We start from the raw sequence: 142,260 nt of genomic DNA on the forward strand, positions 1-142,260 counted from the left end.
TGGGCACTGTTATCTGCAGTTATCCGATCAGTGATTTTATGTAGCTCATCTTCTCACCTTCATCTCATTGTTGATCTTCTGTCTAGTTGTTGTACACATTCCCGAAAGTGGAATATTGGTCTCCAGCCATTACTGTCGTATTGTCTGCTTCTCCCTTCATGTCTGTTGATTTTTGCTTTCATGTGTTGTATTTTGGTGCTGTTAGATGTACATGCTTAAAATTGTTAAATCTCCCTGATGTCAATTAACACTGTTATCATTATAAAATGTCCTTCATACCATTTTGTTTGAAACTCTATTCTGTCTAAAAGTACCATTTCTTTGAAAATAAGACCTAGCCAGACAATCAGCTCTAATGGTCTTTTCGAGCAAAAGTTAATATAAGACCTGGTATAGTATACTATACTATATTATTATATTAGACCCGGTCTTTTAGTAAAACAAGACTGGGTCTCACATTAATTTTTGCTCTAACAGACGCATTAGAGGTGATTGTCCAGCTAGGTCTTATTTTCAGGGAAACACGGTATGGCCACTTCAGCTTTGGGGGTGCTGTTTGTAGAACGTATCTTATTCCCTAGTGCTTTCAATACGTTTGTATCTTTGTATCTCAAGTGTGTCTCCTGTAAACAGTGTATAGTTGAATCAGGTCTTTTTATCCTAACACTCTCTGCCATTTGAATTGTTTAATCCATTCATATTTAATGTTATTATTATTACTGATTTGTTGAGTTAATGCCTGTGATTTTAGTTTTTATTTTCTATGTCTCATGTCTTTTTTGTTCTTTCATTCTTCCTCTAATGCTTTCACTTTAACTTACTATTTTCCAAAGTAGTATTTAATTTCTATAATAAATTTTTGCTGTATTTTTGAGGGTTTCTTTTTAAGTTGCTTTAGGGTTTACCATATAAGAGCTTGGACAATTAAGTTTCCGAATTCATCCTAGGAAAAGTGCTACATACCTCATTGCCGAATATCACTATGGTCACCTTCCAAGTACTCCCCTTGGGAAGCAATGCACTGACACTAGCGCCTAGTCCATACTTCAAAGCACTTTTGGAACTCTTTTCTGGAATGGCCATCACAGCTGTTGTCGTATTACCCTTGATGTCCTGAATGTCGTCAAAATGTCTTCCTTTCAATATTATATCTTTTATGTTCGGGTAAAGAAAGAAGTGATTGGAGGCCAGATCAGGTGAGTAGGGAAGATATTCCAAGACAGTTATTTGTTTACTGGCTAAAAACTCTCTTACAGACAGAGCCATGTGGGCTGGTACATTGTCTTGATGCGAGAGCCATGAATTGCTGGTGAAAAGTTCAGGTCATCTAACTTTTTCACGCAGCCTTTTCAGCACTTCCAAATAGTAAAATTAGTTAACTGTTTGTGTAGTTGGTACAAATTCATAATGAATAATCCCTCTGATATCGAAAACGGTTAGCAACATCATTCCAACAAGTTCTTGAACTTAATTGTCAGACCTCGTACATCGTATCAGAATCAACTCCAGATTTATACTAGGCTAATTCCATATAGAACATTACTCATACAGCTCTATTCCCGTTTCCTTCTTTTTGTGATATTGTTATAAACGTCCATTAATGTTACAAACCAATCAATCACTGTTATTACTGTACCAACTATAGTAATATCCTTAGGATAATACAACTTTGCTCATACCTACCTCCATATGCTATTAGTAAATACAATATACATATATTACATTTCTGTATGGACCCAACAATGCATCAAATAATTTTATATAGTTGCTTTCTTAAACAGTTAAGAGGAAGGAAATATGCATTTATGCTGTTGTATATAATTACATAATTACCTTTACTGGTGTGGATTCAATTTACTACATGGTGTCACTTGCTTTCTACCTGAACTCTCCTTTTAGTATTTTTCGTAAGGCAGGTCTGCTAGCAACAAATCTGACTGGTCATTTGTCTTCCCACGCAGGCGCTTGTTATTCCCCCACCTCCACTATTTTTAATAGTCTCTTGTTCATTCCTCATTTTTTTATATTCTCTTGTATTCCTTATCCATATTTCATTGAATCTAAGCCATCAAGTATTGCAAGACATACCATGTTTTGTACCACTAACATAGCCAATATAATATTACAATGCTATCCCAATTTTAGAGATGTTAAAATGTTTTTTTTAATGTGTCTTTGAATACTCATCCAATAATTCCAGTATCTACAGTCATTGTAGGTCAGATTCTGTTTCTCCTGATTTTTAAATAATGACTTGTTTCTCATTTTTGTGACTTTGAATGACTCCAGGATCATGGGAACACTACCTATGAAAATTCTTTGAGACTGGATTTAAAAAGTCCTTTCTTTTAAGAGAGTATTAACCTATGTTTCGTTTAAGAGCCTGGAAATCACCTCTAACCTGAAACCATTTTAAATTCTTACTTTTTCTGATCACATGGGTAGTATGAGTCTGATTCCAAAACTGTTTTAAGTGTCAGCTTGTGAATAATTTTTTTTTTCTCCCTTCCACCCAGTTTTCTTTCTCTCCTCTCTCTGAGGTAGGGTACTCTGGTTTATTGTTTCACTGACTGTATCATATTTTGAGGTCCTGGGTTTTGGAAGACTATCTCACACTGACGTCACACTGATGTTAGTCCTAAGGTTTATCTCCCTGTCAAAGCTTAGCCCATTCCAAAACCTTTAGAACACAAGGATTGGCAGAGCCCTCGTCCTCTTTAACACTTCTCTGAATTCATGCCTTTTATTCCACCCCCCACTAACCCTTATTTTGAAAATGTCAAGTCTGCAAAAATTTGAAACAATAAAAACCTTTCACTAGAATTCACCAGTTGTTAATTCTGCCACATTTGCACTGTCACATATATACTCTACACATAAACACACATTTTGCCTAGCCATTTCAAAATAACAGAATGACCCTTTATTTCTAGATACTTCAGCACACACCTAAGAAAAAGGTCATTCTCCTATATAAGCACAAATCCATTATCACACCTAAGAAAATTAAACATTCCATTATCACGTAAGAGTTCATATACCAATTTCCACAAATGGCCCTAAAATGTCCTTAATGGCTGGGTTTATTTAATTCAACATCAAATCTAAGTTCATGTATTGCATGTTGTTTGATCTAGAACAGTCTCCCCACCTGTTTTACACAAGTTACTTCAAGAAGGTCACACTATGTGTCTCTGCAAATGTCCTACATTCCACTTTTGTCTATTCCACATGATTGAATTCAGGTCAAACAGTTTTGGTAAAAATGCTATAGGTGATAGGGTGAATAAAGCTTTGAGTACTTTTCTTCCTTGCTAGCTCAGCAATATATTTAAAAAACTTTTTTAAAATGAATCTTACCCATCATTTCAAATGTTTTGTGCCATCAGGAGAATTCCTCAAGGCATGCAGTCAGCCATGTTATCAGGAACAGATGTCCCTATGTATTGCCTTTCCAAATCACCAATAGTAACATCTTTACAAATGAAGGAATAGTGATATAGTTACCACTACCTGAGGCCACGTAATATGCAAATGGGAAGCTTGAGACAAAAACCTTGTATCAGGTGCTGTATCCTATCAATTCATTTTTGAAGTTAATCCCTATAAGTCTAGGACTTAATATGAGTGTTTGTTGGAGTCTAGAAATCTAAGGATCAATTAAATTAGTGAAGGACAAGTGACATGTATGAATAAAGGATAGATTGAAAAGTCTTGGGGACTGTATTGAAGTCTTTTCTTACTTCTCAATAAAAAAGGGAAAAATTAAATTTCTAACCTGCCCCTTTTAAATGGAAATAGGAAGAGAAAGTAGGAGAAATGAAACTGCTTGTTGAGAGCTTATATGTGTCAACTTTGTGCTATAAATGATCTCGTGTCCATATTAATTCAATGAGCTGGTTATGACTATCCTCATTTCACAAACAATCCACGTGAAACTCAGAGTTCATACAGGTAACTGGTAAACCTGTTTACCACTTCAAACCAAAGGGCTCAAACCGGCCTGACCCATGGCCAAAACCCATGCTTTTCCCACTACACAAAATGTATCTAGAAAGATAATTTGGAAGTACCATTCGGTTATTTCACTTAGTTATTCGTGGCCATAAGTTTTGTATAACCTAGAGAAAAATAAAAGTCAAATTTCTTGAAAAACCAGTCTACACTCAATCATTCACTTAACTCACTGTACTCTCGCTGCTGCTCAAAATGGAAGCGCTCTGATCGAGGTCATTTATGGCTTCTATGTGCTCGTCAACGGCCCCTTTACTTTCACTTCATCTCTTGCTCTAACACTTGGTATCACTGATACCTCACACCCCTTCTTCTTAAGACCTTTTTCTCTTGTTCCGTGACTTAATCCAGTTACCTGTGGAATCCTTTTTCCTACCCCTTAAATGTGGTTTCCTCTGCTGCAGTAAGTATTCTATTCTTCTCATTCTATAAATTTCCGAGGCAATCATCATACTCTCACATTGTTCTAGTTACCAACCGTTATGCTGGTGGCTCACCGCTGACAGTTCTTTACTGAACGCCGACGTGCTAGGCATGTTCAGTGATGACTAACACAGACATGAGTCCTGCTGAGTCTTACAGGCTTCATCTGTAGCCCAGGGATCCATACGCGCACCAGAGCCATGGAACCTGCAGAAGTTCCCACAGGCACCTTAATACTCAGCATATCCCCAACCTGCACTCACTCCCCTCCACTCGTATCTATTCCCGTCTCCCCTCTTTATTATTTTAATAGGTGTCATACAAAATAAAATATGCCACAGGCAACCCCATGATCTCAATTATTGGTCTATTTTACTTTTGAAATCGCTCTGATATTTGACTGTTATTTTCCATCTATACGGATGGACAGCTAACTTAGGGCTCACCTGGATTATTCACAGTCTACACTGCCTGTCCACCTCCAATATTCTCCATAACCCATTCTTCACAGTGAAAACGATCTTTCCAAAAGGCAAAAGATTATGTCAGCTCTCCAAGCCGCATCCTGCTTCCAATTCTTTCGGAGCTCCTCGGTGCCCTCAGTGTAAGCCCAAAACACTTGAGGGTGACTTTCAAGACACTATGCTTGAAATGGAGCCCCCTCAGTTCTCCACCTTTGTACTTTACTACTCCAGCTTAAACTCCACGCCAGCCAAACTGAACTTGTCAAGTCCTGAAATGCATACATGTTCTCCCTCATTTTCAGGCTTCTGTATATTTTATTCACTTTTCCCTTTCTCTTTGCCTGGACCACTGTCCTATCTTTTCTAAGTGAAAGAGGTCACTTCCCTGACCAAAAAAGTTAGGGGTTAGATCCTTTCGTCGGTGTCCCTACTCTGTTCTGAGCTAACCCCTGTCATAACACTCATCACGTTCATAAAGAGGCTCAACACTTGCGAGAGCAGGGACTGTATTTCAGCTGGTTCGCTACTACATCTCCAGTGCCTGGTACGTGGTGCAAATTTTTTAAAAATGAATTGAAATGATTAAGTCTCAACTCAAAGAGGAAAAAAAAAGGAAATTCATTTGAAAACTTTTTCAATTTTCTAATTTAATAGAAATAACCAAAACAATGTGGCTTTCAAACAAGGCTTTAAACTAATCTAATACAACTTCTACAACACATTCCAGAGCATTATAACAGGAAATATTTACAGGCAGCTAATGTATTAAATAACCATGAAAAAAAAAAAACTTGCGTTTATTACACACCAGCAAAAAACACAGGAACGGAACAATTAGAAACTGCAACCTTGTTTTAAAAAATTAAATATGATTAGAGAATACAATACCACAGAAACAGCACTTTTTCTTTAAGAATCATATTGAAGGGTAGTTAACCATGTGCAAAAATAATAGTAGTTGTAGTAGTAGTAGTAGTAATAATAATAATAATAATAATAATTAATAATAATGGGGGGGAGACCAGTTGAAATACTGTAAGCAAGGAATGAGTAACGCTGTGAATTTAACCCTTTCGTGTGTCAGTACGTCTACATAAAAAATTAACAGGCTTTCAGATTGCACAAATCTTGTTTTATAGGCTTATATACATGTTTCACTGTGAATTTAAAACATAGTAAATGCCTATTATTTTTCAGACCAGGAGCAGACATGCGTTTCATTCTTAAGATCAAAATTTAGGCCACACTTGAAAGGGAGTATTACAGTGGCACTTAGAAAATTATTTCAGTGCCTTCCCACATATAAATTTGGTGCATTTAAAAGAACAGCATTTTTAATTTTAAAGATCACTTGCTAGAAAAGGGCTAAACTTAATTTTGTACACTTTGTAGTTAATGACAAATATATCTAAACTGACTGATTTTTTAAGGTAATTTAGTTTTTCAGATACAATAAAAAAATATATAAAAGACCACGAAGGCAAACACAAGGACCTAAGATGGAAGGAATGCGACACATGCATTTTCACCAAGTAAAAGAAACCATTATATCCCAGAGTAATGGGATTTCAAGACATTTGAAATCTTAAAATGTCTTTGTAAACTGTGGCATATAAATTTTTTTTTCTTAAAAAAGTACCTTCAATTTTTTTACTCAAACACCTACTTTTAAAAAAATATGCAACTTTCCCCAATTTTTAAAATAAAATGCCACAATATATTGTCATTAGCTCCAGCACACATTTAGTTTTCTTAATTTTTAAAAGATAAACTGGGTGATATGCATACAAACTTTCCCATAAAATCACCATCCAGGAGAGGCTTGATTATGACATGCGTAGGCAACAGACTTAAAGCAGTGTTATTGCTTTATCAAGGAGACAACTGTGAGAGAAACAAAACATCCAGGTCCGGTGCGTGATCAAATCGTGATACGCCTTGAAAACCTTGAATCACCTTCAGCAGACTATTCACGTAACAGGTATGAATTAAGAATTCATGATATGAATTAAGAACTTGATTGTTTTTAATTAAAATTAGGGGAGTTGGAGTGCGTAGATTTTATAAAAACTACTCACCGATCCAATGCAGATTATGCAAATAAGCAGTGCTAACTTCAACAAGAAATGAGACTTTTGTACTTCACGTGTTCTACGTGAGTGGGAGTGGGTAAGGGACTTAAAAGGTCAAGGGAGAGGGGGCGACAGCATCTACTCCCATTTTGGGTACTAAGAGACTGTTTAATGACATCCTCATATGGTAGGCCACAATCCAAGGGCACAGTCAGAAGACCTAAATCTAATGACTTATTAACACTAATCACTAATAATTACATGGCAGGATACCTGCTGAGGTAATTGATAAACTTTTTCCCTCTATTTAAAAACATTATTTCTTTGGATTAACTAAAAAGTTTAAAATCTGTTACAACAAAAAGGGAGAATTAACATTAAAATCTATTTAAAATTCCCTTATATAAGAAATAGAAGTCAGAAAGTACCTTGTTGATTCTAAAAAGGATCATTTCAACAGTAGATCCAATGCCTTATCATTTCTCCATGGTCAGGATTTGATGTTTCTATAGAGTGCATGACCTTCCACTGTAATCAAACTTTGGAACATGCACACGTTTCACCTTGCAAAGCAACTCCTTTACTCAGCGAATCAGCTCCGCGAAGAGTGGGAAAAAAATACAAATTTAGGCCAGAGGAACAGACTGAGAGACACTTTGTTCTCTGTGTTCTGATGGGAGATACAAACTAAAATGTGGCAAAAACTTTGCAAGCTTTTAAGGAAACATTAACATCTCCAAATCTAAAATACTGCCTTATAACCAGGAATACAAATGCGAGAGTATCAAAACAAACTGCCTTCAGAAATTGATATCCAATGTTTGTCTTTTTAAAACATAAATAAGAAAACATGTAAGGTAGTTGGACATCAATTTAAGTTTTTATACTTTTAACAGTCATATTAGACAGTCCCAAAGAGATCAGCTTAGAAACAGAGTGATCAATGTGCAAGGAAAAAAAAAACTTAAAAGACATCTAAAGGGAACACACTCATGTAATAATGGCGTGATAGCTATTAATTAATGGTAATGGCTCAGCAGTATGAATTATCTTCTGGTAATAGAAATGGAGCCTATTAAATGTTGAAATAAAGTGGCTTTTTAAGAACTAACCTTATTAAAACAAAGAAAAAACAAAACAAAAAACCCCACCCGCCACCCCCAAATTCTGAGAAGGCCCCGAATACTGAGAAATATTTACTTAAAATTTTGCCCCCCATTGGTAAAACTTATATATGACTTATTATCTAAGAATCGTGAAAGAATTCCTATGAAGAGCAAGTATAAAATATCAGAACTCAGTAACGTGACAAAATGAAGCTATACTGCTACTCATCATGTTCCAAAAATGTGCTCTTAGATGTCTCCTAATAAATGGAAATCACGAATGTTGTAGGAAAAGGGAAATGAGCACAGATAAAAGCATTTTTATATAATTTTCTCCCTTTTACAAGAAACTCTCCTTAATAACTTGAAATTCGAGTGATAAAACAGTTTGGTATGTTTTTAAATTTAACTTACAACAAAACGGAAAGAGATGCTAAAAGGAAGCTACAGGATGAAATACGGCAATAGCAATGCCAGAATCACTGCTGTTTAAATGTACCATCAGAAGGCCTGAACCATAGTCATGTTTACCCCCACCACCCGTTAAGAAAAAAAACAACCCAAAGGAATTTGCATAATCATTTCTTTAGAGCACTTTATTTGATTTAATATGCACTAAAAAATATTTACCTCTTAGACAATTATATCAAATAATATTTTTCTGAGTAGTCTACCGTCTGAACTGCTTATGCTGATTTTTTGAAAAGGCAAACGAGTTGCCACAAATCTGCTGACGTCTGAAAAATACCTAATGGCGAGTCTTCTATTTTGGTCACTGTATAGTCTAGTGTGTCCATACAAAAGTAGGACTAAAATCTTTAATTCAACAAAAGAGAAGTCTGTGCACAGTCTAGAACACACGTCTTGGATATGAGCATCACAAATGAAGAGAAGAAAAATGACACAGAGCCAGGGTGGTTTATCTGCCTCAGGTGCTGAAATCAGGGTAATGAAGGTGGGTTTACTCTAGTAACCATTCAAGTGGGGATTGGCTCATTTTCAGGATTTACTTACAGGTGTCTTCTAAGTCCTTTAAGCCCCCAGTCCATGCAAATGTCCCACTTGGTGGACGATGAGTAATCTAACCCCACCGGGTTTATTTCAGTATTTTGATATTTTAATAATAAGCTGCTTCTGAAGATTTTCTGAGAAGTCTGTTCTCTATTAAAATAAGATAGAACCTCAAAATATGAATGTGAACAATAGAAATAGACAGCATATATTACAAATCCATTCTTGATAGGAACATTAGTAAGAATACACATTAGCTTAAAAAACAGGCTCAGCAAATGTTGCTGATCTGCCAAGAGTTTTAGTTCACTATTTACAAATAAGACAAAGTGAAATACAGAAAATTTTACACATTTGGTAGTTGACAGATTACTGTTTGCCAATAGCGGTCTATCAGAAAACTGCTATGAAGGAAGACTGGATAAGAGCCAGTTGTTACCTTCTCAATCCAATTTAAATGTACAGAAAACTAGGTTAATTTTGTAACAAACATTCTGCCTTTCATGATCTGATGATTTGACGGGGAGGTGCAATTCTGTGGACGTGTTTTCTGGAAATGACCACTGTGTGATCTGCTGCTGGAAAGTTACCTTATTTCAGTACATCATTAAAGTTGATTAAATGAGGATCAAGGGTCATGTTTCTGAGACTCCAAATATAAATAGAAAACAAAACTACTGTTGAGATCTCTAAACCAACAAAAAAACTAAGGCCCAACAGAATCCAAAGGAGAAAAAATATAAGGGGATGATGATTCAATGCACATCTGCGCTGTTACCAAAGTGGAATCTCAGCAACTTTGATTTTCACTAGAAAACCAGCCAGTATGGAAGTACGTGGAGGGGGCGGCATAAAAGTTGTTTAATAACTGCGCTCTGGTCCAGAAAGACAATTGATCAAGCGACATGACCCTCGGGAATTACCGTACCCAGCATTCTGCACCACCGGTACCACAGTCACCAACGCCTGCCAATTCTAACAGTCAGAACTATCCTCGTTAGTAACAGAAATCTTCAAATCATTTCATTTTTGCTTTTTTATTTTTACTTTTAAAGTTGAAAATAGAGTTCTCTCCCCTTTTCTTGACAAGCATGTTCTCTGTCCATGATTTCAACCTAATACTGTGTAAAAGCTATCAGCTTCTTCAAGGAGGTGCCCACTGTAAGCAGGATAGTCCAGCAACACTTAAAGTGTATTTCTTGTCTCTTTCTCTCTTTTTTAAAACAATTGATTTAAGTTCATGTCATTTTACTTTATATGTAATGGTCTCTCGTCTGACTTTAGGCGTTTTCTGCGGGGCTGTATAAAGTCTTCGTCAGAGTCCTCAGTTACCTCACCATCATCCTCTTCCTGCTCAAACTCGGGCAAAGGTGCGAAGGTCCTGTCTGAGTAGATCTCTGTGAGTTTATCTTCAAAGTACAATGCAACTGCTTTCCCTGCCTGAGCTACTTCTGAATCAGCCTGCAAGCAAAAGATAGGGATATTCACCTATTGGTAATGCATATTCCTTCACCAAGTTTGCATGGTCTGAAAAGCTTACCTTCAAATTAATCTCTTGTGTTTCTGCATAAACTTGAACAACTCTCATCATCTAAAAAGGATACCAGAGTCAAAAAAAAAAAAAGGGAAATTATAAACCTTTCTAAAGTTATGAGACTGCATAGGATTGGCAATGAAAGTCAGCCACACTAGGGAGAACAAATTGCTATGACCAGATTATAAATGCTTTCTAAAATTCTACAGAACATGGAACCACTTTCTTTACAAAGTTCTGTTACTAAAGCTACTGTGAAACCTCAGTAATTGTCTCAATTCTGAATTAGTGAGGTCAATCTGAATAGAAATTGGTCTGAACACATCCATCTATTTAAGAGAAAAATATTTGTGAAACGAATAAGAAATATTGCTTTTAAAAATCTGTCAAACTTTCGACAAACCACTTAATCAGAATTCCATTTGTATGGCAATTTGTTAATCATAAATCACTTAACTATCACTATAGCAGATAAAATGGATTTTCTTCCTGGAAAATGTTATCTATAGCTCATGAAAGCACATTTATTTGAAAATAATCTAAGTGGATTAGAAAATAAGACAAAATACTTGGGACTGTATTAATTTAACTTCGAATGAAGTTTTACTCTGTTCTCTGCTCTGTTCTCTGTGGCATAGTGCTTGCTATAAAGGTGACTAGACTTTTCACCTAATATAGACTTTTTTTTTTTGTAAAAAATCACCTGGATGCTTCCAGAGGCAGTTATGAGTACACTTTAAATGATTCAATGTGATTTCTTTTAGTAATACTCATATGGCACCCAAATTTCATCAGCAATAAAGAAGAAATTTTAGTATTAATCTTTCTCAAGATTTTGTGGATTCTCATCCAATTCCATTTTCTCTTTCTACAATAATGAAAATCTTCCTTAACAAATCTTCCTTTGAGATTTGACTTTTCCCAAAGGTAAATGCAATTATTTCCCTGAAGGAAGTACACATCACATTTCTTTTCAAGGTATGGATAGCCCATCCTGGTCCTCAAAACCAAACACCACATAACCGCAGTTAAAGAGAATTGTACTGCTGAGGTGAGAACACAACATTTTATCCTCTGGGCTACTATTCAAAGTAAGCCACCAGAGATTAGCTTATGATTTTAAGGGTCTACATTTATAGGTACAAATGCCTTTCCTAAATGTAACCTAAATGTAGGCTATTTATAATCATTTCTCACAAAATACACTTAAGTACAGGCTACTTTCTATACTTATCTCCATCCTCAACTTGTTCAGGAAGGGATAGTCAATAATATTCTTAATATATTATATTTAAGTATATACTTCAAATTGTACACAGTAAACTTCCTTCTTTTGAGCTGCAGATGCAAATTTTACTTTGACAGAACTGAAGCAGAAAAAAAAAACTTTTAAAATCAAATTAGAAAAACCTCTTGCCGGGAAAAGAAAAATCCAAAAAATAAAACAAGCAAGCAAACAAACACACACTAATAATCCAAAATTCTATAGTTTGGAAGCTAACATACTTCATTAAACCTTTCACAGTTCTTGAAGATCAAACGGACATCAGCCACAAAGTCGTCTGGGATTTGGTAGTGTTGGGAATGTTTTTTCTGCAGCTTCTTTTTCACGGTGGATAAATCCATTGGTTTCTTTATAATTTTATAGTAGTTTGGTATCTAAAGAAACAAATACATAAGGCTAGATAAGGATTCTCCAAAAATGCTAAACTGATTAATTTGAAAATGTGTATTAATTTTAGAAAAAAATGTGTTGATTATTGAGCCAGCTGCTTGCAAATTCTGAGTATATATACACATAGTGAATGTACTTTAAATCTTCTGCCCCAATCATATCACAAAAATCAAATCAAATTCAGAATCTATGGAAGTCTCCATGTTAGTGAAGGCCTCTAAGTTCTATCTTTAATAAGTAGATTTGGAAAGAAAGCAATGAGCAAGGATAGCCAACCACTAGTGTTAAGGACACATGTGGCTCATCAGAATTTTATGATTCATGAAGTTTTTTTAAAAAAAATAAAATGATAATTACAAAATGTACTATTATTAGAATACGATGTCTTTTAGAGGCTATAACCTGGTATCACAAAGTACTCTGAACAAAGAAACAAGGGAAGATAGTGAAAACACAAGAGAAAACTTATTAACCATTTAGTGATCATGCTGGGAAGTTCTGGTCCCTACTCGGCCAAAAAATTTGCATCCTTGGGAAATAACTGCACATAGAGAAGCTATTTAAATAGTTCAGGAAATATTTGAAAGTCATTTTCTACTGTAAAGTCCCTAAACGTAAAGACAACACAGACTTCCTAGTTTCAGATGACCACTATTTGCACAAAACAGCTTCTTGTGTAAATAAATCTACTACTTAATATTCCACAACAGACCTGGTATTCAATAAGATCTTAATTCAACAACTGATGGCTAGCAAATAAAATGTGTGTAGCATATTCTCATCTCATTTATGATGTACTGAGCACCTCTTGCATTTCTTTTACTATGGAACTTTAGAGCCTTTACTCCTTACAAAACTCCCCTTTAAGATAAACAAAGAGCACTGACTTGCAAAATTTCCCCAGTCCGTCCTTAGTCTTGACTATTCATAAAAGAGGGCTTAGAAGGCAGAGCCAGTGTAAAAGGTTCAATTTTACACTTTTATTCAAATTAATACTTACACAGATTGTTTCCTCCACAAGGTATAGAGCCTAGAATCATAGAACTAGAATCTTAAAAACAGTTTAGTCCAATACTCCCATGTACAGATAAAACAGTAATTTTCCCAAAGTTATAAGGCTGGTTAATGGCAGAAGTAAAAGAAAACGTTGTCATCAGACTCCTAGGTTCAAGATTATTTCCATTATACCTGAATCCCTTATGTCCATCTCAAAAGTAAAAGAACAAGTAAATGAAATTTTCATCACCGCAAGAAAATCTTTAAAAACAAACTTCCACTGTAACAAGTGAATCTCACATCCAATTTGCCCTAATAAAATTTCTGATTAATAAGAAGTACTTACAATTTTAACATGTACTATGCTAAAACATTTTACACAGATTATGATATATAACCCTCAGAATAACGCAACGAGGGAAGCAACAGTATTAGGAAAGAAAACGTGAGCCTTAGAGGTGCTGAGGAGATTCTGCAAGAAGTCTCAGGTTTAACAGAAACAGCAATCTAAGGCCAGAGCCTTAGTCTTCTCCACCAGGGAGGTACTAAGGTAATCAACTCACCGAAGCAGGAACTGGCTCCTGGAACTCAATACTTAATTCATGGCAATAGAGGTAAAGCAGAAGACGTTCACATTTCTGGGCCAAGAAAGGAAAGGAAAACCCTGAATAAGTTTTTCCACTTAATACAATATTCTTGAGAATGAGAACTTTATCACTATAAAGCATTAGTACAACAAACTGAGCGTAAGCCTCCTCCTACATACTAGCTATCTAACTAAACATATACACCCAAAGAAGACAGCCTTGTTTCCCACTTAGTTTTGACACTATCTTCCATTCTACTTTAAATGAACTTATCAAAAATAGACTGCCTTTGTTCTTACCTGATAACTAGGGTAATTTATCCATTACTAACTCAACTATATATACACATGGAAAAGAGTCAGGAAACCAACAGCATTTTGTACAACAATTTATAAATTACCCAGTAATCTATATAAAATATCACTGTTGCTGATCATTGTAATTCCGAGCCAGGCAGGACACATGTCATTATTCCCTTTCTTGAAATGATTCCACTCAGGTTCGAAATTAAATAAAAACTATCTGCATCTTCTCAATCCAATTCTAGAAACATTTTACACAATCAGAATAAATTGAAATGAATTTTACATTTATAGTTTCCACTTACTTAAAGTTCTTTTAATATTAAGTTTGTGCACTCATCTGAGTGAAGGAGAGGATTTTGGAGTTTATTTTTATGATGAGATGCTATTAGAAGATTTTAAGCAAGGAAGTGACAGACTTGTTTACATTTTCTTTTTTTTTTTTTTAAAGTACAAAAAATGGATTGTAAGAGGGCAAGAGTAGAATCAGGGAGTCCAGTAAAGAGATTATCATAGTTGTGAAGATGAAAACCTACTGTAGCTGTCTCAGAAGGTAGTGGTGAGGGAAAGTAAGAAACGGGCATTTATAGTCATTCCTGATTATTTTATTTCAAACTGATTTCTGGCTTCGGCAATAGAAATAAACGATGTTATCATTTCATGATGTAAAATATTGGGTGAGGAGTGCAGTTTTTTATGCATTATTTGCTTGTCTATTGCTTTTGCTTTTTGAAGGAGAGGATGAGACATCAAGATTGTGGTTGGGACATGTTAAGTATGAGAAAGTTGAATATAAGAGACAAGCAGAGAGGACTAGAGATAAAGATTTCAGAAATCATCAATATACCACTAGATGGTGAAATTTAAAAACAAAAATTTATCAGGTTACATGTATATTACACTAAAAAACAAAACCATGTAGCCAGACAACTACAGAATTCTTAATAATACATCAACTTATCTGCCACTTACCCTTTGGTCCACGGGGCTTAACCCCTGTGCAGTTTTCCCCTTCTTACTATGTTGCAAATTATCACAATCATATTCAACTTCTGGTTTCCCAATATCTCTGCAAAATGTGCATATCCAGTCCCCACTAAAAAGGGAAACAGACAATTAGTCCTTATAATTATAACAAAACCTGCTCTAGGAAGCTAATTCCCTAAAGGTTAAGTCTCCAATTTTTCTTTCCTTTCCTTTTTTTTTTTTTTTTTTTTTGGGGGGGGGGGGGGGAAGGAGGTTTTGTTCTTGTCAAATGTCATAAAGTGAAGTTGTGTGATAAAAACTTCCCAAAACTTTTCCCAGTCAGTCTTCAACTGCCTTCTGGAAAGCAATCTAAAACCAGTACCTCGGCATTCAAAGGGGGCTCCTCATAGCACAAAGTTAATGATCACTACTTGCAGAGTCAGAACAGTTCTCAGATCCCAGTAATCACAATGACCACATATTCACGAACAAGAAAAGAGTACAGGACATGGATTCCTCAGGTCATGGACTGTTCTGGCATGTATTCAACATGCCAAAAACAAAACAATTTACATGGCAGTCGAAAGCCTGGCACACACCCAGACCTGTACATGCAAGCACATGCATGTGGACCCCGTACCTTTAAATCCGCTCAGTCTATGGTTTGTTTACATCAAGATTTCTATCAAACTATAAACTCCAATATGGTTCATCCACATTCATTCTCCACCCCCCACCATATATAAAATTCTAAATCTAAGGATTATACTAATGTGTGTCAACAGTTTCAATTCCTTCCAAAGCATCTTTCTTTGAGGGAAAGTATTCAGTGGTAAAATTCTAACGTTCCAGCAAATGTTACTATTAAAGAAAAGAAAAACAAGCTTTAATTTTAAGACCACAATGTCCATGCTTTTCTTCTCTAAAAGAGTAAAGAAAAACAAGGCCCTTATTGCATCTCTGGCAAATGACTCTGCCTCCTAAGATTTAGGTAAGAATTACACTTCTTCCGAAAAATATTCTGGCACCATTTACGTATCCACCATTTTTCGAACCCAAAATGCTGAATTTTTCAAAAAGAGTAGCATTATTCAACTATAATCATTGCTTCTCAGAAATCTGAGAGGAAATGTAAAAATTCTATCTATAGGCAGAAAAGAAGCTGGGTTTTTCCCAAGGACACTTACTTTCACTTAAAAAACAGTGTGGGGTAAGGGTTGGGGAAGGAGGAAGGAAGAAGTATGACTATTTTATGGTCTCTGAAATCAACTGACGATGAAATTGTGTGAACATAAAATGTTAAATGGAAGAAAGAAAAAACTCTTCTAAAACAGACTCTAACCCTTGGAGATGTCGACACTAATTAATCTCTGAAAATTAGCACACTGCCCAAGTGAAGTGAGTGCACTAGAGTTACAGCCAGACTACCAGCTCTGTACCCGGCCCCGCACGTTTGTTCCACTGCATTAGCTGGTGTATCGGCCTGCCGTGGGTGTTCTCCAACCGATGTTTTAATACTTGACACCAGATTTAGCTGCCATGGGGTCAAACTGCCTGGGGACAGTGCTCTTTTTTACCCCCCAATCTTTCTTTATCTTTATCCCAAAAATCCTTCGCTTTTAAATAAGGAATTCAGTAACTGTCCAAAGTTAATGACCGAAAGACATTCCAACTAGATGATCAAGGGAACGTCTGAGAAATCTTCACAGGGCTTCAGGTGGGCCCTCCCAGTTAACTGCTTCTACTGGGCAAGAGGAAATTATTTCTCAAAAAATCCAAGACACTGAAAACATTTTTACAAAGTACTTGCTTTTCTTTAAAATGCCTTTTGAAAGCCTTCAAACATTAAAAAGTAAATTTTGGGTAAGATCCAATAAAACTGCCATAAAACGAAAGAGTATTTATAAATAAAATTGCAGACCCTATTATAATTGATGGCAATAGATTAACAAAACCCAGTCTCATGAGGAAATCTACTAACTTTCTCCAAAACCCCAGTCCGTTGCCCCCATAATTTAGAGTTTTATCTAATTTGTTCACATTAAGTATAAACTGAAGGTCAGGAAATGGTCTATCTTTTTTAACATTAATGCACCCCTTAGATCTTACATGTTTTATCATTCAGCTGTTAGTGTCTCTAGAAGGTAATAACAAAAGGAATGATAGCCTCCCTATTTTATAGAAACACCATGTACACATTGGTTGAGAAGGCCATCTGCCCTGAATAACTTTATATTTTTAGCTTATAAAAATAAACAACAAAAAATCAATTATTTCACCAGTACCTTGGAAAGCTAAGCAGTGTTGGAACATGACAAGTTAGATGAAAGACCTTTGGACATTTTTCACAGCACAAGAGATCCCCTCCGTTTTGGCAGACAGCACACCAGTCTTCATTGGGGTCGTCATCCTTGCTGCTGCCGTCCCCTCCAATCCTTGACGACCTGTGCATGAGGCTTCGAACTGAGGACTTCCCATTAACAAGGCTGCTAAGCCCTGACTGTTTGCAGCTTTCATTTGTATCTGCAGGTTCAGTTTTCACATGGTTTTCCAGGCTTGCTAACGCATCCAACTCACTCTCCAGATGCAGGTTGGTTGAGAGCGGTGGTGTCAAGCTACTCTCAGGGCTGCTCAACTGAAATAAAACAAGGACAAATTCTTGAAAAATCACCTAATCATTATTGTTTGCAGTGTGTGTGTATGTTGTATTTAAAACTTAAGTCAACGTGTATACAGTTATAGTGACCTAACTTAAAATTATTTTGGAAATCACGTCAGTGACATAAAGGAATAAAATTAACCCCAAAATTATTTAGGCATGGTAACTTATGATATTAGGGAACAGTCTCCCTGATATTGGTTCACTCAGATAGTAAGGAAATTAAACTGTTAAGCAATCTGATTGGAAAGTGAGCACAGGGCTATGCTTTTTCCTACAAAGAACTAACTATGGTATGTTATTTTTCACTCAAGAATCTGTTGCATAGCTTTTGAGAAGCATTCTGAAATACTCTTCTGCCCACTTGTCATTCTACGAATGTAGGAAGATTGTGACAATGTAAAAATGATCTTTTACCCAGTTTTTGGGGGGTACTTTCAAAACCAAGTTGTGAATGAATAGGTGATACTGCTCCAAACTCAAGCTAACTCTGCTGCTCTCTAAATCTACATATGCTGCAGTGAATATGTAATACCCCAGGTTAAAATTTCTATGTACCAGCCATATAGAAAATTAGCCTGGGCATGAAGAAAAAAACCAAGATCGAAATTTCTAAACAAAGAGGAACTTGAGCCCTCTTTCATTCTATATTACAAATTCTATAAAATGCTCCATTTGTGAACTCTAAAATGGTTAATAATTCATAAGCCAAAGACAATCTTCCCACCACAAAACTCTGATCATAAATTTACTTCATGTCAGCAGTCTTAATCTTGAATTTACAGGACCAGGAAAATAGCCAAGGACGTTCTGTGGCCCAAGACTCAGTATAACTACTGAGATGATTAATAAATTCAGAACAAGATAGATCCCAATTTAGAATCATGGCAAAAATAATAACAAATTACAAATCAAAAGATAATTTGAAATGAGTCCTTAATACAGTTAAGTCTTTTCTGCTTAATTACACCTGACACTTAGATGAAAAGGTTGGGTTAGAAAAAGATATTTGGCTTGCGGCACTCATAAAAATTGAAAAATAAATAAATGTCCATAGTCTAATACACTCAGAGATGGAAGAATCAGTGAAGTGACCTTCTTCACTAAATCCCTACCTGACCCCTGGGACCTTACCATGCAGGCACTCCTCCTGCCATCCTCTGTCTTTTCTTGTTTCACGGCTCCTGAAAAGCTACATATTTCATCCTCAGTTCCAGGTTCTTGCTTGACCTTCACTTGATCAGACTTGAAACTAAGACTTGTCTTCTCAGCAGTTCTTCCTGATGACCCACAGCTAATAAACAACAACAAATAAAGGTCATATATGTTTCTGTGGTGTGCCTAAAAACAATTATATGAAAAGTAATGTTCATTAACGTGAAAAGGAACAATTTATTAACTTTGTAGACGATAATGATAGTTCATAATGATGTTAAGAGAAGTATAGTATAAACTTAGCTTCAAATTCTTAAAAATGTAAATTCAACTTTCAAAAGACCTTAAAAACACGTTTCATGGTCTGAGGCACCTATACTACATCATTTAAGGAGTCCAGTAAACAATCGTTTTCCCAGGCTAGTAGTACAGAATGTCACTGATTGTTTCTATGAAAACAGTTTTCAATTCTTCTCTACCCCCAAACATCTGAAGAAAATAACATCACTAGTGGTTCAGGAAGCCTCCTCAAAGGAATCTCTACTTCAGCTTTTGAGGGCAGGGGATTAGGAGAAGGGGACATTGAAGAGCAAACAACCCCGAACGTCCTTATCTGAATCAATGTAAGGATGGGCTAAAGGACAGGTACGTGACCAATCGGTTCTACACAGACCACAAAGCAAACCCACTGGCAAGAGAAGGGAATAACTAGTAAGACTGTATTATTACTAAGAACGAACACCTTTGTCACTTAATTTACACCTTCCTTCTAAAACTACTGATTATGTACTTAAAGTATAATTAAAAAGTCAAGCAAGGGTTTAAAAGGACCAGTCTTCAAAATGTATATGCACAGGTATACGCACAAACAAAAAACATTCATATACCTTAAATCAAATCTTTCTTGCACTGTACTAAATTATTTAAAGAGTAAAAATCAGTCAACAAGTATTGCATTTTATCTTAACACAACACACACACTCTCTCCCCACCCCCATGGCTTAGCTCTGTCCACCATAAGAAACAATGAACAATTCAGTAGCAATGAGCCCCTAGTACCCAGAAGATTGTATCCAAGCATCATTTCCTCACTAAGGGTGACCAGATTTCTCAGAGAAACAGCTGATTCCAGGACTGAGGCAGGAAATGTACAAGACTAGCCTGGAACATCATTTCATAACAGGAAACAAGGAAACTTTCAGAGACTACTAGGGTTACAGCAAAAGAACTAAGGAGACAACTTTTAAAAGCTCTGACAGGCCAAAGAGGAAATACTTTAAGCATCAATAAAAATATATTTAAGCATCATATAAAGTATGTTTAAATATACGAGTTCATAACGTTAAAAATAATAAAGCTCATTAGTCACTGTTGGAGGGTGCTGGGAAATCAACTCATTATTATGAAAATAGGCAAATAAAGAATCAATTCATTCTATCTTTCCTATAAATAGTTGATGACAGAAAGTTTCTCTTTACAGAAGTATTCTAAAATAATAAACAAAGAAGGAATAATACATCAATTAAAATGCATCATTTTTTAACCAGTAAAAAAATTAACTAATAGAATTAGGCAATGATCATTAAAGCTTGCTATCGCAAAACCAACCAGATATTGTGTGCCTCTGCTGAAGTGCACACCACCACCAATGAAGTATTCTCTTCCCCACCCTTTCCTCCAAATCAAACCTGAATCTGACTTAAATACCAGTAAGATAAAAAACAGCAGGCAATGTATTTAAATAGCAAGATGGGCAAAACTCTAGGAGAAACAATGTATTTCTTCCACAAATACACTGATTTTGACCTCAACACATCTGATGATGGCAATGAAGAGAGCTTCTTTGAATCTGATTCAAAGAAACCATTTTTTTAAAGGCATTTATGGGAAAAATTGGGAAATGTGAACATTAACTGGATCGCTATTGATGTTAAAAAATTAGCTGTTAAACATTTTTTAGGTATGATAATGGTTCTGTGGTTATAAAATTTGTAAGCCTTATCTTTTAAGTTACACATACTGAAATAGTAATAAGTGAAATAAGATGTCTGAGATTTGTTTGAAAGCAATCCAGACCAAGAGGGAATGGGTAGAGGTATCGAAGAATTAAAACTGACCATAACTTGGTAATTGTTGAAGCTGGCTGGTTAAGTGTATGAGAGTTCACTGTAGCCAGGTGGGTACTAGACTAATGGGGGGAGAGGGAGGGGAGGAATCACCACATAAATTATATAACTGTCTAACCACTATGCTGTACACCTGAAATTAATGTAAAGTAATAATGTCAACTGTAACTGAAAAAAATAATTTAAAAGAAAATAATTCACTGTAATATTCTACTTTTTTAAATACATATTTGAAATTTTTCTTAGTAAAAAGGAAAAATATAGCTATTAATAATGTAATACTCACCTGCCTCGACTGCCAGTACTAGAGGTACTAGGGGGTCTCACAGGTGTGTGAGAATTGGATAAACCTGCAAACAATAAGTCAAAAATGAACATTAATACAGATAATAATTTGGAATTGTCCAACTAGTTACAGAATTCAAGATGATTCTAATGCAATTTAACAATCCTTGGACATCAGATCTAGTCTTCTTCTCAAAGTCAGGGAGCACGTGTGACCGTTGGTCCACATCAGCCGGTGTCTGTCCGCTGAGCATCACTCTCAGATTCCTCCTCAATGAAAACTAACTATCCAATCAATGAAAACTAACAGATCAAGAGAGAGCTATTTGCCGTCCTGCCCCAAATCATCTGGTAAATATTCTACATTCCTATTATTTATTTCTTTTAGAATAATTATTATTCTAAAGGTTTAGAATTAAACCTCAAAAATTATATGACTCAAAAAATGCATTAATGAGGCATCTCATGCAAAACCCACACTTACATTTGGACTATTCTTACTCTAGAAATAATGAGGTCGTCTGTTTCAGTAAGAAATAACAATTTATACCAGAAAAATGTATTCCGTAAACACTTCTGCACCATTACCTGGGAATTGCTTTAATCATTCACTCATGGTAAGAGGGCAATAAAACAACAAGGATTTTGGAAAAGATCTACATCTCATGGACTTGATTAGTCACATTTTAATAGTTTCCAATAAATTTAAGTTTTTGTTTTAAAATCACATATTGAAAATTCACTTGCCTTTCCTTAATTCTTTTTTTTAAACAATTCTTCATTTTTCAGTATTTTACAGTGTTTTAAACTTGGGTTGAACCCAAAGAACTCTAGAACTGACCATCTATATCATGAAATATAAGACATAGGAGATAAATGCATCTACAAATCCAGCAAGGAACATGAATACAGCTGGGGTTGGCAGAAGGGTACATTGGAGTGCTGAACAGTGTACACTACAGATTTATATTAATATCTCTTCACATGAAGTCTGCCAATAGTATTTAAAGAAAAATAATTGGAAAGAGGAATCAGGAAAAACACATGCTATATTACTGAGATTGTTAATTTTATGTGTCAACTTGGCTAGAACATAGTACCAAGTTGTTTGGCCAAACGCCAGTCTAGATGTTGTTCTGAAGTTATTTTTTTTTAGATGTGATTAACATTTAAATCAGTCGATTTTGAGTAAAGGAGATCAACTTCTATAATGTGGATGGGCCTCATCCAGTTAGTTGAAGACCTTAAGAGAAAAGACTGAGGTTCCCAGAGGAAGAAGACATTTTTGGCTCCAGACTGAACACTGTAACATCAGCTCTTCCCTCAGTCTCCAGCTGGCGATGTGCCCAGCAGATTTCGGACTTGCAAGGCCTAAGGACCACATGAGTTAATTCCTTAACACCCACCCCACCCTCCCCCCCAACCCCCCCCCCCCCACACCCCTCCTACTGGTTTTGTTTTTCTGGAGAACTGACTAATACATACACTGAGAGAGACTTTTCTAAGGTGGTAAAGAAATGAGGCAGTACCTCAGGTGGTTTTACCTGATGACCCTGGAGACAGGGCAGAGGGTCCTGGAGAGGGATTCATGGTACTTGTAGGCTGTGGGGGGAGATGACTGCCTGAGATGTATCTACTTAGTAGATTATCTAAACTACTTGAACCAGCATCCTCCAACTAAAGAGAAAAAACACAAAAAAGATTAATTTGCTTTGATTAAAACAGAAGTTATTTTCATGAGTATAATCACTTATGCTCACAGTTTACTAATACACAGATTAGCCCCATATCAAACTGGGCTTAACTGTTGCTTCCTTAGGCTCCCCTGAGGACCCACACAGTATAAACTTTATGTGAATAAAGCTATAATTAATATTATTCAATGAATACCTGGCAGATTAAGACCAAACCCAACAATCCACTTAATCCTTGATGTTCTACTGTAAAGATAGCTCGGGCACACTCGGACATGTTTGCCTTTGCTCAAAGGCGATGCAGGACCCTGACTGTTCAGCAGCCTTGTCCCATCTTCCCCCCTTTATTTCAATAATCCTGAAAGAATCATTCACCTAAACACAAAGTTAATCATGGCAATACCTAACCTTAAAGCTTTGAAAAGTTCTTACACTGGGCAGAAAGCCCTTAGCCTGAGGCATAGGTCCCTTATCACACACACAAAAAAGGAGCTGTCAGCAGGAGAACCGAGCCCTTTTCTCATTTATAGGCAGTCAGAGGACCTGGCCTTGTGACTCTGGGCTGGTTCCCAATTGAATTTCAGTTTCCTATCTTTAAAACATCTGCCTACACTGAGAACTGTGATGATGGAATGAGAAAACATTTATGTAAGAAATAGTAAGTAGATACTATTTAATTATGAAAATTACCTTAAGTAAAAGTTTACACTATTCTACATAAGAAAGAGACGGTCAAGTTATTCTTACTGAAACAACTGCTAATCTTTTTGCTTACTGGTCTGTTTGTACCCTCACTTGTGCCTTTTAATTTTCTTTTTATGCAAATTTTACTTTTTATGCAAATCTGCTTCTAGAGGCAAAATTTACTTTTTATGCAAATCTACTTCTCATTCAACAGAAAACCGAACACACACATTTACTGCTTGTCCTCCTTTCCTCTCAAAAATCACAGATTTTCATGACTATAAAACAGGAAAAGATGGCATCCAAGCTAAAACTTTGGAAGAAACTATACAGGTATAAACCAAGGTAGAACTAGACTGATAGACAATTGATCAGAATGAAGCAGCCCACAACATATCACAAGCAAGGGAGGACATTCTCCTAAAAAGTAAACAGGTTCAACATTCATTTATAATAAAAAGTAACAAAGTGGGTATAGAGGCAACGTATCTCAGCATAATAAAGGCCATATGTTACAAGCCGACAGCTAACATCATACTTAACAGTGAAAAGCTGAAAACTTTTCCTCTAAGGTCAGGAAAAAGACAAGGATAAGCACTCTTGCCACTTTTATTCAACATAGTATTGGAAGACCTAGCCATAGAAATTAGGCAAGAAAAAGAAATAAAAGGCATCCAACTTGGAAAGGAAGAAGTAAAATTGTCACTATTAGCAGATGACATGATATCATATATAGAAGATCCTAAAGATTCCACCAAAAAAACTCTTAAAACTAGTAAGTGAAATCAGTAAAGTTGCAGGATACAAAATCAACTGGGATTAGAACTAAAATTTATATGCAACCACAAAAGACCCGGAATAGCCAAAGAAATTCTGTCGAGAAAGAACAAAGGGGGAGGTATCATGATCCCTGATACCAAACTATATATTACAAAGCTACAGTTATCAAAACAGTATGGTACTGATATAAAAACTGATATCCAAATTAAGTTACTAATATGCCAAATACAAAAAACTGTTTATAAAAATTTTAATAAAATAAATCATAAGAATACTACATCTAACGTGCATTTATCTCTTCCAAAAAGTATTCAGGTTCATTATATATCCCCTCACAGTCAAAATTACAAACATGCGTTATCACTATGCTGAAGACGGACAACAGAGCGAAATAAAAAAATAATTCAGGTTGAGAGAATTCTATGGAAATCAAATCCTACTTTATACTGAATGGCTGTTAATTATCAGTATTAAGATAGATCAACAAATATCCAAAATGGCCTCTGCATTCATGTCCTGTTTGCATTACACAGTCAATACTACCTTGTCTGCTCCCTGTGTAGCCTCCCCCAGATTTCCTTTTACTATTCCACGGCAACTGCAGGATAGGAGAAAAAGTGATTCTTCAAGAGATAGGTTTGCGTCCCTTTCTATTTTTGGTTTATATGGTTAACTACTACTTATTGTGGTTGTGCTTTTGTGGTAACCACCTCTAATTCCTTTTAAAGTGACAATAACAAGTATTTGGCGAGAACGTGGAGAAACTAAAATCCCCATACACTGCTGGTGGAATGTGAAATAGTGCAGCCACCGTGGAAAACAGTTTGGTGGTTCCTCAAAAATGAAAACACACTCACAACATGACCCTGAAATTCACCATAGAGAACTGATAACCTATGTTCACGTAAAAACTTGCACACACGTAGCAGCATTATTCCTAACAGCCAAAAAGTGCAATCCCAAACGTCCATCAACCGATGAATGGACAAACAAATGTGGTACATCCATACAGTGGAAAATTCAGCCATAAAAAGGAATTAAGCACTGATAAATGCTACAACATGCATGGATCTGGAAAACATTACGCTACATGAAAGAAGCCAGGCACAGAAAGCACATATTGTATAATGCCAGTCATACAAGTATCTGCAAATCCACAGAAACAGAAAGTGAACCAGGCCTTTCCAGGGGTTGCGAGAGAGGGAAACGGAGTGACTGCTAATAGGTCCAGAGTTTCTTTGGGGTGATGAAAATGTTCTGGGGTTAGACAGTGGTGCTGGTTGCACAACCTTGCAAATATACTAAAAACCACGGGATTGCACATTTTTAAAAGTTGGATTTTATGGTATGTGAATTGTATCTCAATTTTTTAAAGTAGATGATACTTTAATAAATCCGTAAATAAAAATAAGGTTAGAATTTCTGCAAGGAAGAGAAGGTTCATAGGAGAAGGCATGGAGTCTATTCTTCCTACTCCACTTAAAAAAATTAAACTCTAAGGGGACACGTTCCAGGGCTCCCTGTCTTAATCTCCAAGCTCTTCAGGGCAAGACGACACGGAAAGGCTAATGCGCGCCCACTTCCTTATGATGCCCACCTTTTCAAAGACGTGGGGCACCTACCCTTCCACCATCTGGTCTGTGCGAGAAAGAACTGAACCAAGGTCAGAGGGACCCTAGCAAATTATGTGAAGTTTGACATTAGTAGCCTTCCTTCTCCCTTTGAAAGTTTCTGAAGAATGGGAACCAAGTCTTGTTTATCTTTTTATCCTTAACGCCCAAGCAGGTTAGCATACAGTAAGTACTTAATACAACTTGAATGACTCCTTTTACACGATACAGCCCTCTCCAGTTGCCCAAAGACTCTCAACACCATACCTTCCCAGGCCTACAAACTATCTCCCTGCTGTATCTACAATAGTGGGGAGAGAACTTGACCTAAAATCAGAAGTCTGGGCTTTGAATTCTGGACAACTGAGAAAGTCACTAACCTCTTACTCTCATTCATAAAATAGGGATATCATACATCATAGGAGATGATTCAAGCATTAAACTGATATAGTGCCTGTGAAAGTTCTTTGTAAATGATAAGCTTACAACTTAGAAATTTTATTTTTTACAGATATATTCCAAAAATTTCCATTCTATATCGTCCAGTACTCGCAGCACCAATACAACTACCATTTGCTTAGCCACAAACGATCTCTCCTAATACCAGGGAGGCAATCAGATTAAGAGGATTCACAATGAGTTGCTGACTGTGAACCAATTTTGGAGTTGTAGAAACATCCATTAAGACTAATTCTTAGAAATCCATTAAATACAATAAAATATAAAGCAGCGGTCACTGAGACAGTCAAGGGTCCTAGTGTCTTAGTAGTTCCACTGCTCCTTGCTCCCACAGTAGCTCATGAGGCTGCATGACTCAGTGTAACCTTCAAAGGTTATATTTACATGCATAAACAAAATGCATTATGATTCAAATGAATGAATGAAATTTCAGAAGGCACTAAAAGATGGTTTTCTTCAGTAAGAAGTTCCAGGTGAAAGGCACAGGATGCCTCAGAGGCCCTTCACATTCCATCTTCGACTCCTCAGCATTACTTCCTCTCAGTATACCCAACGTGACTGATACCTAGACTTTCCAACCTCTTCCTTTCTCAGTCTGACCTGTTTGCACAAGACTATCCCTTTGGACCTAACAGAAATTGACAAAGATATGACCACATTTTGGTCCTGAGTCTCCTCTCTCGATTCACACTCATACCAGGAGCACTTCACCTAACACAAGGTTTGCCTATTGGCAGGTGGTAGAAACATAGGCAAAGTTAACATCTTATAAATTTAACGAGTGCTAGTTTTAGTACATGTAACTTTTAGAATTTCAAATAATATTCTACTCTTTGGAAATTTCAAAAAAAGTTTCATCTAAATTTAAAAACTACAACCAGAAATACATACTCCAATTCCCTAATTAACAAGAGGTTTTAAAATCTCTCATTCAACCTACATACAAACCTGTATGGGTGGAATATCTGGCAGTGACGGAAGGTTTTCTGGATTAGTGACTGAGGGGATTAGCTCTATTGCTGTAACAGATGGGCTGGTGGGACCTCGATTTGCACTGGCCATAGTAGCTGTAGTAGGGCTGGTTGGGTTGATTGTGTTGTTATGCGCAGACACAACAGGAAAGGGTCCAGCATGCCCTGGGTTTGAGTGCTGTTAGGGAAGAAGACGTTATCATTACTTAATTTGCCAAGATATCCTAATATGAATATACTTTGACAACAATGTTAAATTTAGGGAAGTTACACAAGGGTCTGATACCTATAACTGAGAAACAAAGAAATAAGCCCTCTCAAACTTATACAGGAAAAGAATAATTCAAATTAGCCTTTTCATTTTTCTATTCATTTTTGTGTAGTATTTAAGAAAAAACTGACTTGCCAATAATTTTCAACCTGTCAGCCTGGTTATAATATGATCTTATTCAGAACAAAGATGCATGTAAACAGATGATCTGGAAGTGCCCAAGTTTTCAGACATCATACCAGGAAGGCCATTGTTCTGGTCTACATTCCTCTTTGACGCTTCTGTCTTTTAAAAAATAAAAGTAATCAATTGTGTAATTGTATATTGTGCAATTAATATGGTAGAAAGAACAACAAATCTACAAACAAAAATATGACTGACTCTAATTTGGTGTGACATTAGGCAAAATGTGTAATTTCAGTAATGTAGAAATGTGGATAACGTTGGATAAAAATGGATACCTGTCACACTGTGAGAGCTGTTATAAAGATCATTTAAGATACTATAAATGAAAATCTTTGGGAAATAAATTATTACTCTCACACATACACATCATTTGAAATGTTCAAAAATTTAAAATTCAGACATTCAAGAATTGCTTTGGGGGTCCTAAGGTATCAGGGCAGTGTTCTTAGATGGCTGCTTAGTCTGATTCTGTAGCTTCTGTACTCTTCCAAAAGGTGTACCTGGCCCCCTAGTAATACTTGAAGGCTTATCATGTACTAAGGGCTGCAGGAGTATATGAACACTCCTAAGGAAATTAATGCCCAGATCCTCAATCCTCATATGTACTTTTTCCTAATTTACCTAAGAATGTGCTGTGGTCTGCAGATTCTTTTTGTACTACTTCTTTCGCAATTGCCCTTCTCCCCAAAAAACAGCAAACCTCTGATCCATTCCTAATCTTATCTAGCACATTGCCCCAGGGTAAAAAAACAAAAAACAAAAACCAAACCTCCAAGAGAGACAGCAAAGGTGCAAATTAGAAATAAAGCTGTCAAGTTGTTGAGAAGGTGCCTGGCTCCAAAACCTAGGTAACAAATCTTTGACTGGGTACTGATACTGGATGATCAACAGAAAATAAGTAAGAACTGAAGAAGCTCTCATCTGATAAGAAAAATTTTTAAAGTTTTTATAGCTCATCGTGAAATTCAGTTTTGATAATCTAGAAAAAGTTCAAAGAACTCAGGGAAATTCTTTTAATTCCAAGATACATACTTCTGTGAACAAGTTTCCCGAGTATCACATGACAACAAAAACTAAAAAAGTAAGTTAGTAATAAAAACTGATGTTGAATTCTAACTAACTCTAACAATAAGAGACAAACATATATTTTATCACTGGAAACTGAAAAATTTTTAGATTAAAATAGACATTTTTCCTGCAGAAAAATTGCAATAGACTGACATACAACTCTATCAAACATAAATACATGTATTACGATAAAATTCTACAGAGGAGGGAGAAGAGAAATTCAAGTCCCAGGAGAAAAGGCAGTGTAAAATTTTGACTTTCAAAAGAGTTTGCTATGGTATTTGGAACTCCAGTGGATATATTTACTAGAATAAAATGTAAGGGTTTTACTTTATGTCAATATTTACAATATGCCAGAAAGTATGTCCCTTTGCAACTATTTAAACTTATAATGGGATTTTTAAATGTTCATCTTCAAATGTGAAAGCAGGCCTATTTTTCAAAAGTCTGTCCAGAGGTACCTGGGCCATCAAGTTGAAGGACTACTGCTCCAGGACACCATTTGTCACCATTACTATACAGAATGGTCTGAGAGAGTCAGTATAAGTTCAGACATCTGAGTACTCTCCTCCTAGAAATTCTGACTCAGTGGGCACGAGCTCAGAATCTGGTCTTGACAAGGCCCTCCAGTCATTCTGATGGTCTTTAAAACACGCTTTGAGAAATACTACTCTGTTATAAAATGAACTGTATTATTGTATAAGTAGAAATCCTGTGTAAAAGACTCTCATTTTAAAGTCATGTCTTCAAGATAATCTAGTATTCAGGTAATTAGAAAACACGTCTCTAAATACACTGATTTTTAAGAGTATGCATATCTATATCATAAAAAGAACAATGATGAGTAGACAGGAGTCTAAAACCAACAAAAAAAACCCCAGAATTTTATTGTTTTCAAAGTCCTTTATATGTATTAGGTTCAAAATGTCATTAAGGGGCGGCCGGATGGCTCAGTTGGTTAGAGTGCGAGCTCTGAACAACAGGGTTGCCAGTTCGATTCCCACATGGGCCAGTGAGCTGCGCCCTCCACAACTAGACTGAAGACAACCAGCTGCCGCTGAGCTTCCGGAGGGGTGGCCGGATGGCTCAGATGGTTAGAGCACAAGCTCTCAAGAAGAAGATTGCTGGTTCAATTCCCACACCGGATGGTGGGCTGAGCCCCCTGCAACTAAAGATTCAAAGCGGCAAATGGACTTGGAGCTGAGCTGCGCCCTCCACAACTAGATTGAAGGACGACTTGGAGCTGATGGGCCCTGGAGAAACACACTGTTCCCCAATATTCCCCAATAAAAATAATTTTTTTTTTAAAAGATGTCATTAAAAGAGCTAAAGAACAATTTCAGGAAACTGAGGTTCTAATTTTGATTTTAGCATTATCTCCTTTGTAAAATGAGTTGGTTGGACTATATCAGGGGTTCTCAACTCATAGTAGATAATGGTTTTAGGTTTAATGGCATTGAAAAGCTCTTAAAACTCAATACAAAAATTTGGGTATATGTGTATTTTTCTGGGACAAGAAGATACACAGCATTAATCAAATTCTCAAAGTATCAATGACCACCCCCACACACACAACAGGTTAAAAAAAATGGTGTCTTTTAGTTTTAAAATTGTGTGATTCTTACAAACGTTTAACTCTAGGCATACTTGTCTTTGGAGGTGTGGCTGCATCATGGAATACTGAGGGCCGCTGTGCCTGGGTATCCCTGGTATGCGGGCAGCGTTCTGGGCCAATCTCATCTGATGGGCTTGGAAAGCTCCACAGTTCATGGTGCTTCTTTGCACACTGATCAATCTTGGAGGCTACAAAAGGCAGAAATTGCATTTATATAATCATATTTTTTATAAGTTTATCTTTCAATTATAAAATGTTACGGTAGAAACGCCTCAGTCAGGATAGGGAAGGGCATAAAGTAAACAGTGTAAGTCATTTTCTTCAGCTGTAGCCCCCATCCCCTTCTCTGAGTATACGTGCATGTTTACAGCACTAACTTATCCAAGCCCAGATTACCGGTCCTGATGTGGCTGGGGGAGGGGAGAGCAGAAGAGATAGAGGATGGGAATGAATTGAACAAAATGCCTGAAGAACATGTCAGGTATTAGGCAAAAATAATCTGGCGCTCTAGTCAAAACCACTTGTGGAAAACAAAAAAGCTCTGGTGTAGAGGGATGTAAACTTGTGTGCCTCCACAGTACTAGTGAGTGAGTTTTGTTTCCCAGGGTAAGTATTTACTTACTGTCCTCTTCACACTTCCCCAACATCCCTGCCATAACCAGAGCAAACATTTAAGTCTGACCTTTGAGCTCTGTCCCTGCCAGTAACCATGAAATGGGCAACGCATCTACATAGGACACAGTGCAGCCTTGAGGTCTCCACAACCTGCACCAATAATGCAGTGAGGTAACCCTCACCTGCTGTTGTAACATCTGAGGGGCGGCTTGCCGTGGGTGCTGCTGTGTTGTGGTGGTTGTTGTCGGCACGGGAGCCGGGGGCTGCTGCATCCGCATCTGCTGTAACTGCTGGTGCTTCTGCGCGTACACTTGCTGCTGCATGTGCTGGAGCCGCAGCTGCGCGAGGTTAATCTGTCCGGGGGTTTTACTAATGTGGTTTGTCCCTGGAGGAACTTGCCCGACTACAACATTAGGAGTGTAACCAGGCGCTGGTTTACTCTCTATTACTAGATTACCTGAAGAATGAAAAAATGAGAATAATTTGCTTAAAATTGTCTAAATCGTCTACTGTGTGGATTAATCATCTTTTCCTCTTTACTCTGACAACTCTCAGCCCTCCAAAGTCCCGACAGTACGGCAGGGATGGGAGCCAGATTTAACATTGAAAATTGGAAACCTAATATAACCTAGTGCCAAAAAATTGACTTCTGATTATTCAGAATATACTATCTGCCCCCCTTTTTTATTTACATAGCTGTACAGAAAAATAAAGAGCTGAAAGAGATATTACTAGAGGAGGCCCATCTAGTCAGGCTAAACCAATCCTCCTCTAACAAGACTGAAGGATGCTCAAGACCACTCCTGCTGATTCCACCTGCCTGTGAATCGCCAAAATGCGCAGGGCAGAGTACACTGCTGCAAAACTGGGAAATGTTGCATGTTGTAAACCACTTATGTCCTTAGAAATGACAATTTTCCTTACTCCTCACAGAGCTGACTGCTGTCTAAAAATAGGCAAATTTTAGGAAGGCTTGATCTAAGGTAGAGTTGGCCAACCTTTCCTCTAACATGCCAGATATTTCAGGTTTTTCAGGCTACATAAGATCTGCCATATAGTCTGTTTTTTATTTGCTTTTATAAGCCTTTAAAATGTAAAACCCAAACTTAGTTACCATGCCACACAAAAAGTATGCTGATGCCTGATGGAAGGCTATAGCCACATGTGAATATATACCAAGATTACTTTTTTACAGAAGAGCCATCCACCTCTGCTTTTAAAGCTTCCAATGGTGAGGACTTGACTATTTTAAAAGTAAGTTTACTCAATCTGTACACAGTTCTAATTGTTGGGAAAGCTTTTTGAGTTTTGTTTTGTTTCAAATGGAGCCATCTGTCTCCTGTAACTTTCACCTATGGTCCGCAGGTCCACACTGTGGAGTTAACAAAAGCAAAGTCCATTTTTCTTCCACGTGAAAAGAGCTACTCTTTCAAACATTGCTCAGGACATGAGGTTCTCCTCTAGAGGACAACTTGGTACAATTAATATACAAACTACTAAGTACCTAAGAAATTCTTCTTCCAGAGAATGAAGACCCGTTGGTTAAGTTTTCAATATGAAACAGTCAATGTAAATTTTAAAGATGTGGGGAAAATGTTAAAAATGATACACATTTTTAAAAACTACAGAGGAGACTCGCAACACTCTGAAAGATGTACTGAACACAGTTCAACTGAGTTTCTGGTGAAGAACATATTTTCTAAGAAGTTTACATATTAGAGTGAAGTTAAAAACTTTAGGTATCTAAAATTTGCTTTAGATGCTTTCTCCTCCTTCCATGTTCCAAGTTATATTCATAAAACTAATTATTTCTCACCTAAATTGACTACATTCTTTGCCCAGAAGGTGGGATCACAATGGAAACGTATTGCTCCATTAGCAGCAGGGACAGGATCACACCGTGCTTTCAAAATATGGCGCAATTGAAAAGTAATCTTAAAGGGAAAAAATTCACATTAGTCTTAAAATTAAATATCACTTGAGAAAACATACACGATAAAGACATAACCGCTCATGTAGCCCCACAGTGTCCATCTCAAATGAGACAACAGCAGTGCTTAAAAGACTATTTATATCAGCAATCAAAGGCATATGGTTGAATTTCTGCCCTTTCTGATGATACGCTGCATTATACTAGATATCTTCAAAACAGTAAATTCTGTATGATTTCATTTACATAAAGTTCTACAAAAGACATAAATCAGATCAATGGTCACCTAGGGCCAGGGGAGAGGGGGACAAGGAAACTTTTATGGGTGATGGAAATTTCTGTATCGTGGTGTGGTGGTGATCACATTTGCCAAAATTCAAACTCTACACTTTAAAGAGGTGCAGCTCACTGAATGTAGATAATAAAGTCCATTTAAGGAAAAAGACAGATACGATGTCTCACCAGTCGCTTGCTGTACAGGAGTGCTGTGCTGCTGCCACTGGCAATTGCCCAGTTTGTAAAGTTCATAACATGCTTCACCTGCCTGGAAAGCCCTGTGATGTCATTCTGCTGCTGTAGTAACTTCATCTGTCTTTCTTTTGTGACATTCTGAAACAGAACAAGAGGTTCAGTGAAGAATTCCAGATTTAAAAAAAAATCAACTCATAATTTCTATTGCAACTGAACACAATACCTACACTTCTTTTAAAAAAGGGGGTAAGTTAACAAATTCCTCATTATTCAATGAGCCTATGATCACAGGAAAAGTCATTAACAAAAGTGGAACTAAAACTTAGTTTTCCAGGCTAAAAAGGACATTCCACATAGAGAAATTAATATTAAGTCTTGTCTCTTCCTTCGAAAGACAAAATGTTTTTGTTAAAGATAGTGTTTTTCTATGAGGCTAATTGAATTATCTACAGAGTCTATGGCAAAGTGAGCTGACCTTTAGAAACAATTTTATTTCTTAACTCCACACACATTTCAGGCCAAAGAAAACTTTCTGTTACCAATGCCACCTACTGGTATGGCATGAGGCTGACGCTGAAATCTCTTCTTTTAAATATTTAAGACAAAATGAGAAGATGAATTACAGAGCTCTCAGAGTAGAGGTCAGGGAACCTTTTGATATGACAAAAGTTCATAAAAACAAACAAGCAAGTGAGGGCTGAAAGAAAGACTAACTTGGGGGAAATGCGACAAAGGAAAAAATAACTGCTTTCTGAGAACTAAAACTCTCAGAAAGGTAGCTGATATCTTATGTACTTTGACATTCAGCACGACAAACAACCTATCTACTTCGTTCTTAACCACTGTTTCACAAAAATGACTCAACTTGGTTTAATGGACAAGTTTTTCCTAAGGAAACAAGTTGCTCACTTTACAATGTAAATCAATGGATAACAGTATCCAACCGACAGAAGTCTGATAACTTCCCTGGAAACTATCCCTCTTCTAAAGCTTAGGAAAAACTCTGTTTTACAAAGTTTAGGAACATACTACCTGAGAAAACATCTATTGTTTAAATTATCAGCATGTTAAGAGTATATGGCAGATTTACCATTAGGTATTTATGTATATTTCAGCATTAAGAGGCAACTTTTATTCAAAAGTTCTTGAAATGACTATTACTAAGACTATTACTTCAGACTTACGTAAATATATTTACATAAGTTAAAAGGTATCAAAAATCGTTGCTTGCTCAGTGCTGTCTCTATTCACAGGGTCCTTTTGAATCTGAGGGTTAACTACAACTGGCTGGATGTACAACAGCAAAGAGACCTCCCATTTTACCAATATGTGTTAGAGTACTTTTAATCTCACAATTGTGTCTCAATGGAAAGATGAAATTCACAAATAACACTCGTCTGACCTATTTTTTTCATTTGTATGTAACTATGTGTCTATTATTTCTACAGTGTTCTACAAAGAAACGAAACCAAAAAAATCTACTGTGGAAAATTTGATGTTAATAGTAATGAACTTAAATAATCAAATACTAACGTAATTTAAATTGTTACTATTCAACGGTGCAAAAAATAGAACCCCATAACATACTTAAGAGCATACTTAAGAGTACAAAATTTTGAGAACCAATCAAAATTTGGGATGAGTAGAAATGAGTCTTTAATCGAAACTTAATTTGGATTTTACAAACTGACTGGATTCTCAGCTAGACATTTATATCTACTTATCAATCTCAAAATATGCAAAACAAAGACAGTACAACAAAACTATCAGTAAATTTAAAATTTATAAATTCTATAAATTATAAAACATGAGCAGCATTTTTAGCAAAACTATGGAATATTTTTAAAATAAAGTGAAACACAAATGACTCAAGCAGACTCCCAATGCACATTTGTATGTAAAAGTTAAATTGAGGACCCATGAGGGACATTGTAGTGGGTTGGCTTTGTCTTCATTTACATCACATTTTAGTGGCAATTATTTCATTTATAAGAAGATAACACTATCTCTTAATTTATACAGCTAAAATCAGTAGTATTCAATTGTAGTGCAAAGTAACTAAAAAAAAGGTATTTTCCAACAGCACATGAAAATTTTTTAAAAATTTACTTCCGTATACCTCCCACACCCAACCAATTTAAAAGAGCTTTCAATAAACATGAAAAACAGCTAAGAGCAAGAGAAGCAGTTTTTGTTTGATTTTGGCTTTGAACCGTACCTCTAGCTGCTGTAAGAGAGATTTTCCTTTCTTATTAATCTCATTGATAAGGGTGAAAATGGCCACTTTAATTTCCTGTTCTACTCGTTTGTTAGTCTCATTTACTTCTTTTATCCTGAATAAGAGAAATGCATCATTAGGTTATCAACTTATCCTACATCTCTGAATCATCAACTGTTACAGAAATTCATCTAACTGGGTACTTACCAAGTAATTAAAATTAAACTTTTGTCAAAACATGTAACTTACGTTTCAGCAGACCTGACCACTCAGTTTGGTCTAAACAAGTTACGTATACAAACAAAGAATGGATTAAATATTTAGTAATTTTGAATTAAGTTAATAAATGCCAGCTTATTAATCTAGATGGCAATCTCCTTTAGTTCCTATGACATGTGACATACAAACATCTGACATCAATGATTGCTGGTTAGTATCAAATCTGGCACATTGGTTCTATTTAATCTTAATGCAAGAACAATGTGCAAAAAAATTGCTATAATCAATGACTATCTTTTGAAATAGTAGGGATTAAGCTCAGAAGCATCTATTTTCACTTACAACTTAACCACTTCAAATGTGGGTTGTTACACCCTTTTCATAGGTTTTTCTCAAAATGGTTTCCTGCTATACACAGTTAAGGGCATAAAATATTTTAATCTATTGTTTACAATAGCTGTTAGATGCTTCAGAAATAGGAGTAAGCTCCCATTGTGGTTATGAAAGTTTTGGTTGCAAATATAAAATAGCTGATATCTTGCTATTTACAAAATAGAAAGTGGGAAACCCCACCAATATAAATAAATAAAGTGTTAAACAACCATAAGAAGAAACCGTTCAATTTTTACACACTTGACTCCTGTACAAACTATAACCCATACTGTCAACCCCTAAATTGACTTTCACTTGCCAAATTCAAATTTGAAAAACTTTAATACACTCAGTTGTAATAATATAGTTTTCCCTTCTTTGTATATCAGTGCTTGTTTGGGCACTGATTTGAAAATTTAATTCAGTTCTGTCCTTATCTTCTTAGAGTGAGTGGAAGACAGTTTAAGAAAATGCGAGTGCTGATTACTACTGGTATGAAATATGGGACTCAAACTTAAAATGATTTTGAAATACTGAAATCATTAAGTTTGCTGAAAGCAGAAAACAGCCAGTCAGACACTCATTGGATGTAAGCGTGTCTGTCTACTGTATGTTCAAATGTGAAGGAAGAAAATAATCAATGTACATTAATTAAAAGATGGAGATAGGTCATCAAAGAATGTGTCTAAAAGGGGAAGAACAATTAGAGATTTTAATACTTTTTTTTTAAAGCTTTCTGAAGATGAAATCATCCACCTCCCCAACCCTTCGCAATCTTATAAAAACATAAACCGCCTGGTTCTACTTCTCTACAGATTCAGGAATATACATATAAAATATACAAAAATACGTATAAAACTTATACAAAAATATGAGGCTGCCATACGAATCAACTCACTATCCTCTCTGTGAAAAGGATATGAGAAGACAGTTACCCTCTCCAATATCACCCACAACGAACATATCAGAAGTATAAACTAAAACACATCCGGACATATCCATAAGAACTAACCAGCTGCAATTTGCGTGTATTTACACGTATTTACATATTATCTACAACCTCTTAAGATGAAAGTTCTACCACCTTACTGTCTATTTATCGTGTACTATTTTCTAATGTATACTGTACCATTCATTCATTCTATTTAATATTTTGAGTATCTACTATGTGCCATGGTAAATATTCGTAAATTAACTAATTTTAATATTATAAAAGTACCTAAAGATCTCCATATTTGTGAATCTGAAGAATAACCACTTATCAATCCTATTCATTCCTGCAGGAATACATAGGTTTTAATTATGCCAGTTCCAAGTGCCTGTCTTCCTACATTAAGGGTTCTAATCTTGTTAATCTTCTCACTTATGGAACTTACTCCCACTCACCTTACCAATAAATTTAGTTTATTTAGAAATGAACCAAAATAGAATTCTTAAATTCTGACGGTGTTATTGATAAACAACTAAAATGTGCCAGAAACTGTGCTATATATTCATCTTATAATAATGTTCCTAAGTACTGTTTTTAATGCTTGTTTTGGAGATGGGAAAATAAATTTGTCCACTACTCTTCATGCTCTCTCCTCTATACTGTGTCTTCCACACAGTCTCCAGTTAAAATTTTATAATTCAGCTCTCTATATAGTAATTGCTTTTTCCATGTTTCACTAATGCTTACAAAGACTAGAGTCTTATTAATTATAATAGTCAAAGATGTATCCTAAAAGACTATTCAAAATTTTGGTCAGCTAAATTTTACTTAATTAACAAATGTAATCCAAACTCAAATTTATGCCATTTACCCCTCCAAAAAAAGTTTTCTATCTATGCTTAATATTAATATAAAAGAAAAATAAATTTCAACTGGACCCAATGGGTTTAAGACCTTAAAATGAAATTATGGTTTTAAGGCAACACACTTACCTATTCTGCACCTGAGTAGCTGCAAAATGAACATAATTCTTCTTCTCAAGAAGCTTAGCCAGTAGATTCTCAATCGCACCTTTCTGGTTTTGAAAAGCTTCTTCCAAAAATTGATACCTTAAAACCAAAACAAAAACTACATTTAAAACAGGAAATTTATGATTTAAAGATTTTGGAAATGAAGAACTGCTGCATGGATAAATCTTGAAACCATATTTAAATGATCAACATTCTGTGCTGGCCACACATACCTATGTCAACAGTAACTTTTAACTACCAATCCCTCCCCATTAATCGCTGGCTTTTTGTCTTTTGTAACACACACACACACAAAAAAAAAATTACTCAAAAATTGTTCAAGTGTTCTCTTACATTAGAGTTTTGATTCAGGATTACATTTTCTAAAAATCCAAATACTGGCATAAGTTGTATACATCTTAAATCACAAAATACAACCACATTATAGAAAACATTTTCAAAGGTGAGAAAACTGTCCATATTTCCAACATCATAAAATCACTGCTACCACTATAATGTGTAGTTCCTCAGTCTTGTTATGCATTTTAGGTGCAAGGTGCAATCATAATGTACGTGTAATTTTCATTCTTTATCTTGTCTTTATAATCACTTGAAATAAATTTTTAGTTCTAGATACTATATACTGTCCAATTTTTCCAAAATGACTAGATCAATTAAAAATATCACCAACAGCAGTTTTATTGTAACTCTATTAACCTGAGTGGTATATGTTAAGATTTTCTAATATTATAATAGTGAAAAGAGTTGATAATAAAGACTACACTTCTTTGGTTACTAGGAAGGTAAAACAATTTTCTTACTAGTTTTATTTCCTTTGTATAAACTGTTCATTAGATCAACAAATATTTGGGGGCTTCTTCTATATGCTAGGGATACATGGGTAAAAAAATCCATTCCCATTCCCATTCTCACAATAAATAAGCACAAATGTGAACTGATACCACGCCGTGATTAAGAGCTATGATGGAGGCATACATGTTTTGCACCAAGCACACTGTGCCTAAGTCTGTTCCAATGTCAAGAAAAGCGGCACAGAGAAGTCAGAACAGTATTATCCTACGCTAAATGCAGAGGTACAATTGGGGAACTACAGATACTTCAGTTTAGCCAAAGAAAGCCATGTAAGATCAGAATACGAATAACTAGTAAAATCCAGAACCAGACTGTGAAAGGCTAATTTTTGGATTATATTTTCTCAGTAATGGGAAACCGTTGAAGAATTCTAATCAAGATGTAATAATCAGACATACATTCTAGAACAATCATCAGACAAAAATACCTGCAGAAGAGAGAAGGGGAAGACCAGCTAGAACCTTACGACAGTAGCTGACATGAGATTACCAGGGTGTAGTACTAGTTACTATAGCTAAACTAACAAGTTTGAACAGTGGATTTTGCCAGGGAGATCAGCACCTTTGGTTACTTGGCTCCAGCTCAAAGTAAGGGCCGTGGTATGACCTAAAAATTAAATGCCTAGCTAAGGCAGTCAATAAAGGGTCGCTGGAACTGAGGAGTTCAGGTACTGACCAAGTTGTAACTGCCTGTGTGGATACTGAAATTGCTGAAGGTGGGAACTGAGAGAAGACTGAGCATCTAGCTGTGGGTCTGCAGTGAAGGCCTCGGCTCAGGTAAATATGCAGTTGTTAACATAAAGGGAAGTTTGCTTGTTGGTGGGGTTCATGAGGGAAAGGAAAGATGGAACGCAGGCCAAACGCAGAGCAATACGGGAATCAGGATTATAGAGAACATCTGTCAAGTGAGGTTTTTATTTTGTGCAATAAGGATTTTTATTATAGTAAAATAAACATTAAAAAGTTATGATTTTTAAGCAGAATGTTTTCAAAGCAAAAAAAAACCGTGTCTATAACATAAAGTCTAGCACATTATATAACTTGTATCAGTTATTAAACAGCACAAAGCATATGGATGGTATTTTAACTTAAAAGGCTTTTAAAAGAGATTCTGTTAGCTAGATGACCCAAAGACTGTTCCTTCATTGAAGATCATTTGATTTATTCCACTTACCATAATTTTACCAAAATAAAACTTTACTGTGTTAAATCTGAACGAATAAATTAGGGATATGAGATTGTCAACGCTAACTCTTTAGACGTCAGCTTTACACTATGAGGAAGGAAGATCTTTTAATGCAGAGTTTGACTATGTCAGCAAAATGGGAGGTAGAAAAGGTAGAAAGGCCAACTAGTATCAAAATTCACAAAAATTTAATTTGTAAAATTTAATCTTGTGCATATTTGTCTTTTCACCTCAAAATAAATGCTTTAGAATCCTCTTTCTAGAAATATCTTGTTGCATTCAGATGAACAAGTAGCAAGCAAACACCTATGATATACCTGGGTGAGAGTATGTATCCTTCCCCCCTTATGTGGGAGCTGACATCTGAGCTGGATGTGAAGGGTGAATAAGAGCTTTCTAGGTAAACAAACATGGGAGAAAGGTAAGAACTTCCACTGAGGAAAAAAAAAAAGATGAGTACACAAAAGTACATAATTCTGAAGCCATCAGTCATTTTCAGGGCTTAGGAAAAAGTGGCAAAGCTAAGAGAATAGGGAGGGAACAGATGCTCAAGAGCTCTGTACATTTTGCTGAAGTTGGACTCAAATAATAAATGACACATCAAAGGACTGACTTAAAATGATAATCAGACATGTCTCTATTCACGTAAATAAATTTCAATTGCATTATTAGAAAAGAATACTAACTGGAGCTTGAAAAATAAAAGAGCAATATGCAAGGAATTTTGACTACAAATTACTGATTGTCTTGCTAACAGAATAAACTTAACACTGCATTCTATTTTTTTTAACTAATCAAAATTATAGCTGAAATATTTCAGAAATGGGAGAAAGAAGAATAACCAATAAATGGATTAAGCATAATTTTGTTAATATGTAAATACATGAAAGCAATTTCTTAAATTTTAATCTTGCATATGAAGCAGGGATTCTTAATGTCGGTTACTTAGTCACAATGAGCTATTCTCAGTATTTCAAAACGTCCAGGTAAAGTCCTATGATTTAGTTAGGACAGGCTAAGTAAGACTTTCTGTGCTTTTAGCTAGAATTATAGAAACTCAGTGTAATAAATATACCACTGGTTATCTGGTTTTGAACAGATACATATCACCGTGCTAAGTATCTTACATGGACTCTCTTATTTAATATTTCGAAAAACTTAATGACGGAGGTATTATTACTATTCACAGTAATAGCTGGATGATTTGAACAACCCTCTGTTCTTCTTTAAATAATATTCATCTTACAGAACTGTTCCAAGAATTAAATGGGTCAAAACACACAAAGCACTTAATAAGGATAGTACTTTGCTTACTAATAAAGCACAGTAATGGGCTTAATGCTAATGATGACTGTTATTTTTAGCAGTAATTTTAAATGATTTGGATTGTTACGATATAAAACCTCAATCCTTCAACAACAAAAAGCCTACTATGCACATAAAGACTTCATAAGAGTGTTTCTGGAAACATTTTAAAATGAGGTGTTGTTCCTTCTTTAAGGCTCTGTAAGAAGGCGAGATGATCATAGCTGTGAGAGGTCAGGAAGAGGTGAAGAGGAGGAATTCTGAGCAAACATGATGAGAACCTAAAAGGGTGGAAATTTCAAGAAAGGTTGGGGAAGACATTAGGATTCTCACATAAATGGAATATGGAACAAAAGCTAACTTTCATCAAATCTCGAAGGGCACATGGTGATACCAGCTGATATTAGTTACAACAGAACAGGATGTTACTTTCTATTGCTGTCTTCAAATTCACTTTTCTTCTGTAGCTATAATCTGCTGTTAATCCCATCTAAAATCAAACAGAAAAAAAAGGAGGGGGGAGAGGGAATAATGGAACAGTAAGTTTTGAGACAACTATAATAACACTAGTATTTGTCTAATTGGCATCCCCAAATGGGAAGGGCGATAGAAGAGAAAAAATATATTGGTAGAAATTATAATAATGAAGTAAAATTTTCCAAATTTGATAAAAACAATAAATCTACAGATCTAAGCTCAACATCCTCCAAGCACAAGATTAACAAAATTACATTAAAATCTGTTATAGCCAATCTGTTTAAGGCCAGTAATAAAAAAGTCTTAAAAGTAGCTAGAGGGGAAAAAATACATTATGTACCGAGGGATAAAGATAGAGAGTGGAACAACATCTTTAAAGTACTGAAAGAAAACTGTCAGCCTAGAATTAGTTATCTAGCAAAATATCTTTTTTTTTTTGCTATGATGTGAAATTGTACGATGGTGAAATTGTTTGGGGGTAAATATGTTCACTATTTTCCATTGTGATGATGGTTTCACAAATATATCTAGATCTAGATCTATCTAGATCAGGGGTGCCCAAACTGTGGCCCGCAGGCCAACTGTAGCCCACAATCCATTGTTAATTGGCCCGCAGCAAATTCCAAAAATATGTTTAGTTTACTTAAATAAACCAGGTGAGGCAACACATACTTCACCTCGAGTGAGTGGCACAGCTGTTTGTGTATTTTACCACATATGGCCCTTGGTAAAAAACGTTGAACAAAGTTTGGACACCCCTGATCTAGATCTAAAATCAAACAGAAATTTATAAAGAAAAGAATAAGTGAATGAACTAATCAGAAACAGTTTTGGAGACACAGAGGAAAAACAGGGTTGCTAGATGGGCGGGGGGTGGGGATAAGGGGGAAGGTGAGGGGTTTAGAAAATAGTCGGTAACCACAAGATGGCCACGGGGTTTTGAAAATTAATTTGGGGAACGTAATCAATAATGTAAAGGTTTTGTAGGGTATCTGATAGACACGAGTCCCATTTGGGAGACCACCTCAGGGATGATGTAGATGCCTGATCTCTGCACTGTTCACCTGAAGCTGAACAATAATGAATGTCAACTAAAATTATATATATATATATATATATATGTATATATATATGTGTGTATATATATGTATATATATGTATGTATATGGTTACAGGAAGTGGAGTACAGCATTAGGAATAGAGACAGTGGAAATGTAATGGCTCTGTGCGATGTCAGAGGGATAGTGGATGGGGGAGGGGGGTTCACACAGTGTGAGAGATATAAATGATAAACGTCTAAGTATTGCTTTGTCTTGTGCATGTGAAACTAATAAAAATTAAAAAAACAAAAAAAAGTTCAAGTAGCCAGGATTAACAATTTGTTAAATTGGAATTTTAAATTAAAGATGCATGCTAAAGTAAAAAAAAAGAAGAAATCTAGATCAAACAAATATATCTAGATTTATCTAGATCTAAAATCAAACTAGATCTAGATATACAGACGGTGCCAAAAAAATGTGTACACATTTTAAGAAAGGAAGAAAACTGTTAAAATCATAATACTCAATATATACCGGTAACAAACAATGAATACAAGTCACGTGTATACATTTTTTGGCACCCCCGGCGTGTGGGTGTACACATACATATATATATATAGACGTATATACGGTGTTTCCCCGAAAATAAGACCTAGCCGGACAATCAGCTTTAATGTGTCTTTTGGAGCAAAAATTAATATAAGACCTGGTATTATATTATATATTATATCCAGTCTTATATTTATATATATATGCTACCATATGGCAGAGATCTAAAAGACCTGTGATTTCAATGTGAGGAGGCAATAAGCGTAACCTGCTCCTCCACCACCTTTGAGGGACTAAAGCAAAATAATGCTGTGGAAGAGAGGCGGAAAGAACCCTTAGAAGTAGCAGCCACAAAGAACCCCACATGTGGATTTTTAGACAAAATGCACACCATCTGGTGGTCCAAATCAACTCCACTCTGGAAATTTAACGGTCCCAACCCGGTAGTGCTTCTGTGCACTGGCAAAAGGAAATTTAATCCTTTATTGGAAAGCATCAATTCTAAACCAAAAATTTGCATAAATAATTTTTCAAGGAAAATGAGAAGTTCCGGGTTTAAAATAACTATATGTAAGGAAACATGGCATCTTGAGCAAAAATAACAGAAAAACAAAAGAGGAAGAAAAGACCCATTAACAGAAGCAAAACAGCTATGCTTACTGTATTTAAAGGATGAAACCTAGCAAATATTTAGGCAAAAGATACGTAAAGGATACAAAGGGCCTCTAACTTTTTTTGGCAACTCCCTATGAGCATGTAATTTCATATCTCAAAATAAAAAGTTCTTTAAAGGGGGGAACGGCTGGCAGATTTAAAAATTTTTAATGCAATGGATGGGTTTTAATGGAAGCTTCATGTAGTTACAGAATATTCATGAACTGAGACTGTTCAGAAGAAAATGCCTCTCTGTTTTGCACGTTAAACTAAAAAAAAAAAGGAGGGGGGAACATGTATGTTGAGACACGGAGAATGATATGAGGGGAATCTAACATACATCTAACTGGAGTTCCAGAAGGAGAGACAAGAAGGCAACAGATGCATTATTTGGAGAGATTACCGATTCAAAGACACAATCCAAAGATGGAGAAAAACCAAGCCAAAAGAAGAATCTTAAAAAGCAGTTAGTAAACACAGACAAGCTACCTTCAAAAGAATAACAGGTAGAAAGTTTGCTGACCTCTTAAGAGCCAAAAAGCAATGTGCTTACACAATCAATGTGCTAATAAAAAATAATGGACAGCCTATACACAAAATATTATACACAGCAAAAATCTTTCAATAAAGATTTAAAGATATTTTTAGACAAACTAAAACAAAATTCACTAAAATTTGTTAATAAAGCAAGTATAAACAAATTTCAAAGGTCTGAAATCATACAAGCCACCTTCTCTAACCGCAATGCATTAGATTAAAACTCTGTTTAAAAAAAGATGTTTTCCATGTGTTTGGAAGATTATAAAAACTATAGCTGACCCTTGAATAACATGGGTTTGAATGTGCAAGGGTCCACTTACATGTGTACTTTTTTTTTCAATAAATATACACTTGGCCCTTGTAACTCTGGGTCTTATATCTGTGGATTCAAGCAACTGCAGACTGAAAACCGTATTTTTGAGACTCGGCTAGGACTCTATAGATGCAAAGTGCTGACTATATGCATTGTTCTACGCCATTTTCTGTAAGGCAGTTGAGCATCTGTGGATTTTGGTATCCGTGGAATATCCTGGAAACAATCGCCAGTGGATACCTGGGGACAACTACAGTTAAGTTTTGGGGGAGTCAAAACTTACAGATTTTCAACTGTGTGGGGGTCTGGCATACTTAATCTCCTTGTTGTTCAAGGGCCAACTGCACTCTTTAACTTATCCACTGTTCAAAAAAGAAATTATAATGGAAACCAAAAAATAGTTTGAATTGAACTATTAAAACACCTTATATCAAAATCTGACATAGGGCTAAGACAATACTTAATAGGAAATTACCATTAGAAAGAAAGGATGAAATTTAGTAAGCCAAGCAGTCATCTCAAGAAGGCAGAAAAAAGTAAAATAAACCCAAAGAAACTAAAAGGAAGGAATTAAGATGAATACAGGAAATAATGCAGAAGAAATATACAACTTCGTGGACATCAACAAGCCAAAACTTGGTTCTTTGAAAAGACTAATCCTGACAAATCTGTGAAAAGACTGATCAAGAAAAATAGAGAAGGCACAAATAACTCATACCAAGAATTAAAAAGAGGTCACCATCACTCCAGTTCAGAAGACATTAAAAAGATCTTAACAAAAACCTAGTATCAAGAAATTTCAAGTTTTAGGTAAAATGCACAAATATATAGAAAAAATGTAACTTTGTAAAACCCATACAATAGAAAACATGTAACAAAGAATCTGAATCTATAGTTAAAAAATAAATATAAGCAAGAAATTCCTATTCAAAATACATATCCTAGAGAAACACATGCACACGTATTCCAGGAAACCTGAAGGAATATTCTTATTTTTTATAATAGCCCAAACTAGAAACCACCCAAATTACTATCAATAGAAGAATGGATAAACTATAGCAAAGAGGTCCCCAAACTGTCTTTAGTGTTCCAGCAATGTTTTTTCACGAAACTAAAAGAAATACCTAACAGATCCATTTATCAAGTAGTTAGATCCAAAAAACAAAACAAAACAAAACCCACGAAAAATCCAGATTTTAAAAGCTATTTTAGTTATTCTTTACATTGTATTTTTAGGTACTTCTCTATATATCTTGTGATTTAAAACTTTTTAAAAGTATATAGTCATTATTGCTATGTGCTGAATTCTTCTATTTACCTGGAAGTATTACAGGGTATGGATACCACAGTAAACAAGACAAAATAGGGTCCTCTTTTTCCTGTCCTTACATTCTAATTAATGAGAAGGCAAAAATTTAAATAGTGATGTGATAGAGAAGAGTAGCTAAAAATTCTGGACTTGGTACAGAGAAAAGAGTTCTTGAAGAGTGATAACATTTATCCTAAGATCTCAAAGACAGGAACCGGCCATGCAGAGAGCAGAGATGAACCACAGATGATCTGAAGCAGGTTTCCATTGCTTCAAAGAAAATAACCAACTGACAGGGTTTTACTTTTGTAATAATTTGACCAATTAACAACATTTTTACCAACATACGTCTCAACCTATATGTCCATTTGCCAAAGGCATAACTGAATAGTATGTTTCTTTCTTAACTCTTCTCTCCTGATACTCCTCTCTTTGAAGCTAACTCTTGGCCGTACCCAATTCTTCTCTCTTCTGCCATAAGCAGTATTTCTGCTGAGTGACTTGACTCATTGAGCTTATGAGTTCCTCAAATAGTTTGATAGGCTCACAAACTATGATACTAACCTTAAAAGGCTTTTCCCCCCAGCAAAACCAAAATGAATTAACTCTGTTTTGGAGACAATAGCTGAAGTGAACTATTATCAAACCATATACTCAATCTCAATTGTCATATAAACTATAAGACTCCAAGATAGCAGGGACAGCCTGTTTTTTTATTATTATTGTATGGTCATTACCTAGCATGGTGCCTGGTACATGGTGAACACTGAAATATCTACTGAACAAATGAGCTGAATGAATACTGAATGAAGTTCAACAAACAAGCTGCTTTATTTCTGATGATAAATGTACCACATGAAAACAATATGCTTGGATAGGAAATCTTGATTTGTCGCCATACGTCTAAATCTAGCTACTTGAGAGGAACTGATGGTAGATATGAATTTATATGTCATTTCTACCAGTTATTTGGATCTCATTTGAAGGGCTTTTTGAACTTCAGAATTTACAGAAAAAACTAAAAAATGAGTTTGGCAAAGGTTCTTCTAAAGCAGTGGTTCTCAGCCTTCACTGAATAACAGAAACCACCTAGGATGACTTACCAGTCTTCTTAAAATACTGTAAAGAATGCTGACACCCAGGATGCAATGAAAGATTCTTATTAAACAGTCTGGAGCAGGACTAAGGCATCAGTATTTTTTTTAAAAAAAGCTCTCTGGTAGTTCTAATATATATATATATCTAGGACTGAAAACATCTGCTTTTAAGCTTATCTATCTGGCTATTCATCTATCCATCCATTTTTTAATTTAAAGGCCTAATTCCAAAGAAAGCTATTTCTTTAGGAAAATATTTTAGAGAAATTTTACTTACACAGTTCCATTCAAGTGACCACCATTACAAACTATCTTACTCTTTAGTAAAATTGTCAGATATTAGGTTTTAAGCAACCACTTTCTCTTAAACCATACTGATGCTCAGAATAACAACCTATAAATACCCTTCTCTAACTATACACACAAAACTGCAATCGGGGATGAAAAATATTAAGAGTGAAAGGTGACTTTCACTCTTAGCCATGACAGAGTATCGGGTGCCAGACTAGCCCTGCCACCAAAACCTATAAAACAAGACAGAAACACATGAGGCAACCGTATTCAGTCACTGGACTACAGGCAGAGAAATTCTGCAGTCCTTTGGAGAGTACCACAGTCACCCTGCTTCTCCGCCTGTAGACAATGCCGTGGTAACTGGCAGAGAGAGCTGGAGGCTAAGCAGAGCACAGTCTCTTTGAGCTGAGGAGGCAGAAATCAGGGTTTGGGGACTACTGAGCAGCTGGATTCCATGAAGCAGGGAGCTGTGTAGGGCGAGGCTGGGCAGTGGGGATAAAAAAGGAAGGGAAGATACAGAATAAGTGAAATCCTCACAAGTCTGCGGCCAATGTCTGGGCTGTATCTGCACAGGATGAGATCTGTAAGACTTAACAAAGAGCAGCTGCTAGGAAGGCTACACTGGAAGAGAAAAACCCGGGTCAAGCAGTTCTGGGAGACAGAATTCCAGCTGAGCTAGTGGTGGAAGATACTTTGTTCACCTCCCCAGGCCCTTACCTGAGAAACCAGAAAAGCCTTACCCTAAAGGAAAGAACTATACTTGGAATTATAACCTAGGCCTCTCCTGCCCTAACAAAGCCTAAAACCAAACCTTCATAAGATCTTTCAAGAAACGGAGTTTAGAAGTTGAGCCCAACCATGTTAGAGGCTTGGGAAATATCTTGGGCTTTCACAGATCATCCCTGACAAAAGTGTAAAACTAAGCTTACACAACATCAAGGCAACCAGTAAGTAATTTAATTGCCTGCTAGAACAACAATCAACAGTCAGCAAAGGAAGATAAAAGAATACAGTTTCTATAATATATCGTCCATAATGTCCAAATCTCAATAAAAACTCAATAGGCATTCAAGAAACAGGAAAGTATGACTCAAAGTGAAGACATACTCAACAGAAACTGACACTAACATGGTCCAGATGTTCTATTTAGCAAAGACTTTAAGTGGGCTGTTATATATTTATTCAAAATTTAAATGAAAACAGGTTCTTATGAGTGAACTGATAGGAAATCTCAGCAGATAAAAACCATAAACTTACAAGAGGCTCAGTGAACCACACACACACAATAAATAGAATAAAATATATACCTGAAAAATCATGGTCACATGGTAAATCCAAAGAAAAGAGAAAATCTTGAAAGCAGCCAGAGAACCACCAAACAACATTCAGGGAAGAACAATATAAATGATGGCATTAGAAACAAAAAAAGTCCAGAATTCAAAGTTAATGACAGCTTTTACATGTTGAAAGAAAAAAAACATCAATCCAGAATTCTATAGCCAGTGCAAATGTCCTTCTAAACTGAGGATTTTCCAATGAACAGGAGCTGAGAGTATTCATTGCCAGCAGACCTACTTAACAAGAAATGCTGAAGGATATTCTTCAGGACAAGGGAACATGGTAAGAGATGGCAACTCATATACGAGAAGAAATAAAGAGAAACAGAATGAGAATAAATGGGTAAATATGAAAGACTGGGTTTTTGTTTTCCCTTCTCATTTCTTTTAAAAAACATTATAAGGCAAATTTCATAATGTCTGTAAGAATAAATGATATGGAATTAGTACAAAGGATGAGGATTTGATAAATTGAATTATTCTTTTGTAAGGTTACTGTATTTGTGAAGTGAGAAATAGTACATTTTAAATAGACTTTAAGTTAAAGCTGCATATCATTAGCCTTGACACAATCACTAAAACTAATAAAGAGGTATAGCTTAAAATGCCAAAAGTGGATGTAAAATGAAATACCAAAAAAAGTTTTAACTTAAAAGATGGCAGGAAAGAAACAGAACAAAGCACAAGAGAAAAATAAACAACAAAAAGTAAATGACACTTAAACTTAACCATATCAATAATTACATTAAATGTAACAGGACTAAACATTCCAATTAAAAGAGCAAGGGCCTCCAATGAAGAGACAGAGCAAGGGGCCCTCGATTATTTATGCAACTTAAAACTGTTTCTATGAAAATATACCCGTATAATTGATAATTTCTATATTTAGACAGCTCTATTACCTCTTTTTCCCCTATATCTAAATTAATAAATATTTGTTGAGTGGATGAAATGTCTTAATCTATGTCAAATATAGATGTTCCTTGCCTTATGATTGGGTTACATCCCAATAAACCTGTAAGTTGAAAATATCTTAAGTCAAAAATGCATTTAACACACCTAACTTACTGAACACCATAGCTTTGCGTAGCCTACCTTAAATGTGTTCAGAACACTTACAGTGGCCTATAGTTGGACAAAATCACCTCATTGCCACTGCTCAGCATCATGAGAGAATATTGTACTACATATCGCTAGCCTGGGAAAAGATCAAAATTCAAAACTGAATGTACAGTTTCTACTGAATAAGTATTGCAGTCGCACCATCGAAAAGTCAAGAATTGTTAGGCTGACCCATCATTAATCAGAAACCATCTGTACTGGGCTAGGCTCCTGGAACTCAGTGAATAAAGCAAAGACGCCTACCCTCATGAAGCTTACATTCTAATGGGAAGAACTGTAAAGTAAACTGTAAATTGTAGACTGTTTAGAAAGTGATAAGTGCTATATAAAAAAGAAAAACAGGAGGAAAAGGAGGACAGGGAGTAAAGAGGCATATTTCAACTTTACTACAGTGATCAGAGGTCTCATTGACAAAGTTACATTTAAACAGAGATTTGATGGATATATGGAAGTTAGCAATGCAAACAAGTAGAGCAAGAAAATTCCAGGTAGAAAAAACCGGGATGCAGGCAACAGCATCCCTGGAATGTTTTAGAAACAGCAAGAAAGCCAGTACAGTTGTAGCAAAGTGAGGGGGAGAGTAGTAGTAGATGAAATGCACATGTATAAGCCCAGATAAGGTATCTGACTTTTACTCTGATGGATCTGGAGAGCCACTGCAGGTTTTAAGCAGGGAAGTGACACAGTCTGACCTGAAATTCACTCTAGTAGTTGCATTAAGAGTAAACTGAAGGAGGGCAATAATAGAAGCATGGAGGTGATTTAAGAGACTACTATAGTAACCCAGGCAAGAAGCAATGGTGGCTGAGACCAGGCCAGACACAATGGAGCTTACAGCAAAGAGGTAGTAGTAAGAAGTTGTGGGATTGGGGGACTTATTTTGAAGGTAGAACCAAAACAAGTGTTCTGATAACTTTGGGTAGGAGAAAACAATGGAGTCAAGGATGGTGCCGAGATGTCTGGCCTATGCAAGAGAAAAACACGCAATGGCCAGAAATTGAGATGGAGCAAGGCTGCCAGTGAAAAAGGTTTGGAGAAGGTGATCAGTTCCATTTTAAATATATTTGAGAAAGCAGGCATTCAATCAGAGATGTTATATTTTGTAGAGTAGACAAATCTGAAAGTACAGAATACTGAGAAATACAAATTTGGACATCATCAGCATATAGATGGTATTTAAAAGCCATAAGACTGTAGCTGTAGATAATGGAGAAAGGCCTAGCACATCCAACATTAGGCAATCTGGGAAAATAAGCAAATGAAACTGAGAAGAAGTCATCAGTGTAGTAGGAGGAAAACTCAAAGAATGTGGGCTCCTGAGCCAAGTAAATATAATTTATTAAGGGAATGATCAACCATGTCAAATGTTGCTGATATATATGGTATTAAGATGACGACCAAGAAATGACCTTTAGAGTTAGAAATGCAATGGTTATTGGTGACCTTGAAAAGAACAATGTTGGTAGAATGCTGACAGTCAAGTGTGTATATATTTAAGAGCAAATGGGACAGGAGAAATTCGAGACCATAATTATAAGCTATCCTTTAAAAGGTTTTGCTGCAAGGAGAAATAGAGACAGCTGTTGGCAGGGAAAATGGGTTAAAGAGAATGTTTTGTGTTTTCTTGTTTTTAAAGATGGAAGAAAAAATAACAGAATACTGAATAACTGCTGAAGACTGAAAGAATTATATTGGCAGAGAAGGCCAAACTGCTGAAGCAATGGTGGAATCTAAGTGTCTACATGGAGAAATTGGCTTTATAGAGAAAGACAGTTCAACTAAGGTAACAGACTGAAAGGTAGAAATGTGGGTGCAGGTGCCTGGGAGGTTGAATAGATGTGGTAGGGAGAGTCTGTAGAAGTTCTTTGATTGCTTCAAAAGTTCTTAGTGAGGTAGAACGTAATGTCAGTATCTGGGAGTGAGGATGGAGGATGAAATTGTTGCTATTTAATAAGACAGGAAACGGTGTGAATACATAGTATGCTGCCAGGCATCAGTACGGTCTACTTGAGGTATGTGGTCATGAACTGGGAATGAGACCAGCAGGTAACATTATGTAATTTTACTCCTGTGATATTCAGGTGCATAAGCACTAATAAAAAGGAAGTTGGGTTTAATCAGGACTGTGGTTTTGCCAAGCGAGTTCAATCAAGTGGGATATCGAAGTCAAGGCTAAATGCGACAGAGTGAAAACGATTAGCCATGAAATTAAACTGGAAAAGGGTTAAGTGAGAACCGAGGAATGAGGTAAAGAGAAAGGTTGTACAAGTATGATCAATGGATTAAAATTAAAGTCACTGTGTGATGAAAGTTGTGGAAGTCTGGTACTAAGCAGAATGAGCTGGAATGACAGATGTGGTCACAGAGAGGAATGCTTGAAACTTAATTATTGGAAATGGCAAAGTCTAGTGTTATGATCATGGGCGTGAGTGGCAATGTAAAGGATACAAACCATAGGAGGAAGTTCAAAGAACACAAAGACCAGGGTGTCTGAAGGGTCAAATCTGTGTGTATTAACATTGCCAGGAATTAAGACAACAGTCGTATATCACAGATTACCACTGAGTTAGTAACTAAACTCTTTAAGAAATGAAATGGAATGGAATGCCCGAAACGTTTTTATATGACACCAACAATGAAGGATGTGAGGAATGACATGAGATTAAAATTTGGAGATTTTTAGAAAAGGAAGAATAGTCTGAAAAATAGCACATAGAGAATCTACGTCACACCTCCAGGCTACATAGGATATCAAAGAAAAACCAGCCACCAGGTAAGAGAGGTGCAGGGGAAGCAGTGTCCTCGGCTTCTGTTTCCGTCACAGCAAAGACCGTACAGAAAAGGATCAAAGAAGAGGCTGAGGATACAGCAACCCTGCTGGTGACAAACCACAAATCCCAGAGAACAAAGTGGCAGAGAGAGACACAACTGTCACACACAGAGCCTTATGGGAATTAAAAGTATGGCAGATGAAGGGGAGACCTGGGAGCGTGGGGCTTTTCTTGGGTGACAAACAGAGATAAAAAGCATAATAATATTAGCCCTAGTAGATTTCAAGCAGATAATGATGGAGAGGGTGCAAATGTCGGTGGAAAAGCGGGGTGGGGCCTGTGGCATCCTCTTTTAATGTGTTAACAGAGAAGAAATTCTAGTTCCAGCAAGTCAACCACATCCTCCCCGCAGATAAGAAGAGTCAGAACGTGTGGTCTTAGTACGTGCAGATTTACTCGTGACCTTCATTTCAGAAGCAAACTCACCCCAAATATGTAGGTTGTCTCTTGCCCCATGCTGACAATTAACGGAGTGGAGACGTTCTGAGAAGGTGCCCTGAGTGTGAGGACCCTCTGCACCTGTCACGACGGGGACAGTTCTATGGGATGCCATCTACAATGACAGGTCTAAAGAGCTTCATCAGTTTTAGACAGTTACAAATTCAACACTTATACTACCACCTTCCCTACTTCTCCTATCACACCCAATCTAATTTTATCGTAAAATAGTCAGTGTTTACATTGCTATAAGATCTCAAGTTTAATACGGCCAAAACTTAACTACCAATTCCCTAACAAACCACATCTTCCACGGTCTTCCAACTTCTGTAAATTCAATTCTATCCTTCCAATTACTCTTAGTAATGTGAAAACCAGAAATATTGGTATTATTAATACCCATCTCATATAATCCATAAATCAGTACATCCATATATTACAACTTCAAGTAATACACCCAAATTAAAAATATAGAATTTGATCACATCTCACGATCTCCAACGTTAGCACTCTAGCCTAAGCCACTGTTACTTCTTGCCTAAATTATTGAAAACAGCCTAACTAATCTCCCGAGTCTGTCTCTGCCTCCCTCTAATCTCTCACCACAGCTAGCACGATCCCTTTCAAACAATTATCAGTCAAGTCATTCCACTGGTTCAAACTCTTGAGTGTCTTATTCAGAGTAAAAGCCAACATTCTTACAATGGCCTACAAAGCACTAAATAATTTGGCCCTTTCTGCCCACCCGACTCATCTGACACCAAATTTCGTGTTGTTCCTTCCACTTAGACCATGCAGTTCCTGGAAGATGTCAAGTATGCTAGTATCGCTGGCCCTTCGCACTTGCTTTAATCTCTACCTGAAACATGCCCCCCCCCTGCCAAATGTAAGCAGGGCTTGCTCCCATTCTTCCATCAGTCTCTATTCAAATCCCGTCTTATCACTGAAGCCTTTTGAAATAAAAACCTACACCCCCACGTGCTCACATGCCCTGTCCCGATTTCCCAGCTTGCTTTTCCTCTATGACAATTATCATGACATATTTACTCTTTGGAAATATACATGTCCTTGGGGACAATGAATTTGCCCTGATCACTGAAATATACCACACCTGGGCTCAGTAGGCATGCAAGTACCTGTTGAATAAACGACCATGGAAATACCGTCCAATGATAAGCCAAGGAATACAATAATTTTTTATAGAACTATTGTTTATTGGAATAAATGCCCTTTGTTCTCATTTGCTTCGTTTTCAATGTACCGATCCCTAATATTTCTCATGTTCCATCAGATATGCAAAAAGCCTGTCAATACTATTTTTCAAATCATCTAATGTAACAAATTTAACAGAAGTGGTTTCATTTTTTTCCTGGAGGCATCCTTCATAGGGTCCTCAGTCCTCATGCTTCAGTCTGAACTAGCTACTGCACAGCTGTCGTTCTGGGCATTCCCAACCCCTTCTCGGTTGACTAATTTTTGTAGATCACATTCTCTAACTCTCCAGAAACAGGTGCACTGAGAGGCAGTTTCTGCACCCTTGCACACTGAAAAATTTCTACATCTTACTCTCACACTGATTAATAGTTCAGCTACAGAATTCTAAGATGAAAATCTTTCCCTCTCACCCCCCAAATTTGAAGTCACTGTTCCAGCATCTTCTATCCCCTGGTATCGCTATCTAAAGTCCATTTTATTGCAGGCCACCTATTTTTGTTCTTTGGAAACTTTGTTGATCCTCCATTTTCAACCTTAATGTACTGTCATTTTATGATAATATATACCTTCATATGGGTCTTTTTTACAATTAGTGTACTGGGCACTAAACCGGTCATTTCAGACTGGCAACTCTAGGTTCTTAGGTGAATTTCTTATATTATCTATTTGATAATTTCTTTTCTTTTTCTCTAATTCATACTGATTGGCTGCTGGATCTCGTTATTTTATCTTTTAGTTTTCTCTTTTTGCTCTATTTTCTAGGAGACTTACTGGAATTTACCTACCAAACCTATTTTCTTATTTCAGCTATCATACTTCCAAAAGTGTTTTCTTATTTTAATTCCTTCTTTTTCAGAGATTCTGTCATTCTTCTGTAACCAATAACAGCTTGTCATATCTTACTTTACATTTGTTTTTGTTCCTACATTACCTTTGCCTCAGTGTACCTTGGTCTCTTTCATGTGGGTGGCCATGTCAATTAGAAATGAGTACAGCTGGACTAACTAATGTGACTCATAGAACAAGACCAAACACAGCTGATGGTATTAGTTCAACAGTTCACCAACATCAGAGCTAGGACCTCTGAGACGATCCTGGCTTTACCTCATGAGCGTATACTAACACCACAGTTCCAGACGTCACACCCAAATTCAAGGAAGGACAAAGCCAGAAAAAGGCCGACACCGTAACATTTGTCCTTTTTATCAGGAAGGCGAGAGCTTTCTGAAAGCTACCCACAAAGCAGAATTCCGCTTACATTTTATGGGCACAAACTGTGTACCAGAGCTACCCTAAGCCAGAAATGCTGAGAAAGGAAATACTCAGCTTTTCCAGTCTCTATATTTGACACCAGACAAGAAAGATGGGAGTCGAGAATTCTCCACATATCTCACAATATACGGTATATGACAGTGGTTCTTCACAAATGTCAGATGATCCCTCTATCCATTCATATTTAAATATATTTAAAAACTGCTTAGAATCATGTGAAAGAGAGCAGAATTTATAAAATGGTGGGCTTCCCTGTAAGGCAATCTTTTAAATTAGAAATGAACCCCAAATTTAGAGGCTCTTCTGATCATTCCCTTTCTCCAGAGAGTGAAAGGCCTCTAATTTCAGAAGGAGGGATAGAGAGAAATAGTGAAATGGAAAAGTGTCACTACTGGCAAAATGGAAGCAAGTTGGGAAGTAAAGATCCCAAATTTAGTGTGCAGATTTATACTTAATTTCCCCGATTTCAACCAAGTCCCTCATCCCCACCCTCCATCTAGACCTAATATCCCCAAGTCCAGAGCCTTTGATTTTATTTATTCAAAGAATAAGCCAATCTTTTGTGACACCTATTACTTCCAGATCCTGAGCCATAATACGTTTCTAGGAAATAAATCAAGTGGCTTCCTTTATATCTCATTTGCATGCCCATGAGTTGTGTGTGGTTCATTCAACTCAACTAGGTCAAGTGTCAGATTCACTAAATATTCAATCTATTTCCCTGTTTTGAAAAATTAACTGAAATCTCCATTGGTGTCTTTTCTCTCATTCTTGTTCTTTGTAAGTCTATACTTTTTTTTTATTCATTTACTGTGAATAGAATTATTAGAGGGAGGAAGGAAAACCCCATGGTTTAACTAGAAACCATGTAATACACAAGATTTCACTTCTATAGCTGCTTTCCTTTTTGAGAATTCACAAAACCATAAAGAAAACCAGAGACTTCAGTAAGTGCTTACAAGGGAAAAAAATGTGCAGGTCACAATTTTAGTAATAATAAACTGCTTTTGAGCACTTACTGTGTTAAGCACTTTATAGGTACAATTCACATTAAATCCTCATCAAGTTGATACAACTTTGAAAACTTGGTACATTTTCTTCATTTAAAAGATACATACATAAAGAGTTCATCTTTACTGCTATACTGTATGATCTCTTAAGGGGAGAACCCAAAAATACAATTATAGACCTCTATTAAGAAAAAATGATTACGAAATCAGGCTAAATTTTCATCAGAGGAAAATGCACATATTTTTGATAAACTAAAGCGTCAATATAAGAATCTGAGAAAAGTACAACAAAATCGAACTAAAGAAAGAATAAAAATAAAAGAGAAGTGTAATTAGAACACTTAAAAGAATAGACTAAATGACTTCAAGAACTGGATAAAAAATAACCAATCAAAGATTAAAATCTATGGTCATGCTAATTAAGAATAAAGAAAAAACTCTGCTATACTACCTTACAAACTAGAAAGAGACAACCATAGATTTTTGCAAAATCTTAATCCTGTTTAATTCTAGTCAAGTATGTTTTTAAAATCTCAACTAAAAAAAGAAGTTTCTAAGAAAATATCACAATTGACTCAAGAAGAGGTAAGACGTCCAACCCAATCAATAAGCATGGCAGAAATTAAGCCCCTTGAAGAACTAACCCTAAAAATAGCCTTAAGTCGGGCCGGCCAGGTGGCTCAGGTGGTTAGAGCTCCATGCTCCTAACGCCGAAGGCTGCCGGTTCGATTTCCACATGAGCCAGTGGGCTCTCAACCACAAGGTTGTCAGTTCAACTACTCGAGTCCCGCAAGGGATGGTGGGCAGCGCCCCCTGCAACTAGCAACGGCAACTGGACCTGGAGCTGAGCTGTGCCCTCCACAACTAAGATTGAAAGGACAACAACTTGACTTGGGGAAAAAAGTCCTGGAAGTACACACTGTTCCCCAATAAAGTCCTGTTCCCCTTCCCCAATTAAAAAAGAAAAGAACTGCACCTCTAATAAAATATTACTTCGAAAAAATAAAAAATAAAAAAAATAGCCTTAAGTCCATACAGGGAAAAGGGATGGGAAAGGTGGAATAGAAAGTGTCAGTGAAGATAACACACAGAAGTGAACAGGTTTTAAGGTTCAATTGTTCTCCTGACAGATAAGGAAGGTGTTCTGTTAAGTAAACAAATAACATTTGTAAAGATAGAGTAATTTAAAACACAGGGTTTCCTACCACAAAAATGCAAGAAGGAGATAACAGATCTGTAATAAAGAGTTTAGTAGGCAATAACAGATCGTGTAATAAAGAGTTTAACGTCTGGCCTTTGCCCTCAGTTATTAGGAGGGCATTTCTAAGCCTGAGAAAATGATCTTTGTTTATCTGGGGCCTTGGGCCACATGCTAATTAGATGATTTATAGTAGGGGCTTCGGGTCACGGGGTATCAGCTCAACCTCAGGAGCTGGAGACAGGCCGGTCATATGGACAGTGAACCATATCTACATGACAAAGCCCCAATAAATATTCTGAACATCAAAGACCACGTGTGCCTCCTAGGCTGACAACAGTCCATGCATACTGTCACGTATCATTTGCTGGGAGAAAGAAGTTAACTACATCCAGAATTCCAGTGAGAAAAGACTACTGGAAGCTCCACATCTGGGGCTCTCCTATGCTCTGCCCCATGTGTCTTTCCCTTGGATGATTATGATCTGTATCCTTTCACCGTAATAAATGTAACCATCAGTCGTTAACAGCTTTCAATGAGTTCTAGCAAATTATCAAACCTGAGGGTAGTCTTGGGAAATCCTGAACTTGCAACTGATGTCACAAGTGAGGGTGGTTTTGGGACCCCCAAATTCTGCACTTGGTGTCAGAAGTGTGGTTCACTAGAATGACTGCGATTCACTGAAACACACGGTTTGGGAAGAGGTAGAAGGCAGGGGTGGGGTGGGTGTTTATGAACCTTTGATTCCTGACTACCTAGTCACTCATGGTATGTAACTGCAGCTGCAGTTACTACAGGCAATGGAATTTAGAAATCGCAGACCCAACTCCCTAGGATAAATAAGGAAATGCAAACCAATAAGAACCAAGCTAATTATACAATCCCTTGGTTATTGTTATCCATAGCAGCTAAATGAAGAGTGTGTTGGGACAGATCCTGACACTTGGCAAAGCTCAGATTTCAGCCTGTCTGACACAGCCAGCAGCCTCAGGGCCATTCCAAAGGGAAAAATTATGTTGAGTAAACAGACAGCACCTCTACAACCTGTGGTCACAAAAAGGCAGGTAGTCCAGGCTGAGGAACAACTAAACTAACGAAACCAGAAAGTACAGTGTGAAGGGTGTGTCTCATTTTGTGGACTGACACTGTCTGCTTCCTGAAGAAAAACCTTCGCTAAAACACTGTGAGGGTGACTACTTAAGGGCAGTGTCTTTGGTTTTGGATGCTTCGGAACAGAAGAGCGCTGTCTGAGCTGATGCAGGACCCACAGCTCACTACCGTACAACCGTAGATGGTTATACAAAATCCAGACCCCTGGCCGGTCATTCCCGAGAGCACAACTAGCCTGTTGGACTGGATAAAAGCCCCTGTGAAGCCTGTTTACCCTGCGACAGGTGATTGGCCTTCTCTGATAAATGCCAAGTGGAACTCCCCAGAAAAAGTAGCTGGTCTGCTTCTTATGCAAGCAATGCTGAATCGGCATTATAAAGATAATGATATTCATCTACTGACTGTGCTTCTTATTTAGGTCATAGTAAATACCGTCATTAAGGGGGACCCTTTTATATGGGTTCTCCCATGTAAACTTACTGCTGCAAAGTCTAGCAACAATCGAAGAAGCCTTATCAGATTTATTATCTCAGCTTCCCTTTATGGGCTTTACAAACACTAAGAAAATTAGAGTGGTTCATGAGAAAACAGGGAAAGACAAAGGGGAAAGTCATGGATGTATCTAGGCAGGATGGAAATCTTAAGATGGCTCCTGAAAAATGGGATGAATAAAGCAGATGTTGATAGGGTTGACAAAGGTCTTAATGCAGCACTGCTGAAGACTGGGTGGATCAATGGGAGTCACTGCTGCTCCCCTGCATTAAAGGGCCCTACACCAACTGTACTACACTGGAAATTTAAAAAGCTGAAGGCAAAGACGACCATAAGAAACCTGACCTTGAAATGCCTGGAGTGATTGCCCTATGGGTTAATCAAATTGAAGAGTGGAGAGAGGCAGGGTCTTCCGGCTCTACCCCCAGCTGGAGAACCAAGGCAATATGCCCTTGTGTGGGTCAAAGAGCCAGAGGGTGGATAAGAAACACTTCTGGGACTCCTTGACAGGGGAGCCCGATGCACTGTGATTCTAATACATGATGAAGTCCAGTGGGTGCTAAGGCCAAATTGGGAGGAGAGGCAATGCTTGACAGGACTAACGTGAAAGTTTGGGCGAAAATTGGAATATCTGAACTGACCTTATATGAAGTGTTTACATCACCTTTACATGCATATATTATTGGGATGGATATTATGTCTGACTGGCATTGTAAAACAGAATGCATATAAGTTCACCTAAGGCCAATCCTGATCAGACACGCTAATGGGAACTACTAGAACTGTCTGAACCCACAGAAGTTGTTAATTTGAGACAGTATAGGATATCTGGTGGACAAAAAGAGACGACCATGTTAATAACAGATTAGAAGCTGGAGTGCTGGTACCAATAAATTCTCTGTGCAAGAACCCTGTGTAGCCTGTGAAAAAAGCAGATGGCTCATCAAGACTAACAGGCTATTAATGCTTGAGTAAAGCAGTACCGCCATAGCATCAGCAGTGCCTGATACGGCTTCAACAGTACAAAACACACACAGCAGGCTACAGGGGAGTGGTGCTCAGTGATGGATCCTGCTCATGTTTTTTTTTCTCTGTCTCAGTCTCAAAATAGAGCCAAGAGCAATTTTCCTTCACATGGAAGGATCCCAATTTCCGTTTCCTGTATTGCCACAGGTGTATTTCAATTCCGCTTACTGGTATAATTTGGTTAGAAGGAACTGAGCCTTGAGGGAGGTCCTGAGGATAATAATACACTATACTGATGATATCGTGATAATATCAGAAACTAAAGATGAAGATAGGACTGGCTTAAATGCAATGGTGACCACGTGACCATCATAGGCTATTGATAAATCCAGCAAAGGCCCAAGAGAACCCCAAACTGGTGAAACTCTTAGGAATAACCTAGGCAGGAGCCACCCTTGACATTCCAAGGTGAAGAAAAATAAACTGCTTTTGCCACCTACCACTAGAACTAAACAAGAAGCCCAATATTTGGTTGGTATATTTGAATTATGAAACGCACGTACTTTCCATCTGATATTATTAGTATCAATCAATAGAACCCCCCAAAAGGCCGTATTTGAATGGGGGTCTGAACATAAAGGCAGGCCACGTCTGAATTGCAATCTGTCTCTCGATGCTTTGGGGCCCCTATGAGCCAAACTCAGACATTATTTTGGAAGTCTCAGCAACATGGCTTATGCAGACTGAAGTTTATGGCAAAAGCCTGTGAGTGCCACTCAGCAGCGACCACTGGGATTTGGACCAGAAAATTTCTGAATGCTGTGGTAAAATATATGCCATTTAAGAGAAAGTTACTGGCTTACTGTTATGTATTGAGACCAACTCTATGACTGAAGAACATAAAATAACCCTGATACCTAAAATACGCACAACATCTGGGGTGATGGAGGAACACGCTACTAAGGAAGGCAGTGCCCAGAAGAGTGCAATAGGAAATAGAAATGGTTGCGGCAAGACATGCAACGAGGAGCATGCACAGAGGTATTTCTGGGCAGGTGGCTAGCCTCTTTTCCCCTAAGTATGTCTTTGGAACCACCCAAGGAGCTGCTGAACCCGATGATGGCACATGTAGTGCCCTATGAACAGGTCTCTGTGAACCAACTAAGAGCTGCTTGGTTAAGAGCTACAGGTGAAGGTAAAACACTCTGTTCAGAAGGTTACCACCCTAATTGAACAAGGTGAAAGCAACTCCTATCAGTGAGCTGAACTGCATGCTGTTGTCCTCTGATGTTGGTTTTTACTGAACTCTGCAGTTGGTGTCAGAAGCGAGGGTGGTCTTGTGGACTGTTCCCTAACTTCGGATGATGAAGAGAAAGACTGGTAAGACTCAAAAACATACACTATATTGAATACTCGAAACTCTGACTGTGGAGGACCACTGAAGGGTGTTTAAAGCGGGGTGAGGGGTGGGGCAACTAGACTTGAGCAAAATAAATCCTGGCAGCAATGTGGACAGAATGAATTTAAGAAGGAAACCTCAAAGCAGGGTAACCAGTTATAAATGTGTTCTAGTAATATGTACCTAGGCTTTTAAGTCCAGTGACATGGGTTCTACAACAACCTATTCAGGAAAAACAAAGTGTGAACTAAAGAAAAGGGAGAAAACATTCAAGAAATAATTAGGACTTGGATATAAGTGGTAAAAAATAATGGTGCAAGAAGGGGAAGGATCGTGGCTAAAGTTTAAGGGAGAGGCGGTTGAAGGTATTCTTTCATGAGAAAAAGATGCTATCTTTCATTTTGTTTCTCACCATCAATTTAAAAAGCCATAAGAAATCTAGGATTTCTCAAAGATCTGACTGCAGCTTTGAGAAAGGTAATCTAATGTCTTATTGAGATTATTACAAGACAATCAATGGTAAGATCTGGCCCTGAGGTGAAGGTATCCACGAGATTCGTGACCTCAAATAAAACATTAACCAACTTTCAGGTAAGATGAAACATTCTAGAACAAATTATAAGATACATAAATTCAAAGTACCATTCCCAAACAAATGTTCTCTAGAACAGTGAGAGCTGCCTTGAAAAAGAACAAAGTGCATTACCTTTATGTGGTCAAATTTGAGAGATTCCATATACCGTATTTTATATACCACGTGGGACAAAACGAGTATATGAGCTAAAATAGATCTGGAGTCTGACCTCCTATGTTCAAATCCTGCCACTGCGACTTACAGCGAGACCTTGTACACATGACTAAAGCTTTCTGCGAGTGGACTCCCTCTCCTGTAAGAGTCATGGTGCCAGTACCAACAATTCATGGGTAGTTGGTATGAATCAAACAAACATGGCAGCATTCAGAAAAGTGCCTGGCATTAACTATGGATGAAATAATTGTTAGAAATGAGAATTAATGTATTCCCTCTTTAAGAGAAGTCTAAATAAATGCCAATGAATCTAACAAATTAAAAGCTCTAAGACATCTTACAGTTAAGTGTGGTTAATCCAACTTAACCTACCCTTTTTTGGCAGGAGAGTCATAAAACCTATTTCCATCAATTCAGCAGAACTGTTGTAAGAAAAACACTTTAGAAAATATTGTATGGGTAGGCAAGACCATTTTTTAATTGCAATAAATTGGTGTCATAGAAACTGGGAGATTTACTAGAGGATTTTGTTATACAAATGACTAGAAATTCCAGTGCATTTCCGGAACAGTTCAGACGTAACAGACGGGTGAACACTAATTAATAGTGAATACTATTAAACTCTGAGGGTAAAATGGGGTTGAAAAACTGAGCTATGTATTAGAGAATAACTCTGCTTACTCAGATTCTTATAAATCCCTAGTTTTTCTGCAAATCCTTTAACATGAAATTAGTACATTTATGCTTTAATATTTAAATGGGTATCAGTTAGCCATTCCCATACAAATATTACCTATTTAGATGACAGCCCATATACTAAATACCATAGTACACTTGAAAAAAAGTGTATTTCAACCAAAGGCAGAGCAAACAAAGAAATAACACATCTCCATTCTAGCAAACCCAAACCCATGTAATGATACATTTTTAACAAATATTCATATGACTATTATATATGATGTGGAAACTATTAAATAATTTATCAAAAACATATCTTGCTTTAAGAAATAAAATATACAAAACTGAGAATTAAAATGCTAACAAACAAAATTATGGAATAAATATTTGCTTTAGGAAGAATAATTTTATAAGAACTTTTTATAATATTTCTCGATAAGCAATTATGACTTCTGTACCTATGTTCTTTGTGTTCCAATAGCTGACAGTCTCTACATGTCAGTCTATCACATGTTTCACAGAAAAGTTTCAACTGTTCTTGTTTGTGTACAGGGCAGAAAACAGGGCGCTGACCAGACGCTCCAACAGACTCTGTAGTAAAATAAAACATATATTTTTAAACTAAACAAAATTTTTGTCTAACTTTCTAAATCTTATTGATATTGGTATCCAAAGCTTATAAAGAATATGTAGAAATGCTATAGGGGCAAAAGAGGGAGATTAATAGTAATCATTAAAGCTGCTTCTATCTTACCTGAGACATCTTCTTTCTTCCTGATCAAGTGATCTTTAGTGAATTTTACTCTTTGATGTGCTTCAATACATGTCTTACATAGCCACTCTCCACATTCTACACAAAAGCCAACTGCACTTGCATTGTCTTCACAACTAGTACATACCTAAAAGAGGAAATAAATACTAATCTACATTAAATTTACAAAATGTAGAGCCACAAAATAAAAAGGTGAAAACATTCTAATTTGCTCTCAAACATACTAATACATTGTTACCTAGGATAAAATTATTTTGTTGTCCATTTATCTTCAGCGAAATCCTTTTCGTTCCAGATCAAGCATTCATGTGGGTAAAAATATAAGTCTCGGAACACAAAATCTATACAAAACTTGAATTTTTAAGTAATGATTTTTTGTCTCATTTAGCCAGGTCTGAGGGTGTAGAATAAAGATATCCTTTATTTTCAAGTTGAAAGATGGAACTATAGCAGAACTACCCTAATTTATGTAACAATCCAAACATGTCTTTCTCATAAGTTACATTTTGATATCAAGGTAGGAATACAAAGAAAAATCGAGAAGCATACCTGTTCTGATTTCTCATCAGAACTGCTAGGAGCTTCAGATGTATCTTTCACAAAATAATTATCCACAAGGTCTATCTGTCTGCATTCTTGGCGGCATACTGGACACCGTATTACACCAACTACAACATAAAATGACAACATTAAGAAATAGTCTTCAGGAAAAAGTTACGGAAATTGTGCATGATGCCCAAATGGAAACTACTCATTCAATATGGCAGACAAGACCAAAGAAATAAGCATTAAGAGCTGAGTAAAACAGGGTGGTGAACACACAATGGGATTTATAGATGATGTAATACAGAATTGTACACCTGAAATCTATGTAATTTTACTAACAACTGTCACCCCAATAAATTTAAAAAATAAATTAAAAAAAAAAAAAAGAGCTGAGTAAAATAATCCACTGAGTTATTGCATTTGGGAAAAAGGATACCCTACTTAGGAAGAGAAAACAAACATTAATGTGAGAAAAAAAAATTAGTGCTTCTTTATTACAGTATGTGGTTTGCTGAATAACGGCCCCAAAAGGCATCCAGGTCCTACTCCTTGGAAAACCTGTCAGTGTCACTTTATACAGCAAAGGGGACTTTGCCGATGTGATTAGATTAAGGCTTGCGATGGGAGTGCTGTCTGAGATTATTTGATGGGCCCTAAATGTCATCACAAGTGATCTTATAAACGGGAGGCAGAGGAAGATTAGATTACAAAAGAGGAAAAAGCAACGAATAATGAAAGCTTTGGAGATAGCGTCCCAAGACAAGAAATACAGGTGGCCACATCAGCTGAAAAAGACAAGGAAAAAGATTCTCTCCTCAGAGCCACCAAAGAGCCAGACACGCTGACACTTTTACTCTAACCCAGTAAAACTTTAGCGTCCAGAACAATAGGAGAGTAAAATGTGTTGTGTCAAGGCATTGAATTTATGGCAATTTTGTTACAGCAGCAATAGAAATACACAATCTCTCATCTTATCAATTCTGACTTGGTTCAGAGCTACTTGAATTCATGCTAGTGTTCTGGCATCTATAAAAATAAATAAACTTGCTGGGGTAACATATGGAAGTTAAAGTTAAGAGCGAAAAAACAGCACCAGTCAACACAACAAACTGATTACTATGTGTCAGCCAAAAAATTGAGGCTATCGCAAAAATAACAGAATCCTTGCTTTCAAGAAAGGGTTCAAGACCAGTACGTAATTTTTACCTTTTATACCATGCACAACTACAGGAAGCACCACACACAGACTAACACGTTAACAAGTCCCCAACAGTTGTGAGGACACAAACGACAGAACCTTATATAGTAATTCCAATGGAAAATGAACTTAAATCAAACGTCATTCTAAAAGGTGGAATATCAGGCTCCCAGTAGACACAGATACATTCAAATTCAAATTTATAATTATATATTTGAAAACAAAATACTGTTTTTATAATAAAAACGCGTACAAAGATCTTGCTCAAAGGCAATACGTAAGAAAAAGTTTTCAAATTAAAGGAACAAACAGTAAGGTGAGGAGAATGGGGAAGAAGAATATAAATAGTTTTACATTTGAGATGGCATAAATTAAAAACCTTTCAAGAAACAGTACAACTACAAAGGAGATAGTGTAAATAATTGTATGATATAAAAATATGTGAGCAACTAACTTCTTACAGTGAATCAGGTAAGTTTTCACTGAAGTGGTGACACTTACATACAGTCTTGAAGAATTAACATCCATTTACTAGTATGCAAGAAAGGGTTGACATGGCTGGCCTAAGTTCCTCAAACCCCACACAGTTCTAATGAAAGCTGTCTTCAATATTGGTATTTGGCTCCTGGGAGGTGACCTCTGAACTCCTAGAATATTATGCCTGATGAGTGTTTCTGTAAGCCTGAGGCCTTGGGCCACGCTGTCTGTATTCCGTTTGACCTCTGGGAGGTGTTTGGAATCCAAGTAGAGGTGTCAGTTCTGTGGAGGCTGCAGCCCTATGTGACTGATGGCCTTCAATAAAAGCCTAGACACAGAGGCTCAGGTGAACTCCCCTGGTTAGCAACGCTCCCGCGTACTGCCACGCAGTTGCTGCGCAAGTCTGCGGAAAGGAGACCTGGAAGCTTGTACCTGCTTCCTCCTGAGCTTCACACCACGCACCTTTTCTCTTTGTTAATTTTAATCTGTATCCTTTCACTGTAATGAAACACAACCATGGGTATAATAGTTTTTCTGAATTCTGTGAGCCCTTCCAGCCAATCATTAAGCCTAAGGGTGGTCTTGGGGACCCCCAACTAAACTACGAAAGGAAAAAAACAGTATGCAAACCAAGAACAGCCTGTGCAAAGTTCACAAATGGAAAGAATAAGAGGCTATAAAGTGATAAAAATATAATTACACACACACACACACACACACACAGACACACTGAAGTTAATAAGAAAAGTCCAACACAAATTAAGGAATATTTTTGTTGAAGGAGCAAAAGATGGAGACATTCTGTTCTGAGCAAGAAAAAAATATTCAATATTATAAAAGTATCCATTATTCCTATATAAATGAGTGATTTGACGCAAGCCACACCAGGTGTTTCAGATTTTTTTGAACTCAATAAGCTGATTCTCAGATTCTTAAAATTTCTCCTTCAATCTGGCAAGCTAACATCACAGCTTATGACAACACAAATTCATCTTTTTCTCATTCCAAACCCCCATCAAAATAACATTAAGGAATTTAGAAGATAAACACAATACCCAAAAAGTTAAGGTGGAGGAAGAGGTATGGCACACAAATCAGTATTCAAGCAATATCAAGAAATGTAGATACAAAAGGATGTCTGAACATTGCAGAAGAAACCCAACCCAGAGTACAAGTGGGTGATACATTTGAGAAAGACTCTTTACTTGCCATAAAGATTTCTCAGAAGCTTGGAATTCTGAAACCTGAGACACAAAGGAATAGTCAAATCTAGACATCAGCAAATCCCAATCCAATGCTGACTACTTACGTCAGATGGATGACCCAGCAGCCAAGCTGTCTTACCACCATGACAAAAAGAGTTGAAGCTTCTTAGGGATCTTTTTGCTATTTGTTTTTGTATTCTCAATAGATTTAAAATTTACACAAATGTGTGCTTTGAGAATGAGCGCCATTTCCCACTGAAGTTTGAGTGAGCGTGCCCTTGCAATGAGTGCAGATCAGGTGAGTGTGATCTCTCAGTGCTAGTTGTCATGGTGAGTTTTGATCATTATACAAAACTGAAACCCAAACTTCAAGGCCAAAGCTACTCACCAGTTTTATTCATGATGTCCCTAGAGCCCCATTCACGCCTATTAGATTAATCTATTGTACACGCCAATTTACTAAATGGTGTTATTATGGGGAAGGGCAGGGGTTGAGGGGAACTCTTTTTTAAAAGACCAAAATACACAAGTCTACAAACTAATTTACTTGTATCTCCACAGTGTTATGTTAAGTGGAATTTAATTTCAGTAACTTGAATGGTGGACTTCCATTCAAGACGGACGACTAAGCAGATGTGGAAAGCACCTAACCCCAACTCAAACACAGAAATGGCTAAAACAGAACAAATTAAAGTGTAGTTTGAAAAATATATGTGAGTCTTCATCCAAGGCAGCAAAATTTTGAAGTGCCAGAAACAAAGAGGGAAGTCAAAGTCCAAATGGTGAGGCGCTGACGTTAAGTGGCCACAGGAGTTACCAGCACCGACTCTCGGGGACAGAAAAGAAGACAAAGGTTAAAAGGTGAGACTCAACTTCCTCAATAGAGCCAAGGGCAGGCTTTAGGTGCCCTACCCCCTAAGATCCTTGCAATCCCTGGAGTCACCCACAAGAAGGCAGAATACCAAATAAGCTGTGTCCATAGGTACTGGAGCCAAAGTTTGTACCATGTGCTCAGTCCACAGAAAGGCCAAGCCCAGAAACTAGTAAGAAGTTTGCTGGGGAGCTTGACAGTGGGTCAATGTGTGGAGACTCACAGACCGGCAAAGCACACACAGAGAGCAAGGAATGCAAGCTCTGCGCCCCTTCCCACACACTCTGCCCTGTGCTTCTCTGCCATCTGGTTGTTCCTGAGTCAGAGCCTTTTCAAATGAACAGGTAATTGACCTGGTGCTTGGTGACCTGGGCGGAGTTCACACAGTGACGCTGCCTCCAGCCTGAAGCTTCATGTCTGGGCACCAGTTCTCCTGACATTTCAGAAACATTGAATGGAGACCGGGAAGTAAATCTATTATGAACCAGAAGGAACCCAAGGAAACCAGTCCATCATACTGATCATCTTCCCCAAAGAATCAAAGAGAAGTAAAATACACTCATATAACTGAAAAGAAAATTATCAAGGTAGAAGGTGGATATATCCACAAAGAATTTAGCACAGAGATAAGGAGAGATGGAAACTACAAACAAGAAGTTAAGAAGGCTAAAGAACTGAGCAACTCCAGCATGCATCAACTAGAAGTTCTCAAAGTTCATGAAGGAAATGAGGGAGACATGCTATTTAAAGAGAGAATGGATGAGAATTTCAGAACTGAAGAAATGAGCCCTTGAATTGCAATCCATGTCCTGAGCAGGATACTTACAAATAAATCAACACCTAAACATAACAAAGATGGAGTAAAAAACTTAGCAACTACCAGTTATAGAAGACAATCAAGACTGACAGCAGACCTCATGAGAAAAAAAAAAAAAAGGCCAATAAAAAACAAATATCTTTGAAGCTTTTAAAGAAAAAAGTTAATCTAGCAATCTATACCCTGATAAAACTATTATTCAAAAGTAAGAACAAATTAAAATTTCAGACATAAAACAGTACTGTTTATGAAGAATTCATAAAGCATTAAGTTGAACCATATAAAACTGCCAATATTTGACCACTTTTGACTTGTAAGTATGGCAATTTTATATGGTTTGACCTAATATTTACTTGAAGAACACAGAAAAATATTTAGAAACAAAATGAAAAATAATTAGCAAAGGCATCAATAAAACATGTTTAGATAGCAAAGGTATCTAAATAGGTATGGGCTAAAAATAAATATATAGAGATATAAATATTAATTGGGGAGGTTAAAAACCATGAAATTAAAATATCAAACTACCATAATCTGTTGTACTATAATTAAACTTTAGCTTTAAAAAAATCATTCTAATTACAATATAAATGGAAAATTGAGATAAAATATCAATTAAAAATAAGGTAAAACCTTGCCTTAACAAATTAAGTGAGGACCACAAAATTCAATCGCATAAAATAGACAGTCAAGTTGCTAGAAGGTGAAATAACCGTGCAAGCTTTCTTGGCCAGCCAAACTAAGACTAAGGCAAACTAAGAATGCAGGTTGAAGCTGTTTTGTCCTGAGGATCACACTTTGAAAACTGTTCTAACATACTGGCAGTGATTCCAGGACTCTCTATTACTTGGCGCCATTTTATCCATTTGACTCACAGAAACTGGCTCAGAAGACCACTGGGCCACAGGGACTCTTGTCACTCATGTCCCTTGCCTGATGTTTCCTAGCCCAGCCTTGCTTTACCCTGCAGTTCTGCCCTTACCCCAGCAAGAATTTTAACCTGCTTGTTTGAGAATGAGACAATCATGATCAAATTTTATCTAAATTTGCATTAATACAAGGTTTTACTGTAAGATCAGTTAGTATTTATTGAGAAATTTACATGTATTAATTCACTGAAATGTGTATGCATTAGTCCTCATAACAACACTGTAAAGTAGGTTTAATTACTATCCCCCCTTCAAAGGTGAGGAAATTGAGATTCAAAGAGCTCAGGTAACATTCTCAAGGTCATGTGACAATGTACATGGTATGAGGAAGGGCCGAGATCTGAAACCAGTATGTCTGAATCTACAGCCCAAGCTCTTCAAACCTATGCTAAACCAAGTCTCTAATTATAAGGCTGGTCCAATAGTAACAAAATTAAGAGACTAAAGGCAGTCATGATAGAAATGCAGAGGATAAATTAGAGACAGAGCCCAATGACTTAATGGCAACTGTATTATGATGGAGAGGCAGCAGTTACAGCAAAGGAAAAAACTTTAAATTCTAAATGATTCGCAAGTTTCTAGTGCGGATAATTCATGGATAATTACATAATGATTCAAAATGAGCGAAAAGTAATTTTAGCCAGAACGTATAGCTTATGTTTAATTAGCATAGTTCTGGAGCTGAACAGTGTGGGGAGAACCACCAGCGTATTAGTTCACATATGAAGCACAGTTGCAACTAGTGAGGGAGAACAGGCTCAGGGCGTATCCTCCGTACACCAATATTAATAATGGGTGAACAGGAAGAGGAGGAGTTCTAAGATTCAGGAAACAGATTTCAAACAGTTTTCAACTGCAAATCACAAGAAGTACATTTTACATCAAAAGCCAGTACACAAACACAGAGGTATAACTGAAATAAATGAGAATCAAACAGGGGTCAACTACTTTTTCCATTAACCACTGCTGACTGACTTGTCATCACTACGCCAACTTACTTCTAGAACTACATACTATCCTTAAATGTCAGCTGACTCTTGGCATCACCTAGCAGTCTTTTTATTCAGCTCTAGCTTCTCTTTCTCATACCCTAGAGCAATTAGTCCAAACTTTAAATCATCAACTCCTCTCTTCTTTCACTTAGAAAATAATCATGAATGAAAAAATACAGATACATTTTCAGGTGAAAAGGGGAGAGAAGGGGAGTTGACACTTACGGGCTCTGATTACTTAAGTAGGAGGCCAGATCAAGTGATGAGAGCGAGTCTTGTGAGCTGAGTGTTTAAAGTCTGAACTGACTAATTCAGGGAATGGGAAAGAGACTGGAAAGAATAAGAACATTATCAGGTAGTACCAAGAGCCCCGCGTTTGATAGGTATAACCATTCCGAAGGCAAATTCTTCTGTCTACCTTGCACCTATCTCCTAATCATCTCTATTCCTTCAGGTGTGCACACAATAGTAAGCACCTAGGAAGCAGTACATATTTACTAAGAGGGAGGAAGGCAAAATAACTAGATTCTGAAGCAACAGGTCACTGATCTCTTCTACAGAAATTTTATAGCAATGGAAGTGGCAGCAGAAAGAAGTTAGCATGGGTATGGGAGAGGTGAAGATGTGGTATGCTGAATATGTTGCCCATTCTTACAAAACAGTTGGCAATGAAGAGAAGAAAAGAGACAATGACTTGCTGAGACAGGCAGAATAAAGAATACTGCTTTATGCCAGGAAAAACTGGAGATATAATAAATAACTGAAATAATGTATAAGCAAATTGGCTTCGCTCCTACAAAATACCATATAGCGACATGTATTTAAATTATGCTGGTTTAAGTATCTAGCAAATTTCCACGAGTGAATTTTTACCACTAAACATAAAACTGGCTTAAAGTCATAGTTATATATGGTCACTTAAGTGTACATAGGAACATTTAACATCTGACACTGATTATCAAGCCAATATATTTAGGCTTCTTAATTCTTAAAGATACATCAGTCTTTAAATTAAAATTCAAAACCCTTGCATAATCAAAAAAATGAGGAGTAAGTTCATTACCAAACATATTCATCTAATGCCAAAACACACAGCATTATCTGAAATAAGATACAAGTTTTTTCATTAACAGAAGCATGTATAAAAATAATATACTCTTTCATTGGTGATATGGGCAAATTATAGCCTGCTAGTGATTAAAAAAATTCAATTTTAAACAATAAAACAGTTCAACCATCAATTTATTAAGAATGATTTTCCTATTTCTAAAAGAAAAGAAGAAGGAAAAGGCTATAAAGATAGTATTTGGACCACAAAGGCCTAACGTGTTTACTATCTGGTCCTTTAAAGGACTGAACGTCTAGCTTAAATGAATGACTTTTCACTAACCCAGGTAGAAACAATGCCATATAACCAGAAACCTCAACAATTCAAGTACTTCTTGAATTCAAGTGCTCAAATCCAAAATTACAGGAAGTCTGAGTCTCCTTAGTGGGTATGTATGGTTCACAGGGCTTCAGTCTGCGCATGCACACATGTGCTTGTGAGAAAACCTACCTGCAACAGGCTTTCTTTTCCATCTTTTTATGAGGGAAGAAGGTATGGACCTGAACAGACCCAGGGGGCCTGGAGCTGTGAGTATGGGGACCCAGATTTCATGGCTGCCTGGGTCCACTGCATCTGCTCACTCACTGCCTCATTTAGGAGGCCATCAGAATTCTGCACTGACAAGCTCAATCAGTAAGTCCCTGGCTCATGAGAACTGCTCCAACCCCAGCTGTACCAGCAGAGGAGGGAAAAGAGGGAGGCTCTGCTACTTTGGCAGAAGGTATTTAATTTGAAAATGTATTCAGTACAGGGGAGCTGAAACAAAGTTTATCTTGTCTTCCATGGTCTACTGCTCCACCACTGACAATAACCACACAACTACCCCCAAACTTGACCCTGTAAAGAGAGCCATACTCATGAATAGACAAAGAACAAATGTATCCCATTTGAGGTGGTTCAGTAACTTGAGGGAGACCAAGGTGAACAATCAGAACCAGCTGGCTGGCTCCTACTGAGGCTGAACTAATGGAGGAAACAAAAGAGAACCTGAGTAATAAAAGGACCAAGAACTCGCAGGAAAATGCAATTAGAATACACATCACAAATATAAGGAAAAGGGCTCTGCTAGAATAAACATGATCTCCACATTTTAAAAAACAGAAGACCTGAAAATAAGAAACAGCAACCCCTAAGAAGCAAATTGATAGTTCGGAAGATCAAACTAAGAAACATACCTAAGACAAAACGAAAGGCTGAAAAAGAAAAGGACAAACGAATATATACCAATAAATGGGGGGAGGGAAGAAGATAAACAAAAAAACCCCAGGAAGAATGATATTAGCATTAGATAAATTTAGATTCAACTCATAAAGCATTAAACAGAACGAGGTATTTTATTTAACAATGAAGGATATAATCCACAAACTATCATAAAGTTTTATGCAAGAAACACGATGACAGCTGCAAACAAAAAGAAAATGTATGAAAATGAACAAACGTGAAGCTGAAACAAAACATTTAGTGGCTGTGAAACTCACAATTCCTTATCTAAATTCGGAAATCCAGAAAATTTTGATAAAAGTTTGGCTTCAAAACATATTTAGTGAAAAAACCTGAACTGAACTGGCATGAAATATTTGTATCTTTAGTTACACTACTTAGTATAAATACTGCTGCAGAAACAACGTGTTTGATTCCAAGGGTACTGCCACATACCCTGCTGAAAGGTTAAGTACCATCTTGCCTTTCTAAAATGTGAACATTTATGCATTCAAAAATGCTTCTGATCCCAAGGTGAACCATAAATGGGATTTTTAAACTTAAAAATAAAATATTTTGTTTCCCGAAATCCATAAAACTTTAATCGTGTAGCTTGACAGAAAATAATTTTTAATTTTTATTGATTTTATAATCAATAACCATAATCAAATAACCCTAAGAAATAAATAAATAAAAAGATGACCTCCCCACCCCACAAAAAAGTGAAATAATTGCTAGTAAGAAACAATATTCTACTTCAAAGAGGAAATTTTTAAGTGACTTTTTTCAAAATTACAAAAATGAAAAACATTTTATAACATTTTATTTCATAACAAAGTAATTACAAAGCAAAATACAGAGGAAAACATTTGGCCTTCATGGCTTTTATAAAAATGTACATGAACTTATCTTTTAAAGATACACGGTTACAGTTAAACTATTGAAAGTCAAGGACTAGATAATTTTAAAAGGAGTAAGAAAAGGTGACTCATGATGTACAAGGGAACAACGATAAGACTAACAGACTTAGCAGAAGCAATAGAGGCCAGAAAGCTGTGGACTGACATAAAGCAAAATAGGGAAAGAAAAACTTAGCCATCAAGAGTTCTATATTCATCAAAACTAACCTGGAAAAATGAAAATGAAATAAAGATATCCCAATATAAACACGGATTGAGAGAACGTATTCCAAATCTACCTGCCTCACAAGAAATACTAAAAAAGTATCTCAGGCTGAAAGGAAGTGACAACAGACAGTAGCTCAAATGCATATAAAGAAATAAAGAACTCAGGTAAGGTTAATTTCGTAAGTAAATGTACAACGCAGTATAAACCTATTTTTTTCTCTTTAACTGATTCAAAATAAAACTGCATAAAGCAGTAATAGCATTAGGTTGGTGCAAACATAATTGTGGTTTAGAAAGTTAAAAATAATTACAAGAACCGCAATTTTGCACCAACCTAATACAAAGGCGGAGAGAGGAAACGGAGTTATACTGGAGGGAGGACATAACACCAAACCATAACCCAAATCCACAGTAATTAACAAGTACCAGAAATGGTAAATATATGCAGGTTAATATAAAAGAGTTCCTTTTTGCTTTCTTCTCTTAACTTCTAAAAACCATAAAAGTATATTAACAATAACTGTAACAGTACTGCTGGGTTTGTAACATATAAATTAAACACATATAAACAGCACAAAGGAGGGAACAGGAAAGGAGCCATACTGAAGTTTCTGTATTTTACTGAAATCAAATGAGTAGTAACCTGAAGTAGAACTGTGATAAACTAAGATACACAGTGAAAACCCTAGAGCAATCACTAAGGAAGTAACTCAAAACTCAGAGTGAAAAAAAGAAAATTAAAATAGAACACTAGAAAATATGTATTTAATACAAAAGGCAAATAAGGAAAAACAACAAAAATATATGAGTAGAAAATATATAGCAAAACACACATCTGATTATATCAATAATGATAGTAAATTAGGATGAATTAAACACTACGATCAAAAGGTAGTTTGCCAGACCAGATATAGAAAAAAAAACAAAATTAAATATATGCTGTGTACAAGAGATACACTTTAGATCAAAGACACAGGATGAAAGAAAAAAAAAATGCCATGGAAACTAACTATAAAAGAGCTGGACTAGCTATACTAATATAAGATTGAGTTTTAGACCCCAAAAAAGTAACTAGAGACAAAACTGAACACTTTATAATGATAAAAATGCCAATTCTCAGGAAGATATAATTATAACCATATGTACACCTAACACGACAGCTTCAAAATACGTGAAGAAAAACTTGGTAAAATTAAGGGAGACAAAATGAAGCATGAATAGGAACAAAAGAGTGTGTGGGGTAGGGGCCCTACCTGTGAGACAACAGTAAGTGGCTTAATACACAATTGACTCTTAAACATAGGGTTAGGGGCACCAACCCCTGCACCACCAAAAATCCACATACCACTTCTGACTCTACAGTAAGACCTTAGCATCCACAGATTCAACCAACCACAGATTCAAATGGTATTTTCAATCTGCAGTGGGGAATTCACAATTGGGAATGCAAAAATACTGTTTTCCCTCCATGGTTCGTTGAATCAGCAGGTTTAAAACCACAGATAGGAAGAAATGAAGGGGTGACTGTAAAAAATGTTTAAAAATCCATGTATAAGTGGATTTGTGCAGTTCAAAACTGTGTTGGTCAAAGGTCAACTGTATGTGTACCTGGAGTCCCAGAGGGGAGGAGACAAAAAAGAATCAGAAAAATATTTTAAGAAATAATGGCCAGATTTTTTCCAACGTTAACAAAAAAAACAATCCACAGATGTAGGAATCTCAATAACCCCTGAAGAACAATCCACAGATGTAGGAATCTCAATAAACCCCTGAAGATAATACCTCTAAATAAAATCATGACAAAGCATATCATAAAAACAAGTTGCTGAAAACCAGTAATAAAGAATAATGGATTCCAGTTAATTCAAACTAAAATTACAAGCTCTCTAGAAAACAGTGAAGCAGAAACAGCTCATACACAAAGATATTAAAGCTAGTAGTAGTCTTTATTAAAGATTAGACATAACAGAACTTAATTCCTTCTCTAAGAAATTAAAAATATAAAACATACCAAAATAAGTGACAAAAATTAATTACATAAGATGAAACAAATTACTGAAAACAAAATTGAAAAACTAAATTTAAACAATTTTTCTTTGAGGGGAAAAAAATAAGCTTTCATAAACGTAATGAAAAAGATATACATGGAAGAAAAAGAAGAAAGCAACAAATACAAAAGATTTTTAAAAAGAATTATAAAAGAATACTAAGTCTATGTTAACAAATACTACACGTAACTCTAAAGTAAGTTATTTTAAAACCTAGAGTAAATGGACAATTTCCTAGTAAAATGTGATTTATCAAAAGCAAACCAAGAAATAAACTTAAATAGATGCATTAGCATGTGGATTGGAAAGAGCAGCTATTTCTTAAAATTTTACATGAAGATGCTTTTATGGAAGAGTAATGTTTAAATAACAGACTAGCATTTCATCATTATTTAAGTTCATCTAAACCAAGAGTGTAAAAAGAAAATCTCAATTCATTTTATAAAGCCCACCATTATTTTAATGCTCTAAGTTGACAGAAACAATGCAAAAGAAAACTGCAGACCAGTCTAACATATTGATTCTATATTTCTAAATGAAGTATTAGTAATCAATCTAGCAATCTGTCAAAAGAACATTATGATCAACCAAGGTTTACATCAGGAATTCAAGGATTATTCAACAGCAAGTGTATTAACAAAATAATCATATCAAAACAACTAAAGGAGAAAATCATATGGTTATCTAAATAGATGCTACAGTGGCATATGATAAATTTCAGATATTAATAAAAACTGTAAGAAATAGAAGTAAACAACTAAAAGATGAAAAGAATCATTTACCAAAAAATCAAACAGCCTTCAAAAACAGCCGAAACATTAAAAACTTTTCAGTCAGAAACCATGCATCATTTATCAAAAAGGCAATATAAGAAAATAATTAATGACACAGAACCAGGCTAACTAGGTTTAAATTCCAAGCCCATCCCCTTCTGAGTTGTGTGGCTTTGGGTTCCTTAACCTCAGAGTCTTAGTTTCCCATTTGTAAAATGGGGATAATAATAATACTTATCTCAAGGGGTGCTGAAAGATTGCATATGTTAATAAATGTAAAATCGGACACACAATGAGTACTCAGAAAATGTTAGCTATGATTATTAGTTATTATTTATATCAAAGATTTTAGATATAATGTAATGGAACTTTCCACAGTAATGAAAATGTGCTATATGTACAGTGTTCAATGCAGTAGCCAATACAACAGGTGGTCACTGAGCACTTGGAAAGGGGCTTAGCGCAAATAAAATGAAATTTAAAAGTTAATTTTAGTTAACTAAAATTTAAATAGCAACAAGTGACTAGTGGCAATGGTACACAACAATGCAATCTAGAAAATGTAAAATACTTGAGACGTTATTTATTTAAAAAACAAAAATTAAAAAGATAATTTGACAACAAAATGAATGTACAAAAGAAAAAAATTAACAGCTAGCCAACTTCCACCACATCAGCAAAAAACAGCTTTGCTATCCTGAGGTTAGGGTCACAGTTAGAGCAAGAAGTAGCCCAAACAGAAAATTAATATAACATACTTAAAATGAGAGAGTCACAGGACTAAGACAAACTCTCCACACAGACCAGGCCAACGAAAAGGGAGGTCCCAAAAAGCTGTGCAAGAACTTAAGGCCAAGTGAGACTACAAACTTTGAAGGTGATTCCTAAACCACAGAGACAGATCATTAATGGGTATAAGCACATAGGTTCAAGGTATTTGATCCCAGGTTCTGCTCAAAGGACTGGCTAACCACCAAGCTATGCAGAAACAGGAGCAGCGCCTAGGAAGCCAGGCTAAACAATTATAAAAACAAAAACTGAAAAGAGACATCATTGGCTATACACTGTACAGAATATAGATTCCATACTTTAAGTCTAAACAAGTACTAAAAATATACCACCAACCAATAGAAAAATAAGGCAGAATTCAGAATTGCTACAATATATTATCTAAGATGTCAAACTGTGGAAACATTCAGAGACAGAAAAGTGTGACTTAACCTTGGGGGTGGGGGTGGGGGGGGAATCAGTCAATACTCAACTAACCCCAGACATTGGAGTTAACAAAGATTTCAAAGCAACTATTATAAATATTTCCAAGAATAAAAGGAAACTTTCAAGGATAAAACTAAAATACAATGGCAGTGCCTCAAATGCAGGAAGTCTCAAGAGAGAACTAGAAACGATAACCATAAAAATGAAAAGTAGAATATCTGTAATAAAAATGACACTATACCTATCTGGGTTCAGTAACAGACTCGGAGTGAACTTGTGGATAGATAAATTAAAAGTATCCAATCCAAAAGAGGAAAACAGATCAAAACAAGGAACAGATCCTCGGCGTCCAGTGGGACGTCAAGTATCCCAACATAAATGTAATGGGAGTCCCAGGAGATGAGAGTAAGGAGTAAAAAAAATGAAGAATGGCCAAAAATGCCCCAAACTTGATGAAATACATTCATCTGAAGATTCCAAAAGTTAGAAGAACTTCAAATATGATAAACACAAAGTAAATCAAATCTAAAGATATCACAGTCAAACAGCCAAACAACAAAGATTTTCAAAGAAAATCTTGAAAGCAGGAAAAAAAATAGTTCATCACATATAGTACAACAGCAATACCATTAACATCTGACTTTTCATCAGAAACAGGAGGCTAGAAAGCAATTAAATGACATAATTAAAGTACTGAAAGAATACTGTAAACCAAGAATACTGTATCAAGCAAAAACATTCTTCAAAATGAAGGCAAAATAAAGACATCCCCAGATAAACAAAAATTAAGAGAATGTCACCAACACATTTGTACTGCAAAAAATACTAAATGAAGTCCATTGGGCTGAAAAGAATGGAAACCAGACTAACTCAGATCTACAGGAAGGAAATGAGAAGCACTAGAAATGGTAAACAAGGGGGAAGACGTAAAAGACTTATTTTTTCCTCTTAATTTCTTTAAAAGAAACGTAAGATTGTTTAAAGCAATAATCATGACAATGTACTACTGATAACTCTTTAAACATAAATAGAATATGACAACAGTACAAAATAGGGAACGAATCTGCAATGGAGTCAAGTTGCTATTTTTAAGAAAATTAATACAGAATTACCAGAAGTGGCTTGTGATAAAGGCATATATTATAACTGCTAGAGCAACAACTAAAAAACAAACTCAGGAGAATTTTTTTAAAGTACGTTAGAAATATTAGTTAACAAAAGGTTTAGTAAAGGAACCCAAAACAGGAAAAAAAAATGACATGACATAGATAGAAAACAGCAAAATGGCCAACCTATATTCAACCATGCCATTTCTTACATTAAATATGAATGGATGAAGCACTCCAAAAAAGGGCAGATATGGTCAGAATGGATAAAATCCAAAATCCAAAATTAGCTGTCTAAAATAAACATTTTTTGATTCAAAGACACAACAGGTTGAAAGTAAAAGGAGGGAAAAAGATACATACGAGGTGTGATTTAAAAAATACAGTGAATGTTTAAATTAAAAAATATATATTACAGCAAAAGACACATTGCCATTAATCCCCCTAATTTTGAACACACTTTTCCCGTAGTTCTTGCCACTTTCTGACGCAGTTCTTGAAGTCCTCTTTCGTGTCTTTAGTTGCACTGTTGCGGCTGCCTTGATGTCCTGAATCGATTCAAAACACTTACCTTTTATGGTCATTTTGACCTTGGGGAAGAGCCATAAGTCGCACGATGCCGGATCTGGTGTATAAGGTTTTTATTTGGCAGAAACTGCCGTACTAGAAGCGATATGTGACACAGAGCCTTTCCGTTGTGATCACATATTACGGTGAATGCTGCTGCCAAGTGCCATCCAACAGAAAGGCAGGGATCTTCAACATGGGAAGCAGCGGTGCATCCAAGCTTACTGTGGGACAAGTTTCAACGTGTTCGGTGCAGTCAGTCGGGTGTGAGCTACGGTTAAGAGAAGGTGTGTTTTAAAGTGTGCGGTAAATCACCCTCCAACATGACAACAGTTTGTGTCACACATCGCTTCTGGTATATGGCAATTTCTGTCGAATGAAAACATTACGGTGTGTCCTCATCCATCTTATTCCCTGGATCTGGCACTTTGCGGCTTCCGACTCTTCCCCAAACTCGAAATGATTCAGGACATCGAGATAGCCACAACAGCACAACTAAAGATACTCATGAAAGAGGACTTCCAGAACTGCTTCAGAAAGTGGCATGAACAATGGGATAAGTGTGTTCGAGGCAAGGGGGAATATTTTGAGGGATATTAATGGCAATGTGTCTTTTACTGTAATACATTTTTTTAACAGGACTTTATTGGGGAACAGTGTGTATTACTTCCAGGATTTTTTTTCCAAGTCAAGTTGTTGTCCTTTCAATCTTAGTTGTAGAGGGTGCCATTCAGCTTCAAGTTGTCTTTCAGTCTTAGTTGTGGAGGGCGCAGCTCAGCTCCAGGTCCAGTTGCTGTTGCTAGTTGCAGGGGGCGCAGCCCACCATCCCTTGTGGGAGTCGAACCGGCAATCTTGTGGTTCAGAGGATGCGCTCCAACCAACTGAGCCACCCGGGAGCTCAGCAGCAGCTCAGTTCAAGGTGCTGTGTTCAATCTTAGTTGCAGGGGGCGGAGCCCACCATCCCTTGTGGGACTCGAGGAGTCAAACTGGCAACCTTGTGATTGAGAGCCCGCTGACCCATGTGGGAATCGAACTGGCAGCCTCTGGCATTCGGAGCACAGAGCTCCAACCGCCTGAGCCACCAGGCTGGCCTATAATAATTTTTTTTATTTAAACATTCACCATATTGTTTGATCACACCTCATACCATGAAAACAGTAACCATAAGAGAAGAGGGGTGGCTATGTTAACATGGAGGGGGGAAAACTCTCCATGAGGAATATTAGTAGCCAAAAGACATTTTATATGCTAATGGGTCAATATGTCAAGAATATATAACAGTTATAAATGTCCACTGTGTTTCCTTGAAAATAAGACCTAGCCAGACAATCAGCTCTAATGCATCTTTTGGAGCAAAAATTAATATAAGACCCGTTCTTATATTGTTAGGTAAGACCTGGTTTTATATTATATAAGACCCGGTCTTATAGTAAAATAAGACCGGGTCTTATAGTAAAATAAGACCGGGTCTTATATTAATTTTTGCTCCAAAAGACAAATTAGAGCTGATTGTCCGGCGAGGTCTTATTTTTAGGAAAACAGGGTATGCCCTTAACAAATAAACTAACAGAATGAAAGGAAAGGAGAAATGGAAAAATTCAACAACTTCAGTTGAAGATTTCAACACTCATCTCTCAGGAATTGATTTTTTTTTAAATATCTAAGTAAGGATATAAAGCTTTGAACAACATACTAGCCAACTTGATATAACTGACATACAGAACATTCCATACAAAGATAGGACAATACACATTCTAGTCAAGCACAAAAGGAACATTCTCAACGACAGACCACTTATTAGTCCAGAAATGGGCACACGAAGGCCCACGGGCCAAATCAGGCCACCTGCTCCTGTATGACCCGCAAGCTAAGAATTGGTTTGCATTTTTAAAGAGTTGTGAGAGGTTTTTTTTCCCTCCTGACACCAAATACGTAGTATCTTTTCTAACACCACTTCTCCAACTCTGACACCAACTGGGTGTCCTATAATTCAATTCTGATCCTAACTACCTGGAGTTAGCAGTTGACTCCACAAGTTAAGGTCTCAGTCTCACAAGTCAGCCCCACTTAAGATGGCAACCATAAGTCCCAGATTGTCACAGGTACTCCTGACTGACCAGTGATAAATTCAGAGGGTTTCCACACGCCCTCTTCAGGTTCAATTACGCATGAGAACGACTCACAGAACTCAGGAAAAGTACTCTACTCACTATTACTAATTTATTATAAAGGATACAATTGGGCAGCCAGTTGGCTCAGTGGTTGGACCGCGGTACTTGTAACACCAAGGTTGCCGGTTCAATTCCCATATGGATCAGTGAGAAACAATGGCTTGAACTTGGAGCAGAGCCACCAATGAGTGGCTGGTTGGCTTAGTGGTTAGAGTGTGGTGCTCATAGCACCAAGGTTGCCGGTTCGAGTCCCACATGGGCCAGTGAGCTGTGCCCTCTACAGCTAGATTGAAAACAACAACTTGACATGGAGCTGAGCTGCGCTCCCCACAATGAGCTGAAAAACAACTACTTGACATCCTGGAAAAACACACTGTTCCCCAATTTAATAAAAAGGATACAACTGAGGAACAGTAAAGTAGAAGAGATCCATAGGGCAAGGTATGGTAGGGAGGAGTGGTGAGCACAGAGCTTCCATGCACACCGCACTTTCCCAACACCTGGACGTTTTCACCAATCCAAAGCTCTCCAAACCCCACCGTTTAGGGATTTTTATGGAGGTTCCATTACATAGGCATGACTGACTAAAACACTGGCCATTGGTGACTGAACTCAATCAGCAGCCATTGAATGTTCTATTAGGTTGGTGCAAAAGTAATTGCGGTTTAACAGGATAAAATAATTGCAAAACTGCAATTACTTTTGCACCAACCTATTATATTGTGTACTGTCCAACGTGTAGCCACTAGACACATATTACTAAATATTTAAAATGTGACTACAGTGACTAAGCAACGCAATCTTCAATTTTATTTAACTTTATATCTTATATCGATAGCCACATATGAGTATTAGCTAACACATTTAACAGCACAGGCTTACAGGAAAATTTATAGCTTTAAAGACTGAAGCTAGAAAGGAAAAAAAGATCTAAAACCAATAATATGAACGTGCCCCTCAATAAGAGCAAAACAAACCCATATTAAGCAGAATGTAATAAAGATCAAAGTAGATATCAATGGAGGGAGGGGCGATGAAACCCAAATATGGTTCTTCAAAAAGACCAACAAAACTGATACACAATTAGCTGGATGGGGGAGAAGATACAGGGGAGGAAGTGGGAAACATTGAGACTGATTTAGAGAGAAAAAGAGAACAAAGATTACCAAAATCAACAGTGCAAGAGTGAAACAGGACATAACGGACATTACAGAAACCAAAAGCTTTAAGGGAATATTATGAATGTATTCATGCCAAAGAGTTAGATAACTAAAATAAGTCAAATTCTTAGACAAATACTAATTACCAAAACTTAAGAAGAAACAGAAACTGAATATACGCATGTCAATTAAATAAATTGGATTAGTAACTTTAAAACTTCTACAAAACAAAGGCTAGGCCCATCTGGTTTCAATGGTGAATTCTCTCAAGGAAAAAATAATACAAACCTTTCATAAACTTTTCAGAAAATAAAAGAGGGAACAATTCACAATTCATTTTAAGAGGCCAATATTAACCTGTTACCAAAGACGTAAGAAGACAAAGACATCACAGACAAAAACATCATCAGAAAATTACAGGCTGGGGAGTAGAAATGTATGAGAAGCAACAAGGGTCATTCCCAAGTTTCTGGCTTAGGAATACGATACAGCTTACAAGAGGTTTAGAAACTGTTGAGATGAGTTTGATTTTAGACATTGTGAATCTGAGATGCATGGGTCATTCAAGAGGAGATGTTAAAGAGGCAGCTGTGTTAAAACTGTACTAACTAAAATTGAATGTTTCATGAAGTAATGGCCTGACAAGATTGTATGTACTCTTAGCTTCCTAGCCAATAAATACGTCGTTTTAAATTCTCTGATAAAAATGATGTAGCTAGTATTTCATATTTTCGAGATTTGTGATTTTAAATGAGTTGTCACTATATACTCATTTATATTTTTGAAATTCTAACCATGTCCATGTTTCATTTTTTCAAAATAATCATGAAAGTTGAACTGGTAAAAAAAACCTCTTAGCTAAATAACCTTGACCAAGACACTCTGACCTTTATATTTTTCACTTGAAAAAATAAAATATATTGATCCCTTTGATCTTTAAAATTAAGTGTTTAAGTCTCCCAAACTCCAACATATTCCTAAGAGCAGCAATCTAATACTACCTCGCTCAGAAAAGAAACTGAAGCATGAGTTCAATGAGCCATGATTCTGTAATTTCATATGTATAAACTGCAAAATGTTAGACCTAAAGAAATCCTCAGTACTGCCACTTCAATAAATGGTGTTAGGAAAACTGGACAGTCACATGCAAAAGAATGAAACTGGACCCTAGCTTACATTGTACAAAGTCTGACAATTAAGTTCGAGAACTTGTTGCAACCATGTTGCTAACCTTTTTTGATATCAGAGGGATTATTCATTATGAATTTGTACCAACTGGACAAATATTTAACCAAGTTTACTATTTGGAAGTGTTGAAAAGGCTACGTGAAAAAGTTAGACGACCTGAACTTTTCACCAACAATTCATGGCTCTTGCATCACGACAATGCACCAGCTCACACGGCACTGTCTGTGAGGGAGTTTTTAGCCAGTAAACAAATAGCTGTACTGGAACACCCTCCCTACTCACCTGATCTGGCCCCCAGTGACTTCTTTCTTTACCTAAAGATAAAGGAAATATTGAAAGGCAGACATTTTGATGACATTCAGGACATCAAGAGTAATATGATGACAGCTCTGATGGCCATTCCAGAAAGAGTTCCAAAATTGCTTTGAAGGGTGGACTAGGTGCTGGCGGGGGTGCATAGCTTCCCAAGGGGAGTACTTCAAAGGTGACCATAGTGATATTCAGCATTGAGTATGTAGCACTTTTTCTAGGATAAGTTTGTGAGCTTACTTGTCCGATCTCATACATAAAAATCAACTCAAAATGGATTAAAGACTCAAATTTAAGACCTGAAGCCATAAAACTCCTAGAAGAAAACATAGGGAGTAAGCTCCCAGACATCAGTCTTGATGATTTTTTTTTTTTTGAATTTGACACCAAAGCAAAGGCAAAAATAAACAAGTGGGACAATATCAAACTAAGAAGCTTCTGCAAAGGAAAAGGAAACAATCAACAAAATGAAAAGGCGACCTACCAAATAACAGAACATATTTGCAAATCATGTACCAGATAAGAGGTTACTATCTAAAATATAAAGAGAACACGTAACTCAATAGCAAATATACAAACAGTCAAATTTTAAACATGGCAAAGGAACTGAACATTTTTCCAAAGACATACAAATGGCCAACAGGTACATGAAAAGGTGTTTGACATCACTGATCATCAGGAAAATGCAAATCAAAACCACAATGAGCTCCTACCTCAGACCTGTCAGAATGGCTATCAGCCAAAAGAGGTAAGTGTTGGTGAGGATGTGGTGAAAAGGGACCCCCTGTGCACTGTTGGTAGGAGTGTAAATTGGTGCAGCCACATGGAAAACAGTATGGAGGTTACTAAAAATATTAAAAATAGAACTACCATATGACCCAGCAATTCCACTTCCAAAGGAAATGAAAAAAGAGTATCAAAGAGATACCTGTACTTCCATATTCATGGCAGCATTATTCACACTAGCCAAGATATGGAAACAATCAAAGTGTCCAACAGATAAATGGATAAAGTCTCTCACACACACACACACACACACACACACACACACACACACACGCCACTTGCAACACCACGATGGATCTTTGCAACATTATATGCTAAGTGAAATAAGCCACACAAAGACAAATACTGCATGGTATCACTTATATGTGGAAGCTGAAGAAAAAAGTCAAACTCACAAAAACAAAGTAGAAAAGTGGTTGCCAGGGACTGGGGGATGGGGGAAATACGGAGAAGTTGCTAAAAGAGTACAAACTTTCTGCTGTAAGATGAATAAGGTTTGAAGATCTAATGTATAACATGGTGACTACAGTTGATAGCACTGTACTGTATATTTGAAATCTGAGAAGAGAGTAGAACTTAATAGCGCCCACATACAAGGTACGATCACAAAATACGGTGAATATTTAAATTTAAAAAATAAAATTATTACAGTAAAAGACACATTGCCATTAATCCCCCTCAAAATTCTCACCCTCGCTTCAAACACACTTATCCCATCATCTTGCCACTTTCTGAAGCAGTTCTGGAAGTCCTCTTTCATGAGTATCTTTAGTTGCGCTGTCGTGGCTGCCTTGATGACCTGAATTGATTCAAAACGTTTACCTTTCATGGTCATTTTGACTTTGGGGAAGAGCCAGAAGTCGCATGGTGCCAGATCCAGTAAATAAGACCGATGAGGACACACTGTAATGTTTTGATAGAAATTGCCATACCAGAAGCAATGTGTGCCACGGAGCATTTCTGTTGTGATCACAAAGTATGGTGAATGCTGCTACCATGTGCCATCCAATGGAAAGGCAAGGATCTTCAATATGGGAAGCAGCGCATCGCACCTTTGTAACTGTGTGACAAGTTTCAACTTGTTCAATGCAGTCAGTTGAGTATGAGCTACAGTTTAGAGAAGGTGTGTTTTAAAGTGTAATAATTCATCCTCCATCATGACAATGCTCCATGTCACACACTGCTTCTGGTATATGGCAATTTCTGTAGAATAAAAACATTACAGTTTATTACATCCACCTTATTCCCTGGATCTGGCACCCTGCGACTTCTGGCTCTTCCCAAGTTGAAATGATTCAGGACACTGAGGCAGCCACAACAGTACAACTAAAGACACTCACGAAAGAGGAATTCTAAAACTACTTCAGAAAGTGGCAAGAACGATGCGATAAGTGTGTTTGAAGGGAGAGGGAGTATTTTGAGGGGTATTAATGGTAATGTCTTTTACTACAATAATTGTTTTTAATTTAAACATTCACTGTATTGTTTGATCATGTCTTGTATATATAAATATGTGAGGTGATGGATGTGTAATTGAATAGATGGGAGGAATTCTTTCACAATGGATATGTATCAAATCATCATGATATAAACTTTAATGATCTTAAAATTTTGTCAATTATACCTCAAGAAAGCTGGAAACAAAGAAAAAAACCTCAATATCTCTGCTGTGATCTTAAATAAAGGAAACTTTAAGTAAGCCAACATTATTCCTTACCTAAACAACTAAAACACTCTGTGTCAGTGGGTAGTGACAGGGAGCTGAACTTCTGTCCCCACGCGGCAATGACAAAAAGAAAAACGTGGTAGGGGTTAGGGCAAGTCTGCGCTCCACTTCATATCCCCTTCTCTGATGTGCTAAGGTGGGGAGGGGAGCTGAGATTCCACCCCGTCCCTGCAGCAAAAGGTGATGTGGGTCATCCATCAGCTTCCTCCATCCCTGGTATCAGAGGGGCTCAGGAGAATTGAGTTTACATGGCAACAAAGTTGTATGAGTTGTTATCACACTTTTGTTGAGAAAAACTGATGGGGACCTGAAACTCCATCTCAAACATTTGCAATAGGCAGTAAGAGTCAGCACTCGACTTTTGCTGAAATGGTGTCAGCAGGGCCCATGAGAAGCTGAACATACACACACACCTGGCCAATGTGTCTTCAACAGAGAGACTGTAGGCTAAAGAAAGAAAGATTCAGTCGGACTTTGAGCATCAGAATATAACAGCCAAATATTCAAAACACACTCAAAAATCACTGTCAAACCAAATAATTAACGAAAATAATTAAACGGAAAAAGATAACTGATACATGTTCCTATTAGGAAGAATCAAATGTTAGAACTACCTAGCAAAGAATTAAAGGAATCAGCATAAAAGAGCTTCGAAAAGCAATTACAAGTTCTCCTGAAACAAAAAAATACATAGATCAAAGAAACAGAAGTCATTTTTAAAAAGCCAAATGGACATCATAGAACTAAAAAACAATAACCAAAATTAAAAACTTGATGTATGGCCTCAATAGTAAAGTGAAAATGACAGAATAGAATCAATGAACTTCAGACCAAATCAATAGAATTTACCCAAAATAGATGGAAAAAAATTTAAGTCTCAATGACTTGCAGGACAATAAGAAAACTAACATTCATATCATCAGCAATCCTTGTAGAGAGAGGAGTGAGTGAAACTTAAAAAGTATTTCAACAAATAATGGCTGAAAATGTCCCAAATTTGCCAAGACATAAACCAATAGATTCAAAGAATGGTGGGCTGCATCCCCTGCAACTAGCAACGGCAAGTGGGCCTGGAGCTGAGCTGCGCCCTCCACAACTAAGATTGAAAGGACAACAACTTGACTTGGAAAAAAGTCCTGGAAGTACACACTGTTCCCCAATAAAGTCCTGTTCCCCTTCCCCAATAAAAAAAAAAAAATCTTAAAAAAAAAGAAATCCAAAACAAGATAAACCCAAACACATCAATCGTTAAGTTCTGAAAGCTAAAGACAAAAAAATCTTGAAAGCAGTCAATGACTTCATGACAGGGGAACGTCAATTCAAAAGACGGTGAATTTCTCAAGGAAAATCACAGAGGCCAGAAGGAAGTGGTACACTGTTCAAAGGCTGAAAGAAAAGAACCCTTAGTCACAAATTCTATATGTAACAAAAAATATCCTTCAGGAATGAAGAAGTAAAGACATTCTCAATGAAGGAAAACTACAAAAATTTGTCAGTAGCAAACCTACATTTAATGTGCATGGCTAAAGAAAGTTTGCTAAACAGAAAAGAAATATTAACAGAAGGAACTTGAATCTTCAGAAAAGAAACACATTGACATGGTTAAGAATGAGGGTAAACATAATACTTCTCATGGGTACCTTCAGTCTTATGTGATGTCTGATGTTAAATTTGTAACAACTTTATATAATACTAGGTGCAGGAAATACTCAAAGATAATCATATTTTAACACTAGGGAGGGAAAAAAATCTAAATAGAAGTTTCTATACCTCACTCCAAATAGTAAATTGTCAATATAGACTATAAATTACAAATATTATAATATCTAGAACTTTAAGCACTATACAAACTACACAAAACTATACAAAAACATCATAAATAAATGACTGAATTTAAAAAAATAATGTCCAGGTAACTCACATGAAGGCAAGGAAAGAAAAACAGTGGAATCAAACAGAAAAAAATAAGAGATTTAAGCCCTAACGAACGTATCAATAATTACCTTAAATTTAAATGGTATAAATACACAAATTAAAAGACAAAGCCTGGCAGAATGGATAAAATAAAACCACGATCTAACAATAAACATTCTAAAAGAGGAGCCGCCCAATGGCTCAGGCAGTTAGAGCTCCATGCTCCTAACTCCGAAGGCTGCCAGTTTGATTCCCACATGGGCCAGTGGGCTCTCAACCACAAGGTTGCCGGTTCAGCTACTCGAGCCACGCAAGGGATGGTGGGCTCCGCCCCCTGCAACTAACAACAGCATCTGGACCTGGAGCTGAGCTGCGCCCCCCACAACTAAGATTGAAAGGACAACAACTTGACTTGGAAAAAGTCCTGGAAGTACACACTGTTCCCTAATAAAGTCCTGTTCCCTTTCCCCAGTAAAATCTTAAAAACAACAACAACAACAACAACAAAAAAAAAAACTAAAAAGAAAAAGTCTTGTGCTTGCTTTGGCAGCATATACTAAAATATACTAAAAAAAAGTCTAAAAGAAACTCGCTTCAAACACAAAGACATAAGTACATTGAAAACTAAAGAATGAAAAAAAGATATACCATGAAAATATTAAGTTTTTAAAAAAGCAGGACAGGGACAACTTTTGAAAAGGTAGTGGGATGAATTCTGTAATTCCTTCCCCAGGGAAACAACCATAACGGGTGAAAATTACAAAAAAAAAAAAAATTAAAGTCTCTGGGAATTGTCTTAAGAGCATACAATAAAAAAGAAACATTTATTTAAGAAAATCTACTAAATCTTGGTTTAAAAAAAGTCTGTGGCACTTAAGCCACAACCTACTCCCTCCCTCTCCCACCAACTCACCATGATAAAAGTAACACTCCAGGGAGATAAGGCCAAAAAGACCTCTCCCATCAGCTCTAAGTCAGGGGCTACAATATCCTTCCCAAGAGTATTTGCCCAGGGGGTGAGGCAGGCTATCGGAACAGAGAGCTCTGAAACTCTTCCCAAGAAAAATGACTTCTTTAGCAACAGTGTGCAAAGTTCAACCCTAAGGGCATTCTTAAAAACAGTAAATTTTGGTGGTAAACACGTAAGAGGAAGCTAGTGGTGCCATGAGAACAAGCTAAACCACAGGCCAGGTAGTTTCTGAGAGACTGAAAGAAAAAAAGAAGTCCTCCTAGAGTTATAACAAACCTCAAAGACTAACTTTAAAAACTACCTTGGAAAGAGGTCTGAATTTAATTACAACAGACTGAGGAAAAAGTTATGTCCCAGGACACTGACCACAATTGGCAGAGCTTAACAATTTGGTGTGATACCTACAGAGGCAGAAAGCTTAACAGAGATCAAGGAAATCATCAAAAAGAGCCCTCCTAAAACCATGGTATTCCACAGCGACTACACATGCCCAAGATTATGCCCTCTAACAAGAGACAACAGGGCTTCACACTGCAGTGGAAAATAAACTTGACTTCACTAAAATGATCCAGTGAAGTCTTTAAACAAATAATCAAGCAATGACTGGCAACCCTGGGGGTGGGAGAGATCACTATCACAAAAGAAAATGGAAATGGAAAAAGAACAAAGGATATGAGATATATTATAGGAGGAAAAAAGCAAAATGGCAGGCATAACTCCAACTAAATAGTAACATTAAATGTGACTGGATTAAACAACTAACCAAAAGACAGATTTTCAGACTGGATTTAAAACAAACAAACAAACAAACACAAAAACAAGACCCAATTATACACTGTCTCCAAAAGACACAATTTAGACTCAAATATACAAATAGGCTCCAAGAAAAGGGGCGGAAAAAGATGTGTAAAGGGGCGGAAAAATATGTGTTATGCAAACAGCAACCACGAGAAAGCTGGAGTGGCTGTACTTAATTACAGTACGCAGAATAACGGTCCTCCGTAGACATCTACCTCCTAACACTAAGAATATGTTGAAGAATGAAAGATCAATGTACAAAACTCAATTGTATTTGTATGTAGTGAATGAATACTACAAAGGAATAATCCGAAAAAGAGAAATTAAAACAATTTCATTTACAATAGCATCAGAAATAACAAAATACTTAGAACCAAGTTTTTTTAAAATGTAAAACCGATATTCTGAAAACTATACAACATGACTGAAATAACGACCTAAATAAATGTAAAGACCTCCTATGTTCATAAATCAGAAGACTTATTTAATATTGTTAAATGGCAATACTCCCCAAAGTTGACATACAAATTCAACACAATCTCTTACGAAACCCCAGCTGGCTTTTTTGTAAAATTGACAAGCTGATGATAAAATTTATATGGAAAGTCAAGGGACCTAGAATAGCTAAAACAATCTTTAAAAAAACAAAGATGGGGGACTTACTACCAATTTCAAAACTTAATACAAAACTAAAATAAGTAAGACAATTTGCTACAAGCATAATAGATCAATGAAATGGAATCGAGAGTCCAGAAATAAAAACTGAGTTTTATGGTCAACTGATTTTAGCACTTAAGGTGCTAAGACAATTCAATGGGGAAAGAACAGTACAGCTGACCCTTGAACAACACAGGTTTGAAAGGCGCAGGTCCACTTAAAAGCAATTTATTTTCAATAATCATATTGGAAAATTTGGGCGAGATTACTTACTAACGTGAAGTAATCTATCAATTACATGAGGCTACCATATAGCAATGATATTGATGCATCTTTGTTATAAATGTATGAATCATTATACCTGTAAATAAATGTGAATTTCTTTTTCACATTATATATTCATTTTTGATGTCTAGCACTATTAATACATAACACCTACAGTGTTTTGTATCATACAAGACAATACTGATGCAATACTAACATATGATGTAGCTTGTAAATGCACTGTAAACTTACACTAATATAGTACAGTACTGTAAATTTATTTTCTCTCCCTTATGATTTTAACATTTTTTTCTAGCTTACTCTAAGAACACAGTATATAATACAACATACGAATTATGTACTAACCAGCTGTTTATGTTATCAGTAAGGCTCCTAGTGAACAGTATTTAAGTTTTGGGGGGAGTCAAAAGTCATACCCAAATTTTCAACTGCACGAGAGGTCGGTGCCCTTAAACCCTGCATGGTTCAAGGGTCAACTGTATTTTCAATAAATGGTGCTGTAACAACCGATATCCACATGTAAAACAAATGAAGCTGGATCTTTACCTCATACACAAATTTTACATACAAAAATAACTGCATCATGGATCCAAAATTAAGAGCTAAAACTGTAAAACCCTTAAAAGGAAACATAAAGAGTATATCTTCATGACCTTGGGTTAGAAAACAGTTTTTAAGATACCGCATCAAACACAAGAGTGCACATAAAAAAGTAAACTGGACTTCGTCAAAATTGTACTTCACAAAACCTTCTGTGCTGCCAACTCTGTGAATATAATTAATGCCAATGAGTTACACAATTAATAATGAGTAAAATGACAAGTTACGTATTTTTTCCACAATAAAAAGGTTTTTTAAGAGGGAGGGGGTGGTAAAAGTGGGTAAACAGGTTCAAATATTAATATACGGTGATGGAAGGAAAACTGACTCTGGGTGGTGAACACACATGTGATATATACGAGTATAGATGATATATTACAGAACGGTATACTTGAAACCGATGTAATTTTACTAACCATTGTCACGCCAATAAATTTTAATTTTAAAAGTTCTTAAAAAAATAGCAAGGTGTTAAAAAAAAAACACTTTTGTGCAACAATAATAGCACCAAAAAAATTACAGACAATCACAAATACAAGATACATGCAAATCAGATATAAGGATCTACTATCCAGAATATACAAACTCTGACAACTTAATGTCAAGTTATCCAATTAAATAATGGGCAAGTTTTACATAGGGTCAGATATCATTTCTTCAAAGAAGAAATACAAATACAATAGCACATGAGAAGGTGCTCAACATCATTAGCCATCAGGAAAATGCAAATCAGAACCACAATAAGAAAAGAAAGAAAAAAAACACAATAAGATACTACTTCACACCTACTAGTACGGTTCTCATAAAAGAGATAATAACAACTGTTGTTAGCAAGGTTACTGAAAAACTGGGGCGCTCACACATACTGCTGATAGGAATGTAAAATGATACAACCATTCTGGATAACAGTTTGGCAGTTCCTCAAAAGATTAAATATAGTTACTGTACAACCCGGAAAGTCCATTTCTAAACACATATGTGTGTGTGTGTGAGTGTGTGTGTATACATATATATATATATATATATATATATATATATATATATATATGAAAAATAAAAACATGTTCATGTAAAAATTTGTAAAAAATGTTCATAGTAGTATTATTCATAATAGTCAGAAAAGGGTAACAACTCAAAAGTCCATCAACTGATGAATGGATAAACAAAATGTGGTAGAGCCATAAAATAGAATATTATTTAAGGCCAAAAAGAATGATGTACTGACACATGCGACAGCATATATGAACCTTGAAAGCTCTGTGCTAAATGAGAGAAGCCAGTGACTGAAGACCACATATTCCATGATCCCATTTATATAAAACGTCCAGAATAGGCAACTCTATACAGACAAAAAGTGGATCAGTGGTTTCCTAGGTCTGGGAGAGGGTATAGAGGACAAATGGAAAGTGACCACTAATGTGTACCCGATTTCTTCTGGGGCTGATGAGTTAATATTTTATATGGTGTGAGGTAGGGGTCCAACTTCATTCTTTTGCATATGGAAATCTAGTTGTCCCAACATCATTTGTTGAAGAAAATATTCTTTCCCCCCACTGAATGGGTTTGGCACCCTTGTCAAAAATCATTTGTACTGGGAGGACAGATAAAACAATTAATACATGTGATATGCCAGGGGAGAGAGAAACTGACTGAGGAAGTATGAGGGAGGCTCTTCACTATTTAGCTTAGCATACATTTTTAACTTCTGAGCAATGTAAAGCTACCACTTCATTAAAAGCTAAAATAAGTTCAAGTTTTTAAAATATAATTACTAAGCAAGCCACAGAACAGGATGTCTATCTGACAAAGGACTCATGCTGGGAACATACAAAGAATTCTACAACAGCACTGGGGAAAATGCAGACAGCCCATAGGAAAAACATATGGGAACAACTTTTTAACAGGCACATCACAATAAAAGATATCTAAAGGCCAATAAACATACAAAAAGATGCTCAATTTTACAGGTTATCAGCACAATTAAACTAAATTCTAGACAACTACAGGCCCATTGCAATGGCTAAAATGTCAAAGACAGATAATATCAAGGATTAGTAAGGATATGAAAAAATTAAAAATCTGAAACACAACTGGCAGAAGCGTAAACTGATACAACCACTTCAGAAAACTGTTTAGCAGTATCTATTAATAGTAAAGCTGAACTTATGTGCAATCTATGACTCGGCAAATCCACACAACCGACAGAAATGTGTATGTTCATCAAGACAGATGTTAAAGTAGAGCTTCCAAGAACACATCCGTAATAGTAAAAAATCGACAATAACAAATGTCCATCAACACTTGAATGGATAAAGAAATTTCAGTATATTCATACAACAAATGTTGTGAAGACAATGAACAAACTACAATCATAAGCAACATGAATAATCTCACAATACTGAGCAAAAGCATTCAGTCAAAAACTAGTGCACACTATTTAGTTCTATTTAAATAAAGTTTAAAAACAGGCAAAATTAACCTACAGTGTTAGAAGTTAGGATCACGGGAAGGGGACCACAAAGAAGTTTTATAGGGTGCTACCTAGTAATTACCGTTTCTCATTCTGGTTGTCGGATTTACAAGTGTGTTTATGCATATTCACTGAACTATACACTTTAGATTTTCACACTTTTGTTTATGCATATTTCAATAGAACATTTACATTAAAAATTACACGTCACTTAAAATATACCAATATTTTAGTCTCCCATCACAAAACTGCTCTGTATGAGTAAATATGTTCTCTACCTTGACCATGCACTCTACTGAAAAGGCAAAGTCTTCAGACACCTTTCTTTGGCATCAAGTTGACTTTGCTGCCATGCTTCTGCAAGGATAAGCAAGTTGCATCATGTTTTATGCCACATTAAATGACCCACTGGATTCAATAGATCTAATAAGCATCAAACGTGCAATTGCTGCAACAACATGGACGGACCTGGAAGGTATTATGCTAGGTGAAATAAGTCAGAGAAAGGCAAATACCATATGATCTCACTTCTATGTAGAATCTAAAGAACAAAATAAACAAAACAGAAACAGACTCACAGATGCAGGGAACAAGCTGATGGTTGCCAGATGGGAGGAGGGTTGGGAGGTGGGGTGAAAAAGGTAAAGTGACTAAGAAGTACAAATTGGTAGTTATGAAACAGTCATGGGATGTAAAGCACAGGGAATATAGTCAATGATATGGTAATAACTATGTATAGTGCCAGGTGGGTACTAGACTAGTCAGGAGAACACTTCCTAAAGTGTATAAATGACTAACCACTATGCTGCACACCTGAAACTAATATAAAATAATACTGAATGTACAATTTTCAACTATAATCGAAAATTTTTAAAAGGGGAGAAAAAGGTGAAGGGGAATAAGAGGTTCAAATTTCCAGGTATAAAATAAGTCACGGTGATGTAATGTACAGCATAGGGAATAGAGTCAATAATACTGAGATAGCGTGGTAGGGTATCAGATGGTTGCTGGACTTATGGTGGTCACTTCTTCAGGCATATAAATGTTGAATAACTATGGTACACCCCTGAAACTAATATAGTATTGTATGTTAGCTATATTTTAATAAAAAACCTTTTTAAAACAGAATAAACATGTTTTAAAAAGTAAAACACGTGCAATTGTAACAAAAATGAATTTCACACACTGTTCACAATTTGGCAATAAACCTGTGAAGTATAACACGCTACTATGACACATCAGTTGAGACCACTCATCTAACCCCATTTTGAACATATAAAACACTTAGGTGTTTCAAGAGATGGGAAAAACAGACAAAGTTCAGAAGTATATTATAATCTGGTTTGGCACAGACTTAGTAAATTTCTAATGTCAGACAGTAAATTTCTGATGGCACCTATGTCATAGGTTATACAAGTTTTTGTAAACTTACTAACCACCATTTATTCAACATTCCACTTTACCAAATTTGACTTCAAAATTTGTAATTTGAAAATTCTCTTGCATTTGTTTCTTGCTCATCTAACTAGATAGCAAAAATAATACTGATCATTCTAATGATGCTTAATTCCTATGAAAACTAGATAGTAAAAATAATACTGATCATTCTAATGATGCTTAATTCCTATGAAAACATTGCAATATAGCCTACTGAAACACTCTAAAGGGAAAAGCTTACATAAGTACTTAAATAAATTTAAGCTTTATGAAATCAAACTAAAACTGGCAGTCTATCTGGTATTACCTATTTGGCCAGGATAAGGTATATTTTAAGTTCACAGTTTACTGTTGTTTAGGTTGGGCAAGCTTTGATACTTCTTAAATGAGTTACCTGCCTGGCCCCAGACAGTATCCACTTGAGGTTGTGCTATTATCTCCACATGGGAAAGCCACATTAAGGTAAAATTTTACCTTTCTGCCTCAGTAGCCTTGTTTAAAAAAAACAAAACAACAACAAAAAAACAACTGAGGACAATTTTACCAGAGAGATTTTTTATAAGCAAGTAAGATAAAATGAAAAGGTTTTAACTTGGAGCTGATGTTATTTTTACAGATAAGGAAATGAAGTCTGGAAATGAAATCCAGTCAGAGTCAAATAAATTTGTCCACATTTAATTCTCTCCTGCTGTTACTAATTCAGATAACAACCGAACTTGAAAGCATAAACATAAACTGGGAATGGAAAACAGAGAAAAGTGATCAATGTTAAAACAGCCTGGATTACAGCCAAAGGCATAAGAGTCTAAATCAATCACGTAATATGCATATGAGAAAGGGATCACCATCTCCAAACCAACATTAAGAGCAAAGGCAGTAAATTTCAGCCATGACTAATCTCTACTTCTGAATGCTATTCCAATGAATATTTGATAATTAATTTATTATAAAGTCTTACATTATTTTCTAATACTGTCTTATCTCTTCAGTAAAATTCAATGGCTTCAAGGTTCATTTCACTTTATATACGATGCGTATCTCACAACACATAAAGGTGATGCTCAACAAAAAGCAAATTTCAAATCTGAACGACAGCTGAAATGCAGTGTTCTCTTAATGGTTTTCAATTCTTCAGACTCACAAAGTAATACAGTTAAATGATTCTAAATACCCTACCCTCATATCTGCTCTATTCCCAATGAAAAATGGAGCTCTTTTGAGTGAAATTAATTTTTCACATAAGTTATTATGTAAGGATTAGTTTTTAAGCCATTCCTTAGTAATTGGAAAAGAAATCTGCTGTTTAACTTGAAAATTAGCATTCTATTAATAAACCACAAGTGGGATGACAGGCCAGAATGGTCTAAAATTCTTATTTTGGGAGTCACTTGTGACGTCTGGAAGTTCTCATCCAAATCCACTGCGGACAACAGGTCAGACTGCACATACCATACTTCTTGAAACCTGACTCATAACCAGTGCCTAACACTTCCTACCAAATCCAAATGTGGCACAAGGCATCAGAAGGCACAGCAAATGTTTTCAGCTTTGCAGGTACAGACACAGTATCAAGCATATTATGTAGATAACTTAGCATAAGAAAATAAACTTACAGAATTCTTCACAAAATTCTAAATATGATAATAATCTAGTAAAGATTTCTGTAAAGCAAATCTAATAAAAATTATGGAATTCTTTTTGGGAAATAATATTTTGCTTAACAAGGAGGCTTTAATTAACTTGCCATCCTAAGAGCTTTCCTTTCCTAATGAATAATCCACTCAGAAATTTACTTTGATTTCATTTTTTTTAAGAAATTCTGCTGTGATGAGATACTACATTTTCAATTTTCTAATTTCTCTGTCCCTTGCTTTCCTGTGAGTTAAGACTATCATGACCACAACTTAGTCTGGTAGTATCCACATACTGTGTTTTTTTAGTAGAGCTATAGTAAAAGTGCATAATAAACACTTTGTTGCACTGTCATCTAATTCAAAAATGAAATAACACACACACTCCACTGTGCCTTGAAATCCACTTTTTTCTTATTTGAAATGAGAGGTATACACTGGTAATTAAAAAAATTTTGTAACTGTTGTACTACAGCATACGTGTGTCTATTAAATTACTGCACCACTGCAATTTGTAGTGCACCAAAAAGCAGGACAAAGCAATGAGTACCAGTCTTTATCACAACTATTCATTTTGCCATTGTAGCATAAAAGTAGTCATAGATAATACCTAAACAAATAGGCATAGCTTTGTTCCAAAAATTTTATTTACGAATACAAATTTGAATTTCATATAATTTTCACATGTCACAGAATATTCTTTGGATTTTTCCAACCACTTGAAAATGTAAAAATCATTCTTAGCTCATGACTCATATAAAACCAGGCAGCAGGCTAGATTTGGCCTATAAGGCCAGTTTGCCAACACCTGATCTAAATGAAGTCCAACAATTAACAAGCACAGAACCTCTCATCAGAATCACCCTTGCCTGCAGGCAGCAGAACCCTAAGTCTCAGGGTGTTTGTACTTCCCCAAGGGACAAAACCTATACACATATGAATAGACGGAGAGCACCTCATTGAATCTCTTCCCCTGCAGGTTGTGGGAAGGAATGCAGCCGCGGAGGCAGAGGCTCTCCTTAGCCGGGGGAAGGTGGGGGGCTGTGCCCACCTCTATGAACCCCGTGGGTTCTCCTCTTGGTTCCCACTCGACTGCGCCTGGCTTGAGTTGTTCCCCCCGTGGGGAATCTTACTCGTCATTGACTGACCAGCCATCTTTTGGGAGCCAAACAGGGAGACATAAGGTACAAACACAAAGGTGAAGCAAAGTCCCTGAAAGGATCTGTCTCACAGACTCTCCTTTCTTTGGGGGCAGGTACGAGGGGACAAACGGGTAGGCTGCTGCTGCGTGGCCACAGACGCACTCCAACCAACTGAGCCATCGGGAGCTCAGCAGCAGCTCAGCTCAAGGTGCCGTGTTCAATCTTAGTTGCAGGGGGCGCTGCCAACCATCCCTTGCGGGAGTTGAGGAATTGAACTGGCAACCTTGTGGCTGAGAGCCCACTGGCCCATGTGGGAATCGAACCGGCAGCCTTCGGAGTTAGGAGCATGGAGCTCCAACCGCAATTTTAATGTTTAAAGTTTTATTACTATAAATAAAGATCACAAGACTAATTTAAAAAAGCACAGTAAACTTTTTTTTTTAAATGAAAGGAAAAAAATCAATAAAGGCACATCACTATATGTCAGAACATGGATGAAGAGATATTAAAGGTTCCAAGAAGTAAATCAAACAAAACTCAACTGGGGCCACACAAAGCAGCAAAATCAGACTAGCATCAGCAGTAACATATTCCTTCAAAACACTGGAAGAGACACCTTCAAAGTTATGAGGAAAAATGATTTTTTAACCTACAATTTCACAGCCAGTCAAGCTACCATTTAGGTAGAAGAGTGAAATAAAGAGAATTCAAAAATGCAAAGGCTCAAATTTTACTCTCACTGACTCTTAGGATCTACAAACAAAGGTGTGAACAAAGAATGGAGGAGACCTGGGAGCCCAGGGCCTGTGCAAAGTAATTAGAACCAAGACTCTCTTTATAACACAGGCTTGAAGGATTACACTCAGTTAGAAGGGTGCATGAGCAAATCACGACGACGATAGTAAATTAAAAAAAAAAAAAATCTGACCAATAGTATAGAAACAGAATTGTCTGCCACTGCCTGAGTTCAGAGTGAGTAAAGAAATTTTCTCCTGAGAATTTCCAAATACAGGTCAAGCTATAAAGTAAACCCTAGATCAATATCTGCCAGTTCTACCATGTTTTCCCGAAAATAAGACCTAGCTGGGCAATTAGCTCTAATGCATCTTTGGAGCAAAAATTAATATAAGACACGGTCTTATTTTAATGTAAGACCAGGTATAATATACTATAATATACATAATACCAGGCCTTATATAACATAAGATCAGGTCTTATATTAATTTTTGCTCCAAAAGACGCATTAGAGTTGATGGTCTGGCTAGGTCTCATTTTTGGGGAAACATAGTAAGAAACCCCAAACAAACTTAATTAACTTCAGTGATTTTGTGTTGGTGGCACCTGAAAGAAGCAAAGGCAAAATATACTCTTTGGAGGCTTGTTCCTACAAACCAGTTCTGACAGGTCATAAAGCCCTCACAATCCAAAACTATAAAACATTGGAAGACACCATCTACTATGATCAAGAGTAGGCAGAAGCAAGTAGTAGTAAGATCTCAAGAACTTCAGACTTCAGATAATAGAATTATCAAACAAATATGAAATCAGTATACTTTAGGTATTTAAAATATAAAAAGCAAAATTAAAAACAAGAACACAGAGCAAACACAGCTAAGTGTAATTTAGGGGAAACTTACAATAAAAGCAGAAATATATACACGCTCTTCAATTTTTGGTGGGGTTATGTCCCAATAAACCCATTGTAAGTTTAAAATATTAAGTCGAAAATACATTTAGCCCACCATACATCATAGTTTAACCTGGCCAGTTTCTACTGACTGCATATCACTTTCACACCATCATAAAGTTGAAAATTCATTCAAGTTAAGGACCTTCTGTATATAGGAATAACTCATAAAAGATGTGAAAGACCTTTCTAGGAAAGAAAAAACTACATAATAAAAAACAGACTTAAGTAAAAAGAAAGGCATACAATGTTTATGAATAGGCAGATATCATATTATAAAGATAGCATTTTCTCCCATATAAATCTATATTTTCAAAGCAATTCCAACAAAAATGCTGACAAATTTTTTTAAATGTTCACAAGATGATTCTAAAACGTAACAGCAAAAAGTCAAGATCAGTCAAGAGAATCTTGAAGATGAACAAGGTGTACGTGGAGGGGAATGAAATTACCTTAATGAACACAGGCAAACTTCATTTTATTACACCTTGCAGATCTTGCCTTTTTTACAAATTGAAGATAAGACTTTTCACTGGCAAAAAGATTACAACTCACTGAAGGCTCAGATGATTGTTAGCGTTTTTTAGCAATAAAGAACTTTTTAATTAAGGTATATATGTTGTTTTTTTTAGACATAATGCTATTGCATAGACTACAGTATAGTATAAATACAACTTTTAAATGCACTGGGAAAACAAAAAATTCATGTGACTCACTTTACTGTGATATTCACTTTACTATAGTGGTCTGGAACCAAATCCACAAGCATTATCTCCAAGGTATGCCTATAACAGTTTACTATAGCTTTATAATAAACAATAAAGGCAGAAAAATGGGGGGAGGAGTGACTGAAAAAAACAAAAAACCTCTCATACAGCAAAACACAGCTTTCTAAAGAGTTTTTTAAAGTGAAGTGTATTAGTTATCTATTGCTGTGTAACAAATTACCCCAAAATTTAGTGGCTTAAAACCACAATTCATTATCTCTGAGTTTCTTTGAGTCAGGAATTTGGGGGTGACTTGGCAAGTGGTTCTGGCTTTGTGCCTCGAATGAGGTTGCAGTCAGATGTCAGCCAGGGCTGCAGTCATCTGAAAGCCTGACCATGCTAGATCTACTTCCAAAGTAGCTCATTCACATGGCTGGACGTTGGCAGAAGGCTGTGGTTCTTCTCCACATGGGCCTCTTCCACAAGGCTGCTAGAACGGCAGTGGTTTTCACCCAGGACAAGAGATCTCAAGAGTAAGGGGAAAGCTGTCTGCCTTTAATGACCTAGCCTCAGAAGTCTATTCTGTTAATTCTGCTGTATTCCTTTGGGACCAGTCATTGAGTGAGACCATAGGGTGTGAATACCAGGAGAAAGGAACACTGAGGCCATCCTGGAGGCTAGCTACCACAGCAAGCCACAGTAGGCTCAGAATAAATCTCCAACTTAACCAACAGAGGATCAGTATACAGAATTGAACAAGAATTCTTGTAAATCAAAAAATGTAAGCAAGCTAAAGAAAAATAGAAGACATAGGGACAATTCACAGAAGCAGCAATATGTATCGCACAAAATAAGCATTCAGAAAGTATTATTCATTAGTACCACATAATTCATGCTATTTACCCATCAAGACACAGACTTTATTTTTCTAAAAATGATATATTTATATTCATTTATCCTTTTTTTTTTTTTTTCATTTCCCCTCGGAACCAATGTCCATTTGAGAAGCTGGCTAGGGATAAAGGTAGAGCTTGTGGCCACCGAAGAAACAGGTTAATGTGCCCAACTTCTAAACCTGGCCTCAGGAAAGGTAAGGTGATAGAACTCAGTCAACCAGTCATAAATATGAAGAAAACATAAGTACACCTACAGTGAGGTATTTACAAAAAGCCAACAACTTCAGTTACTAAGTACTGTTTCATCTTTACATTCTACTAGGGGCAAGCTCTTCATGAACTGCGTTGATGGGTACCCCAAAATGCATGAATCTGCCACCTTCTATTATTCCACAGTCTGACATTTTTCCCAATGACCCTCAATTACCATTTTCTGACTCTCCCTTCAAGGGAATGGGTCTCCAACTTTTTAGTCTCAGGATCCCTCTTACACTCTTAATTACTAAGAATCTCAAACAGCTTTTATCCATCAATATGTACAGTATTAGAAATAAAAACAGCATTTTAAAATATTGTATTAATATAGTAATAACTTTAATAAATCAAATAATTTGTTTATTGAGAGTAAATATTTTACTCATTTTTAAAAAAACTCATTATATGTTTAAATAACATCTTTATCAGAAATAACTATATGTTCCAAAACAAAAAGTTTTTAGTAAAGATTGGCACTGTTTTTACATTTTTTATATCTCTTTAATGTCTGGTTTAATAGAAGATGATGAACATATACTTCTGCATTTTATCAGCTGTAATGCTTTGTTTGAAGAATATAAAGAAAATCTGGCCTCATACATTAAGAAAAGGGAAGAGTTAATAGTCTTTTCAGTCAAATGTGTGAAAATTCTTTGATATAATACAAAAACATAGAAAGTGCATTTATTTCTTAAATGTCAGCTGCAATGTGGAATTTCAACCCATACTGATGAACTTTTAACTCCCCTATATCACAATCTATTGGTGTATTTTGCATTTTGAATCTTTTTTCTATGCATGATTTTGAAACATCATGCACTGATCATTTGGAAAATATTAATTCATTATGTAGATCTTCCAAATGTTGACATTTCATTACACAATATCCCCCCGACCCCAAGAGTGTTAATATCACTACCAATTTCATCAGAAAAGCCTTTAAATATTGAGCTGTCAAGCTCATGGTGGCAGATACAAGTTTTCCAGAATTTTCATTTAAAAGCTCAATTTTTATCACTGGCAACGTGTAATGTCAGTTGTTCTCCTTGAAGTGAGTGACAAGCCCAACTCATTCATTTTTAAGAAAATGGCTGCCAAATACTCATGCCTAAAAAAGCAGTTTGTTCATTCTTTCAAGTAAAAATTTTTTTCCATGAAAAAAAAGCAGCTAATTCAGCTTAGAATCAAACAACTTTTTCTTGTACTTCAGCAGAAGCACTTTATACACACTTCTCATTTGATCACATAGACTATTAAGGATCAAGATTTAATAAAATAATTTTTTACTCTTCAAGGACAGAAAGTGAAACAAGCATGGTTTTTGTTGTTTTCGTTTTTACTCCAAGTGTGGTGGTGAAGATGCAGTGATTTTTAGTATGGTTTGGAGGCATTATCTTAATTCCTGCTAAGGTGCCAGCACTTTTGCCCATCATTGCTTCTGCATCATTAATATAAATGTTAGAACAGTGAATAAGGCAAATAATGAATTTGTGTTATGCAAACAGTTTAAACTTTGCCAACGCCTAAAAGGGTACCAAGGACTATTTCCCCAAGGTTCCATGAACCAACTCTGAGAATCACTACTCAAAGGTATTCTCATTTAGGGTCTGCTAAGAGTATACATGAGGAAATAGAAAGCAATTAGTCTCCTAAAATTTTTGATGTATAGATAGTAGACCTTATACAGACTTAAGATTTGGAATATTAGTTTATAAGTTTTTTACATTACATATAACTTTTGGTAGCAGAGTAACCTGGAATGCAAATGACTTTGTCAGGCATGCTGTACATCATTAGATGTCAGAAAAGCCTAGAAAAACACCAGCAATTTACCTTCCTGCCTCTTCTTTGTGCTTACTATCAGAGAGGTAGGCACAAAGCCAATGGGGGACAACTGGAAGACAACAGAAACAGCACAATTTATTAAGGGCTTACGGTGTGCCAGGAACTATATGAAGTACTTTACAATGTATTACCCCCAGTAGAAGTCATTAGTGTTTAGTTTTCCTGGCACATATTTAATGATCGGTTGCTGATGACTATATTAGCATTCAAAAACTCAAGCATTATGTTGAATAGGGCATTAGAGAAATAGGACCTGAAAAAAAAATTTAAAAATCCCCTACCAGCCTTTTGAGTCTCTAAGCAGTACGATGGCGGTTGGCAAGAACAAGTGCCTTATCAAAGGCAGCACAAAGGGAGCCAAGAAGTGGTTCATCTATTTTCTAAGAAAGATTGGTATGTGAAAGCACCAGCTAGTTCAATACAAGAAATGTTGGAAAAACACTAATCACGAGAAGTTAAGGAATCAAAATTGTATCTGATGGTCTCAAGGGTCATGTTTTTGAAATGAGCCTAGGTGATCTGCAGAATGATGACACTGCATTTACAAAATTCAAGCTAATTACTCAGGATGTTCAGGGTAAAAACTGCCTGACTCATTTCCAGGGCCTGGATCTTATCAGTGACAAGATGTGTTCCATGGTCAAAAAATGGCAGACCATGATTGAAGCTCATGTTAATGTGAAGACTACCAGTGGTTATTTGCTTAGTCTGTGTTGGCTTTACTAAAAAACAAAACAATCAGATTCGGAAGACCTCTTATGCTCAGCATCAAATCCGCCAAATCCAGAAGACAACAGTGGAAATCCCAATCTGAGAGGTGCAGACAAATGACTTGAAAGGAATGGTCAATAAACTGATTGTAGACAGCGCTGGCAAAGACACAGAAAAGGCCTGCACGTCTACTTATCCGCTCCACGCCGTCTTTGTTAGAAAAGTCAAAATGCTGAATGAACAAGGCCAAGTTTGAATTGGGAAAACGCATGGAGCTTCATGGTGAAGGTGGCAGTTCTGGAAAAGATACCAGGGATGAGACTGGTGCTAAAGTTGAAGGAGCTGATGGATAAGCCCCCAGTCCAAGAATCTGTTTAAAATTCAGACTTTCAATGGTGACAAATACAAAATCCTATGGGGGCGGGGGGGGGGGGGGGGAGGGATCCCCAAACAGTTAAGTCCCACACAGAACTAGCAAACTGCCATACAGTATATGTACCACTGGGACAAAAAACTTCAAGGGCTCAAGCAGAAGATTTCCTGCTGAGTGATTAAGAGTGGCTCACCAGGCTCATGGATTAGAGAGACAGAACCACCGTGCTCTTCACACTACACCCAGAGGTTTTCCCTCCCACTTATCACATGACTGTTGCCATCTCAGGCTTTTCGCAATAAGCTGAAGATTCAGAAAGAGAATCAAGTTTCCATGTTGATTCTTTCATCATTCCTCACAAACAAAACAATAGTAAACTCATGTAGATGTGAAAAGTTGCATAAGAGAGAACAGAATCATAAAATTGTAGAGGATAGGAGCCCAACCTCTTCACACGCAGACCAGGAGAGGCTGTCTAGGTGCCTTGTCCCAGGTTACCTGGCTGGTTACAGCAGAACCCAGGGCACCTTACTCCCCATCAAATTCTTCACCCACATCACCGTGCTCTCTCAGATGCGCCCTGCTGCAAGGCTTCCCTCCTTCCAGAGTTCATTTTAGAGCTTGTTACTAGATGTATCAATACAAATTTGTATTTTTATTGACTCATTATAGGTTTATACATACCCACTACTGATAGCTACTCTGACTCAATCTGAAACAGAACTAAAAAAGAATTACAAAAGCACTTTTAAAAACTCACTACTGAGATTCAACAAACATTAACTAGTTTATTTTGATTTTCCAAGTTCTCCAAGAGTAAACAGATCAGCCTTTCTCCTCAAAACTATTTAAATCCATGTTCCTCTTAGTGTGGTAGATTCCACAATCTGAATCACATGAGATACTTGCTCAAAATTCAGATTCTTAGCGTCATCCCCAAATTAATTGAAACTGTGTCTCTGAAACTCCCGAAATGGCATTTAAAAAAGCTCTCCAGGTGATTCTTATTCATCCAAAAGCTATTTACTGAACATTCATTCCACAACAGTCTAGTGGGAAACAAGGAACATGAATAAACAAAACGAGTAAACATTTTGGATTTTAGCTGTGCTATGAAGAAAAAAAAAGGTAATATGTCATAAAGTGACCTGGAGGGCTACTTTAAAAGGAGCAGTCAGTCATAGGACTTTTAGAGCAGTGAAAATACTCTGTATGATATTATAATGGTAGATACATGTCATTATACATTTACACAAACCTGTAGTACGTGCAGCACTAAGAGTGAGCTCTAACGTAAACTATGGACTTTGGGAAAGTATGATGTCAGTATAGGTCCGTTGACTATAACAAATGTACCACTCTGGTGGGGATATTGGTAAAAGGGGAAGCTATGCATGTATGAGGGCAGGTGATGGTAATGCAGGGACTCAGCTCCCGCTCCCCACACAAGAACGCAGGATATGGTGAGGCCAAAAAGGAACAATAACGGAGCCACAGATAGGAGAGTCATGCCACTATATTCTCCACGGCGGCTGGTCGAGAAACAAAAGCAAACATCCGCCAGTACCCCAATGAGGGGTCTTCCTGCACCCCAGTCTCACTGGAGGCCGGGCGAGACACAGGAAGGAGGATCAACACGGTCTGCAATCCACAATCCGCTGGCCAACCGCACCTGCCGGCCACAATTCGCACTTGCTAGCATAGCCACGGCAGTTATATTAGTGGCAAATGGCCGACTAGTTACAGCTGATGGCCATTTACTACCTGAGCCAGCATCTTTCCACGTGAGGTCAAGAGCCTGGAAACTGCTCTCTGGGACTCCGTCCCTGCACTCCACCCCTCCAGGGTCTCGCCTCACACCCTGCACAACCAGCGTCTTTCGTGAGGAGCCTCCCTCCCCGCCCCCCCGCCAGGAACCCAGCTCACGAGAAAGTTTCAGTCCAGTTCAAGTAATGTTCTAGAGGGTGTCCCTGAATGTCCACCTACTTTCTGGGCAGAGCCAGGGATCTCAGGGTACCACCAGTCTTTCTGGGCACAGCCCGACTTCCGGGGTACAGCTACGGTTCTCAGGGTACCGTCCTGGAACAATAGTGGCTCACAGCCAAGGTGCTTACATATTCTCCATGGCGGCTGGTGGAGACACAGGAAGCAAACATCCGCCTGTACCCCAACAAGGGGTCTTCCTGCACCACAGTCTTGCTGGCGGCCGGGCAAGACACAGGAAGCAAACATCCACCAGTTCCACGTTCCCAAGCAAACAGTCAAGCGGTCCATCAAATCAGGGATGGAAGGCAATTCCCCATAGTCCACAGTCATTCGCCAGGGCTGTGCGTTGGCCTCACAATGTGTGCCCTCCGAGTCCTGCTCAACCCAGGGGTGAGAGAGACCCTGACCTCACCCGCACCCTCCACCGAGGACTCAGCAAGCGTTTCCTCCTGGGACTACAAGTCCCGTACCTGGGCGGCCTCAGCAAGCACTTCCCGGCCCACACGGCCGCACCGACCTTCACTTTTTCCGACCTATGCTGGTCGGAGAACCGTCTAAGTCTTCCCACCCCTCCAGCTCTCCAGCAGCTGCACAGCTTTTTGTATGCTGGTCGGAGAGCCATCCATGTTCTCCCACCCCTCCATGGGGGTCCAAGTTCTGAGAACAGTGGCCACCGGCAACCACACATTGTATGGGGGCCACGTCCTCCTGCCCAGAGTCAGACATCATTCCTACCTGGCCAGAATCCTGCTCGCCGTGCCAGGTATCTCAGTGGATGGCCCCAGTGTAAGATGTCCACAACTCTAGGAGCCTACGGCAGCAGCGGACCACCAAAAAGCAGGCAACGCCTGCCATGGGCAACAGGGCGGTGTGCCATCTGGAGGCTCGGGAAGACCACCAATTCACCGAGGGGCATGTTTCTCCAGACAGATCGCGCTTCCTCCTCCCGGCGCAGCTCCTCACCGGCTTCCTGAGACTGAGTGTTCATGCGCACAAACTGCTCCACTAACCCCCCCATTCTGGCCGGCTGCACCATGTGTCATGCAGGGACTCAGCTCCCGCTCCCCAAACATAGGATACGGTGAGGCCAAAAAGGAACAACGGAGCCATAGATTGGGGAGTCATGCCACTACAGTCTCGATGGCAGATGGTCGAGGCACAAAAACAAACATCCGCCAGTACCCCAATGAGGGGTCTTCCTGCACCCCCCGTCTCACTGGCGGGCAAGCGAGACACAGGAAGTAGGATCAACACAGTCCACAATCCGCTGGCCAACCACACCTGCCGGCCACAATTCGCACTTGCTAGCGTAGCCACCACAGTTATATTAATGGCTGATGGTCAACTAGTTACAGCCGATGGCCATCTGATCACAGCTGATGGCCATCTACTACCCGAGCCAGCACCTTTCCACATGAGATCGAGAACCTGGAAACTGCTCTCTGGGACTCTGTCCCTACAGTGACATGTAAAAAATCTTCATAACTTCCTCTTAATTCTAAAACCACTCTAAAACATAGAGCCTTTTTAAAAAAGCAGTCAGTGAAAGCCTTTCTCAGGAGGCAACATTTGAAATGAGGGGTCCTTCGCTCAAGGACAGTGGTTCTCAAACTTAGTGTGCCTCCAAATCACCTGGAAGACTTGTTACATTAAACCACTGGTCAGAATGTCTGGAGTGAGGCGCAAGAATGTTCATTCCTACAAGCTCGCAGATGCTGCGGGTCCAGAAGCCGCCACACCTGGAGAACAGCTAAAGGGGTAACTGGTGTGTTAGAGGAACAGAAAAAGGCCAGTTAGGAGGGAGGGGAATGGACTTATCGTTTCAGAACCACTTAAGATGGTGAATTAAGCTACCATCTATGGCTCCCAGACAAGAGATGGAATCACCGGTTGGTCAATAATACCTTGCATTTGAAAAGCATTTCACAGTTTATAAAAGCATTTTCACATTTATTATTTAATTTTATTTAGTGAGATATAAGTGAAGGCCTATTAGCTACATTTTAGAGATAAAAAAACGGAAGGACAGAGACATTATGAACCTGAGGGAACCAGAAAACAATTAAATGGCAGAACTATGTCCCTTGACTCCAAAACCAGTGTTCCCTCAAGAACAGCAAGTTCGCTTTTTTAAAGAGCAAAGCAAAACATCCATACAGAAGTTAATACAGGTACTAACAAATTACTTTCTAGACTCCTTGCCTAAAAACAGTGACTTCCAGACTTAATTTATTTTAGATATACTAGTTAGAAAGCTACATTACTTTGACAGTAGTTAGTCCCATCTACTCATTTCTCCTAGTTCAAAAACAAAGGACAGAGAAATGAAGAGGGAATTTAGAGACTATTATCCTCTCTCCTACATAAATATCAGCGAGTCAATTTCATTACCTCAGTCCCTCAGCCACATAAGTCAAACACAATTTTCATCTTGTGTTCCCTCCAATCTCCCACCTAACCCAAGTTCCCATAAGAACAGTGAATCCCACATGTCTTACTACTCATGAGGCCGTGAGCAGTGATTTACACACCCATTATCATTTTGTATCTTCTCCATCAATCAAACGCTTATTCTTAATATAACATTCTCACCTGCATGTCTCAATAATACTTCAAATCCAAAACACCCAAAACTGAAATCATTATATCCCTGTTCCACCACACACACACACCTGCTGTATGCCTGAATTCTTTTATTTGCATTAATAGCACTGACACCCATCAAACAAGAAACTTGGAAGTCAGCCTAGACAAGTTGTCTCTCACTCACACCAACCTTAATGTGCCCCACCCCCCAATCTCATTCCCAGGGCTACTCACAACTCCCATGGCTACTTTCTCCCACAGCAAAATGCTCCCTTCCTTAACACCTGACACCAGTCCTTTACTCCCCATTCCAAATGCTAATTTCTTACCTAGATTACTGCCAGATTCTCTTAATTGGTCCTGCCCGCAGCCTTGACTTCCTTTACCCTTCAACATGCCCCCAAGTGATCTTTGTGGATCACAAATGTGATACTTTTACCCTCTTGATAAAAAAGTCCTTCAGGGACCCCCTTATGTTTACACTGCACAGGATACACTCCACAGGATGAATCCAAAACCCTTAACACAGGTCCACAATCCTTACCTGCACTTCTAGAACTCAGAAGCTTTGAAATTTCATAACTTTGCAAAACTCACCCTGAATTGCAGAAGACTATTTGTTGTCTATCCCATTGGTGTGATATTTGTATGCTTCACTACAGAAATAGTAATGTGTTTGATAATGTGTTAACCCAGACCCTACTGGAGGATTACTAACCTTACCCCCAAAAAAGAAAAATTTCCAAACTATTCTGAAGTCTAAAACACACCTGGTCCCAAGGGTTTCAGATAAGGCATTGCCTATTCAGCCCATCAATCCAACCTAATTTCCACCAATCACCTTACACATCTCTTAGCTTCAGGGATGTGTAAGGTGCCCTGTACCCTGAATACTCTCCAATCCAGTGAGCTACTGCTCACCTTTCAAGAACCCTGCTCAAGGGTTTCCTTTGCAGTGCCGTTTTCCTGACCTTCTCCTGATTGTGCCACAACCACTGCAAGTACCCACCTCAAGTGCTGTAGGTTTTACATTTATTTCCCGTTAGACTGTGAATGAACTCACTGAGTATTTCAGTCAATCCTACAGTGTCCAGAACACTAGAGGCTCATTAATGTACAAGGAACTAAAATCCATGCCCAGCTCTCCCTAATTCCCAATTCCCTTCAAAGTTCATTTCTCCTTCAACCCTAAACCTTAGGATTTTTCCCTAACCATGCAGGCCCCTCACAGTAATTTTCGTTGCCAGAGTTCCTCTTTTCCAATGTCATCTTAAAATTACTTTCTATCAGATGCCTCCTCTTAACCGCAAGCTCTCCAATGCCCTTTATCCTCCTCTATTTATTTAATCCCCAGCCCTTCTTTCCCCTCGTCTGGAACGGATCAGGTCCTCTCCCACCAGGTAATTCGTACTCACAGCCCTCATCTCTTACCTATTCCCTCCCTCAATATCTCTCCCGGCTCCGGGCCTTCCTTCCCAAAACGCTTCTCTGCAGCCGTTTCCACACCCCCTTTTCTCCCCAGTACGGGTCCAAGAGCTCACGAACCTGCTCTCGGCCCGAGTCCATGCCTTCCCGGCCCGTACGCGAACATCACAAACCTCCCCGGCAGCGGTGTCCCCTCCCCCCGTCTCCGGCTGCCTGCACCCCTCCCTTCACCCTCCGCGTTATCTCTGGCGGTCCAGCTCCTCTGGAAACTGTCCCAGGGGCCGTGTCTTTTCACCTCTTAGACTCCTCGGGATCGCGCCGTCCTAGGAGCCCTGGGCCCCAGCACCTCCGTCCCCACCTCCTCCTCGGCCCCGCAGATCCCCTTCAGCCCAAACCTCGGACAGGGCCGCCCGCTCACCTTGCTGGATGTCGCCGTTGCTGCCCCCGGGGATGGGCACGCTGAGCTGGCGCTCCGGCTCGGGCAGGCAGCGCAGGCAGAAGGAGTGAAGACAGGGCAGCAGCTTGGGCTCCGCCTCACGCCGGCTCTGCAAGCTCTGCTGACACACGGCGCAGGTGTCCAGGAGCGAGGCTGGAGGTCCAAGAGGCGGCCCCGCCGAGGGACCTGGAGCGGGAGCCGAGGCTGGAGCGGGGGCCGGCGTCGATACCGTCCCCCCGGGAACTCCAGGGCCCACTGAGGCCGCCGGGGCTGAGGCAGCCGGGGCCGAGCCCGAGGAGGCCGCGGCCACCCCCCCGTCGTCGGGCCCAGCCGTGCCGCTCTCCGCGCCCGCCCTGCTGCCTTCCTCCTCCTCCTCCTCCACCAGCACAGCGGCGAGAGGCGGCTCCGCCTCCTGCGCCGCGGGCCCGGCGGCCCCGGCAGTTACCGGCGCGCTGCCGCTGCCCCCACCGCCGCTCTCAGCCTCGCCGCCGCCTTTGTTTTCCGCCATGTTTTCCTCTTTGAACCCGCCGGACCGCCCCGCGCCGCCCGCCGCCCGCGCCGCCGCTGCCGCCCCCAGCCCCAGCCGCAGCCGCAGCGAGAGCGGACGCCGAGAGCGAGCAAGCGAACGAACGGACGAGAGCGCGCGCGCACGCGGTGCCCCCGCCCTCGCGCCGCGCGGTTGCAGTGGGCCAGGCGGTGCGCGCGCACGTACGCACGGACGTCCTCTGAGGGAGGCGGGAACTCAGGGCGCGGGCGCGGAGCGGACCTAACTACCCCTCCCGACCTCCGGGCCCGCGCGTTGCGTCCGCGCCGCCGCGATTCAGCTGGTTTTCAAGGCACAGGCCGTGTACGCTGAATTCCTCCTTCTAGAGGTGGTTGTGAGCTCAGATGCAACGGTGGTGTGGGGAGCAGCGTGGGGAAGGGTAGGAGCCCAGGGCTGGTTCCTGCCCAGCGAGCGTCTCCCTACTAGCGACGCCATCCCCAGAGGTGGGCGCGCCTCCGCGGAAACCTCGTTTGCACGGTGGGACACCGAGGCTTCCCGGCCCGGAGGTACAGACCTCCTGGGTCTCTGTTTTTCAACCTGCCCATTTCTTGCGGTTGATTGTCCCTCAGTGGCAAGTAAGCAGGCCTTTTTTTTTTTTTTAAATGGGGGCCTGCCAGAAATAGGCTGAAAATACCCGGGGAAGAAGAAACTCTTAACAGCTGTTTTTAGCTTTTTAAGGTGATTGATTCTCAGACGTGGCTTCGTATCAGAAAACCAATCAACTGAGGAGCTCTTTCAAAGCCAAGATAGCAAGACCACACCCCAGACCTGCATCAGGAAGTGGGGGAGATGGCTGATGGATGTTGAAAAGTCGCTTCGGCTGATTCTGATGTGTATCAGTTTGGGGAGTCACCGATCTAACCAATATTATGATCTGGGAGTCCCACTTAGTGTCCTGGCGCGAGGTGGATTACAAATGCCCTAAAAATGTTGGTAATAGAAGCTTTCAGAAAGGGTTATCTTTATTTGCGAAACGTATTCTGGGATTTTTACGTAGTGCAACAGCTGTTTTAACGTTTAGGGTCATGAAGTGCTTTCTTCTGACAGTGTTCCCAAGAAACTTATTCTTTGAGCTGGTATAAGTCCTTAAACGAAGGCACCTGGAAACATTTTTCATTTATTCGTTCAAAAATACTGACTTACTATATGTATCAGGTGTTTCAGAGACTAGGATTACAGGAGGAGACAAAGGAGATCCTTACCTTCAAAGAGTTTGCAATCTAAAGAGAAATAGAGTGAAGAAATAAAATGGAATCACTTACAGTCAAGCTGCTAAATTACTGAAATGAAGTAGATTTTGGTATGAGGAAACAATTCTATTCTTGTTTTAACTAGCCTGTGAATTTAAACTTTTGAAATTTACAGGCCTGCAGCAATGCCTGGACATATATCAGACCTCCAGACAACCCTAATTACACCAAGTACTCACCAATTAAGACCACCTGACATCTGACTGATAACCGTCCTGGACCAATCTTAGGTGCAGGACTGACTATTCCTGCAGTACTGATTATTCTCAAAAATGCACTTTTTACTATAAGAACTCTTTCTTCTTCGGAACACTTCTGGGTTTTTGCCTAGTTGTGTTTCCAGTTTGCAAACCTGAAGATCCTTGAATAAATCATTTATTTCTAGTCAAAGCCTCCAAACTCTGTTTTAGTTCATTTGACACTAATGGAGGAAGATTGAAAATATATGTTGGGGAGTAATAAATGCTATGAAGAAAAATAGTAAAAGAGATTAGAGAGGATTGGGGAAGGCCTCTGTTGATAGGTGAACAAACCTTGTGGCTCTCTTGCAGAAGAGTGTTTCAGGCAGAGGCACAAACAGTAAGTACAAAGGTCCTGAAACAGATGGAGATTCTTGGTTTGTCAGGAACACCAAGGAGTCAGTGTGGCTGGAGTTACTTAAACAAGGGAAAAAATAGTAGAACATGAGATAAGAGAATTGAGGAGACTAGGTCATACACAAAAATGGTCCTCAATTTTCTAAGTGTTATGCCCTTGAAAAGAACTTGAAAAACTATCTTCTCCCCTCTAACATAGGTTGACTCAAATTTTCATCATGAGTGTAAATAGTTGCAAAGAGTGTAATTTCTGATATTTTACAACTAATATTCCTAAATTATTACATTACTTTTAAATCTATCCAACGGGACAATAAACACTAAACTGGTTTAACAAACTCCAGCATGCATTTTATTTTATTTTTTAAATATTTTTATTTTTCAATTACATACAATATATTAGTTTCAAGTATACAACATAGTAATTAGACATATAACTTATGCAGTGATCACAACAAATCTAGTACCCATCTGACATCATATATAGTTATTACAATATTAACTATATTCCCTAAGCTATATTTTACATGCCCATTACTATTTTGTAACTGCCAATTTGTAACTTAATCCTTTTCCCCACTTCTCCAATCCCCCTAAACCCTTTCATCTGGCAACCATCAAAATGTTCTCTGTATCTATGAGTTTGTTTCTGTGTTATTTGTTCATTTATTTTGCTTTTTACATTCCACATATAAGTGAAATCACATACTGTTTGTCTTTTTCTGTCTGATTTATTTCACTCAACATAATCCCTGTAGGTCCATCCATGTTGTCACAGATGGCAAGATTTCATTGTTTCTTATGGCTGAGCAATGTTCCGTTTTATATATGTCACTTCTTTATCCATTCATCTATTGATGGACACTTAGGTTGCTTCCAGATCTTGGCTAATGCTGCAATGAACATATGGATGCATATGTCTTTTCAAATTAGTGTTTTGAATTTCTTTGGACGAATACCCAGAAGTGGAATTACTGGCTCCTTCTGGTCTCTTGTTATAGCCTTTATTTTAAAGTCAGTTTTGTCTGGTATAAGTATTGCTACCCCAGCTTTTTTTTTTTTCATTTCCACTTTCATGAAATATCTTTTTTCATCCCTTTACTTTCAGTCTGTGTGTGTCTTTCAATCTGAAGTCTCTTGTAGGCAGCATATGTAAGCGTCTTGTTTTCTTAGCCATTTAGCCACCCTATATATTTTGATTGGATCATTTAATCAATTTAAAGTGATTATTGATAGGTATATACAGAGGGTGCCACAAAAATGTATACACATTTTAAGAAAGGAAAAATTAAAATTGTAATACTCAATATATACCAATAACAAAAGATGAATACACATCATGTTTGACTTCTGCAATTACAAGAGGTGCTCAAAGTGGTTACCATCAGCATCCAGACACTTCTGATTACGGCAAATGACTGCTTGAGCAACGTTGACCGAAGTATCCACTTGTATACATTTTTTGACACCCCCGGTAATTATTGCCATTTTACTCATATTTTTTTGTCTTTTTTTTTTTTCCTTCTTAAAGAAGTACCTTTAACATTTCTTGTAATACTGGTTTGGTGGCGATGAACTTCTTTAGCTTTTTCTTGTCTGGAAAACTATCTGTCCTTTGATTCTAAATGATAGCTTTGCTGTGTAGAGTAATCTTGGTTGTAGGTCCTTTCTTTTTATCACTTTGAATGTTTCATGCCAATGCCTTCTGGCCTGCAAAGTTTCTGTTGAGAAATCAACTGACAGTCTTATGGGAGTGTCCTTGTAGGTATCATTAACTGCTTTTCTCTTGCTGCTTTAACCTTTGTCTTTAACCTCTCTTTGTCTTTAAACTTTGGCATCTTAATTATGATGTGTCTTGATGTGGGTCTCTTTGGGTTCATCTTGTTTGGGACTCTAAGCTTTCTGGGCTTGTAAATCTATTTCATTTGCCAGCTTAGGGAAGTTTTCCATCATTATTTCTTCAAATAGATTTTCAATTCCTTGCTCTCTTCTCCTTCTGGTACCCCTATGATGTGAATGTTGGTACACTTGATGTTGTCCCGGAGGCCCCTTAAACAATCCTTATTTTTTTGGATTCCTTTTTCTTTTTGCTGTTCTGTTTGGATGTTTTCTGCTGCCTTATGATCTAAATTGCTGATTTGATCCTCTGCTTCATCTAATCTACTGTTGATTCCTTCTAACATATTCTTTATTTCAGTTACTGTGTTTTTTATTTCTCACTGGTTCTTTTTCATTTTTTCTATCCGCATTTTTATGTTTCCTATTGTTTTGTTGAAGTTCTTACTGAGACCATTGAGCATCCTTATAACCAGTGTTTTGAACTCTGCATCTGGTAAATTGCTTGTCTCCATTTTGTTTAGTTCTTTCTCCTGAGCTCTGTTCTGTTCTTTCATTTAGGACATGGTTCTTTGTCTCCCTATTTTAGCTGTCTCCTTGTTTTTGTTTCTATACTAGATAGAGCTGCTATGTCTTCTGGTTTTACTAGAGTGGCCTTATGTAGTAGGTGTCAGGTGCCCCATGGGGCCAGTGGCTCAGTCTTCCTGGTCACTAGAGGCGAATGCTGCAGGTGTGTCCTTTGTGTGAGTTGTGCATGCCCTCCCATTGTAGTTGAGCCTTAGTTGCTGTTTGTACATCAATGTGAAGGATTGACTTTCAGGCTGATTGGTTGTGAGGACTGGCTGTGACTACAGTGGAGGAGTTGTTGAGCTGGGCCTGACCCTATGGAGCAGGATTCACTTTAGCAGGGCTCTGGTGCCTGCCCAGTCAGCCTTTGGATGTGTCTTCTGTGGAGGTGGTTGGGTGGTGCTCTTGTGTGGTCTGAAGCTGGCTACCAGGTGTGTTGGTTCTGAGACCTCTTGAGGGTGGGGCGCTCTGGTGCAGCCCAAGGTCAGCCACAGTCTGTGCCCTGCCTGAGGTCACTTGGTATGAGCTACAAAGTGATCTGCAGATTGTTGCCACTTGTGCTGGGCTTGAAGGTGCCTGGGAGAAGCTAAGCTCCAAACTGAGGCTGGCTTTCCTGGAAAAATCACTTGTAGTGGGTCAGAGTAGAAGAAAGAAGACCAGTTAGGCTGCTAATACAATAATGGTTGATTGGACCAGGGTCATTTCTGTGTAGGTGTTAAAAAATATGGAGCATATAGAATAAAGAGCAAATACTTTTCTCCAAATTGACTTAAAAAAATAAGTTAATGGCTGAATTTCTCAACTAAAAGCTTTGATTTTTTCTTAACATTTTGATGTCTGCTACTGCTTGCCTTTTTGAAATCTAGTATAAAAGTGTTGTTTTTGAAAACTGTATAATTTTGTATGACGGAAATTTCCCCTCATGCCATTTACTGTGTGCTCTGAGAAGGCAGTGCCTGGAATTAAACTGTCATGGAATACTTGGGGACACTGAAACCGTCACTGTCTCATTGAACTGAACAAGACTCACCTGTGTTTCCATTTGTGTTCATTAGGATGTTCAAGGGCTGAAGATAAGGTTGTAATATCCACTTTATCTTTTTAGTCTTAACGATGCCAATGGAAAATTCCCTACCTCTAAAGTGTTGCCTTTTACTTCATGAAAGGCATGTTAGTGTGGTTTATGTATAATATCAAAGAACATTTAACTCATCTCACATTTTATAGGTAATCTATAAGGTCAGATGCTTTTGAAAGTCAGAGTGACAAGGTACAACAAGTTAAATATTGCTTTTGAATACTTGACTAGCTAAGTAAATCTAAGTTATAATTCAGGATTGTTTTTAAACAGCTATTCAAAAACACGGGGACCTATATAACTCCTACATATGTGTGACTGGTAACTGCTTTTGCCAACTCATTAGAAGGATTAAAGTGGAGGAGATACACCATCACAAGTTTGTACATTATATGATCATAAGGCTTAAAGTAATTAGAAACAAAGTCATAGGAAAAATAATAAAATTCACTTCTCAGGAGTTCATGATGTTGTGCACTGTGCACTTTGACTTCCAGGTGTTAAGTTGTGTGAATGAGTTTGAGAAACACTATCACCAAGGAAAGGGGGACAAATGGCAGAATTCTGAGTCGAATTGCTAACTCTTGACTTTGCTACATTTCCAAGGCCTTCTAGGGACACACTGATAACCCCAATAATAAACACAACAGTTGAATAGCAGTTTATAATTTACAGAGTGCTTCCACACACAATTCTTGCAACCAGGAAGATACATCCCAATTTAGATAATAAACAAACTTGATAATGCGAGTGTATCGTAATGGATTAGCTGTCTGTTGTTGCACAATAAGGTTGTTTTCAATTTTTTGCTATTACAAACAATACTGTGATAAACATTGTGATGAATACTTCTTTGCATGTCTGTAATTATCTCTTCTGAATATTTCTAAAAATAGAATTGCTGACTCAACGAGTATATCCACTGTAAAAGTTTTTAACATATAAATTTGAAGGGTTCCTATTAGGTTGTCAGATAAGTAGAATGTGTTTGATGTCTTTTGCTACTATAAATAAAGGAAAATTAACATGCAATCTTTTTTTCCAAATACGGTTGTTTCTCTAAAGGTCTCTATTTCCTCATATCCCACTCATTCCTCAATCCATTTTAGCCCGGCTTCCACTCCTATTGCTCTACTAAAACAGCTCTCACTAAGGTCATCAATGACCTCCACATAAATGTTTCAAGGACATATCAAACTCAGCATGTCCAACACTCAATAACCTTCACCCCAAACTTCATCTTCCATATTCCCTATGTCAAAGAATGGTTGACATAGGGACCACTCACTTATTTGCCCTAAAAAGAAAGATATTTAGAAGATAAATTAACTGATTTTATTGAGATTGGATATAATGGGATCATCCTTAAAACCTACAACTTCTTACTCCTCATATCCAATCTATTACCCAGTTTTTGTAAATTTGACTTTCTAAATATTTCTCTAAATCCCTCCATTTGTCACCATTTCCGCTCTCACCACCCTAAATCAACTTAAGACCCTCAAAGTACCACCACCCTCACCTCCTGGGTATCCACGGGAGGAGAGGAGAGTGCAGGGTGCATCCTCGTGCAGGGTGAGGAGAAAGGCTTCTGCATAGGAGGGTGGGCTATCAGGAGTTCAGAGAACAAGTAGGGTAAAGAGGGTGTCCTCTCAGGTGACTGTCACCTAGCACAGTCAGGATGAGGACGACATCCACGTGGGGTAGGAGTGGGGCACCCAGCATGGGACATCAGAGTCAGCACAGGGTGAGGAGGGTCGCCAGGCACAGGGGGATGGCCTGGCCCTGGTATCAAAGCCCAAGATGGATGCGGAAGGCATGTGTGTAGGAGGAAGGCCCAGTTCAGGCTGTCGGAGCCTGATCAGGTAAGGAAGACATCCAGTGGGAGAACAGCCTTGGCTGGGTGACATGGGAACCCTCAGAAGGAAACGAAGACCCAAAGAAGGGGTAGTCGGTTAGCTCAGTTGGTTAGAGCGCAGTGCTCTTAACAACAAGGTTGCCAGTTCGATCCCCACGTGGGCCACTGTGAGCTGAACCCTCCACAACTAGATTGAAACAACTACTTGAGTTGGAGCTGATGGGTCCTGGAAAAACACACTTAAATAAAATAAAAGTTAAAAAAAAAAAAAAAAGAAGAAGAAGACTCAAAGAAGTGACAAAACCTAAGGGCTTACGTATTAGGTTGAACAAGAGAGGCAGCTATGGAAAAGTAAAATATACAGGAGACTAAAGGAAGATAAGAGTTATTTGAACAAGGTCTGTTTGTGTAGAATACTCTCAGCCTTGACTCTCTGTCTCTGGTGATAAGAATGTTTCTTTCCTCTGGTATAGGGAAGGCATCTTTCACATGCGATTTTCGTCTCCTGTTCTCAGGAAGAAAAGGGGAAGCCAGAGTACCCTTCTTGTACCTGCTGTTTTTTAAGTGCCTTTTGCTCAAAATAATCCTTATGCCAAAGTGGCATGTTTTGGGGTGGCATAGTCTGCCACCCTTCATAAAAATAAGTGTATATAAATACATATATTCCTTAGGTCTGTCCACTGAGAGGCTTGGGAGCAACAATACCCGAGAGCAACAAATACACATAGAACCCAGATCTTGGCTTTTAAATACCCTTCTCCTTTAAAAAGAACTATGGCCTAGTGAAACAGCTGATTCCAAGGCAAGGGCAGGGAAAATACAAGATGAGCCTGGAATATATTGCTGTTACAGGAAGTACGGAAGTTCTCAGAGAATGATGGTAACACTTCAAAAGATCAGAGAAGCCAGGTTGGATGGGCTGCCATTAGCCAACTATGGGACAATTTGAGTATAAAATAAATAACGATAGTAACAATTTATAATCCACTTAAGATAATAGGAAACTATGAATCCAAACTGATGAAAATAAGTGAATAAATTAAAAGGTTGTTGAAGAAATTGTATTAACAATTAAGTTTGCGAACTCATCCTAGAAGAAGTATGCTACATACCTCATTGCTGAATATCACTATGGTCACCTTCTAAGTACTCCCCTTGGGAAGCTATGCACCGACACCAGTGCCTAGTCCACCCTTCAAAGCAATTTTGGAACTCTTTCTGGAATGGCCATCAGAGCTGTCATCGTATTACCCTTGATGTCCTGAATGTCATCAAAATGTCTTCCTTTCAATATTTCTTTTACCTTTGGGTAAAGAAAGAAGTCACTGGGTGCCAGATCAGGTAAGTAGGGAGGGTGTTCCAATACAATTATTTGTTTACTGGCTAAAAACTCCCTCACAGACAGTGCCGTGTGAGCTGGTGCATTGTCATGATGCAAGAGCCATGAATTGTTGGTGAAAAGTTCAGGTCATTTTCGTCTAACTTTTTCACACAGACTTTTCTGCACTTCCAAATACAAGTAAACTTGTTTAACTGTTTGTCCAGTTGGTACAAATTCATAATGAATAATCCCTCTGATATCAAAAAAGGTTAGCAACATTGCTGCAATAAGTTCGCAAACTTCATTGTCATAACTTGTCTCCTCAACATTCACATATTTGCATAATTTCCTATCTCATTTACATACTTACATAGTGTCAAAGGATTACTCCCCAAATATTTATTAATTACAAAGGGAAGGAGTAAACTTTATAGCGGAGAAGTCTGGAAGATACTGCCTTAACTAAGAAATTGAATTTAAGTCACCAGTAATGTTAGTAAGGCACGAGAACACAGGATCACTTCTTTTACATTCCTGCTAAAATTGCATAACCAGTATCTAATCATGACGGAACATCAGACAAACCCAAACTGAGGGATATTCTACAAAACAGTATCTCTAATCTTCAAAAATTTCAAGGTCATTTGAAAATCACATAAGAGGATGGTAAAGCTGCAAGATGGAAGAATCCTACTGATCAGGAATGTTGGTTTGGGAATTTATGGGAGTGATTATTAAACTGCTTGAACCACTATTCATTTGTAGGAACCAAAAAAAAAAAAAAAAAGTATCAAGGTCATGAATGTCAAGGAGAGACTGAGAAATTATTCCAGACAGAAAGATATTTTAAAAACATGACAAAATGCAAATCAAAACCACAATGAGGCACCACTGCACACCTGTTAGGATGGCTATTATTAAAAATATATATATATATATATACGCAAAAAATAACGAGTGTTGGTGATGAGGTAGAAACCTTTGTGCAGTGTTGGTGGAAATGTAAAATGGTCCAGTCACTCTGGAAAACAGTATGGCTGTTCCTCAAAAAATTAAACTTAGAATTACAATATGATCCAGCAATACCACTTCTGGGTATATAACCAAAATCTGAAAGCAGGCGCTCAAACAGATATATTTGTAAACAATGTTCATAGCAGCACTAGTCACATTGGAGAGGAAAAATTTTCCTCTACTCTACAATAGCTCTTTCAGCTGGTCTAACAATCAAATGGACACGAGACAGATTAACAGGAGAAAAATTAATTTCATATGTATGAGAACCCCACAATCATGAGAGGTTCAAAGACAGAAAGGCAAAATAAGGTGCATATGCCATCCTGAGCCAAGGAATGGAATACAGGCCTGAGGCTTCAGAGAGGGATTCACAGGGTGATAAGAAGAGCAGATGTTCGATAATCAGATGTTTGCTCTGACATGCAGATCGGTCACGAAAATTTATTTCTGGCAACAACTCTTATTATGGGCAAGAACCTCCCTCTAAATTCTTTAAGGGAGAGGAAAAGTGTCTCTTGAGGCTACAGGGTCTCAAATTGCTTTTAGCTCAAAACAATTCTCGTGCCAAAGTGGCCCATCTTGGAGAGACTGTTCTAAATCCCCTCACTCACAATATCTAAAAGATGGAAAGAACTCAAGTGTCCATTAATTGACGAATGGATAAACAAGATGTGGTACATTATTCAACCTTAACAAGAAAGGAAATTCTGACACATGCGATGACATGGATGAACCTTTAAGACATTATGCTAAATAAAATGAGCCAGAAACAAAAGAACAAATTGTATGATTCTACTCATATGAGGTACCTAGAGTCATCAAATTCACAGACACAGAAAGAAGAATGACAATTGTGAGGGGCAGGGGAAGGAGAAAATGGAGCGTCATTGCTTAATAGTTACAGAGTTTCACTTTGGAAAGACGAGAAAGTTCTGGAGATGGATGGTGGTGATGGTTGCACAACAGTGTGAATGTACTTAATGCCACTGAACTGTGCACTTAAAAATAGCTAAAATTATAAATTTGTTTCGATAAAAAAGGACATTTCTGGAACAACTGGTAAAACCTGAATGGGGTCTGAGGTAATAGTCATGGATGGATGTCAGTTTCCTGATTTTGATGGTTGTGCTGTGGCTATTTAGGAGAATGTCATTGTTTGTAGGAAATACATGAAAATGTTTGGGAATGATAGGGCACCATCCCTGCTGTTTGCTCTCAAATGAGCTAGGGGGAAAAAAGTTTTTGTGCTGTACTTGTGACTCTCCAGTATGCCTGAGATTATTTCCCCCAAAAATTTAAAGGTAAAATTAAAAAAAAAAAAAAGGCAATTAGCAGTCATCTGTTAAATAGTTGAGAAAAAACAAATGCTGGGTGAGTTTTAGCATCAGGATTGGAGCACAGGTCTCCTGGATTATAGTTCGGTGTACTTTCCCATATAGTGCAATGTTAATATAATAAGCACTCCATCGATAGTATGTATTTTGGATACATGGGGTTTTATTTGTTAAAGGTGGCTTTTTCCACTTAGCACATTTTTGTGTTATGAGTGACCATTCTCCAGACAATGTATCCTTAGGAAAGATAGCTATAAATTAATAAGGAAAAGAGAACAAAAAGAGGAAAGCAAGTCTGACAGATACATTGTGTCTAGATTCTGAAACTGACTACAAAGGATTTTAAAATTTCTTTGATATTGTGTATCGTTATTTGTCACAGAAATGTGTAGATTTACTAGAGAAGGTGCTTTATAACTTCCTTGAATTGTAAATATACTATTCTCAAACAGGAATTGCTGTCTACCTATTTCAAATTACTTTCCTATTTTATTTGGCCTTCTAAATGCTGTCTTTCGATTATATAAATACACAAATTAATCACTGCAAGGAATGGTCCAGCAAGCTGGTTTGGAATTGGAATAGAATTGCTAAGTAGGGAGGCGGATGGGTGGCTCAGTTGGATAGAGTGCGAGCTCTGGGCAACGGGGCTGCTGGTTCAATTCCCATATGGGCCAGCAAGCTGCATCCTCCACAACTAGAATGAAGTCAGGGCAGAAATGATCACTGAAGAGCAGGGAAGCACTGAGATCTAGCGCTGGCGTTGGTGGGTAGGGAGGAACTGCTCTGAGACAGTTCTTTTCTATTTAGTGGGCCCATGGAAGATGCTAAGGGTGAGGAGCCAAATCTGGCCTGTTTTTGCATGGCCTGAGGAAGGAAAGTGGCATGGTTTTTAGCGTTTTTAATATTTTATTGGGGAAGGGGAACAGGACTTTATTGGGGAACAGTGTGTAAGTCAAGTTATTGTCCTTTCAGGATTAGTTGTGGAGGGCGCAGCTCAGCTCCAGGTCCAGTTGCCGTTTCTAGTTGCAGGGGGCGGAGCCCACCATCCCTTGCGGGACTCGAGGAATTGAACTGGCAACCTTGTGGTTGAGAGCCCACTGGCCCATGTGGTAATCGAACCGGCAGCCTTCGGACTTAGGAGCCCGGAGCTTCAACCACCTGAGTCACCGGCCTGGCCCGGACAGTGGCTTTAATGGATGAATATTTGCAACCAATTTGAGCCCCAATGAAATACAATGTTATTCCTTTGAAAAAAAAATAAAATCCACTCTTCTCGTCGGTAGACCTTTTATATAAATACCTACATAATATCCTCGATTTCGCCTCTTGGCCTTCCAAGTCTAAAATATGTAATCTTTGTCCTTTTACAAGAAAATGTTTGCCAAGTCCTGCTCTAGAGGTGGGCAATGGTCTATGTTCATATGAAGAATTGAGTTGTGGCAAAAGTTGAAGGAGTTCTTGGAAGGCTTAACTATTTGTGAAGTTGTCTGCTGAGAGTGGTGGAAAAATGGCTGATAGAGGCTGAAAGAGATGTGAAGTTTTGAACTGATTGCTGTGGGAACTGCCTATATATGATAAAGGGACAGTCCAAATCCTGAGAAAGAGTTAGATTGTTAATAAGTGATGTTTGGGGGCACCCGGATGGCTCAGTAGGTTAGAGCGCGAGCTCTTAACAACACAATTGCCGGTTCGATTCCCACATGGGAATTCCCGCCCTCCATAACTAGATTGAAGGACAATGACTTGGAGCTGATGGGCCCCGGAGAAACACACTGTTCCCCAATATTCCCCAATAAAAAATAAAAATAAAAATAAGTGATGTTTGTGCAACAGGTTCGTCATACGCAGCAGAAAGAAAATTAGATCATTACCTCACTCCTTCACCAAATAAACTTCAGATAGATGAAAAATTTCAATGTGAGAGAATCAAAACAATAGAGTACCAAAAGAAAGTATGGGTAAATATATTTTATAAATTTGGGATGAGAAATGTCTTTTGAGACTTGATGAAGAATTAAGAAATAAAAGTTGAGGCTGTACATTTGACCACATAAAAAATTTAAAACAAGTATAACCTTACTCCCTAAAAAACTTTTTTTTAAGTAAAAACAATAAGCAAGGCTAAAAAGCAATCCACAAATGGAAAAATGTACATACAACACATATTATAAAGGGTTAAGATTGTATCTCTGAACATAACAGTATTTTTTGTTTGTTTTAAACATTTTCATCACATGAAGCTGATATTCCTTGTTCCGTGAAGAGTCAAATTGAGTTATGCAAATACGATTCTTATTGTTCTGCAAGAAGGTTCTAACAAAAGTCTGTGTGTGTGTGTGTGTGTGTGTGTCTGTGTGTCTTCCCTAATGAGCAAAAACTGCCTCATCTTTAGTGTTGCCTAATTAGTCATCAGGGAGGAGGTGGGTCAGTTTGCCTCAGGAACTAGTACCTTACAGGAAAGAGGGGACCAAGGCCCAGTTTCTGCTTACCAAGATCTGAAGTTAAGGAGACCTTATGTGGGTGTGCAAAGGCCCAGCGACAAAGGAGAGCTGAGTAGCAACCAGTTTTAGTTCTCTCTGTATTTGGCATTTAGAAGAGGACTCTGTTGCCCTTTAGGCTGAATAAGACCTCCTCAGGATTTCTGGACAATCAGCAGAAAGGAGGGAATAGCACAGTGGGGAAAACTGGGCTTCTAATAGGGCACGTGCGAGGCCTCCACTACAAGAGAAAATTAGCAGATGTAACTGACCACATGTGTACCCTGATTTTGTGGAGCAGATCATACTAGTTACACTAACTAGTATAGAAAGAACTTCTTTCAAAATCAAGAAGAAAAAAGCTTTCAATATCAAATGGACAAAAAGCATGACTAACCAATTATAGAAGAATAAAAATAAATGACTATTAAATGTATGAAAAACGTTAAGGTGCACTGGCAATCAAAAACCTGTACAAATCAAATGTGATATCATTTGTCACAGATCATATGGTCCAAGAGTATATTGTTCAGAGTTGTAGAAAGATGTGAGAAAAAAATGTATTTCCATATATTATAAATAAACAGGTATAACAAATTGTCATCATATATATATGTATACACACACACATATATAAATTAATATGTGTGTTTGTTTAAGATAATAAATGGAAGGGGGATTTCTAATCAAATAATTGGGCAAGCACCTAAGGATATGAGATTATTTGTTGTAGCGTTGTTAAATAATATGTGTGATCATGAGTACAATGGATTAATTGTGCCTTGGAGTAGAGTTTAAGAGATTGGTGCAATGCCTTCCAAATTTATGAAAATCCTAAGATTTCCCGTCTGTTTTAATGTCTGTATTATTCAGAGCACATTCACTGCCCTCCACCACCAACCCCCACCCTCAACTACACCTAAATTGCAGGAGATTCTGTCAGCTCTTCTTAACAAGGACAAAAAAACGTAGTATCAAAGTACAACGAGAAGAAGGAAAGAAAAGGGAGGAATTGGGATTTCCCAGTCTACAGAAATTTTGACTTTTTCTTTGTCTAGAAGAAATGCCGAAACCGAAGGATGCCCCCTGGTCTTCAGTGTTAGCACAAGGGAGATCCCACTGGGCTTCACGTGAATCGTGATTTACTCCTTTCCAGAAGGTAAACTCTTTACTGCCCCTTCCACATCATGACTAACAGCTCACCTGGACCAATTCATTTGACATTGTTCTTTAGATATAAGAAGAAACACATAATGTACCATCTAAACCAAAGCACTTGAGAAAGGGGATGCTAGTAATAGTTACATTTCAATTGTCCTGGGAAAACCAGAGCATATGGTCACCCTATTTATACACCATATGATTGCCATGCTTGAGGGAAAAAACAGGTCTAATCGACTTCAGGTATTAGCTATAAACTGAACTAAATTAAAGCACAAATCAAATGACTACCTAGCTAGAGAGAGGTATACTGACTGATTTGTGTACGATGTAGAAACACATTACACAATGATTTTAACAGATAACCACTTTATAGTATAATATAGTCTTTTGTTTTGTTTTTAAATGCATTTCCTAGCTTTGTCCACTGAAAAGGTCTGGAAGCAATGACAATCCAGAACAGTTTCTAAATGTAATTCCCCACTATAAAGAACCAGAACTCCTCAGAGAAATGGCTGAGTCCAGGGGCAGAGAGAGTACGAGGTAAGCCTGAAATGTTTGGTTGTGCCAGAAAGCAAGGAAGTATGCAAAGACTATTGGGAACATATCTGGGCGAAGAATCTGATATGAAGGGTCTTCACCCTGTTCAAATTTTAGACAATATGAGCATCAAATAGTGTGATGATGGTAAAGAATTGAACATGCTGGGTTTTATTCTATGAGTTCACAATGGAGAGAGAGAGAGAGAGAGAGAGAGAGAGAGAGAGAGAGAGAGAGAGAGAGAGAAGCAGATGCTGTGATACCCTGTTCTGCATCCCCTCAACCCACTTGAATTCTCTGACAGCTACCGTGTTTCCCTGAAAATAAGACCAGGTCTTATATTAAGGTTTGCTCCAAAAGACACATTGGGACTTGTTCAAGGGATGTCAACCTAAAAAATCATGCTCGGGCTTATTTTCCAGTTAGGTCTTATTTTCGGGGAAACACGGTATCCACAGCTCCCAGTACCCTAGCAGATTCCCACCTCAATGCCTTCTTCTTGGCCTGAGGTCTTTCTCAGGAGCCACTTAAAGTATATAGCTGCCGAGGGATGCAATCCGAAAGTGTAGAGGGGGTTAGGAAGATGGGGGTAGTTAATATCTCTGGGCGCAGCTCTTAACTTATGGGTGATGGAACCAGTAGGACAATTTGTAGGCATGGTTTCTCAGTGGGCCCCACTGGGCTGAGTCCTAATTATTCAGAAATGTTCAGCAATACACCTTTTACTGGCTTTTCTCCCTGCTCTGTCTCACTTTCCCCACTTCCTCTGTTTTTCTGGTATCATCTCCCAAATAAACTACTCACTCCCAGGGTCTTGTGTCAGCATCTGCTTTAGGGGACACAAAAGTAAAAGAGTTAGAATAGAGAAAGGAGAAAAGGGTAAGTTCTTTTATAGAAGAACGCCAGCTAATACATAAATAAAGGAATGATAGAAGTGGGGAAATCACCATTTTGCAACCCCCGTGTAAAATGTGATTCAGGCAAGAACCATTCATTTATGCTCAAATCATTGATTGAAAGGTTAAGAGGGAACAAGATATTCACATGGCTTCAAAGGATCACCCCTGAGATTACTTAATGATTACAAGAAGAGATAACTGTCCCACGGAGCAATCTGGTCACAGCCCTTACCAAGCTGTATTAGTCAGCTTGAGCTGCTGTAACAAAATACCATAGATTTATTTTCACAGTTCTGGAGGCTAGGAAGTCAAAATCAAGGGGCTGACCAATTCAGTTCCTCGAAACCCATAGTTTCTCCAAGGTTAATGTGTCAAGTGGAGGAGCCAGCAACTAATCTATTTCACCATATTGGTCAAAAGATGTCATTAAACACATTGAATGGTGTTATAAGAAAGGAGAGGAGTTGGGTCTGGGGTATAAAGTTAAAAGGGAATGGGTGAATACATGAATTAAACATGACAGGGGCCCTGAATGGGGCAGAAAGTCACATTATATTAAGAGTTTTATTATGAGAAATAGTAATTCTTTGTCCTGTCACCCTTTACTCCCATTTCCAAAACTCCTAACATTCAACTCTTTAAGATTTTTTGTTTGGTACTTATCTTGTATTTCTAAATAAAGTTTTAAAACTCTTATTTCTTGATTTTCCAATTTCAGATGTTTTCCATTGACTATGGGGAAGATTTATTGTGAAGCTAATAAAGCTTAAGTTGAGTCCCTCAGTTTCACAGGTTTTCCAAGGTCCCATTCTTAACTTCAAATGTGTAAGTGTGTATTACTTTTCTTATAGGCACCCTTCGAATCGTATAATTTTCTGGCCCTACAAAACACGAATACACCCACGACTTACAGACTTTGGACAATGACGACTTAGCTAACTTGTATCCCACCCCCTTCAACACATACACCAAAAACACAGATTTCCCCATCCCAATCTCCCACAATATTACATTTTAAAATTTTAGCTCATCTACCCTGATTTAACCCCGAAGTGCTCTTTCTTATCTTTTCTGCATTGTCTTGTTTTGTCTTTTGGGTACAGTATTTTATCTCTCTGGTAATATTGAAGGGTTTGTTTTGTTTTGGTGGTTTGTTTTTTAGTTTAGTTTATTACCTGAATTGTTCCTGTTTCCTCTAAGTTCCTTCTTTTCTTAGGGTTGGTTTTGGCCTTCCTCTTGTATTGGAGACTTTCCTTAGATGGGTGGTGAGCCAATCACATTTAAGAACGAGGCACTTAAAAGCTGATCAGGAGCTCAGTGGGGGAAGTTTTCTAAATGGCGGGTGTGGTAGGCAGGCTCCAAGATGGCTCCCAGTGGTCCCCACCTCCTACTAGTCCAGCCTGTAACGTGCAGTGAAGGATTAACCTTTCCCAAAGGCAGGTCTGGCCTTCGCCCTCAGGTCATGGATGGTCATCTCTAAGCCCTTGGAATGTTCTGCCTGATAAGGGTGTCTTGTTTACCTGAGGGCCTTGGGCCATGCCAGATAATCTATGCTAGCAGTGTGATTTATGGTGGGGGTGAGGGAGTGGAGGTGGAGGGAGGGGTTGGACCTCCAGGGAGATGGAAGACTAAAGTCAGCCATACAGGCAGCCAGTCGTACATGTCTGAGCCCTAATAAAAATTCTGGACACCAAGGCTTGGGTGAACTTCCCTGGTTGGCAATGCTCCATATGAATTGTCACACATCACTGCCGTGAGAAGTAAGTGCTATGGGGGCTGGGGGTGGGTGGGTGGGTGGCAGGTTAGCTCAGTAGGTTAGAGCGTGGTGCCAGTAGCACCAAGGTTGCTGGTTCGATCCCTGCATGGGCCGCTGTGAGTTGCACCCTTCTTAAAAAAGAAAAATAAATAAATAAATAAATAATTTTTAAAAATAATTTTTTAAAAAAGAAGTGCTATCTGCACAACCCTTAAAACTCCCCTGGACACTGCCTTATATGCCTCTTCCCGTGGGTGATTTTAATCTGTGTCCTTTCAGATAAACAGTGACCATAAATATAACAGCTTTCAGTTGAGTTCTGTGAGTCCATCTAGCAAATCATCAAGCCTGAGGGTGGTCTTGGGGTCCCCAAATTTGCAGTTGGTGTCAGAAATGAGGATGGTTTGGGGATTCACAAAATGTGTGATGCCGTTGTGTAAGCCTCTCCCCTTCAGTGTGGGCTGGACTTATTGACTCATTTCTAACAAACCAAATATGATGGAAGTGATGATAGTATGTCACTTCTGAGATTAGTTTCTAAGTAGCCTGAGGCTTCCATCCTGGGTGCTCTCTCTGTACTGATTGCCCAGGGAGAAGGCAGATGCCATATCCAGAGCCAGCCGTGTGGAGAGGCCCACTTGGTGAGGACCCAATAACCACATGTATGAGTTTGGAAGTAGATCTCTCCTCAGTTGAATCTTCACATAAGACTGTAGCCTTGACTGACGGCTTACCTGCAGCCCCATGGGAAACCTCAAGCTAGAGGTACCCAGCTAAGCCATGCTCTGATTCTTGACCCATAGAAACCGTGAGATAATAATTGTAAGCCAAATCAGGCAAAACTAGGAATATGGACATAGGTTGTAAAACTATATATTTATAGCATGTAATTACCATAAAAGTCAGGATACTGGTTATCTGTGGAGTAATTTGTTACACCGTGGGCTGCAATGTAAAGTGATCAGGGGGACCTACTCATGTGTATTGTGTCCACAAATGTTTTTATCTGGAGGTTTTTTTTCTGGGGCCATTCAATTTCTTTCTAGAAGAACTCTCCAATCTCCCAGAGAACATAAGCCTGGCTGCCTGAGTATAGGGGCCAGAGCTGGAAAAGGGACCAAATCTTCACTTTTTCCTCCTTTTTAGCCCCACAGCAAACCCCTGCCCTCTGTTGTCTGGTGTGCCTATGTCTGGAGCCCTTCCTAGGAGCATATGTCATCTATCTGGAGACTGTTGCCTGGCTCCATCCACATGGAGAAGGGGGTGATGGGTCTAATTGCTCTATATACAGAGACTTTCAACAGTTTTCCTTATTTTCAACACAGATTCTTGTCCTCCTCTTTTAAAGTAACTGGTGTCATTCGCAAAAATCAACTTCAGAAGAATTATGAATCTATCAAGAAAGACAAACTATAAAGCTTTCAGGAGACAATATAGGATATCTTCATGACATCATGATAGAGAAAGATTTCTTAATCCGTTATAAAAAGCATCGATTAGGAAAGAAAAATGATACATTGTTCTACATTTTACATGAGAACTTTTGTTCATCTAAAACACCATTAAAAGAGCAAGAAGATAAGACGCGGATACTTACAACACGGAAAACTCAGAAAGGGATCATAACCTAATTATATGAAGGTATCTTTAAAATCAGCAAGAAAACAAAGGCAACCCACTGGAGAAAATGGGCAAAAAGCCTTGAACAGACAATTCACAAATGAGGACATTAAACAAACAGGAAGAACTGCTTAATACTGTTACAACAAGTGAAATGTAAATAAAAATCTAAATAGGCCACCAGGACACATCCATTGGATAAAATGTCCATCAGCAGGATAAGTAAATTGTTATATTCAGACAACAGGATGCTGTCCTTTCAAGAAAATGCACACGCTAAAGCTCCATGTAACGTAATGGATGGATCTTGTGTTTCACATGTTAAAAGTTAGTGTGAAAGTCCTTGGTCTCAGTCTTTGTTCTTGGCAAGGCTTTTGTCCGGTCATTTCAGTGGCCATCAGAGGATTCACTAGAACAGCCATCAGAAGAACTACTAGAACAACAATCAGTAAATAAATTCAAGCAAACAGTAAATTGATGCAAATTTCAAGGAAGGATTATTTGGTGAGCCAGGTAGAAAGAAGCAAGATACAAAAGAATAAATATAGTATGATTCTAATTATATAAAGTCCCAAATCAGGTACAAGTAGCAATGTAGACATAGGTTGTAAAGCTACATATATACGGGGTGGGGGGGTGCCAAAAAAAAAAGGATACCATCACTTGTATTCATCTTTTGTTACCGGTATGTACTGAGTATTACAACTTTAATACAGGTTTTTCCTTTCTTAAAATGTCTAAACATTTTTTTCACGCTGTCTGTACATAGCATATGATTATCATAAAAATCAGGACACTGGTTATCTGGGGTGGGGGGTGTGGTGGAGAGATTATCATCAGAAAGGAATGCTAGTAATGCTGCATATCCTGCTGTGGTCGTGTTAACCGGTATGTGCTTTATAATCATTGGTTATTCCGTAATTCCTATTTTATGTATTTTTCTGTATATCTGTTATATTTAGTAACAAGAAGTTTCATTCCTTTTTTTTGTCTTCTATCTTTTGTTGTCACTGTTACTGTAGTTCTGTTCTTTAAAATGCTTGGTTTTATCTTTACAATTACAATGTTATGTAGTATCCTTTCCCTCCTCTTTGTTTAAACAGAATGTGTTACTCCCTGACATGCACAGGAGCTTGTATCCGCTTCCTCCATCCAATTTTAATCAGCAATATTATCTGACTCAGGGCTTACTTTTGTGCCATTAAATATGCTTATCCTTTTCCTACTTGATTTGTAACCTTTAAATGATACCCTTTGATTCTGAGCTATTACAGATGAGGCTTTCAAACTTATTCTGCTTCCAAATTCTCTCTCCCTTCTCTCATTTTTGGGTAGCTCTAGTCTTCCTAAAATGTCAGAGTAGGTAACATTCTGTCACCCTCATTCCCACCTGTATTTTTCTTATTCCTACTTTTATTTTTATTTTTTTTATTTTAGATATGAATTGATTCTCACGGCCAGCCCTTTAGCTAAAGTTTGCCCATGTTCTCTCAGCTGGCTGCAGTTAGTTCTCTAGTAGTTTCCTCAAGAAAGGTTCATATAATCAATATTCTCTGGGTTCCTGCTGGCTTAAAATTGTTTGCCTGTAACTCTATGGGTGAAGGACAATTAGGCTGAATAATAAATCATCTGTGGCTAAGTTTCTTTCCTTGAGTATATTACAGGCATTACTCTTCTGCTTTCTAACATTCAATTTTGCTGTTGGTAAATCTTTGCCAATTTGATTCTCTTTCCCTTTTAAACGACCTAATATTTTTACCTGGCTCACAAATCATTCTTCCTTGAAATTTGGATCAATTTACTTTTTGCTTGAATTTATTTACTGATATTTGTTCTAGTAGTTCTTCTGATGGCTGTTCTAGTAAATCCTCTGATGGCCACTGAAAAGACTGGACAAAAGCCTTGCCAAGAACAAAGACTGAGACCAAGGACCTTCCCTTCACACTAACCTTTTCTTTAAGAAGTAATATCACCCTGTTCCAAAGTAATCCTGCCCATTAACTCTGTAGCAACATGAAAAAAAAAAAAAAAAAAAAGAGGTATAACTGACATGCAATAAATGCACATATTTAAAGTGTACTGTTTGATGAGTTTTGACATACTTAGGAGCCCGACATTTGGCTCCAAAGTATGTGAATACACAGGACCTCCCTCAGTAGACTCATTTGACCACTAATTCTGAGAAAAAAAAAGGAATTTCAACCTTCCCCCAAAGGAAAACTAAAGAATACACACAACAGGATGCCTAGTATCTCAGCTAAAATCCCCCAAACACAAGTCTGAGGTTTTGCATAGATTTTCCTAAGACTTTTCTTTTCTTTTTTTTTTTTGGCACTAGTGTTTTATTTATATTTTATCCTAAACACCTTTCTTTTGAAATATAATTTCTTTACTGAAAGTGTTTAGATAAGTAACATAGAATTATTATGAATGCATATATTAATTATTACTATTATGTGATTATTGTATAGTCCACAGTTTGGAAAGGCTCTCCAAGAATTTAGAAAGTATAACCTATCACAAGGATACAAGAATCATAATAGTCCTTTAAAACTGTACATACTCATAGATCCATATCTATATAATGTTGTCCAGGGGTTGAAAGAACCAGCTGGTAAAAGCCACAGCATTTATGGATTACAGTACATTTAAGTTCGTTTTATGTTCATATTACATATAGGATTTCCCCAAGATACTTATAAGTAATTCTCAGACATTTTTGGCTGATCCCTAGAGGATTTTATCCTCTTGTAAAACAAATACTTTACAGTGGAGAGTCCTGGCAAGTACCAAGTGATCCAGGTTAAATCACCAGGAAACTACAGAAGCATCATGTTTACCCCCTAATATGATGCACTCAAAAGGGCACATTACCTTGTGACATCCTTTCCAAAAACGTAGAATCTCCATCTACTCATGAGACAAACGTCAGACAATTGTAGGATGATTGTCACAACTGTGCAACAGTCTATAATACTATGACTGACCAGTATCTTTCAAGTGTCAAGGGCTATTTTGTAGTTACTAAATATTTTGTGTGTTCATTACTTTTTAACGGTTGTAAAGTATTTCATAGTATGGATGTTATATAATTTATTGAACCAGTTCTCCATTAACACTTATTTAGGATATTGCCAGCTTTTCACTATTACAAACAATATTTCTGTGAATACCATTGTACATGTACCTTTCGGTCCCTGTTCAAATAAATATGTACGGTACATTCTTGGATCAAAGAGTATAAGCAATCAAAAAAAATGTTAAAAGTATTAATAAATTGCTTTCTCAAGGGGTGTAACTATTTATACTACTTTACCCTGAACATTATGAAAGTTCCTTTTCCCTGAATCTTCTGCAACACAGAGTATTATCAATTACTTTTATATTGACCAATCTGGTAGAATAAAAAGGGATCCACTGAAAGGAGAATTCTGGGAAGGTGGCAGAGTACAAAGCACCAGGAATCTGTCTCCCCACCTAGATAACAACAATACTGGCAGAATCTGTCTGGTGCAGGTATTTAGGAACTTGGGAGTCTACTGGAAGGCTCACAACTTCCAGGGGAAGGCTTGGACAGTAAACTGTGCTTTATTTGGGTAAATTCAAGCTCTTAGCTCAGCAGTGGCTATCCCAGCCTCATAGCTGGAAGCTGTGCATGTGTTCCAGGAGCAGCTTGCAAGCTGCTTATGGAAACCAGGGTGGGCAATAAGGACCTTGTCCTCTAAATATGGGGGAATCTGTGTTCTGATCAATGATTGCTGCTTCTGACCATGGAGGTACAGACACAGAGTTGGACAGCCATGGTTGCACATGTTCCCGCCCCCTCCGGCCTCCCCCTCCCCATTTTTACAAGTCCTTCCAGCTCTAGCTGAAGTGACTTCGAGGGGATTTAAAGGACTGAAGCCTTTCTTTTTTTCTCTTCATTTTTCTATTTTTCCCTTTCTGGGACCCAGACATTTAGGACTGGGACATTCCAAAGCAACTATATATACAAGGGAATTTATAAAGTTACCATGCATGCCTAGGGAACAATGCAAGCTCAGAAAACATGGGAGAAAACCTTAAGTTTACACCTCAGGTTTATCCCCAGCATAAAGACAATCTATAATAATCTAAAAGAAAAGTGAAAACAAACAAAAACAAAAAAAACCCAAAATCTCCAAACCCTGGGGAAGGAGGAAATTCACTTTCCATAGTTACCACGTTTTCAGATTCAAACGTCCAGTTTTCAACCAAAAATCACAATGCATATAAAGAAACAGGAAACTATAGCCCATTGAAAGGAAAGAAACAATCAACAGAAAGGGTCTCTGAGAAAGACCAGGTGGTGGACCTATTAGACAAAGACTTTAAAATTATTGTCTTAAAAATACTCAAAGAAGTAAAGGAAGATATGCATGAAGTCAAGAAAACAATGTGTGAACAAAATAGAAATATCAATAAAGAGATAGAAAACATAAAATGAAACCAAAAAGAAATTCTGGAGATGAAAATTGAAATACATGAAATGAAAAATTCACTAGAGGGACTCAATAGCATTTTTGACCAGGCAGATTTGATTAGTGAACTTGAAGACAGGACAATGGAAATTATCATGTCTGAGGAACAGAAAGAAAAAGAAGGAAACTGAACAGAGTCTAAGAGACCCATGAGACACCATCAAATGGACCAATATAAACATTGTGGGAATCCCAGAAGGAGAAGAGAGAGAAAATTTGAAAGGCATAAATACAAACATCCAAGAATCTCAATGAATTCCAAGCATAAGGAACTCAAAGAGACCCACATTAAGATACATTATAATTAAACTGTCAAAAGACAAAGAAAGTATGTCGAAAGCAGCAAGACAGAAATGACTTGTCACATACAGGGGATCCTCAGATTGTTAGCAGATTTCTCACCAGAAACTTTGGAGGCCAGAACACAACGGGCCAGTGTACTCGAAATGCTGAATGAAAAAACTGTCAATCAAGAATCTAATCCTATATCCACCAAAACTGTCTTCAAAGTAAAAGAGAAATTAAAGCATTACTGGAATGGGAAAAAAAAGCTGAGAGAGTTTGTTATAACTAGACCTGCCCTGTGAGAATGCTACAGGGAGTCCTGCAGGGTGAAATTCACAATCAGTAGACAGTAATTTGAAGCCATAGAAGATACAAAATTCTCAGGAAAGGTAAATACATGGGCAATTATAAAAGCTAGTATTGTAACTTTGTAACTCCACTTTTTTCCTACATGTCTTAAGAGACTAATACATTTTTAAAACACAATTATTTTTCTAAAAGCTAGTGTTAGTGTCATTTTGATTTGTAACACTCTAAGTTTTTAAGTACAGTAGTACCTCGGTTTTTGAGCGTCTCCATTGACGAACATTTTGGTTTATGAACGCCGTAGATTTTTATGGATCTATGGTATCATTAGATAGTAAAATTAATGCTAAATTTGCAGTTTTAGAGGTTAATGTTAAAGGTCTGGAATGGATTAATTGATTTTGCATTACTTTCTATGGGGAAACCGTGCCTCGGTTTTCGAATGTTTCAGAACTCGAATGGTCTTCCGGAATGGATTACGTTAAAAAACTGAGGTACCACTGTAGTTGAATTTATTACTATTTTCCTTTATTGCTGCTGGAATTTTAGATGTGCCGTTAACAAGGCATTCATCACTCCAAGAAGTAAAAATAATTCACCCATACTTTTTTTTACTGCTTATAGTGGTTTTATTCTTTATAATTTTAATTTATGGTATACAAGAAAAAGTTGAGGTATACATATTTTTTCAAAATGGGCTTACAGTTTCCCCAACATCTTTTTTTTTTTTTTTAAGTAATCTATCTTCCTCCACTGATTTGAAAAAGATTTTTTTAATACATACTAAATTTTATATACATTTAGGTCTATTTTTCCTACTTTCAATTTTTTTCTTTGACCTGATTTATGTCCATTTCTGCACTAGTGCCAATATGTGTGAATTACTACAGCTTTATAATAAGATTTATTACCTGGTTATTTGGTATGGCTAGCCACCTGTTCTTATCTTTATCAGATGTTACCTGGCTCTTCTTACACACTTATTCTTCTAGATAAACTACAAAATCATCTAATGAAATTCTAACTAAACATGCAAACACAAACCAATTAATATTTGGGTTTGGAGGAATGTTGAAATTACACATTGATTTTATGAAAAATTGGTATATTTATCATCTATTTTAGTCTTCCTAGCCAAAAATGTTTTAAAATCTTATTCAATTATTTTTACAAAATATATTTCATCTTAATAAACAGTCCTTGAATGCCTAATATGTATTGGGTGCTATACTGGGCATCGGGGACGCAAAAATTAAGACATGGCCTCTGGGAACTCATATCCTGTCTGGGAGCATTGACAAATAAACAAGTAGCTCTAATATTAAAGTGTGTCTACAACTTAAAGAATATAGATCAAGAAGATTATAACTGCCTCATGGAAAAGGGTGGCAGGGAAGGCGGCCACGAGGCTTTGACCTGTTCCTTGAAGGATGAGTATAAATTCATCATCAGCAAAGTGGGGAAAACATTCGGAGGAGAGAAAAAAAAAGCATATGAAAAGGGAGAAAATTATAAAAGAGTATGTCGCAGTGGTTTTGGAGAATTATGAAACTTTCACTACTTCTTGAGAATTGGGTTAAGGTAATGGTAACGAATTGGTAGATGAGACGTAAAAAATAACTTGTCTTAGATTTAGAAATAATAGCAGAATTTCATAGGTGCCAGTCACTGTTCTATGCACTTTATATGTATTCTTTACAACAAATCTATTAGATTGGTGCAATTACTGTGCACATTTTTCACATGGAAAACAGATACACAGAATAAATACACTTGCCCGAGGTCACAAAGCTAGGTGACAATCAAAACTTACTCCTGGAAGTTTGACTTGACCACTAGATTCACTGCCTGAGTCTTTGCAAAATTTTGGGTGCCATGGTTAAGAAGTTTATCTTTGAATTATAGGTAGCCGAGAACCAATAAAGAAGTTTAAAGAAAGGAGTGACTTATTCGGTTACTCTGGGGTTCGGGAGAGGGGTATTTGTTTGGTAGCCGCTTTGAGGGTGGAGTAGCAGTAAAGAATGTTTACAAGGAGAACAGGGAAGAGGCTATTCCTACCATATCACTCAGAGATGAGGACCTGAAGTCATGACAAATGGCAGTGAACACGGAGGAGCTCAGGATAAGTGTGACATTTCCAAAGTAAATGAACAGGGTTCGGGGGCCAGTTAGGTATAAGGATTAGGGAGATGTAAAGAACAAGTTGAGGGGCCGGCCCAGTGGCTCAGGCGGTTAGAGCTCCATGCTCCTAACTCTGAAGGCTGCCGGTTCGATTCCCACATGGGCCAGTGGGCTCTCAACCACAAGGTTGCCAGTTCAATTCCTCGACTCCCGCAAGGGATGGTGGGCAGCGCCCCCTGCAACTAAGATTGAACACGGCACCTTGAGCTGAGCTGCCGCTGAGCTCCCGGATGGATGGCTCAGTTGGTTGGAGCGTGTCCTCTCAACCACAACTCCCGCAAGGGATGGTGGGCTGTGCCCCCTACAACTAACATCGGCAACTGGACCTGGAGCTGAGCTGCGCCCTCCACAACCAAGACTGAAAGGACAACAACTTGAAGCTGAACAGCACCCTCCACAACTAAGATTGAAAGGACAACAACTTGACTTAAAAAACAAATAAATAGATAAATAAATAAACAAATAAATAAATAAATAAATAAATAAGAACAAGTTGAGCCTGAGAATCCTGCAGAACCTCCAGGTAGAGCTGTCCATGGACTACTAGCAGCGACAGATACAGATCAGTGAGTCATCCCGTTTGTTGGTGGTAAATTGTAGCCTCTGGGAACGGCCAGCTCAGGTCAACTGACCCAGCAGAGCCGCAGGGAACAGCAGCCCTAAGTGTGTGCAGAAGAAGAGGAATAGCCTACAAAAATACTGATAAAAACTGGTAAAGCAGGTAGGAAGATGATTAACATAAACTAGAAAGCAATAAATACCATAAATGAGGTATAAGCCAAGGAATGTGGGAGTTCAGAGGCAGATTACACCATCTTTCCAAGCCTCTGGTAAGTCATCTGTAAAACAAGGCTGGACTAAGAAGTCTCTTTTGTTTCTAAACCTGGGGATCTATTTAATGTCTATCATGTGCCCACTAATGTGGAAAGATAGGAGGCATATATTTCTGTCTACTGAGGATGCTAGCCTGCGCGCATGTGCACACACACACACCCCACTGGAGATGGAGACCGTTTATAATTTAGGGGTGAATTTTGTGGCACAGCTTATGGGCTGCAAATCCAGAGAAGGAAGAGAGTACAATGATATGTGTATAGAAGCTTAATGCAGGAAGAGAGTGGTGATGGGCTGGATTTCGAGAAGAGGAAAAGCACGTGCACAAATAAAGCTGCGAGTCCACTACTTTACTGAACTTGGAGGTCACAGTCAGGAATTCATAGGTAGGGTGAGGCCAGACTACGGTGGTTCTTACCAACCGGAGAATGAAGTTTAGAAAGGACATGGAGGCTGTTGAAAGCTACTGTAGATTCTTGGGCAAGGATGTGATATATTTAAAGTACAGGATGTAGGTAATTTGAGCTCAGCTATTTTTACTGCACGAAGTGTTTACCCCGATGGCACTTTTTCCCATTGCCAATTTCACACTGTAGTGAATGCTGTGGTGTGCTGTCCAGATCACCCCCCACTTCTCCACCTCCCCAGGTCCAAAGCACTCCAGCTTCTGGGCGAGTCAACAGCTGGCAACTCTCAGCTAAGTCCCTCTCTGGGACTTGCCCTTGGCCTGAGAAAGCCATCTTGTCCAAAGCCATGCCACCTCACCAGGAGTAGCCCACATTCAATAATTGGTTGATGGGGTTTACAAAGGCCCAGCCAACCCACCCCCAGTTCAGAAAAACTCAAAAATGTCATCTCAGCTCCAGAGTTCCCGGAGGGAAGTTCCCGGGGGCCGGCGGGAGGGGGACTGACTGAGGCCTTGTGGGCAACAGCACCACAGTTCAGTTCTCCTCCTGCCTAATCCTGCTGTCTTCACTCCTCCACAGGTGTTGATCCCAAGAACACTCCCTAATAAACTTCCTGCACGCTAATTTCCATTTCAAAATCTTTTCCTGGGGAACCAAACAGCAACACCCATGCTAATTATATATTCACTCAACTTTTCATGGATGTTATTTAACAATTCAATTAAACTGTAGACAAATTTCGTGACCACAGATTTTGGGTTGAACAGTTTTTCTCAACAATTTTGACATTGGTAGTTTAGAACATCAAGATTACCTTTTCTAAAACCTGCGGTATCTAAGGTCACATACCCTTTTCGG

General features: G+C 37.7%; 1 protein-coding gene across 2 annotated transcripts; it reads right to left on the reverse strand.

Annotated features, from left to right (window-relative positions):
• Nucleotides 1–8,657: 8,657 nt before the first annotated feature.
• Nucleotides 8,658–113,660, reverse strand: TRIM33 (tripartite motif containing 33). 2 transcript variants are annotated; one of them, XM_019730363.3, is made up of 20 exons: nt 113,016–113,660; nt 65,253–65,371; nt 64,686–64,830; nt 64,390–64,522; nt 38,462–38,578; nt 35,948–36,062; nt 33,721–33,867; nt 33,145–33,262; nt 31,511–31,785; nt 30,746–30,901; nt 27,551–27,751; nt 22,920–23,052; nt 21,377–21,440; nt 18,944–19,103; nt 17,436–17,785; nt 15,157–15,280; nt 13,859–13,933; nt 12,131–12,283; nt 10,631–10,681; nt 10,112–10,551 (listed from the first exon to the last, which is right to left on the reverse strand). In XM_019730363.3, exons 1-20 carry the CDS (start codon nt 113,539–113,541, stop codon nt 10,339–10,341), a joined length of 3,375 nt encoding a protein of 1,124 aa, XP_019585922.1. In that variant the 5' UTR covers nt 113,542–113,660; the 3' UTR covers nt 10,112–10,338. The 2 variants fall into 2 exon arrangements, with proteins under 2 accessions (XP_019585923.1, XP_019585922.1); XM_019730364.3 differs by lacking the exon at nt 10,631–10,681 and having other exon boundaries at nt 8,658–10,551; nt 113,016–113,651.
• Nucleotides 113,661–142,260: the final 28,600 nt, after the last annotated feature.

Source organism: Rhinolophus sinicus, chromosome 7, assembly GCF_057876585.1.
Source record: "Rhinolophus sinicus isolate RSI-liver-muscle chromosome 7, RSI-T2T, whole genome shotgun sequence".
NCBI lineage: Eukaryota > Metazoa > Chordata > Mammalia > Chiroptera > Rhinolophidae > Rhinolophus > Rhinolophus sinicus.

What these genes read in the sequence shown, in the direction of transcription:
- TRIM33 (XM_019730363.3), bottom strand. Translation starts at nt 113,541, where the DNA reads ATGGCGGAAAACAAAGGCGGCGGCGAGGCTGAGAGCGGCGGTGGGGGC. An exon ending in ACTGTGAAAGGTTTAATGAA is followed by an intron (nt 10,682 to 12,130) that starts GTATGTTAGCTT and finishes TATCCTTTTTAG; the next exon opens with ATGATGAGAGTTGTTCAAGT. An exon ending in CACAAGAGATTAATTTGAAG is followed by an intron (nt 10,552 to 10,630) that starts GTAAGCTTTTCA and finishes TTTTGCTTGCAG; the next exon opens with GCTGATTCAGAAGTAGCTCA.